The 144,179-nt window shown below is 42.0% G+C and overlaps 1 long non-coding RNA gene across 2 annotated transcripts; it reads left to right on the forward strand.

The window, feature by feature from the left end:
- Positions 1-1,164: 1,164 nt before the first annotated feature.
- On the forward strand, positions 1,165-50,580 carry LOC122929634. Of its 2 annotated transcripts, XR_006387991.1 has the most exons (4): positions 1,165-1,231; positions 40,950-41,005; positions 44,363-44,419; positions 49,535-50,580. It is a non-coding gene; the product is annotated as an uncharacterized LOC122929634 (long non-coding RNA). The 2 variants fall into 2 exon arrangements; XR_006387990.1 differs by lacking the exon at positions 44,363-44,419 and having other exon boundaries at positions 1,168-1,231.
- The last annotated feature ends 93,599 nt before the right edge of the window (positions 50,581-144,179 follow it).

Raw genomic sequence — 144,179 nt, forward strand, 5'->3', positions numbered from 1 at the left:
ATTTCTGTTGAGACATTCAAATGGTAGAGTCCGAATTTGGCGTAAACAGAATGAGAACATGTCTCCATCTTGCCTTGTTACCACTGTGCAGGCTGGTGGTGGTGGTGTAATGGTGTGGGGGATGTTTTCTGGGCACACTTTAGGCCCCTTAGTGCCAATTGGCCATCGTTTAAATGCCACGGGCTACCTGAGCATTGTTTCTGATCATGTCCATCCCTTCATGACCACCATGTACCCATCCTCTGATGGCTACTTCCAGCAGGATAATGCACCATGTCACAAAGCTCGAATCATTTCAAATTGGTTTCTTGAACATGACAATGAGTTTACTGTACTAAAATGGCCCCCACAGTCACCAGATCTCAACCCAATAGAGCATCTTTGGGATGTGGTGGAACGGGAGCTTCGTGCCCTAGATGTGCATCCCTCAAATCTCCATCAACTGCAAGATGCTATCCTATCAATATGGGCCAACATTTCTAAAGAATGCTATCAGCACCTTGTTGAATCAATGCCACGTAGAATTAAGGCAGTTCTGAAGGCAAAAGGGGGTCCAACACCGCATTAGTATGGTGTTCCTAATAATTATTTAGGTGAGTGTATAATACTGTTGCTTGAGTTGTATCTTTGCTAGAAAAAGGCTCAAGTTTAGAGCCGAAACGTTGCACCACCTGGGTGAATAAAAGGTTCACTTACCTTTATCCATTGGAGTGCCGCTCGTTTTTCTGGATATAGATATATATATACATATATATATATATATATATATATATATATAGAAGAATCCAAGGCAGCACACAAATAACGATGAAAAAATAGGGTGTTTATTCCCCCATGTGTAGACATGTGATTTGTGTGCTGCTCATCTTTTTTCTTTTATATATATATATATATATATATATATATATATATGAATAGTAACTACTAGTGCCCCTTTTATTTTCTAGGCATTTATGGGTAGGAGGTTTGGATGATACTAGGCTATCTTGATGTGTAGCGCCTTGAGCACCATCCGGAATGACATAACAAGGCCGTACATGAGTTGCGGCCTGTGGAACGCATTAGCGTTCCACCGTAGATATGACGTAACCCTGAACTTCCAGTTTGCTGGTGGAATGCATAGTGTTCCACCGGTGACTTATCATCCGCCTTTTTATTTCCGGTTTGCCCGAACGCATATGCGTTCCATATCGGCGTCTTTGGATGTGTGTGTGTACTAATAATGAGCCAGGTAAGCCTTGGCAATAAGTACCAGCTTGCCCTAACACGCAAGATAGTTCTGGGGGGGGGGGTTACCTATAGGGAAAATATACTTTATAGATAGATTTTTCCCCTAATCATTAGACACACTAAAAAGGAAGTGAGGGGGTGTGGTTTGGGAACATTGACCTATTTAAAGGCGCCAGATATGAATGGTTTACTGAGACGCCTGCTATAAATGTTCCCACATCTGAGCCCAGGTCTCCTGGAGGGCCCCTATCTGAGGGCTTGAGTCTGTTTAGATTATCTGTAACAGTGTTATCTTTATGTAAAGCATCTAGAAGATCTCTACTACAATAGTATTGGATATACTTACCTTTGGTCCCCTGAGGAACCAGTATTTTGCTGGGGAAACGCTGCGTCAGGACGCATTTACAGAGGGACGTTTTGAATGCCTACAAGTGACTATTTACCCTACTCCTCGATTGTCACTGTATAATCTGGAAAAAAGACATCTGTCCATCCAGTTCAGCCTGTTATCTGGCAAGTTGATCCAGAGGAAGATAAAAAAAAAAAGTGTAAGGCCTCTTTCACACTTGCGTTGTCCAGATCCGGCGTGTACTCCACTTGCCGGAATTACACGCCGGATCCGGAAAAACGCAAGTGTACTGAAAGCATTTGAAGACGGATCCGTCTTCAAAATGCTTTCAGTGTTACTATGGCACCCAGGACGCTATTAAAGTCCTGGTTGCCATAGTAGTAGTGGGGAGCGGGGGAGCGGCATACTTACAGTCCGCGCGGCTCCCGGGGCGCTCCAGAGTGACGTCAGAGCGCCCCATGCGCATGGATCATGTGATCCATGCGATCACGTCATCCATGCGCCTGGGGCGCTCTGACGTCACTCTGGAGCGCCCCGGGAGCCGCACGGATGGTAAGTATGCTGCTCCCCGCTCCCCACTACACTTTATCATGGCTGCCAGGACTTTAGCGTCCCGGCAGCCATGGTAACCATTGAGAAAAAGCTAAACGTCGCATCCGGCAATGCGCCGAAACGACGTTTAGCTTAAGGCCAGATCCGGATCAATGCCTTTCAATGGGCATTCATTCCGGATCCGGCCTTGCGGCAAGTGTTCCGGATTTTTGGCCGGAGCAAAAAGCGCAGCATGCTGCGCTATTTGCTGCGGCCAAAAAACGTTCCGTTCTGGAACGGAAGACATCCTGATGCATCCTGAAGGACGGACTGTCCATTCAGAATGCATTAGGATAATCCTGATCAGTATTCTTCCGGCATAGAGCCCCGACGACGGAACTCTATGCCGGAAGACAATAACGCAGATGTGAAAGAGCCCTAAGATAGAAGCAAATTTTCCTCATTTTAGTCAGAACACTTCCTGGATTAACGACCCTTCTGGAGAAATCAGAGGATGTCGCCTCATCACAGTCACAGTCCTGGGGATAAATAGATGATGGAAGAGATCTCTCTACTGACCCCTGATATATTTATACATAGTTATTAGATTTCCTCTTAGGCTAATTTCACATTCGCGGTAGCCTTCTCCGGCAGGCTGTTCCGGCGGGTGAGCAGCCTGCCGGATCCGTGCTGCTGTTAGTGCAAGCGTGCCGCCAGAAGTTCACTCCTGCCCCATTCACTATAATGGCGGCGGGCCCGCCGAAACAGCCTGCCGACAAGGCTGCTGCTAATGTGAAAGTAGCCTTAGTCATCTTTTTTCTAAACTGAATAGCACTAATTTTTATAAGCTTTCTGGGTACCCTTTCCAGTTATTACTTTAGTTACCCTCCTCTGAACCCTCTCCAGCTCTGCTATGTCTGTCTTGGTCACATAAGCTAAGAACTGTACACAGTACTCCATGTGTGGTCTGACTAGCAATTTGTGAGGTGTCAGGACTATGTTGTCGTCATGGGTATCTATGCCCCTTTTGATGCAACCCATTATCTTATTAGCCTTGGCAGCAGCTGCCTGACACTGGTTTCTACAGTAATCCCTTTCACTACCAGCGGCGTACATGTACGGCGCTGGAGCGATGTGCGAACATGGCACCCACTCGCACGTGCAGCGGGCGTCATGGCCGGCAGATCTCTGCTGTTTCATACAACAGAGACCTGTTGCTAATTACCGTGACCAGCAATAATGCCAATCACGGTAATTAAATGCTTTAGATGCCGTGACCAAATGAGGTCACGGCATCTAAATGCCCAAAAACCTGGAAGCTCAAGCTACCGGGCTTCCTACCAATGCTCCGTGTGGCCAAATGGGGCATTGGTAATTGCGCTGAACACCTTCAGCCTCGCTGATGAGACTGAAAGTGTACCGGTTGCAATTCTGATTTTGGCCACCAGATGGCAGGCTAGGATAATAAATGAGCAAAATTTACTTCAATGGCAAATATAAAATCCCTGAAAGAACAAAAAAAATTAATAAATAATAAGCTCATATATAGTCAGGTCCATAAATATTGGGACAGACACAATTCTAACATTTTTGGCTCTATATGTAAGCTGTGTACCGGGGTGGGATCCCCAGGATACAGTGAAGTCACAGACAAGGAAAGCAACAATGATGCGTAGAAAACATGCATAGAGAACTCTATATCCCAGACCCACAGTCACTGTCCCTGCCCACTGAACAGGCCGAAGGCAGACACAGCAGAGCCTGCAAAGTCAATACTGCTCCGCAGAATGGTCCTGAACAACCTGGCAATACCCAACCCTAACTAGCTATCTAGTTTCAGGCCTAGGCTTAGTCTCTGTTTTTCAGGCGCCACTAGTATAAAGAATGGGAGTAAACGGGTGTACTGACCTGCGTCCATTCTGGGCCCTAGGATGCCGCTTACCCGGGATGGCCACCAAGCTCTCAGCAACCTTGCGGTCTTGCTTGATGATGAGGCTTTCTGTCCACACACTGGAACTGGTCTTCCTGGGACAACCTCTCTTTCAAAGAGCTTCAGTAAGGAGACGACAGCTACTCTCCTTCCTTTGAGTGTCCATTCACTGCCAGACATCTGCAAGCCAGGATGGAATCGGATTTAGTCCCTCACAGCACAATCCTTCCACCATGTCAGATCAACACTTCCTGGTTCACTCACAAGCAGCAGCATGAGCCCTCACCTACTTTACATATGCAAATCCCAGAGTGTGCTGGTTGTAGCTGCAAAACAGTGGCCTCTAGTGCCCGGAATGCCAAATGACAGTTTAATTACACTTTAAACATAAACCTTATACAGGCAGAGCTTATCCACAATCTCACATATACACCACCACAATGGATTTGAAATGAAACAAACAAGATGTGCTTTAACCCCTTAAGGACTCATCTCTATTTCACCTTAAGGACTTGGCCATTTTTTGCAAATCTGACCAGTGTCACTTTAAGTGCTGATAACTTTAAAACGCTTTGACTTACCGAGGCCGTTCTTAAATCGTTTTTTCGTCACATATTGTACTTCATGACACTGCTAAAATTGCATCAAAAAGTTAATTTCTTTGCATGAAAAATACCAAATTTACCCAAAATTTGGAAAAATTTTCAAATTTTAAAAGTTTCACTTTCTCTACTTCTGTAATACATAGTAATACCCCCAAAAATTGTGATGACTTTACATTACCCATATGTCTACTTCATGTTTGTATCATTTTGGGAATGCCATTTTATTTTTTGGGGATGTTACATAGCTTAGGAAGCAAATTTTAAATTTTCCAAATCCCACTTTTTATGGACCAGTCCAGGTCTGAAGTCACTTTGTGAGGCTTATGTAATAGAAACCACCCATTTCTATTGACCCCATTTTATAAACCACACCCCTCAAGGTATTCAAAACGGATTTTACCAACTTTGTTAACCCTTTAGGTCTTCCACAAGACTTCGAGGCAAATGGACATAACATTTAAGAATTTCGATTTTTTTGGAAAATTTTCCAATATAATCAATTCTTTCCAATAATAAAGTAAGGGTTGACTGCAATACAAAACTCAATATGGGTTGCCCTGATTCTTCAGTTTGCAAAACCACACCATATGTGGTCCTAAACTACTGTTTGGCCAAAAGGGAGGAAATATGGGTTTTGGAAGGCAGATTTTGCAGGACTGGTTTTGTTTATACCATGTCCCATTTCAAGCCTCCGTTGCACCTCTAGAATAGAAATTCCCAAAAAGTGACTCCATCTAAGAAAGTACACCCCTCAAGGTATTCAAAACTGGGTTTACAAACTTTGTTAACCCTTTAGGTGTTCCACAAGAGTTAATGGCAGATGGAGAAACAATTTTTGAATTTCTATTTTTTGGAAAATTCACCATTTTAACCCTTACTTTATTACTGGAAAAAATGGGTTAACAGCCAAACAAAACTCAATATGGGTTGCCCTGATTCTGTAGTTTGCAGAAACACCCCATATGTGGTTGTAAACTACTATTTGGCTAAACGGCCGGACATAGAACGGGAACGCCATATGGTTTTTGGAAGGCAGATTTTGCTGGACTGGTTTATTTACACCATGTACCCTTTCAAGCCCCCTGATGCACCCCTAGAGTAGAAACTCTATAAAAGTGACCCCGTCTAGGAAACTACTGGATAAGGTGGTTGTTTTGGGACTATTTTAGGGTAAATATTATTTGGTTGCTCTATGTTACACTTTTTTGATGCAAGGTAACAAAAAATGTAAATTCTTAAGTTGTTTCTACATTCGCTATATAGTTTTGTGGAACACCTAAAGGGTTAACAAAGTTTGTAAAGTAACTTTTGAATACCTTGAGGTGTGTAGTTTCTTAGATGGGGTCACTTTTTTTGAGTTTCTAGTGTAGGCTACATCAGGGAGGCTTCTAATGGGACATGGTGTAAATAAACCAGTCCATCAAAATCTGCCTTCCAGAAACCTTATGGCGTTCCCTTCGTTCTATGCCCTGCCAGTGTGGCTATATAGCCATTTGCGACCACATATGGGGTGTTTCTGCAAACTACAGAATCAGGGCAATAAATATTTAGTTTTGTTTGGCTGTTAACCCTTGCTTTATTACTGGAGAAAAAGGATTCAAATGGAAATTTTGCCCAAAAATTGGTGTTTTGGCACCGTTTTTTTATTTTATATTTTTAACGCTCTTCATCCGAGGGGATTGGTCAAATAATATTTTTATAGGGCAGATTCTTACGGACGCGGCAATATCCAATATGTTTACATTTTAAAATGTATTTTGATTTTACATTATATTACAAACCGGATTCCAAAAAAGTTGGGACACTAAACAAATTGTGAATAAAAACTGAATGCAATGATGTGGAAATGGCAAATGTCAATATTTTATTTGTAATAGAACATAGATGACAGATCAAACGTTTAATCCAAGTAAATGTATCATTTCAAAAGGAAAAATACGTTGATTCAAATTTTCATGGTATCAACAAATCCCAAAAAAGTTGGGACAAGTAGCAATAAGAGGCTGTAAAAAGTAAATTTGAGCATAACGAAGAGCTGGAAGACCAATTAACACTAATTAGGTCAATTGGCAACATGATTGGGTATAAAAAGAGCTTCTCAGAGTGACAGTGTCTCTCAGAAGCCAAGATGGGTAGAGGAACACCAATTCCCACAATGTTGCGCAGAAAGACTGTGGAGCAATATCATAAAGGTGTTACCCAGCGAAAAATTGCAAAGACTTTGCATCTATCATCATCAACTGTGCATAACATCATCCGAAGATTCAGAGAATCTGGAACAATGTCTGTGCGTAAGGGTCAAGGCCGTAAAACCATACTGGATGCCCGTGATCTCCGGGCCCTTTAACGACACTGCACACAAACAGGAATGCTACTGTAAAGGAAATCACAGAATGGGCTCAGGAATACTTCCAGAAACTATTGTCAGTGAACACAATCCACCGTGCCATCCGCCATTGCCAGCTGAAACTCTACAGTGCAAAGAAGAAGCCATTTCTAAGCAAGATCCACAAGCTCAGGCGTTTTCACTGGGCCAGGGATCATTTAAAATGGAGTGTGGCAAAATGGAAGACTGTTCTGTGGTCAGACGAGTCACGATTCGAAGTTCTTTTTGGAAATCTGGGACGCCATGTCATCCGGACCAAAGAGGACAAGGACAACCCAAGTTGTTATCAACGCTCAGTTCAGAAGCCTGCATCTCTGATGGTATGGGGTTGCATGAGTGCGTGTGGCATGTACAGCTTGCATGTCTGGAAAGGCACCATCAATGCAGAAAAATATATTCAGGTTCTAGAACAACATATGCTCCCATCCAGATGTCATCTCTTTCAGGGAAGACCCTGCATTTTTCAACAAGATAATGCCAGACCACATTCCGCATCAATCACAACATCATGGCTGCGTAGGAGAAGGATCCGGGTACTGAAATGCAGTCCAGATCTTTCACCTATAGAGAACATTTGGCGCATCATAAAGAGGAAGGTACAACAAAGAAGGCCCAAGACGATTGAATATTTAGAGACCTGTATTAGACAAGAATGGGAGAGCATTCCTATTTCTAAACTTGAGAAACTGGTCTCCTCGGTCCCCAGACGTCTGTTGAGTGTTGTAAGAAGAAGGGGAGATGCCACACAGTGGTGAAAATGGCCTTGTCCCAACTTTTTGGGATTTGTTGACACCATGAAATTCTGATTCAACATATTTTTCCCTTAAAATGGTACATTTTCTCAGTTTAAACTTTTGTTCCGTGATTTATGTTCTATTCTGAATAAAATATTAGAAGTTGGCACCTCCACATCATTGCATTCAGTTTTTATTCACGATTTGTATAGTGTCCCAACTTTTTTGGAATCCGGTTTGTATCATTTTAGGGAAAAAAAAAAATTCTGTATCTCCATAGCCTGGGAGCTGGCGGGATGAGATGGCTGTTTTATTGGCACTAATTTGGGGTGCACATGACATTTTGATCGCTCGCTATTACACTTTTTGTGATGTTAGTTGTTTTTTTTTTTTTTAACGCTGTTCATCTGGGGGGGGGGGGGGTTAAATGTTATTTTTATAGAGAAGATTTTCACGGACGCGTCGATGCCCAATATGTATGGCTCTCAGACTGGAGACACTAAGCAGGCATTCTCAAACTGCGGCCCTCAGATGTAAAACTACAATTCCCACCATGCCCTGCTGATAGCTGTAGGTTGTCTGGGTATGCTGGGAGTTCTAGTTTTACAACATCTGGAGGGCTGCAGTTTGAGGATGCCTGCACTAAAACTAATATTTTTTGGGGAAAAAATTGTTTCCGTGTCTCCAAAGTCTGAGAGCCATAGTTTTTTTTTATGTTCTCTAGGGGACTGTTGGGGATTTTAAAAATGTAGTACTCCATGGAAGTGTGATACTCCCTGAAGCAATCGATAACGCAGAGGCCCGGATGATCGTGGGGCAAGTGTCACACTGAGTGGTGGTGCCCTTCCGTATCCCCCTCCTGTGACACACTCTGCACTTTTTTTGGGTTCGTCCCTTCTTTCCAGTATCGGAGACCACACCTGGAAAATGTTGGCCAGGGACAATCCTGGCGCCTCCAATTCCCGAGGTACTCTGGCCTGCTCTTTCCCGGTCTGAAAAAAAATCTGGTCCTTGAGGACTGCCTCATAGAATTGGAGGAATGTCCCTGTACTGCCAGCGCTTCTGGATAGTACAAAAGCGTTGTACAAGGCAACCTGTACCAAGTAGACCACAACTTTTTTGTACCATGCCCGGGTTTTGCGCATTGCATTATATGGCTTGAGGACGTAATAAGAGAGATCAACTCTTCCCATATACCGATTGTAGTCGACGATACAATCGGGCTTAAGGACCGTTGCCGCAGTACCTCACACAGGGACAGGGATGATGCTGTTACTGTGGATTGTGGACAGTATAAGGACATCCCTCTAGTCCTTATACCTGACCAGCAACAGGTTTCCACTGGTAAGGGCACGGGTCTCACCCCTGGGGATAGGTACCTGGAGGGGGTGGGTAGGGAGGCTGCGTTGATTTTTCCGCACGGTCCCACAAGCGGACGTAGATCTGGCGGCAAGGGACCTGAACAAGGGAATGCTGGTATAAAAGTTATCCACGTACAAGTGGTAACCCTTATCTAGCAGTGGGTGCATAAGGTCCCACACGAGTTTCCCGCTAACACCCAGAGTGGGAGGACATTCTGGGGGTTGAATATGGGAATCTCACCCCTCATACACACGAAATTTGTAAGTGTACCCTGAGGTACTCTCACAAATTTTGTACATTTTCACGTTATACCTCGCCCGCTTAGTGTCATTCAGCAGCAGGTGGGCAGGGGAGTGGCTATAGCTCTGAATTAAATATACGCTGGACTTAATGACATCACGCCGGACTTGAATCAGCTCATTAGCATGCGGCATCTTTGTGTGTATATTATGAGGTAACCATCTGTCACACTAGTAAGTGAATACATCTAAGGTACTTTTTAGTAGTTAATGATTGTATATAATTAGATTATAATCAAATATCCACATGACAGGTTCCCTTTAAGGACTCGGCAAACATGGCGTACCGGTACGTCCTAGGTCCTTAAGGGGTTAACTGCAGACTGTCAGCTTTAATTTGAGGGTATTTACATACAAATTAGGTGAACGGTGTAGGAATTACAACAGTTTGCATATGTGCCTCCCACTTGTTAAGGGACCAAAAGTAATGGGACATAATCATAAATCAAACTTTTACTTTTTAATACTTGGTTGCAAATCCTTTGCAGTCAATTACATCCTGAAGTTTGGAATGCATAGACATCACCAGCTGCTGGGTTTCATCCCTGGTGATGCTCTGCCAGGCCTCTACTGCAACCGTCTTCAGTTTCTGCTTGTTCTTGGGGCATTTTTCCTTCAGTTTTGTCTTCAGCCAGTGAAATGCATGCTCAATTGGATTCAGGCCAGGTGATTGTCTTGGCCATTGCATAACATTCCACTTCTTTCCCTTAAAAAACTCTTTGGTTGCTTTTGCAGTATGCTTTAAGTCATTGTCCATCTGCAATGTGAAGTGCCGTCCAATGAGTTCTGAAGCATTTGGCTGAATATGAGCAGATAATATTGCCCAAAACACTTCAGAATTCATCCTGCTGCTTTTGTCAGCAGTCACATCATCAATAAATACAAGAGAACCAGTTCCATTGGCAGCCATACATGCCCACGTCATGACACTACCACCACCATGCTTCATTGATGAGGTGGTATGCTTAGGATCATGAGCAGTTCTTTTCCTTCTCCATACTCTTCTCATCACTCTGGTACAAGTTGATCTTGGTCTCATCTGTCCATAGGATGTTCCAGAACTGTGAAGGCTTTTTTAGATGTCGTTTGGCAAACTGTAATCTGGCCTTCCTGTTTTTGAGGCTCTCTAATGGTTTACATCTTTTGTTGAACCCTCTGTATTCACTCTGGTGAAGTCTTCTCTTGATTGTTGACTTTGACACACATACACCTACCTCCTGGAGAGTGTTCTTGATCTGGCCAACTGTTGTGAAGGATGTTTTCTTCACCAGGGAAAGAATTCTTCAGTCATCCACCACAGTTGTTTTCCGTGGTCTTCCGGGTCTTGTGGTGTTGTTGAGCTCACTGGTGCGTTCCTTCTTTTTAAGGATGTTCCAGTTGTTTTGGCCACGCCTAATGTTTTTGCTATCTCTCTGATGGATTTTTTATTTTATTTTCAGCCTAATAATGGCTTGCTTCACTGATAAGTGACAGCTCTTTGGATCTCATCTTGAGAGTTGACAACAACAGATTCTGAATGAAAATAGCACACTTGAAATGAACTCTGGACCTTTTATCTGCTCATTGTAATTGGGATAATGAGGGAATAACACACACCTGGCTATGGAACAGCTGAGAAGCCAATTGTCCCATTACTTTTGGTCCCTTAATAAGTGGGAGGCACATATGCAAACTAATTCCTACACCGTTTCACCTGATTTGGATGTAAATACCCTCAAATTAAAGCTGAAAGTCTGCAGTTAAAGCACATCGTTAGTTTTATTTAAAATCCATTGTGGTGGTGTGTAGAGCAAAAAAATTAGAATTGTGTTGATGTCCCAATATTTATGGACCTGACTGTATGAGCCACATAATGATAAAAAAAAATAATAATGAAATATAAAAGTTTAAATCACCCCCTTTCCATATAATTAAATTATTTACATATGTAATAAAAATAAATACCTAAATAACAATAAATATAAACATCATGGGTATCAACGCGACCAAAAACGCCCATATTATTAAAATAGAAAATAAAAAATCCAATACGGCGAATGGCATAATGGAAAAAAGGGTTAAAATCGTTTTCATTGCTACTCTTACCCAAAAAATGTTTATAAAGTGTGATCAAAAAGTTATGTACACTGCAAAATGGTATCAATAAAAAGTAAAGATTGTTCCACCAAAAATTTGCCCCTAAACAGCTCAGTAGACATAATTATAAAAAAGTTATGGGGGTCAGAATATGGTGACGTAAAAAAGAAAAAAACGTATACATATGGGGTATCCTTGTAATTGTACTGACCCAGAGAATGAAGGGCATTGGTCAGTTTTGCCGTAAACAAAACGTCGTGGGAGCAAAACCCATAAAACGGTGGGGGATTGCATTTTTTTTTAATTCCCACTACATTTTATGGTAGTATTAGAAAGTACAACTTATCCTGCAAAAAAAAAAAAAAACTCATACAGCTATGTGACTGGAAATATAAAAAAAAGTTATCGCTCACAGAAAATAGGGAAGAAAAATGAAAACGCAAAAGCGAAAAAACCTTCCTAAGGCCTTTTCCATGTCAGTGTTACCCAGTGTTTTACCATTTAGTATGTACTGGTGACTTGCATTATTCCTTCCCATGTGCATAACTTTACATTTGTTAGTGTTAAACCTAATCTGTCACTTTTCTGCTCAAGCCTCCAATCTATCCAGATCCATCAGTGGCAGTGGAAATGGCTGATGTCACCCTTCCAAGACTGATGGGCGCAACTATTGCTTATCTAAAATTATTGCTGATGTCTTTCTTCCTTTGCATTGTGTTAATGCACACCTGAATGCTTCAGACCAGCAATCTACCAAAACTTCTGCTTTAAGGCCAGACACACAAGCAAGTTCAGTGCGTGAAACTCGCTGCTTGTGGCAGTGAGAGTTTCTGTTCTGACCTCCGAATCTCCGATAGGATCCCACAGCATTCTAATAACTTATAATGCTATGTATATCTGTGAGACATGCAATCTATTGAATTACATGGACATAATGCTGTCAGTGTAATTCAGCAGATTTAGATAAATCATTATAATGCTGTGTGATCGTTTCAAAGGGGAAGAGTTCAGAACGGGAACTCTCAATGACACACACAGTGAATTTCTCGCTCTGAACTCGCTCGCTGCCCTTATAGAGATGGTCACACTTGCTGATGATCAATTAAGTAAGTACATTTGATTATCAGCACCTGACTGCTACATACCATCATAATTCCTATGGAAGCAGTACAGTAAGAGTGTACTTAATATTTCACACATTTGCACATCTGCATTTTGGCCTATTTTTGATAAATATATAATGACACTGTAATCTGTCATGTGTAAGAATAAGCGGACCAGTGGATGTTCAGGTTTGACAGGTTCGGCCAAACTTAAGTTCAAAGTTCGGTTTGGGTACCCCAACTTGACCCCGAACCCCATAGAAGTCAATAGGGACCGGAACTTCGCTGCTGTAGAATGTCTGTAAAACAGTCGTAGTAAGGGCTAGAAGGCTGCAAAAGGAAGCACAATGGGGGTAAAAGCAGCATAATTGCCCTGCAAACAAATGTAGATAGGGAAAGGACTTAGAATAATTTTTTTTTTATTTTTTAAATAATCTTGAACCAGGAGGTGGAGGTTCAAGTGGAGTACGTGGTTGAGGAGGTGGGGGATGTGGCAGTGTAGGTGGAAGAGGCGGAGGAGGAGGTAGCCAACACTGTTTTTGTGTTTTTTGTTCTTAATTTTTTTTGGGGGGGGGGCCAAAACATTGGGAAATGGCAAATAGAATGAACAAACTGCGCTGCAGTGTAACAATGACTGGATGCAGCCAGTATACTTCTCCACTCTGCCAATATAACACATAATAATCTTGAACCAGGAGGTGAAGGTCCGAGTGGAGGAGGACATGATCATGTAGGTGGAAGAGGCGGAGTAGTTAGCCAACACAGTTTTTTATGTTTTTTTTCTTCCTTTGGGGAGACCCCAAAACATTGGGAAATGGCAAACAGAACGAACAAACTGCGCTGGAGTATAACAATGGCTGGGTGGAGCCAGTATACTAGTCTACTCAGCCAAAAGGTACGGACAAGTCCTGTAGGATCCATGCCTGGTTCATTTTAATGAACGTGAGCTTGTCCACGTTGGCTGTAGACAGGCAGATACATCTATCCGTGATCACACCCCCTGCTGTGCTTCGCACACGTTCAGACAATGCACTTGCAGCAGTGCAGGCCTGCACCTCCAAGGCGTAAAGGGCAAGCTCAGGCCATGTGTCAAATTTGGAGATCCAGAAATTAAATGGGGCACACCCATCAGTCAGTAAGTGCAGACATGTGGACACGTACTCTATCACGGTGTTGCTGAAACGCTGCCTCCTGCTAATGCGGTCCGTTTCAGATGGTGGTGCTTAAAGTTGTAGGTAGTGTGCCGACGAAGGTTTTCCACATTTTGGCCATGCTAACCCTCCCTTCTGGTGTGGTGCCCCAGCTGCTTTGGCGAGTTCCTCCTCCTCCGCCTCGTGCTATCACCGAGCCCCCACTGTCAGGTGGGAATGCTGTCAGTAGTGCGTCCACCAGCGTGCACTTGTATTCACGCATTTTCCAATCACTCTCCAGTGACGGAAGTAAGGATGGCACATTGTCCTTGTAGTAGGGATCCAGCAGGAACCTACCCTCCGAGCCTTGTGTGAATGACTGGCCTGATAACCATGAATGATCCCTGTTCCTCCTCTTCCTCCTGTGCCACCACCTCATCCATTATCGCCTGAAGTGTTTTTTTAAGGAGGCATAGAACTGGGAAAGTAACGCTGATGACAGTGTCATCAGCTCTGGCCATGTTGGTGGAGTACTCAAAACAGTGCAACATGGAGGCCCACTTGTTGGTACTGTTCCACAGAGCAGCTTATCAGTGCGTTCTGCAGCTAAAACTCCACTATCGCTTGCTGCTGATTGCACAGTCTCTCCAGCAGTTGTATTTCTGTGTCACGGGTGCAAATGAGTTGTATCTCACCTAAAAAAAGGGTTTATGTCACACAGAATTAACAGAGAGATGAACTATTGTATTTGTGTCACGGACTCATGGATACAAAGAAAATGTATTTCACCCCAAAAAATGGCTATCGGTCACCTACAGAATTAACAGACAGATCATCTATTGTATTTCCGTGTCACGGATGCAAAGGAGGTGTACGTCACCCCAAAAAAAACGGTTTATATCACCTACAGAATTAGTAGACAGATTAACTATTGTATTTCTATGTCACAGATGCAAATGAGGTGCATCTCACACCAAAAAATGGGTTTATGTTACCCCCAGAATTAACAGACAGACTAACTATTGTATTTCTGTGTCACGGATGCAAAGAAGGTCTATCTCACCCAAAAAATGGCTATAGGTCCGACACAGAATTATAGCCAGATGAACAATAGTATTTCTGTGTCAAAGCCTTATTTTAGACTGCACCCAGAGCCTTATTGCAGACTGTCCCTGCAAAAAATTGTACAGACTGCCCCTACACAACAGTTTATGTAGACTGCACCCAGAGCCTTATCGCCTAACACTGTCCCTCACTTGAGCTGCGTCCTGTCCCTACACTAGTTAAAGCAGAATGGCGGCTCCACACATGATCCGACATTCATATGTGCTGCGCCGGCCAATCACAGCCATGCCAATACTGGGCATGACTGTGAAGGCTTTGAAGTTACACAGCTAAAAAGCTTTTTGATTGGCTGCACTGCAGCCTTTTAATAAACATTATTCAGCATCCGAACACGGACTTCTGTGATAAAGTCTGTGTTCTGGTTCGAGTGCCTGAACCTTGGATGTTCTGTACGGCCCCGAACTTTTCACTTCAGGTTCGCTCAACCCTAGTCATGTGTTGTTCTCATGTGTTGTTGTTCAAAGAGGATGTACTTAGTTTTTCTCATGACTGTGTAGATGTGCAGCACTCCAATATATGGTGAAAAGGGTGTTGGACCAGATTTATTCCTCAAGCAATGTTTCAGCCCAGCAAAATGAGGCCTTTGTCAAGCAATTAAGTGATGCCATGTGAGGATATATGTACACAAATGACAAATGTGCATTCAATTACATAATTAGATCAAAATATAAACAGAAATTGTTTAATATTAACATCCAGTGAGTGGTCGTGAGTAAATGAACCAGGTTTGGTCAAAAATCACTGCTGAAGTTATTCTTAATTTATAATGTGTAGATCGTGACAAAATAAAAGGTAACTCTAATCATTAAAAAAACAAAACAAATGCAGAAACAGCTGCATCCCAATCAGAGACATGTGTAACATGCTTAATAAGTAAATAGCCTCATTTTTTTTGACTGTTGAAAATTTAAAAAAGACCAATTGAGAAAGTAATTTTTAGGATAAGTAAAATGCAATGATAAACAGAAATTTGCCACAGAAGGTGTTCATAGCCTTTAAAGTTTCCAAATAAATGTGCATTAAAAACTACATACAGTACTGGTAAACTCTGTTCACAAGTACTTCCCTCCTGTACGTTGTTAATTGTCTAGCAACATAGAATTGTCATGATGACATTTATATCTATATACAGTGAGTATAAAAAGTCTACACACCCCTGTTAAAATGTCAGGTTTCTGTGCTGTAAAATAATAATAATAATAATAATAATAATGTGGTTGCATAAGTGTGCACACCCTCTTAAAACTGGGGATGTAGCTGTGTTCAGAATTAAGCAATCACATTCAAAATCATGTTAAATAGAAGTCAGCATACACCTGCCATCATTTAAAGTGCCTCTGATTAACCCCAAATAAAGTTCAGCTGCTCTAGTTGGTCTTTCCTGAAATTTTCGTAGTCGCATCCCACAGTAAAAGCCATAGTCCACAGAGAGCTTCCAAAGCATCAGAGGGATCTCATTGTTGAAAGGTATCAGTCAGGAGAAGGGTACAAAAGAATTTCCAAGGCATTAGATATACCATGGAACACAGTGATGACAGTCATCATCAAGTGAAGAAAATATGGCACAATAGTGACATTACCAAGAACTGGACGTCCCTCCAAAATTGATGAAAAGATGAGAAGAAAACTGGTCTGGGAGGCTACCAAGAGGCCTACAGCAACATTAAAGGAGCTGCAGGAATATCTGGCAAGTACTGGCTGTGTGGTATATGTGACAATAATCTCCCGTATTCTTCATAAGTCTGGGCTATGGGGTAGAGTGGCAAGACGAAAGCCTTTTCTAACGAAGAAAAACATCCATGCCAGGCTACATTTTGCAAAAACACATCTGAAGTCTCCCAAAAGCATGTGGGAAAAGGTGTTATGGTCTGATGAAACCAAGATTGAACTTTTTGGCCATAATTCCAAAAGATATTTTTGGTGCAAAAACACTGCACATCACCAAACTAACACCATACCCACAGTCAAGCATGGTGATGGCAGCATCATGCTTTGGGGCTGTTTTCCCTCAGCTGGAACTGGGGCCTTAGTTAAGCTAGAGGGAATTATAAACAGTTCCAAATACCCGTCAATATTGGCACAAAACCTTCAGGCTTCTGCTAGAAAGCTGAAGATGAAGAGGAACTTCATCTTTCAGCATGAAAATGACCCAAAGCATACATCCAAATCAACAAAGGAATGGCTTCACCAGAAGAAGATTAAAGTTTTGGAATGGCCCAGCCAGAGCCCAGACCTGAATCCGATTGAAAATATGCAGAGTGATCTGAAGAGGGCTGTGCACAGGAGATGCCCTCGCAATCTGACAGATTTGGAGGGTTTTTGCAAAGAAAAATGTGCCATGCTGAGTCATACCCAAAAAGACTGAGTGCTGTAATAAAATCAAAATGTGCTTCAACAAAGTATTAGTTTATGCAACCATATTATTTTATTTTTAGATTTTTTTCTTCCCTCTACCTAATAGATTTCAGTTTGTTTTTCTATTGAGTTGTATAGTTTATAGGTCACATTAAAGGTGGAAAAAGTACTGAAATTATTTATCTTTGTCTAATTTTTTTTACATCACAGAAACCTGCCTTTTTTATCCATTGTAGATGCATTTTTAGCCCCATTTAGGATATATTTGTGGTCGGATCAGCTATCAGAAAGGTGAACCTAACCTATCTAACACTATCTACAACAAGCAGTGGAGTTGTGCCATAACTGCCGTGGTAGGGCAGCCTAAAGGGGGCCACCCTAATGTGAAGTGACTGTAAGATGGTGTGGGTGGGTGGGTGAAATCAGCTGAATCAGCGTCAGCCTGGGCCCACAGGTGCCTTTAAATAGCCTAGTAATCAGCCAGCCTGGGCCCACAGGTGCGTATAATTAGCCTCCCCTCCCACAAATGCAGCAATATATTTGCTTAATACTTGTGGTCGGATCAGCTATCAGAAAGGAGAACCTAACCTATCTAACACCATCTACAACAAGCAGTGGAGTTATGCCATAACTGCCGTGGTAGGGCAGCCTAAAGGGGCCAAAAAGAGCAGACCTTAGTTTAGAGTAAATATATACATACCGTTACGACACCAGATTTTGAACGGAAAAGACCTTTCACGATGAAGGTGCGGAATATACCGTATATATCAGTGACTTCCATCTACCTTACCTCTTTGTCATGTGCACCGCCACATCGTTCTTGGAGATGGTTAAAGCTGATGCGATTGAAAGAGTGGCTGGTAACCAGGAACGATTTACTCCTATGTTTACTAACATATGACCATATTACGAGAAGGTCTGAATCCTGAGAGCTGCAGACTGAAACAAACAATGGTGAATCTGTTGGAAGGGCCTAGATGAACTCCAACCATCCGCCAAGGGCCCTGATCGGGCAACGACTGTTACTGGTGGCAAATACTTCACCTCTACTTATTCCCCCAGGTCACACTTTCTATTAAGGGCCAAAAAGTCAGATTAACAAGCTAATGTTGCCTGTAATAAGGACAGAACGTACACATGATACCTGCAGTTGTGACAGAAAATAAGCTTAAGGTTGTGAAAAACCATGTAGTCGTGATAGGACTTGTCGTGTCTGAAGACATGACGGACTTCGTAAACTTATTACTGTACCTCCTACTGGAAGACAGACCGATACCCAGGCCTGCAGGACACCAACACCCTCGGCCCAAGTTTGTAGATGAAGTAAGCATGCCTGGGAGAAGATTATGTCCGCAAAGGCAGGCTTGGGGTGACTGATTATGAAGACCCAACAACCTAGAAAATAAAAGTCAGGGAAAATAATAACGTGAGTGAGACACTAATGGCGCAAGCCACCACAAGAAAATTGTATTGCGAGCCACAGATGACTGAGCCATGGGAGCGGGTCTGAAGGCAGAAAAAGACATGGAACCTACTTGTTGTGGGACCACGCTGCCGGCCTCGAATGGCGGAGTTGTGTGTGTAAAATTTAAACGGCAAAGCCATGCGAGAGAGACTCTAATGGCAAAGCCATATGTGTAACACTAAACCAGAGAAGCCATGCGTGAGAGACTCTAATGGTGGATTTATTTATTTAAACCACTTATGCAGCACCAGTATGACTTGGGGACTCGCATAACCATGACTCTCTCCGACAATAAACCTTAGGACGCTAACCAGCCTACAACCATATTGTACCCCTAACGAACAACATGAAGAACGGTCATCGGGCCCCCAAAGCCATGAGGCCCCCCGAAGTCAAGAGACTGACCTGGATGACCTTACAGTGACGTGACCCAGAACTAATGGAAAATGCATAGACATTAGTGATCCGAACCACGTGCATAAACGAAACATTAAACCAACCGTGAAATTGAAACAGATGGGAGAAAAACCAAGAGCCAGAGGAATTGCAGTTCGCTAAGAAAAGACCCTTGTCATGACAAACTAATGAACAACTGTGAAAACATAGTAGGAACTTACTCCTATTGGCCCACTGACCTCTAGGGAGCTATTTGGTTAACTGGGGCGGGAGATCAATCTGAGTGAATGCGAACCAGAAGTAAAGGAGACCAGTCTGAGTGAATGCAAACCAGGACTAAAGAACACCATTCCCCCCCCCCCTTCGTCTCCCCCCCCCCCTCCAAGTGAACAGAAAAAGGTAGGCCTAAGGAATGTAACAAACCACCGAGGAAAGTAAGCCTGAAAAATAAAGCTGCTATGTTTATCGGAAGAGCAGTATCAGAGCGGTGTGCTGATAGCCCTAGTAAGAATACTGAGTAACCATTATGTAGAAATGAAAAGAAATGCAGCTTTAAGTGGAAGCAGAGTATAACACATGATGTAAGAACAAGTGGATGAATGCAGCTCTGGATGTGAGTGGTGCCTAAAAACATGGTATGGGCACAGCTCTATGAGAAGCATGGTATAAAGCAGCCGTATGAATGCAATCTTAAAGTGAGCAAAGTATAAATGTAATGCAACTGCATGAACGCAGCTCTAGTAGTGAATGGCGTATAGGACAAAATGTAAATGCAGACACGCTGATGTAGCTTTGAAGGTAACAATCCTAACCATAATCATTTGACCATTAGCGCCCAACCCCCTTCGCCCCAGAGCGCTACAAGTCACGGACCGTGTAACCAAGTCCGATCCTACCGTGAATGCCAGCACTCGCCTGGCACATTCTGCCATTGCCCAGGCGCAAACGAACCTCCACATGATGCTGCAGGAGTTTTTTTTTATTTTTGACCATTGATCCACATTTACCATCACTTAAACCCAGCATGCGTAGCTTGAGCCAACTGCAGACACGCGCCCCGCATGTAAACCAGGTATCAGAAAACATACAACCATGCCCACTCTAAGCACATGCTACCCAAATAACTGTATGCAATAGCCCCACCAGGCCTCTGAATAGCCAGACAAACAATACAAACAACCATGGTTCGATCATTAGCACCCCAACTCTGCTTCATCTCAGAGCGCTACATGTTGCGGACCACAGCGTGGGTCCCGTCCAAACAACTCCAATCCTACCATGAATACCAGCGCCCTCCTGAGACATTCTGTCGTCGCCCAGCCGTAAGGAGCCTCCACACCATGCTGCTGTATCCTAGAGCTGACTCAGAGGTAGTGAAATCCGCTGAATCAGCGTCAGCCTGGGCCCACAGGTGCCTTTAAATAGCCTAGTAATCAGCCAGCCTGGGCCCACAGGTGCGTATAATTAGCCTTGTAATTAGCCTCCCCTCCCACAAATGCAGCAAAATATTTTCTTAATACATATTTGCATGTGAGATTTCTACAACTGTTTCATTTATCTGATTGGCACTTGCAGAAATGCAAACCATTCATATGAATGTTTGTGATTTTCAGTCACAGAAATTTTTGCAACGGATCTTATCTATCTGGCTAAGGCCTCATGCACACATACGCATTTTGTTTCAGTGTCCGTTCCGGTTCTTTTTTGCAGATAGAATGTGGACCCATTCATTTCATTGGGTCTGCAAAAACTGTCCACATCAGTATGTCCATTCCGTAGCCCCGCAAAAAAAATAGAACACGTCCTATTCGTTTTGCGGACAAGAATAGGCATTGTTGCAATGTATCTGCAAAAAAAAAAGATGACATACGGACGTCATCTGTTTATTTTGCGGATCCGCAAATCTGCGGACCGCAAAATACATGCGATCATGTGCATGTAGCCTAAGGCTACATGCATTTCACAGTGAAAAATGGACGTGTGACTAATGTTTTGCAACGACCATGACACATCTGTTTTAGGAATAATGGTAGTCTATGGGGTTATTCACATGGCCTTTTTTTTTTTTTTACAACCAATTTAACGGACGTAAAATATGCAAAACATTTTATTGGATTTTTTGAGTTTTTACAACATAGAAACATGACACAAATAAAAATAAAGTCATTACAATGTGATCATAAAACATACAACATATATGTGAAGGTATTCTTTCAAGGAAGGAAGGGATGCAAATGAGCTCTTAACAAGCTCTGCCTCTAATGCCACCAGATGTAAGGCAGCTATCCTCTAAGTCAGGCATGCTCAACCTGCGGCCCTCCAGCTGTTGCAAAACTACAACTTCCAGCATGCCCGAACAGCCTACAGCTATCAGCCTACAGCAGGGCATTGTGGGAGTTGTAGTTTTACAACAGCTGGAGGGCCGCAGGTTGAGCATGCCTGCTCTAAGTCAATGTTCAGCTCTTAACATAAGCCTTGAGACATGACTTGGATATTAAATAAGCCAGCACCTCATCTGCAGACAGCTGTTTTGGGGTGATTGCCCCTCATCAGTGCAGAGCAGAGAGTACTGGCTTAACTGGGTGAGAGGCCTGTGTCAGGGGGGACCTAGTATTCTTTCAAGGCATGTAGGGAAATACAATTCCTTCCAAGTACCTGCAACACTAGTAAGGTAGGAAAAATAATCCTAGAACCTCCTAGCTACTTGGAATGATCCCATCAATAACAGTATTACTTAAATTAAAGAGTAACTAAACTTTTACACTAACTTTCAATATGTTGCCCCTAACTCTCTAAAAACTTTTTCTAATATGCTTTATTTCTTAATTTTCTAATTTTACCATACTTTTTCATCCCTAAAGTACACCATTCACTGGTGTATGGAGTACTCATTTTATGAATGGGGCCTTAGCAGCGCAGGGAGTACGGGCAGGAGCGCTCATTGCTGCTCCTGCACATGCTCCCTGGACTATTACTAACTGCTGGCATAGCACATGGGTACCCACGACCCATCTACTATATCAGGATTAGCTGAGCGGGCTCCTGCTTCTGCCTGCTCCACTCAGCTAGGAGAGTTGACACTACAGTTCTCTTGAGTGGAGCTGAGTGGAGCAGGCAGGAGCCCCCTTCACTCAGCTAATCCTGGCATAGTAGATAGGTACAGGGTAACCATGTGCTATGCCAGCAGTTAGTAATAGTCCAGGGAGTACCGGCAGGAGCAGCAATGGTCCTGCCTGTACTCCCTGCGCTGCTGCGACCCCATTCATAAAAGGAGTACTCCGTACACCGCTGACAGCTCAGCAGTGTAGGGAGAACTGAGTTTTAGCGCACCAGTGAATGGTGCGCTTTAGGGATAAAAAAGTATGGTAAAGATAGAAAATTAATAAAGTATATTAGAAAAAGATTTTTTAGGGGGTTAGGTTCAACATATTAACCCCTTAGTGACCACTTCATCCCAAGTTAGCGCTTAAATCATGTGCTGGAGCTCCGTGCCCACAGCTACCATAGGTACATAGCTGAGGGCTCGGGACAGTGATCAGAGACCATGACAAGCTGTCTCTGATCACGTGATCACCGAAAATGTAAGTGAGGAGGGAGAAAGTCTCCAGTGCATGGATCGGGTCACCCAGCAGGGAAAGCTGGGTCCCGATCCTCACCCACCCCTGCCCTCAAGAAAGGCGGCCCAGCGCATGCGCACACTATAAGCCGGCTGCCACGCCCCTGCAGTATGTCTCTCTTCTCAGAGGCGGAGAGATAATAAGTAATTATGCCCCGATCTGGTCCCGCAGCACCCCGATTGGGGTAATATGGCCCCCCAATGTATTTAACCCCCCCCCTGTAGGCTCCAGCGCTCATTGTGCCCCCCTAATTTCAGGATAGCCGGCGGCAGCACTGCTGATCCCCCTTCCGCCGCCCCCCGCCCCGATCTGTTTCAGGATGGCCGAGTAGCTAGCAGAGTGTCAGCATACAGCTTACACTATGCTTGAAATGGCCGACCACTGTATGGAAAGGGTTAACAGGAAGGGATCTCCCTATCTCTCCCATCGGGCTGCTGTGGCAGTGTCCCGATGGTTACCATGGTAACCGGACGCCTTCACAGGCTTCCGGCTTGCCATGGTGTAGCTAAGCCTGATCAGGCTAAGTGTAAAGTCACAATACAATGCAGTACACAGTATAGTGTACTGAAGTGTATTATAGAGGCATCATACCCACTGGATCTTCAATAACCAAGTGGGTCTGGGTAAAAAAAAAAAAAAAGGTAAAAAAAGGTAAAATAAAACAAAATTTAAATAATCTAATTTCTTCTTATAGCCGCACATTTATAATTGAATAAAATATAGTACACATGGTTGATATCACTGCGTATGTAATGACCTGATCTATGAAAGGGTTATGTTACTTTCCCCAGTACAGTGAACGCCATAAAAAAATAAAAATAAAATGATGGAATAGAAATTTTGTCCACCTCACTTCCCAAAAAAAGGTATTAAAAGTTATCAAAAAAGTCGTCAGTACCCCAAAATGGTACCAATCAAACCGTCACCTCATCCAGCACAAAATGAGCCCCTACATGAGACAATCGCCCAAAAAATTAAAAAAATATGGCTTTCAGAAAATGGACTCAAAACATGTTATTTTTTTTCTAAAATGCTTTTATTGTGTTAAAGTGAAATAAATAAAAAAAGTATACATATTAGGTATTGCTGCATCCCTAACAAACAGCTCTATAAAAATATCACATCACCTAACCCCTCAGGTGAACAGCATAAAAAAATAACTGTGCAAAAAAAAAGCAATTTTTGTCACATTACATCACAAAAAGTGTAATACCAAGCGGTCAAAAAGTCGTATGTACCCCAAAACTGTACCAATCAAACCGTCACCTTATCCCGCAAAAAATGAACCCCTACATAACCCCTACATGAGACAATCTCCCAAAAAATGAAAAAAATATGGCTTTCAGAAAATGGAGACACTAAAACATGTTTTTTTTCCTAAAATTCTTTTATTGTGTTAAAGTAAAATAAATAAAAATTATACATCACCTAACCCCTCAGATGAACACCATAAAAAATTGCCAAAATTTTTTTTGTCACCTTACATCAAAAAAAGGGGACATTTTGTTAACGTATGTCCTTATCTTCAGCGTCACGGTGAAAAAGAAAAAAAAATGTTTAATCCTCATCTCACTCACCTCTTGGTGGTATGGGTGGGGAATCTGAGAATTTACTTTTGTCATTTGCCGGTAGTACTCGATTTCTCCTGTCTGCCGAGGTGGCGCTAGATTCCAAAACTGTGGGAATTGAAGTGTTTATTGACAGTGGGCAGGGTTAACCTAGTTGATGGTCAGTTGGTCCATATGCATGGGTTGACTACAAGTGCATTAGACAAAAATATTTCTGTATATGCAATTAATTCCGCTCCATTCACACAGAAGTGTTTGTCAAAAATGGTGTAGGTCAACCGTTTAAAAGTGGGTGATTTTCATCAAGAATCCATTTTGTGTTTTGTGCTGGAGGGTCTGCCTGCTCCCTTGGTGCTAGGTTTACCATGGTTAGGCAAATATAATCCTACCATTGATTGGCAAGCGAGACAGATTCTTGATTGAAGTGATTATTGCATAGACAACCGTCTTAGCACATCGCTTTCTGTTGTAACCACTAAAGTTAAACCTTCTTTTATTTCAGTTTTTTCTGATGTATTCTCTGAAAGTGGAGACCAGGAGTTACCTCCACATCGGGAGTATGATTGCCCCATCAACCTTGTTCCCGAAGCTAGGTTGCCCAAATCTCGGTTGTATAATCTTTCTGAACCCGAAAGAGCAGCCATGCGAGAATATATCACTGAGAGTTTGGTCATATTAGACCATCCAAATCCCCAGTGGCTGCAGGGTTCTTCTTTGTTAAGAAAAAGGATGGAACTCTTAGGCCATGTTTGGACTTCCGTGAGCTTAATCGCATTACTGTCCATGATCCTTTTCCCCTTCCGTTGATCCCGGATTTGTTCAATCAGATTGTCTGTGCCAAGGTGTTCTCTAAGTTGGATTTAGGGGGGCATATAATCTGGTAAGGATCAAGGAGGGGGACGAATGGAAGACGTTCTTTAATACCCCTGAAGGTCATTTTGAGAATATGGTCATGCCTTTTGGGTTAACCAATGCTCCTGCGGTTTTTCAACATTTTATCAATTACATCTTTCTTTATCTGATGGGTAGGTTTGTTCTGGTGTATCTGCATGATATTCTAATTTATTCTCCTGACATAGAGACTCATCAGGATCACGTGAGACAATTGTTACAGATCCTAAGAGAGAATAAACGGTATGCTAAGATGGAGAAGTATGTATTTGCAGTTCCAGAAGTGCAATTTCTGGGTTACCTACTCTCATCTTCAGGTTTTCATATGGATCCTGAAAAGGTCTGTGCTGTGTTGGACTGGGATCGACCCGAAAATCTGAAAGCGCTTATGCGATTTTTGGGGTTCACCAACTACTACCGTAAATTTATTTTGAACTACTTAACTGTTGTTAAACCTTTAACGGACATGACTGAAAGGTTCGGATATCTCAGTCTGGTCTGATGTGGCATTACAAGCCTTTTCAGCTGTGAAGGATACTGGTGCAACCTGATGCGTCACAGCTATATATTGTGAAAGTTGATGCATCCGAGGTAGGGGTAGGAGCAGTCTTGTAGCAGGGTCCTTCACCTAGTAAATGGCGCCTATGTGCTTTCTTCTCTAAGAAGCTCTCAACTGCTGAAAAAAAATTATGACGTAGGTAATAGAGAGTTGCTGGCCATTAAGTTGGCTTTTGAGGAATAGCATCATTGGTTAGAAGGAGCGATTCATCCTATTACAGTAATTACCGATCACAAAAATCTGGCATACCTGGAGTCGGCTAAGCATCTGAAACCAAGGCAGGCCAGATGGTCGTTGTTTTATACCAGATTTAATTTCGTTGTCACCTATTGTTTTGGGGTTAAGAACGTCAAGGCGGATGCTTTGTCGCGTATATTTCCTCGGGGGGGGGGGGGGGGGGGTGATTTGGAAGATCCTGGTCCTATATTGGCCGAAGGGGTGGTAATATCCGCCCTTTATCCCAGCCTTGAGGCAGAGGTGTTGGAGGCCCATGGAGATGCAACTGATTCCTGTCCTCCGGGGAAGTTGTTTGTTCCCTCTGAATTATGGCACAAGGTGTTCGAGGAATATCACTGTACAGTTCTTACAGAGCCCCCTGGGAGCAGATCGACTGTTGATCTCATTTTGTAAATGTGTTGAGAGCTACGTGTCTTACTAACGTGACACATACTTCAGGATCTCTACTTCCGTTGTCCATCCCGTCCCAACCTTGGACTCATTTATCCATGGACAGATTTGCCGAATTCATCAGGAAATACTGCGATTCTGGTGGTTGTTGATTGCTTCAGCAAGCTGTCACACTTTATAGCATTATCAGGTCTACCTAATGCTAAAACTCTGGCACAAGTGTTTGTTGATAACATCATAAAGCTACATGGTATTCCCTCTGATGTGGTGTCTGATAGGGGGACTCAGTTTGTTTTCAGATTCTGGAAGGCGTTCTGTACTCGCCTGGGGGTACAATTATCCTTCTCTTAGGCCTTTCATCCTCAGTCGAACGGACAGACTGAACTCTCTAACCAGAATTTGGAGACTTATTTAAGATGTTTTCTCTCAGAGAATCAGGAGGAGTGGTCTTTATTTTTGTCTTTGGCCGAGTTTGCCATAAATAACCGTAGGCAGGAGTCTACTGATAAGTCACAGTTTTGGGGGCATATGGGTTCCATCCGCAGTTTGGCACATTTTCTGGTGCTGAGACTTCTGGTATACCTGAAGAGGAAAGATTGTCCTCTTCTTTGTCATCCATTTGGCGGAAAATTCAAAATAATAAAAAAAAATGGTTGAAAAGTATAAACGTATGGCTGACAAGCGACGTATGAGTGGTCCAGACGTGAGAGTGGGTGATCCTGTGTGGCTGTCCACAAGAAACATTAAGTTGAAGGTACCTTCTTGGAAGTTGGGTCCAAGGTTTATTGGTCCATATAAGATCTCTGCCATTATTAACCTGGTAGCCTTTTGTCCTGAACTTCTGAAGGCTTTTAAAATTCCTAGTGTTTTCCACAAATCATTGCTCAAGAGATATGTCGAACCTGCTGAACCGTCCTCCTTGCCTCCCGCTCCTGTCATGGTGGACGGTAATCTTGAATTTCAGATTGCCGGGATAGTGAACTCACAAATTCTCCGTAGATCCCTTCAGTATCTCGTTCACTGGAATGTCTGATAGTAGAATTCTTTTGGGAGACTGTAGCATTTGTATATGAGAAGAAGGTTGTTTCCTTTGACTAATCTTACCAAGGGTTTCCTTGATTTGTTGCCAAATTGAAGGAGTTTCTCCACCATAGATGTCCTATAAAAATGCCTACTCTGTTGTAGCCTGTTTGGCTGCCACCAATCTATCCTTATTATCAGGGGTAGGATCCTGAACAAAATGTGTGTATGTCTGTTGAAGGGCAGTACTAGCAGAAGTGTATTTTAAGTGCGTTGTGCGTTTTATGGAGGTACCATTGGAGATCAATCTCCCTCCAGGTGCCACTTTAGCAGCTACCCAAAAAAAGGGAAGAGTTTTCTCGATGAGCAGCATTATCTCCCGCATATTTAAGCCACCATCCCTTAAGCAAGTCTTTAAAGGCATCATCCTCTGCAAGATAGGCTGGAAAACATCATAATATGTCAGACCCTTTTGGAATATTATCATATATGGTGAGTGAGATTGGAGTGTGGTCCAAAATGACCATATCATGAATAGAGCCATCTAGGACTCGACTGGTTACAGAATTATGTAACCAGTCGAGTCCTAGATGGTTACAGAATTAGGTAGTCAATATGGGACCAACTGGAATGAACATGGGAAAAATGCATTCTCATTAGGATGGGAGGTCTTCCATGCGTCCTGTAAGTGGACATTAGCAAGTAAAGGTGCTAAGTGGTTGCCTCTAGACCTAGTAGGTAAGTAACTGTTTGAGGGGTTTTTCCAGTCTTCTACTGGAAATCTCCACCTGCTATCTTATTAGGGACCTCGTCTGTTAGGAGGCTGCATTATCTCTGTTACGACCATAGAGATTGCATACACTCCATTTTCCACCTTTAGGTTGAAATCTGATATGTGCCCATCTATCCTCCCGGGCATCAGAGCAGACATCAATGAGGAAAAAATAAAAGTTTTTATGTGTTAGTATAATTACCTCTCCCCTTATTATTCTCTGAGAATGCTCCATAGACATGTCATACCCAGTTTTGCCCAAGAGGTGAAAGTCAGCAGAAGGTAAATGAGTCTCCTGGAGCAGCACTATGTCTACGGGTGAAGTCTTTTAACATGCCTGAATCATGGACCTCTTGACAGTTGATCAGAGTCCTATTTTTATGTTTGATTTATGAGCTGCAGTGCCCTCAGTATATTTTATGCCCCCACCAACAGTGCCCCCTGGACATCAAATGGCTCCCGTAGTGTGCCCAGCATACAAAGTATACATAATGTCCCCTTATTGCCCCTCGTTATATATATTTGTGCCCCATTGTGTTCCCCCAGTAAATATTATGCCTCCACCAGCCCTGGTTTGCCTGAGGCTGATTGGGGCTGGGGGTCTCATCTGAGTCTGATGGGGGTCTCATCTGAGGATAATAGAGCCTGGGGGGGCTGATCTGAGGCTGATAGAGGCTGGGGGGGGTCACATGGGAGGCTGATTTGAGACTAATGGAGGCTGGAGGGTCTGATGGGAGGCGGATGGAGGCTGGGGGGCATTTGATTTGAGGCTGATGAAGGTTGTGGGTTTTGACTGAGGGTGATGGAGCTTGGAGGTCTAATGAAGAATTGGGGTGATGTGGGGGTCTGATCTGAGGTCTGATGGAAGATATTATTTTTTTCTTATTTTCCTCCTCCAAATCCTAAGTGAGTCTTACAGTCTGGTGCTTCTTACAGAATGAAAAATATGGTAACTACTGTGTAGGGTGCTAAGGGGACATAACTACTTTGTGGTGACACTAAGTGGACATAACTACTGTGTGGGGGCACTAAGGGGACATAGCTTCTGTGTGGGGCACTAAGGGGACATAACTACTGTGTGGTGACACAAAGGGAACTGGGGTGGATTGGGCATGTATAGATAGGCATTGGGCTGAGTTAGAGGCATGGCTTAGTGCCAAATAAATTTGCCACGGTGCACTACGAGAAGTGCCAGTAATTATGCACAAAATGCCTTTGCTGACATCAGTAGTTCCACACAGCCAATAAGTAATGGTGCTCAGTGTCATCAGTGATTGAATTTTCCATCATTCAGTGCAAAGTAAATCCATGGCGGAACACTTTATTTTTAGTGTACCATTACAGGTAAGGCTACTTTCACACTCGCGTTTTGGCTTTCCGTTTGTGAGATCCATTCAGGGCTCTCACAAGTGGTCCAAAACGGATCAGTTTTGCCCTAATGCATTCTGAATAGAAAAGGATCTGCTCAAAATGCATCAGTTTGCTTCCATTCAGTCACCATTCCGCTCTGGAGGTGGACACCAAAACGTTGCGTGCAGCAAACGAAGCGGAACCAAACGGATCCGTCCTGGCACACAGTGTAAGTCAATGGGGACGCATCAGTTTTCTCTGACAATAGAAAACTGATCAGACCCCATTGACTTTCAATGGTGTTCATGACGGATCCGTTATGGCTATGGAAGACATAATACAACTGGATCCGTTCATGATGGATGCATGCGGTTGTATTATTGTAACGGAATAGTTTTTGAAGATCCACAACGGGTCCGCAAAAAAACGCTAGTTTGAAAGTAGCCTAATACACGGGAGGCAAACACAAAAGCCAGTGACTATTTGGTATCCTTTGACGTTTTCTGCAGACCAACCCCCCTGTGTTTGTCTCCCTTGTATTACCTGAATGAACTATAAATAAGAATTTATATTGTTTATGGTGAGTGCCGAGGACTTCTCTTACTTTTAATGGCTATGTATGGGTGTATAGCATATTTATGATTAAAGTGTATTTATGGGTGGTGTAAACATGTGTCACGACCCTGCACGTCTTCTGTTCCCCGTTGAGTAGGTAACCTATTCTTAAACATTTGAATCCCTCCCCTGTATACAGTATATACTGTCCCTTGCTTCATGTTCCGTCTATGGAGGAAAGGTAATCTTTAAAGGGATTCTGTCACCTCCCCTAAGGCAAAAAACGATTTAAAACCAGCCATGCAGCACAGCTTACCTGGATTAGGCTGTGCTGTTCAATCTTGAAATCCGTCCAGCAGTTAGTTCAAAAAACGAGTTTGATCAATGAGGAAATGCGTCCTGAAGGTGCCCAGAGGGGCGTTTTTTTCTTCTGAGAGAGCCCAGTCCCGCCCCTTTTTCAGTGCCCAGCCCGCCTTCCTTGTATTTTCTAACTGCCGCCCCCAGCCTGCCACAGCCTCTCCTGCCTCTCCTCCCCCTCCCTCACGCCGAACGAAGTCTCGCACAGGCGCAGTACCCACTGAGGGCTGCGCCTGTGCGATCATCAGGAGACTGAGGGCGGCAGCTTCATCTTCGTCACTGGGCATGCGCCGAGCCCAGTGACGTCCGATGCTCGCTCTTCCCTGCTGACTGAGGGAAGAGCGAGCATCGGACGTCACTGGGCTCGGCGCATGCCCAGTGACGAAGATGAAGCTGCCGCCCTCAGTCTCCTGATGATCGCACAGGCGCAGCCCTCAGTGGGTACTGCGCCTGTGCGAGACTTCGTTCGGCAAGAGGGAGGGGGAGGAGAGGAAGGGGAGGCTGTGGCAGGCTGGGGGCGGCGGTTAGGAAGTAAAAGGAAGGCGGGCTGGGCACTGAAAAAGGGGCGGGACTGGGCTCTCTCAGAAGAAAAAAACGCCCCTCTGGGCACCTTCAGGACGCATTTCCTCATTGATCAAACTCGTTTTTTGAACTAACTGCTGGACGGATTTCAAGATTGAACAGCACAGCCTAATCCAGGTAAGCTGTGCTGCATGGCTGGTTTTAAATCGTTTTTTGCCTTAGGGGAGGTGACAGAATCCCTTTAAGTTTTATAACCTTCAGGAAACACATCTGGATACTGTATTTTTGTGAACATTAACTGTGGGACAGCAATGACTTTTAAGACTTCATCAGACATTTCCCATTTCCCTAACAGAATTATCATTGCAAAGAAATCTTTATAGTAAATTGTTTCTCGTTTGCTCTTTCTATAATGTGATCAGAGCTTCAGGCCAAAAACTGTTGGCTACATGAATCTTGACTTGGCTGCCGTGAGACCCAGATGGCTAATTAAGGATTGCATGATTAGAAACTGCTTTTCTGACATGCAATACTGGAAGCTAGAGCTCTACCACCAACTTGTATCCACCAAAAGCGAACTTATCTGATGTTTTGTCTGCAATGTTGCCATGGTCGTCAAATAAATGATCGTATCAATGTATGTTTTGCCATTGAATATGAAGTTGTACATGTTGGCTGTCAAGAACACTGCAAGCTACTAACAGCACTTTAACTTCCAGTTAACCTATCCAGGGGTTTCACATTGCTGGTTGCAGTGATATTTGGACTGGAGTGCTTGAAGTGGCCCCAAAGCTCCTCTGCTGCAAGGGGCTGGAATACACATAAACTCAGCAAGATGGACCCTCAATCAGTGTTCCCTCTAAGCTGCGGGGATGTGCGGCCACGCAGCAATTATAGTGCTCTCTCTCACAAGTTTTTAAAGTCCGCTCAGCACTCACCCTGCTGGCAAAATGCCCACATTTATTCCTCCTACTCTTACAGGATGTTCTGTGTGCGGCTCAGGGGGGGCACCGCCTACCCCATATTGCCACACTACTGATGCCTCCTCCTTGTTATTCCGACCGCAAGAGGAGGACTGAGCACACAACATCAGGGTGAGGTAACATGAAGGCGGCACCATCTTAGAGGCTAGAGTGAGTCTCTAATGAGTGTGGTGCTTTTCTTCTCCCTTCAGCTCAGGTAAATGTATGAGGAGAGGAAGTGTCAGGCTGTCAGCTTAGCATCAGCAATAAGAGTTAGAATGCACTCAGCAGCACTACACCGGCCGCATTGTTTCTCCCTGCTACCACTAGAATGATGGTCCCCTCATTGTATATAGTGATATGGACTGTAATGGTATAACCTGGGCATCTCATCTCCTGTAAAAAATGATATATGTATAGCTGTTATAAGTTATACATCTTGTAGTTACATGAACCATGATGCTGGTATAACCTAGGTATTCGCTTGTATTATACAGGAGACGCCCACTTGCCCAGGTTATTCCAGCATGGTTCATATCACTATATACAAGAAGATGCATAACTTATACCAACTGTACATATATTTCAGGTTACCAAGATACCGAGGTTATACCAGCATGGTCCATATCGTTGTATACAAGAAGATGTACTGTATAACTTATACCTGCTGTACATATATACATTTATACATGAGATACCCAGGTTATACCAGCATGGTCCATATCATTGTATACAAGAAAATGTATAATTATACCTGCTGTACATATATAATTATATACAGGAGATACCCAGGTTATACCAGCATGGTCCATATCATTGTATACAAGAAGATGTATAATTATTCAATACACCAGTCCTGCAGGGTGAGCGAACGTGGGGTCACAGGGTACAGTTAACAGACCGAGGGTTGCTATTGGTACTCACAGTTTTTAATATACCCTGGGCAGGCGTACAGCAGTGATGAAGAGGCTGGCACATAGATCCTCTGGGGCACTCTCTGGGTATAGGGACCAGGCCTGGTGGTAGGTGATGTGCCCTGGATGGTGTAGGTTTTGTGTGCCGGTGGCAAGATCCCTTATAGTTCGTGACGCCGGTGCCGGTAACGGTGGCACACCGATTTATTGTAGGAATAATTGAGGTACACACAGTTGTAGTGAACCAGAACTTCTTTTTACTGAACAGTTCAACTATATACAGGCTTCAGTTAGTTCCATATGCAGGGTCTTGGTAACAGGCAGGCTTCACATAAATGGCAGGCAAAGTCCTTGCAAGATACTCAGAGGGAATAACACTCACAGATCAGGCTGTACTTTCTTCAGATCCTGTCTGGCTTTCTCCAAGGCCCTTATGCCCTATAGCTGGCTTTATCCTTGGGTAGGGAAACCTTCCTCTGGTATAAATCCTCTTGCTGTAAATATCCTTCTGCCCTTCAGCTTTCTACTTGGCTGGATAAAACTTGGCTCTGCTCTGTACTTTACAAGACGCTAGATATCTTCAGGAGGCAACTTCTTCTCCTGGGTGCAAGCTAGGAACCTGGGCTATCTAGCTGCATGTTAGAAGCTGATCTTCAGCTGAACTCTAGCTAAAGTGTACACTGGCTTCTAACTACACACTCTACTCACTAACTCTCCCTGAACTGGACCTGACTATATATACTAGGGGGTTCCCTAGCTCCCTCTACTGCCTAGGAGAAGGAACTACACCCCTAACAGGCCTGGTACACAGGAGATGATATAACATACATTAAAATGCAATACAAAATATCATGACCATGTTCCACAAAAGGTGGGGAACAACGTGGTCCAATTGACCCTTGAGTAGTGCCCACATTTACGTAGTGGGACACTACAATTATACCTGCTGTACATACGTAATTATATACATGAGATACCCATATTATACCAGCATGGTCCATATCACTATATCAAAGAAGATGTTGAACTGATACCAGCTGTACATATATAATTATATACAGGAGATGTCCATGTTATACCAGCATGGTCCATATAATTATATATAAGATGTTTAGCTTATACCAGCTGTACATATAGAATTATATACAGGTGATACCCAAGTTATACCAGCATGGTCCATATCACTATATACAAGAAGATGTACAGTATAACATATACCAGCTGTACATATATAATTATATACAGGGGATACCCAGGTTATACCAGCATGGTCCAAATCACTATATAAAAGATGATGTCTTAATGATACCAGCTGTACATATATTATTATATATATTATATACTGGAGATACCCAGGTTATGCCCTCATGGTCCATATCCAGGGCCATCTTTAATATTGATTGGACCCTGGGCAAGAATTTACTTGGGCCCCCTGGATCTCGCCTTCCCACACCCTAGCATGCAATCATGCTTTCCACCACAACACAGACAAAAAATAATAATCCACACAGCTCGTAGAGTAGTAAACTTTAATAATAATGAGTGGCCACTAGAGGGGTTCCTTGGCAGTAATGTAAATACTGCCTTTTTTTGTCTGTTTGCAGAGACATACTATAGCCCCCAGAACTACTACGTTTACCTGTTGTGGTTCCGATAAAATGGCTGTTTCATTATTCTAAAAATTAAAAAAGCACAACTTCTGACACAAATATATAGTACTGTGCTGATTACTTTTTTTTTTTTTTTTTTTTTTTTTTTACAATGTGCAGATAGTACTGTACTACTAAGTCCTCCCTCCACCCCTACATACAGGGTAATACAGCACACATACCTCTTACATTCAGTGACGTCTCTTTGATGTAGATGTTCTCTTTCCTCATCTTCTCCTTTCAGACCTTCAGATCAGACCACCATTTTTCATTTCTGCAGTTTGACAAACAAAATCTTAGTTTTACCCTAAGTTCACACCTGAGCGTTTTACAGCGCGTTCAAACGCGCTGTAAAACGCTCAACACATGAAAACCAATGCTTCCCTATGGGAATGGTTCTCACCTGGGCGTTTTACAGCGCGTACGATCGCGCTGTAAAACGCCCGACGCATAATCAAGTACTTGAGCTTCTTTGGGGCGTTTTGACGCGCGTTTGTGGCCATAGGACACTGCAGTCAATCACACAAACGCGCGTCAAACGCGCGTTTACTATTACAACCATAAAACGCGCGACAAAAACGCGCGTTTTACGCGCGTTTGAGAAACGCTCAGGTGTGAAAGCAGGGTAATACTTTTACATCGTCCTCCCATCTTCTGGACAAATCATTCTACCACCCCCACTACTGTGCCGCTGTGCTCTCCAATACTATACTGCAGAAACAGATAAACTCCCTGATAATAGTAGTACCATGAAGATAGTGCTCTTCAATAATTATTGGCACACAATGCCCTAAAATAACTGCGCCCAGCAAATAGTACCCCTGACACTACAGGGAGTGCAAAATTATTAGGCAAGTTGTATTTTTGAGGATCAATTTTATTATTGAACAACAACCATGTTCTCAATGAACCCAAAAAACTCATTAATATCAAAGCTGAATATTTTTGGAAGTAGTTTTTAGTTTGTTTTTAGTTTTAGCTATTTTAGGGGGATATCTGTGTGTGCAGGTGACTATTACTGTGCATAATTATTAGGCAACTTAACAAAAAACAAATATATACCCATTTCAATTATTTATTTTTACCAGTGAAACCAATATAACATCTCAACATTCACAAATATACATTTCTGACATTCAAAAACAAAACAAAAACAAATCAGTGACCAATATAGCCACCTTTCTTTGCAAGGACACTCAAAAGCCTGCCATCCATGGATTCTGTCAGTGTTTTGATCTGTTCACCATCAACATTGCGTGCAGCAGCAACCACAGCCTCCCAGACACTGTTCAGAGAGGTGTACTGTTTTCCCTCCTTGTAAATCTCACATTTGATGATGGACCACAGGTTCTCAATGGGGTTCAGATCAGGTGAACAAGGAGGCCATGTCATTAGATTTTCTTCTTTTATACCCTTTCTTGCCAGCCACGCTGTGGAGTACTTGGACGCAGTGTGATGGAGCATTGTCCTGCATGAAAATCATGTTTTTCTTGAAGGATGCAGACTTCTTCCTGTACCACTGCTTGAAGAAGGTGTCTTCCAGAAACTGGCAGTAGGACTGGGAGTTGAGCTTGACTCCATCCTCAACCCGAAAAGGCCCCACAAGCTCATCTTTGATGATACCAGCCCAAACCAGTACTCCACCTCCATCTTGCTGGCGTCTGAGTCGGACTGGAGCTCTCTGCCCTTTACCAATCCAGCCACGGGCCCATCCATCTGGCCCATCAAGACTCACTCTCATTTCATCAGTCCATAAAACCTTAGAAAAATCAGTCTTGAGATATTTCTTGGCCCAGTCTTGACGTTTCAGCTTGTGTGTCTTGTTCAGTGGTGGTTGTCTTTCAGCCTTTCTTACCTTGGCCATGTCTCTGAGTATTGCACACATTGTGCTTTTGGGCACTCCAGTGATGTTGCAGCTCTGAAATATGGCCAAACTGGTGGCAAGTGGCATCTTGGCAGCTGCACGCTTGACTTTTCTCATTTCATGGGCAGTTATTTTGCGCCTTGGTTTTTCCACACGCTTCTTGCGACCCTGTTGACTATTTTGAATGAAACGCTTGATTGTTCGATGATCACGCTTCAGAAGCTTTGCAATTTTAAGAGTGCTGCATCCCTCTGCAAGATATCTCACTATTTTTGACTTTTCTGAGCCTGTCAAGTCCTTCTTTTGACCCATTTTGCCAAAGGAAAGGAAGTTGCCTAATAATTATGCACACCTGATATAGGGTGTTGATGTCATTAGACCACACCCCTTCTCATTACAGAGATGCACATCACCTAATATGCTTAATTGGTAGTATGCTTTCGAGCCTATACAGCTTGGAGTAAGACAACATGCATAAAGAGGATGATGTGGTCAAAATACTAATTTGCCTAATAATTCTGCACTCCCTGTAATAGTGTAAACATACCGTCCCCCAAAAATAATTGTGGTAAACTGTGCCAAGGTGCCCCCACAGTAATAGTGCTCCCAAAAGTCCCACCAATAGGAATAATTCTCTGCTAGAGCACACATGGTAGTAATAGTGCTCCTACAGTGCCCCCTACATGTCCCCACTGTGCCCCATAAGTAATAATGCTCCCATAGTGCCCATACTAGTAATCATGTTCCCCATAGACACCCAGTAGTAATAAAGCCCATCATAATGTCCCACAGTAGTAATAATTCTCCTTATAATGTGCCAGTGCAAGAAATACACAATTTGAATGCCTCCAATTGAGTTAATGTCCCCATAGTGCCCCCATAATGTGCCAGTATAAAATACCACTATATAGTGCCCCCAGTAAATGCGCCCATAGTGCTCCTCTCCTCCTTCTTCCTAGTGCCCCTCATAATGTACCAGTATAAAATGCCCCATATATAGTGCCCCAGTAGATGCCCTCAGTGTACCCCATCATTTGCAAGTATAAAATACCCCTTCTTAGTGCCCCCATAGATGAGCCCATAGTACTCCTCTCTCCCGTTCGCCATAGTACCCACCATAATGTGCCCCAGGATAAAATGCCCTCATACAGAGCCCCCCATATAAAATACCCCTTCTTTGTGGCCTCAGTAGATGCCCCCATAGTGCCCCCAATAATGTTCCAGTAAGAAGTGCCCCCATAGATGCCCCATAGTGCCACCCAATAATGTGCCAGTAAGATGTGCCCTTATAGATGCCCACCAATAATTTGCCAGTAACAAGTGCCCCTATAGATGCCCCAAATTATGTACCAGTAACAAGTGCCCCCATAGATGATCCCCAATCATGTGCCAGTACGTGCCCCCATAGATGCCCCCCAATCATGTGCCAGTAGCAAGTACCCTCATAGATGCCCCCCAATCATGTGCCAGTAACAGGCGCCCCCATAGATTACCCCCAATCATGTGCCAGTAGTAGTACCATATAAAAAAATTAAACACTTATGCTTACCTCCATCAGGCTGGCAGCGATGCAATGCAAGCCTCTTCCGGCCGGTGTTGCGCGCTGTACGGCTAAGGCGGCGCAATGACGTCATAGCCTATCAGAGGAATGGGAATGGGAGACACCTCTCCCTCCCCTGCTCCGCCGCAGCACTTCCATCTGTATCGCTGTCCTGAGGATGGCGATACAGATGACTATGGAGATGAGCGCTTCCACATCTCACCAGTGGCCAGCAGGGCTCAAGAGACAGCTACCTTGGACCCCCCAGGAGCAACTGAGCCCGGGGCAGCTGCCCCGCGTTAAAGACGGCCCTGTCCGTATCACTATATACAAGAAGATGTATAACTTATACCAGCTGTACATACAGTATATAATTATATACAACAATTATCTCTTGTTTGATTGTCCTATCGCCCACTTTTGACTGAGCATTGCCCATCTCTAAGCTGACCCCGCTCAGCAGATGCCAAGGCTTAAAGGGAACACTGCCCTCAATCATTTGTTTATTGGGTCTTCCTGAGTATCTCCAGATGGCAGATGGTGAGAAGGATATTGGGCATGTTGGATTTTTGGTAGCATCAGAAGATAGTACACTGCTAGAGGGGTTTGGCATTGCCATATTCTCTCCCCCTCTCCCCCCACTGAAACGAACATTCATATTTATGGTACAGTTGGGAGACATCGCTGCAGTCAAATGTTCCCCAGACAATTATTTAATTTGTATGGCCAGCATTAGAGAACATCAATATCCAACAAACCATGTGTTGTGTAGTGATGAGCAGCAGGGGTTATATTTGAATTCGCAATATTTTGCTAATATTTTGTAGAATATTCAGCGAATATTCGCAAATTAAAATATTCGTTATATTCAACAAGTTAATGATCACGTAATGTGCACATTTTTGCAATGCAAATTTTTATTGCAAATTTTTCAATTGCTCAGCAGAAACATGATTCCTCCCTGCTTCTTGCTTGTGGGCCAATGAGTCATAGCACTATATTGACTATATTCGTTTTTTTGAATATTTGTAATATTCTAAAACAAGAATATATAGCAATACAGCGAATGTAGAGCAATTTAGCTAATATAGTGCTATAATCTTTTTTTTTATAGTTGTAATTTATTTCCAAAAATTACAACTATTAGACAAAGAAGATTATAGACTATATTAGCTAAATTGCTCTATATTCTTTTTTTTTTTATATATTCGCTATATTGCTACATATTCTTGTTTTAGAATATTACGAATATTCGAAAAAACTAATATATTCGATATAGTGCTATATATTAGAATATTCATCATTTTCCCCATTTAAAGTCATGATTCCTCCCTGCTTCTTGCTTGTGGGCCAATGAGTCATTGGCCCACAAGCAAGAAGCAGGGAGGAATCATGTTTTTACTCAGCAATTGATAAAATTTGTGATGAAAATTTGCATTCCGAAAATTTGCATTACAAAAATTTGCAATAAAAAAATCACGAATATTCGAAATTACGAATATATATCACTATATTCTAAATATTCGGGAATTTTTGAAGTACCTATATTCGCAATAAAAATTAGCAATTTGAATATTCGTGATCAACACTAGTGTTGTGTTCTGTTACTGATTTTTAACCACTTGCCGACAGCCCATTGACGATATATGTCTGATTGGCCGGCACATACAGTACAGACCAAAAGTTTGGACACACCTTCTCATTCAAAGAGTTTTCTTTATTTACTTAGCTGCTTTTTTCTTGCCATAATACAAATTCTAACAGTCTATTCAGTAGGACTATCAGCTGTGTATCCACCTGACTTCTCCACAACTGATGGTCCCAACCCCATTTATAAGGCAAGAAATCCCACTTATTAAACCTGACAGCGCACACCTATGAAGTGAAAACTATTTCAGGTGACTACCTCTTGAAGCTCATCAAGAGAATGCCAAGAGTGTGCAAAGCAGTAATCAAAGCAAAAGGTGGCAACTTTGAAGAACCTAGAATATGACATATTTTCAGTTGTTTCACACTTTTTTGTTATGTATATAATTCCACATGTGTTAATTCATAGTTTTGATACCTTCAGTGTGAATCTACAATTTTCATAGTCATGAAAATAAAGAAAACTCTTTGAATGAGAAGGTGTGTCCATACTTTTGGTCTGTACTGTATATCTGCAGAAACGTTTCTAAACATCATTGCAAAAATCGGGAGCAGGGAGCCAACTGTCAGTGATATCAGGGCTCCCCATAGAGAAGGCAGAGATGTTTTTTTCCGTCCTCACCTTCCCCATTGCTTTATACACAACGCTCCACAAGCACTTTCGATGGCAATCAGGAGGCAGCAATGCAGCTTCCTACTTTGGTGCCAGCAGTCATGTGATTGCTGGGGGCCAGGTGACTGCACAAGCTGCATGGTCCAAACCAGATCAGCTGTGCAGTGAAGTTATACAACCTCTCTGGGGGCTGTATTCCCTCTGTAACTGGGTATAATATGTCATCCTCAGTTACAGGAGAAATCAGCAAAAGAAAAAAAATGATGTAATGTTAAATGATCCCCAAAGGCCTTGTATGACCTTATGAGGGGGACAAAGTGTAAAATAACGAAAAATAAAGACAAAATAAAAAATAAAAACCACTGCACTACAGCTTTTAGCACTGCCCCAGTGACCATAGTGCATACATCCCATATATCAAAATTACTATTACAGAAAGGGAAACTTCAATAATCCGGAGCAGGAGTCGGGACCCCCAGCCAGGATCCCTATCTGCGTGCACCATCCAGCTTGAAGCCTGTGTACTGGTCCGTACCCAAGTATGTGGGATGAGTAGTGCTGTATATCTCTGAGTTTTTCTATTACAGAAAGGGGACATCAATTAAAAAGAAAATATTTTAGTTGCACATTGTGCTATTAACAGAATAAAATAAACTTCAATGTTTTTACACTTTTCCTGGTTATAGAAAATAAACACAAAAAGTGCTAAAATACAAATTGAGATAGAAATTACTGCAAGGCTTGAATAAACCTTTTAGGAGTCTAAACATTACATGGCTTGGCGAATACATTTGGATAATCATTGAAGATGTCATCATGAAGTCATTTCTATTTCATTATCTACAGGGCCTGCAAGCGGGAGCCTAACACCGCCTACACCACCACTAAATGGAACCGCTGAGGTAATCTAACCGGAAGTGCTGCTTTTGTTTCTTGGACTAAAATAAAAATGAAATAAAAATAAATCCCCATATATCTTCGAAAAAAAGGAGTAAACATAATAACATAACCGAATGGGTAAAAGGTTAAGGCTTTCAAGAGTACATGTACAAAAAAATTGGAAAATGCACTTGGTCAGGAAGGGTGTGGCATTAAACTGGTTAATTATAGCCTAGGAACAGGGGCGGACTAAGAATTTTAAGTGGTCCTGGAAAAAATACTGTGGCCCCATTTTGTAGTCGGGTGCAAATTGATGGAAGGCAGAGCCAGCAATACCATATTGTGGCACATTATACCACCCCAACAGAGCCAAATACCACAGTCCATCATAAAATACTGCCGCCAGCAGAAACAAAATACAGCCCCAAAAACCTCCACTGCCCCCTGGGCACTGGCCCACCAGGAAATTTCCCTATAAGCGTTATGGCCAATCCACCCCTGCCTAGGAACCTTGCTACACCTTGGAACCTATCAGTATGTTTTTTTGGATTATAAGAGGAAAATTATGACACTTATAAATAAAATATTATTTTTCTTCTTAACGATTTGTCAGAACTTTTGAATATAAAAGAAATCATCGTATATATATAGACTTTGATATCCTGATATCTGTGCTGAATGTCAGCCATCTTTCCTTGTCTTATTTGAAAGGGCAAGGGGAGTTCAGTATCCTTTGGACTTAGAATCCCTAACTTCAGATTAACGATCTGTACAGAAGTGTTTACACAGTCTGATCTTGTAAGAAAATTTAGACAGATTCAATAAAAGGCAATATACTCAGATAAGGGAATATGCTGAGTTTTGATTTATTCCCAGTGAGTAAAAAGAATATAATTTTACCACATATTGTAAGGTTTATTTGAATAATCACGTAAAGGGATTATTGGTTTTTATATCATTGGTTTAAAGGGCTTCTGTCACCCCACTAAACCGTTTTTTTTTTTGTTTACTAATAATCCCTATACTGCGAGCTCCCTATACATAAGTTAAATAATCATTTTGGTTCAGTAGAATTTGATAAAAAGCTATTTTTAAAATATGTAAATTACCTTGCTACCAGCAAGTAGGGCGGCTACTTGCTGGTAGCAGCCGCATCCTCCGATCCTAATGACGCCCCCTCCGCATTGTGATTGACAGGGCCAGGGAACGGAATCGTTCTCTGCTGGCCCTGCCTGTTTTCAATCAAAATCCGGCGCCTGCGCCGCGGCCGTACCTATTTTCAATGTGCGCAGGCGCACTGAGAGGCGGCCGCTCGCTCGGCCGCCCCATCCTCAATGCGCCTGCGCCGGGTGTAGATGTGACGTCATCGGCGCAGGCGCATTAAGGATGGAGCGGCCGAGCGAGCGGCCGCCTCTCAGTGCGCCTGCGCACATTGAAGATAGGTACGGCCGCGGCGCAGGCGCCGGATTTTGAATGCAAACAGGCAGGGCCAGCAGAGAACGATTCCGTTCCCTGGCCCTGTCAATCACAATGCGGAGGGGGCGTCATTAGGATCGGAGGATGCGGCTGCTACCAGCAAGTAGCCGCCCTACTTGCTGGTAGCAAGGTAATTTACATATTTTAAAAATAGCTTTTTATCAAATTCTACTGAACCAAAATGATTATTTAACTTATGTATAGGGAGCTCGCAGTATAGGGATTATTAGTAAACAAAAAAAAAAACGGTTTAGTGGGCTGACAGAAGCCCTTTAAAAATGTGCTTTAAATAACTAAGAGTATGGTAATTACAGATATATTCATTTATTGTTAGAATTGAGGTGGAAATTCCTAGGTAGTTTAAGAGTACTATGTCAGAGAATGGTGTAAGTTAATGATCTCTTTCTTAGAAGATTTCTTGAAGGAGAATTGTGGAATTGTGGATACAGGTGATCTTAAACAAATTTTGTACCTTTACCAAACAATGACCAAGAGTGTCGTAGTATGTGTATGGAATTAATTAGGTTTAGTCAGAGATTTAGAAAGAGACTAGATGTTTGACAAAAGATAAACTTCATTGTCTCTTCATTGTCTCTTTCAGATCTCTTCAAGGTTCTGTCTGGAATCTTAGTTAAAGTTTATCCCTTCTTCAAATTAATAGGGAAATATATAGAAAATGGCTATAATTGCCAAGACTTTTTACATGGAGCCTTAGTGCCATCTAGTGTTAGAGTAAAATTAAGAACTAGATTGCAAAATCACTGGGAGAGGTCCTTTTAATGATAAGTCGTTATCACTAGTTAATGATAAAACTAGACCAATCCCATTTTTGAATGAGCTAAAAGGGAGGCATCAGCTCTTTGAGGGGAGGTTCTCTGAGAATAATCTTCCTGATCTGCATCTGCTCCACCTACCTGAGGGAATCATCCATCCAGCCATCCATCGGATTGACTACCTATCCAGCTATTGGCGGCAGCCATCTTGAAACCACACCGTGATAGAAAATAGGACTTATGGAATTTTAGTCCTGAACCCTAAAACTGATTTCTACTAGCCGATACACTGGTATAGTATTATTTGCCTATAGTTCGTAGGAGATTTAATATAATATATATCTATATATACGTATTCAATTAACCATACTTTGTGTATAGTATCTGTTTTGGAATAAGGCTGGGGTGTAACTGCAGTATCATTCTAAACCTTGCTCCAATCCAGTGAGATTGTAAATATACTAGTGAGAACACTGTATCATCTCCAAGGAACTGCGTTCAGTTCTAGGCCGGTATGGTTGATTATGTATATATACACTCACCTAAAGAATTATTAGGAACACCAAACTAATACGGTGTTGGACCCCCTTTTGCCTTCAGAACTGCCTTAATTCTACGTGGCATTGATTCAACAAGGTGCTGATAGCATTCTTTAGAAATGTTGGCCCATATTGATAGGATAGCATCTTGCAGTTGATGGAGATTTGAGGGATGCACATCCAGGGCACGAAGCTCCCGTTCCACCACATCCCAAAGATGCTCTATTGGGTTGAGATCTGGTGACTGTGGGGGCCATTTTAGTACAGTGAATTCATTGTCATGTTCAAGAAACCAATTTGAAATGATTCAAGCTTTGTGACATGGTGCATTATCCTGCTGGAAGTAGCCATCAGAGGATGGGTACATGGTGGTCATGAAGGGATGGACATGGTCAGAAACAATGCTCAGGTAGCCCGTAGCATTTAAACAATGGCCAATTGGCACTAAGGGGCCTAAAGTGTGCCCAGAAAACATCCCCCACACCATTACACCACTACCAGCAGCCTGCACAGTGGTAACAAGGCATGATGGATACATGTTCTCATTCTGTTTACGCCAAATTCACACTCTACCATTTGAATGTCTCAACAGAAATCGAGACTCATCAGACCAGGCAACATTTTTCCAGTCTTCAACAGTCCAATTTTGGTGAGCTCGTGCAAATTGTAGCCTCTTTTTCCTATTGGTAGTGGAGATGAGTGGTACCCGGTGGGGTCTTCTGCTGTTGTAGCCCACCTTTCTTTCCCATTCTGACATTCAGTTTGGAGTTGTCTTGACCAGGACCACAACCCTACATGCATTGAAGCAACTGCCATGTGATTGGTTGACTAGATAATCGTATTAATGAGAAATAGAACAGGTGTTCCTAATAATTCTTTAGGTGAGTGTATATCTGTATAGATAAAAGATGAAATATGGTATAAACCAGATTTGGGTTTAGTCTGATATCTGTCGGCTGAGAGAAATCAGGTATCAAATTGCTTTAAATATAATTGTCATAATAAGGCATTGTAGTGGATATACAGTCAGGTCCATAAATATTGGGACATCAACGCAAGTCTAACATTTTTGGCTCTATACATATACACCACCACAATGGAATTGAAATGAAACAAACAAGATGTGCTTTAACTGCAGACTGTCAGCTTTAATTTGAGGGTATTTACATCCAAATCAGGTGAACAGTGTAGGAATTACAACAGTTTTCATATGTGCCTCCCACTTGTTAAGGGAGCAAAAGTAATGGGACAGTTGGCTTCTTAGCTGTTCTATGGCCAGGCGTGTGTTTTTCCCTCATTATCCCAATAACAATGAGAAGATAAAGGGTCCAGAGTTCATTTCAAGTGTGCTATTTGCATTTGGAATCTGTTGCTGTCAACTCTCAAGATGAGATCCAAAATGTTGTCACTATCAGTGAAGCAAGCCTGACAGTTGTGGCAAGAGTGTGGCTTTGTATTACAAGCTGTCCTCCCGCTCGTGATCACACTACCACTAGTAGTACAACAAGGTACCCCAACTATCTGGGGCCCTTGATGTACTTTCACATCACGATGTGGGAAAATGGGGTTACTAAAGCTCAGTATGCAGAGGAATTCTATACAAGCCTGATAGTAGCATGCCTATACATAACACTATAGAATTGTAGCCCTGATTCAGTTAGACATCAGGCCCCCAGACTGCAAGTCAACATTGCTAACTACTGAGCTAAATTGCTCTGACTGCTAGAAATTCTACTACAGTGCCAGTAAATTCTACTACAGTTGATTCTAGTTTAGGGTCAATATTAGACATTAGAAAGCCTTTCGCTGTCTGGGTGTTGCCACTCCATTAGGATACTGCCACACTACGTATTTGTCTTGGCTTTTTTTTTTTTTGCTTGTAAAAAATGCCATTAAAGTAATTTTTTTTTTACATGCTTTTTGTGTGCTGTGTTTTAGTCACACAAAAGTTTTTTCTTCAGACCTTTTGTTCCTATAAAGAAGGGAAAACATCTGAAAAGAAAAAAAAAAACAGCAAACCCAGAGCATGCTGCTATTTAAAAAAAAAATCCAGGAAATAGCAGCACAAAAAAAAATAAAGAAACGTGTTTGTAGGCGTTTTATGATTTCCTATTGGCCAACATGTAACATCTGGTTGAGATGTTTTGCTCTTATTTACCTATATTATCAGAATTGCTATATGCAGAAGTGATTCTGACAATAAGATTATGGGGCTGTGGAGAAAATAAGCTCTACACGCTTATCCTACACGCTCTTACCCAAAGCTCCACTTACTTATGTACCCAGCCCCTTTCTCACTGCTTTGCCACTGCCTGGCCATGTTAATCTCAATCAAAGCAGCAAGGGGGGCGGGTTCTGGCCACAGAAAGTAGTGGAGCTTGGGTGCAACCCTCAATGCACCAAATGCCTTATTTGCATATTAAGAAAAAGTATCATAACTAGGGAATGGAGACTCTGATCAAACAAAGAAAAACAGTGTTTAAATCAGGTGAACTACAGTCTATGCTAATAGTTTGATAGAGAGGTCACTGGAGATGAATTCCCTTTAATATTTAACTAGAAAATCCAGAACTAGAAAAGGGACTCATGAAATATCATAACTGTAATATTAAAAAGGAATACAACATGAGCATTTGTAACCTAATATATGTTATTTGTGTATCAGAATGTATTAAGCTGCATTATGCTTGGCCTTTGATATATGTGTAGGAGTATTACGCAGCTTACTAGAATGTTAGTGAATATACAACACAAGTCTAAAATATACTGGGGTCAAGAATGAGGTATTGAGCAGAGGAGCTTTATATTATATCAGATCATTAACCCTAGCGTGCAAAATATCTTTTGACAATCCCCACTTTAGTTGAATGAAGACCCCACTGTTTACATCCTTCTGGGCAGATAGAAGACATGGCATAATATCAAGACAATCCTTACAAAACCAGATGCATTTGTTTATCATGCTTTAATGGCTTTTATATTATAAGCATTTATAGCTACTAAGGTTTTTAGCGAATGTATCAGATTTACAGAGATGGCAATACCATATGTGCAGCTGGACAGGTGATCTGTACACAAAGTGGTCTGATGTCATCTCAAAAAGCTCTAAAATGTACTTTTATTTACTAGACTGTGTAGCTGATTTCTATAGGTCACATTTACAGTTACAATCCACCACATAAATTGGTACACCAATGAAGATTAAATACAGGTCAGACAATAGGGGCTGCCATTTATACTCTTCTTGCAGAGGAGAAATTATCCAGAGGTGTAATGCAAACCTTCTGGGTAATATAGGTTAAAAAGAAAAAGATTACTACATTGGGCTACAGTGAGTTTCAGATTTTCGATTGGGTTCAGGTCTGGAGACTGGCTAGGCCACAGCCGGACCTTGAAATGCTTCTTATGGAGCCACTCCTTAGTTGCCCTAGATGTGTGTTTCGGGTCATTGTCATGCTAGAGATTTAGCCACAACCCATCTTCAATGCTCTAACTGAGAAGATTGTTGGCCAAAATCTCACGCTACATGGCCCCATCCATCCTCCCTTCAATACCGCGCAGTCGTCCTGTCACCTTTGCTGAAAATTACCCCCAAAGTATGATGTTTCCACCCCCATGCTTCACGGTTTGGATGGGGTTGTACTCATTCTTCTCCTTCCTCCAAACATGACGAGTGTAGTTGATACCAAAAAATTCCAATTTGTGTCATCTGACCACATGACCTTCTCCCATGCCTCCTCTGGATCATCCAGATGGTCATTGGCAAACTTTAAACAGGCCTGGACATGTGCTGGTGTGAACAGGGGGATTTTGCATGCCCTGCAGGATTTTAATCCATGACGGCGTAGTGTTAGTAACAGTAATCTTTGAGACTGTGGTCCCAGCTCTCTTCAGGTAATTGACGAGGTCCGCCAGTGTAGTTCTGGGCTGACTTCAATGAATTACTACTGTATTCATATCTGCGTATTTAAAAACAATTTAAAATAGCAATCAGAAGGCTTTGGTACTGGCTGATACCTCGTTACCAAAGCCCAGCTCAGATTGCTATTTTAAAATGCTTTTAAATACACAGATATGAATATAGTAGTAATTCACCAAACTCTCAAGCGACTTTGGGTGAGGCGAACTTTGGCTCCATGGAGCCAATACATTTTAATGCTGTACTGCAACAGCATTAAAATCCAATCAGTTGAACAAATCAACTGTGGATCTATGATCTCCCAGTAGTGCATTGTAGACAGCTCTTTCTAACTCTGCCCTCCAGTTCTGTTCTTCTCTCCTCCTCCACTGGATATATAATAGTCCATCACACATATGCCCACACTATTAAAATATAACAATATTAAAGGCTTACAGCAAATAGCGCAACGGGGAAAAAAAATAAAAACAGCCAATTTGCCATTTTTTGTCACTTCAACTACCCAATAATTTTGTTTTCAGTATTAAAACGCAAGAAAAGTTATACGTATACCACATATTATTGGTATCGTTGGAACCGTACTGACCTGGAGAATGAAGATAACAGGTAAATTTTACCACATAGTGTACAGTGTAATAAAAAAACTTTATCAGAATTGTGTTTTTTCATAATTCTACGGTCACCTGACCAAAAACTCCTTTTAGGGGTCCTATCTATATGTTAAAACTTTAACCTTTATTATTTGCTTTTAAAATGAAAATACTCAGAGAAACCGATACTACAAGGTAATTAAAAGTATCAGATTGCAGTTACGGGCTAAGTCAGTCTTGATTGGGCCGCTGTCGCTCGCTCTTCATTCTATTTATGAGGTGGTTTTCCTCATGGGTACTGTGTGGCCATGTATCCCCACAGGTTAGCAGGTGTGTTTTCAATGGTGAATTGTTTGGTGTCCCTATAGGTCCTAGATATAGGAGTTTCTATTGTAAATAGATGAGATGTATTCCTATATGCCTATGCGACAGACATCCATCATTCATTCACACATCTCACACACTGGGAAATCAGACAGTTTGCCTCCGAACATTTGCACAATATGTATTGAGCTGGACAATGATTGCTACCCTGCTGGTTGTTTATCTTGCCCTATACTAAGTATACCAGTTTCTGGTGCCAGTTATAGTAAATCCGGTGAGCTGTGTTAAGCCCCACCCCTCTCGATAAGCCCCATCCCCTTTCTAAAGTGCAGAGAACCTTTGCCCCATCCCCTTTCTAAAGTGCAGAGAACCTTTGCAGAGAAAATGTGCAAATTATGGCACAGATGTGGTGTGCTAAATCCCCTCCAATGTGTTACCGAGATAGGACCCATAAAGGCGTATAGACAGAATAAAAGAACATCAAACCAGTGGAAAACAACAGATTGTAATGTATATAAAAGCTTATCAAGCCGTTATATAACATGTCAGTATGAAAGAATCCATGGCAGTAAATACAATTCTTCAATGGTCTTGGGGTTTTTATGTCCTGACTCTCCAAGGTATATGTGGTTATGCAGCGATGAGATCCCTATTTATAACCCATTTGGTAATGGAGGATGTCAATAGCTCATCCCTTAAAATATATCATAATCTAGACAAGTGTTCCTGCAGAATTGTATCCGGAATATAGTCTAGTCTTGTGTCACAGGTTTCTATGTCTGAAATAATACATTTGACTCAACTGAACTGGGGAAACAGGGAGAGATTTTATTAGTTTGGAAGGACGACAACTCTCGTATCCGAGTAAGCTGTTTCTGTCTGTTGGTTTTGTGTATATGTCAAAGTGTAATTTACTATCATTTACCTTCAGGAGAATCTACAAATAAAATCTGTTTATGGCTGAAGTCCAAGGAGAGAGAGATGGAAGCGACACTTTCGTTATGCTGAATCCTGCCAAATACAAAAAACAATGTTGTCAATAAAATGGACCTTTTTACGTACATGACATTTAAATGACATTTAAATTAGCTGTTTGTGTAGACATATTTCTCCTCAAACCCATTCATGTACATCACTGCAAAGGTTAGCGCTATGTTACAGCCCATAGCTGTTCCAGTTCTCTGTAAGTAAAACCTGTTTTTAAATACAAAATAATTGTTCTTCAGCAAAGAGTAATTGTAAAATTAAATTATCTTCCTGGGGGAAAAGTCTTTGTGTGTTTCCATCCCCTCTTTTACAGAAAACATGACTTCTTATGTGGGAATATTCATAGAGGCTTGATAAGTCCATAGTCATTAAGACACTCTTCCCAATTCAGGACCAGATTTATAATTTTATCGTGGAAGTCCTTAATATCGCTTAAAAAATACTTCTCCATTGGGTATATGGATGTCAACAGCAATCCAACATCTTGGATGTGGGTTGGAAAAGAGAATTACATCCAAACAGTATATGCCTTCCTGGAGGATGTCCAAGTCCTTGTGAATCTTAAAGAGAACCCGTCACATTGGACATGTTGTCGGATTTGAAGGCAGCATATTATAGAGCAGGAGAGGCTGAGCAGATTAATCCATAGTTTTTGGGAGAAGATTCAGTTAAATTTGCAATTTAGACATTTAAATTTCTGCTTATTCTGAGTTTTAAAGTCAAGTCGGCGCTCCTATCAGTTATTGACAGCTCTTTCTGTATACACAGTAATAAAGGGTAGGCTGTCAATCACTGATAGGATCGGCTCCTTGACTTCAGAGCCCAGAATAAACAGAAATTTTAATGAATGAAACACAAGTTATAAAAACAATTTATCAAATTACTCAACTCCTTCTGCTCTACGCCATGCTACCTGCAGAATAATTTGCATTTTCAAGATGACAGATTATCTTTACGAAAAGTATGCTGTATATCCCCAGCATTATTGGATAGCTAGGGTTTAGGTATTCACCAAGTTTGTTATGTATCACTCCCTCCTCCTTGGCCCTAGTTATAACAGAGGAAATCTCTTGGGTGGGATCACAGTTAATTTTGGTTTATCCCTAGTATTACATAATTGCTGGATTAAATCTTTTCATAGTCTGTTTTCTTCATTACAACGATCCCTGACCCCTTGTGGATTTTATTACTATCCTATTATTGTTCCTCAGGGTACGGAGTGTATGGTATTCTGATCTATTTACATTTTTCCTAAAGCACTCTAAAGGTAGCCACACATATTAGTCTGAAGTTGATCAAAACAGACAATTTCAACCAAAATGAATGTTTGTTGGGGAAATTTAACAACAAAGAATTGTTTTAGCCGACCAATGACAGGCCATTATCGTCTGAAAACAAGTCGGCCATGTTTAAAGAGGACCTTTCACTAGTATACAAACTAAAAACTAACGCTATCTGTGGGCAGAGTGGCGCCCAGGGGTCCCCCTGCACTTACTAGTATGCCTAGGCGCCGCTCCGTTCGCCCGGTATAGGCTCCGGTGTCTCAGCTCCGTCTGTTGTACTGAACAGATTTTTTGTAGGAGGCGTGTCCCTTGCTGCAGCACTGGCCAATCGCAGCGCACAGCTCATAGCCTTTTTGGAAATCTGGGACGCCATGTCATCCGGACCAAAGAGGACAAGGACAACCCAACTTGTTATCAACGCTCAGTTCAGAAGCCTGCATCTCTGATGGTATGGGGTTGCATGAGTGCGTGTGGCATGGGCAGCTTGAATGTCTGGAAAGGCACCATCAATGCAGAAAAATATATTCAGGTTCTAGAACAACATATGCTCCCATCCAGACGTCATCTCTTTCAGGGAAGACCCTGCATTTTTCAACAAGATAATGCCAGACCACATTCTGCATCAATCACAACATCATGGCTGCGTAGGAGAAGGATCCGGGTACTGAAATGGCCAGTCTGCAGTCCAGATCTTTCACCTATAGAGAACATTTGGCGCATCATAAAGAGGAAGGTGCAACAAAGAAGGCCCAAGACGATTGAACAGTTAGAGGCCTGTATTAGACAAGAATGGGAGAGCATTCCTATTTCTAAACTTGAAAAACTGGTCTCCTCGGTCCCCAGACGTCTGTTGAGTGTTGTAAGAAGAAGGGGAGATGCCACACAGTGGTGAAAATGGCCTTGTCCCAACTTTTTGGGGATTTGTTGACACCATGAAATTCTGATTCAACATATTTTTCCCTCAAAATGGTACATTTTCTCAGTTTAAACTTTTGTTCCGTGATTTATGTTCTATTCTGAATAAAATATTAGAAGTTGGCACCTCCACATCATTGCATTCAGTTTTTATTCACGATTTGTATAGTGTCCCAACTTTTTTGGAATCTGGTTTGTACGTCTATCTGTCATAATTTCAACCACACCTTTGTTAGCTTTATCTGTACTTTAAAACTTAAAAAATGTACTTTATTTAGTATGCAAATAAGGTCCAAAGTGACCAGCGGGGTGTCACTAATGGTTTCAAGAGCCCAGGACTGCCGCTATCCCTGACAGATTAACTTGAAGTAAATACATTTCTGCTACATTGAAATGTGTATCTGAAAGGTTCACCAACAGTCCTTGGTTGTTTGGATTAGACAATGGTGGAGTCCTGAAGGTGGATTCGGTCAGACTTGCTATCTGGTCTGGATTGGGTCCCTGAGTTGTGGCGTATAGTTTATGTTGCAGCCTCTTATGTTTCCTCCCCACCCTCCTTGGCGACCCTCTTCTTTGTAATCTCAAATAATTTCATCCTAAAATAAAAATCTGTCACTAACTGAGCCTGATGATCCTGGAACTCCTGAGAATGGTTGATGAGTGTCAAGAGTTCCAGAGGGCACCCTCCAACATACCTGACATGTTTCATAATCCCCCAGATGTCTCTCAAAAACTTGAAAAGTCATTCTTTCAAAATAGTCATTTTTTGTGTTAGGTTGTTTGTTTATGATGGAGTTGCCCTCTTCTAATGAAAGATTTGTGCATAGATTCTGTACCAATTACACATTCTGTTACTTTCTTGTTCTTAGTACCAACTTGTTCTAGTATTAGAAGAATAATATATATTTTTTTAAAATTGTAAACTATGTTGCAGATCATCTGAAAATAGAGTAGGGACAAATTACATGCGAGTCCTCTTGCAGGGTGGTCATAAGCCCTGAAAATGAGCAGTGTATAATGCAATTGAAAAATTAATCAAGCCAGTAAAGGAGGCAATATGAACAAGCATTTTACATTAGATAGTACCTTGTATCGACTTTGTCTACATGATAAATGTCATTTGCTGAAGTGAGATGATCCATTTAAGTATTCAATCTCAGGTTGTGAGACATTAGTTTGTTCATTTTGTGTTTGACGTTATATGTCTAGTATCCTCTTCTGAGAAGGACCAGGCATTTATCTGGTAAAGCATCGGAACTGAGAAATTATTGAAGAGAAGAGCAAATATTCATCAACAACCAAACATCCAGGAATCCAGCAATGTGAATGTTCAAAACTCTAAAGTGCTGCAATGACAGTTTAACTGGTTAATGAAATAAAATATATGTTCATGTGTATATACAGTGGCTTGCAAAAGTATTCAACCCCCTTGACTTTTTCGTATTTTGGTGCCTCACAACCTAGAATTAACATAGATTGTTTGAGGATATGCATTATTTAATTTACTGAACATGCACACAACAAAGATTTTTTTTTTATTGCGAAGCAAACAACAAGTAGGACAAACTAACAGAAAAAGTCAATGTGCATAACTATTCGCCCCCCTAAAGTCAATACTTTGTAGAGCCACCTTTTGCGGCAATCACAACTCCAAGTCGCTTTGGATAAGTCTCTATGACAGGGGTGTCCAAACTTTTTTCGAGGAGGGCCAGATTTGATAAAGTGAACATGTGCGAGGGCCGACCATTTTGCCCAACATTCTTTGAACCATTAAAATTATATGCAAATTAACTATTTTATGCAAATTTTATTGCAAACGGCATACCTTTCATTTTGTGACTTGGATGACAAATCTAAACAGGTGTTAAATCACTCTGCCTTCAATATAAAAAACAGGAGGCAGAAATATGTCGGAAACAATACATTACAAGGTTGTCTGTTAACTTTTAAATTCCAAAAATGTGAACTGGAACATAACAGTTCAAATATATTTATAACTGATTGACCAACTGACATTGAAGGGAACCTGTTATCAACTTTATTCCGCCCATACTATACTAAAGGCAGAATAAAGTAGAGACAGGTGAGTAGATTTCAGCGGTCTGTCATTTATAAGTTAAAAGTAAGTGGTTGCCGAGAACCAACATCACAATCATTGCAGACTGGGCCTGGAAAAAAGTCCTGGCCTCCTGAGAAGAGTCCTGGTTAGTCATAGATTCCTGCTCTCCTGCCCGCCTGCTGATGACTGACAGGCTTCTACCTAGTTCCCTTTCTCTCTAGGAGAGAACTGCCAATCATCAGCAGATGGGTGAAAGAGCAGGAGATTAGGAATAACCAGGACTCTTCTCAGGTGGCCGTGACTCTTTTCAAGGCCTGAGCTGCAATGATTATGATGCTGGTTCTCAGCAACCACTTACTTTTCGCTCATGAGTGACACACCGCTGACATCAGCATTTCTGTCACCTAATTTATGCTGCCCTCAGTGAGATTAGCATAAAGTTGATGACAGGTTCCCTTTAACTGAGATTTTACAATGTATTCATTTCAACTGAAAAAAATCTTGCTGCACTAATGTGAAGGGTGAAACTGAGATCTGGACTGCAGCAGATAGGCTAGATCTGGTTCAAAGGCTGTGGTTTTGATGCGCAAAATATCACGCAAGTGAGAGTCACTTAGTCTTGTCCGCATGCGATTCTTGTTAAGGTTCATAACAGAGAATGTCTTCTCACACAAATATGTTGAGCCAAACAAGCTCAGCATTTTCTTTGCCAATGTTCGAATCTCTTTAAAACGGCTCTTATCCAGTTGGCTGTAAAATTTCACAAGAGAGAGCTGTTGGTGCCGACTGCGTAACTCACTGTCACAATGCAGGTCAATGAGCTCGAGCTGCAGCTGATCTGGAGCATTGTCGGGGTCAACAGAGAATGGAGAGGAGAAAAGGGTGATCTCCTTTTCAATAGCTGCAAAATCTTTAAAGCGCCGTCTAAACTCCCCAGCAAGAGATACGATGTCTGCTGCATACCTGCTAGTTTGTACACTGATATCATCCTGTGGAAAACTGTTCATTATTTCCTGCAACGCTGAAAAATGAATGGTATTGGGCGGTGTTTGTGACAGATGCCTTTGGAAAAGTTGCAGCTTTGTTCCAAAGGCTTTGAGGTGTGAATAAAGCTGGTTCACCGCTGCATCTTTGCCCTGAAGACTCGTGTTCAGTACATTCAGATGCTTTGTTATGTCGACTAGAAACCCTAAATCAGCCAGCCAAATAGGATCAGATAGTTCTCGCATCGGTTGTCCCTTTGTTTCCAAGAATTCTCCAATTTCTTTTCTGAGAGAGTAGAAACGCTGCAGTGCAGACCCTCGACTGAGCCATCTTACATCATTATGATATAAAACATCTTCGTATTCAGCCTGGATATCCAGTAGAAACTGTTTAAACTGGCGGTGGCACAGGGCTCTAGAGCGAATAAAATTAATGCTCTTTAGCACCGGTTTCATAACATGGTCATATTTGAGATGTTTAGCACAGAGAACTTGTTGATGAATAATACAATGCAGTTTAATAGCTTTGCCTCCTTCTTCGATCACCTTGTTACAGATTAGGGTTGATAATCCACTCCGTTCACCAGCCATGGCAGGTGCCCCATCAGTAATTATCCCAGTAACTTTGTTCCAAGGCAGTTTCATGTCATCTATGGCAGAACTAACAGAAACAAATAAATCTGTTCCTCTTGTTTGGTCCTTAAGGCTCTGGAGGTCAAGTAGCTCTTCAGTCACATTCATTTCATCGTCCACCCCTCTCAGAAAAATCAGCAACTGAGCTGTGTCGGAGAGGTCCGTGCTTTCATCACAGGCTATTGAAAAGAAGTCAAAATCAACTCCTTTTGACTTTAACTGTCTCTTAATATCTGATGAAATTTCTTCTACTCTCCGTGCTACAGTGTTACGAGCCAGGCAAATATTGGAAAACTCTGACTTCTTCTCGGGACAGATATTCTGCACCATTTTCATAATGCATTCTTTAATAAAGTCACCCTCAGCAAAAGATTTGCAATTTTTAGCAATTAACGTTGCTACCTCATAGCTAGCCCTTGTGGCATTTTCATTTGACTCACGGGCTCTTGTAAAAAATCGCTGTTGTGACATTAAAACAGCTTCAAGTTGCTTCACCTTGTCACTGCGGTCGCGCCCTGTTAGCTTGTCGTATGTGCTGTGTCTCGACTGGTAGTGTCTCTTGACATTAAATTCCTTATTAACAGCCACAGTCTCTTGGCATATTAGACAAACACAGTGATTCCGTATTTCAGTGAAAAAATATTCCACTTTCCACCTGTCCTGGAAGCAGCGTCCCTCACTGTCAACTTTTCGTTTCTTATTTGTAGTTGCCATTATAAAAATTGGCCAGATAAGGAGAAGTTATTTGTAGAGAGTACTAGGAGCACAATCAGATTCTAGCCCAGTGACGTACAGTGAGGGGTTAATGAAGGGTATGACAGCTTGCTACCACTGATTCGGATTATGCCCCCTTTTCTGCTTTAGTTCACAGCCCAGCCTGCAAGTCGCTGGGACATATAAAAATATTTTAAAAAATCCAGCAACACTTTAAAAGGGTTTTCCAGTACTTTTTATAGCTGCAGATGGTACTGGAAATTCAGAGCTCTTTCTCCTGTGTAGTGGTTGGAACTAGTAAAGTTGCTGTAGCACTGCTGCCATTTGCTTCCAACATTGGAGGTACAAGGATAGGCCACCAATATAAAAGTACAGGAAAACTGCTATAAACAAAGAGAAGGACACCTGATGTATGAAAAGTGTGACTAAAACGGTGGGTAAATGAATCAGCCACCAACAAATCTGTGACCCTGGCTTCACAAAAAAATCAGAGCTGAGATACAGGGGATGAACTTAAAGACCGATATTCTGGCCTTACTACAGAGAAGAAAAGCTGAGATCTCGTGACGTCAGAGATTTGGGCTTTCCTTCTCCCTGAGCCCAAATCACACGAGATCTCGGACGTTGTGAGATCTCGGCTTTCCTTCTCTGTGAAGGCAAAGACCAAATCTTGCGTGATCTCAGACGTCGCCGCGAGATTTGGCCTTTGCTGATGCAGCCTCTTCCTGTAAGCTGTGGTGTCTTGTAGTGTCCCACTAGGATACTTCTAGAGAACAAAGAGTTTAAAATGTGTGATGTTAAACAAATCTTAAAAGGGGTTGTCCAGGCAGTATATATTGATGACCTATTGTCGGGATAGGTCATCAATATCTGATCAGTGGGATTCCAAGGAGTCAGCCCCTTCATTACACTGCCCACCGTCTTGAAAGTTTTGGAGGCCCAGTGTAATTACAAGTACTCTTTCCTTCACCGCTGCAATGGAGACAACATGCAGTATAATGAAGAGGAAGCAGAGCTGGCATGGAGCGTTGCCTCCTCTTCAAACTGCTGAACAGCGGGGTTCCAGGTGTGGGACCCCACCAATCAGATATTAATAACCTATCCTGAGGATAAGTCATCAATATACCATATACTGCCTGCACAACCTGCTTAATATATTCTGTTTTTATACAGTTTTTTGTACCGTTTGCATGTACTTGCAGAGAAAAGCTGCAATGTAACATACATGTCTTGTGCTGTGTGTGCTGCTAGAGATAAGGCCTCTTTCACACTTGCGTTGTCCGGATCCGGCGTGTACTCCAGTGAACTGAAAGCATTTGAAGACGGATCCGTCTTCAAAATGCTTTCAGTGTTACTATGGCACCCAGGACGCTATTAAAGTCCTGGTTGCCATAGTAGGAGCGGGGAGCGGTATACTTACAGTCCGTGCGGCTCCCGGGGCGCTCCAGAATGACGTCAGAGCGCCCCATGCGCATGGATGACGTGCCATGCGATCACGTCATCCATGAGCGTGGGGCGCCCTGACGTCACTCTGAAGCGCCCCGGGAGCCGCACGGATGGTAAGTATACTGCTCCCCCGCTCCCCACTACACTTTACCATGGCTGCCAGGACTTTAGCGTCCCGGCAGCCATGGTAACCATTCAGAAAAAGCCAAACGTCAGATCCGGCAATGCGCCGAAACGACGTTTAGCTTAAGGCCGGATCCGGATCAATGCCTTTCAATGGGCATTAATTCCGGATCCGGCCTTGCGGCAAGTGTTCAGGATTTTTGTCCGGAGCAAAAAGCGCAGCATGCTGCGGTATTTTCTCCAGCCAAAAAACGTTCCGGTCCGGAACTGAAGACATCCTGATGCATCCTGAACGGATTTCACTCCATTCAGAATGCATTAGGATAAAACTGATCAGGATTCTTCCGGCATAGAGCCCCGACGACAGAACTCTATGCCGGAAGAAAAGAACAACGCAGGTGTGAAAGGGCCCTTAGACATGTTTCCTTTTCTCTCTTATAGGTTTTGTGTAGAAAACTATGCAACAAGGTTGAGGTTGAACTGTATTGGGGATTTGCTGCCATCCTCCTGGCCATTCAGTCAGAGTGAGATAGTGTATGTGCAGTTAGGAAAATTAATCTGTAAGAAGACAGAGGAATTAGGTTTCTGGCCTGGCCTAGCCATTTATGTAACTGACCTAATCAGAGAGGCCAACCTGAGAAGGGTGCAATCTATAGACTGTGAGGAGAACTCTTTGGATATGGGCCTCATAGTGTGTACACATTTATAAGATTGTTCCCATAATTTACAAAGTAAAACAAAGATAATCCTACCTATTCTGTAAGAATATATATTCTGGCCTTACTACACTACAGAGAACAAAAGCCGAGATCTCGCGATGTCTGAGATCTCGTGACATCTGAGATTTGGGCTTTCCTTCTCCCTGAGCCCAAATCCCGCGAGATCTCGGACGTTGTGAGATCTCGGCTTTCCTTCTCTGTGAAGGCAAAGACCAAATCTCGCGTGATCTCGGACGTCGCCGCGAGATTTGGACTTTGCTGATGCAGCCTCCTCCTGTAAGCTGTGGGCTCCCGGTGAGCTGGCGGTGACTGGCGAGAGGGGCCGGGGGCCGGAATACCAACGATTCACATCAAACCTCTGGGGGGCCGTTTTACTCCTGGCCGCGGGCCGCAATTGGCCCGCGGGCCGGACTTTGGACATGCCTGCTCTATGAGCTTGCCACATCTTACCACTGGGATTTTTGCCCATTCCTCCTTGCAAAACTGCTCCAGCATCTTCAAGTTGGATGATTTGCGCTTGTGAACAGCAATCTTTAAGTCTGAACACAGATTTTCTATTGGATTGAGATCTGGGCATTGACTAGGCCATTCCAACACATTTACATGTTTCCCTTTTAACCACTCAAGTGTTGCTTTAACAGTGTGTTTGGGGTCATTGTCCTGCTAGTAGGCGAACCTCCGTCCTAGCCTCAAATCACATACAGAGTGGTACATTTTTTGCTCAAGAATATCCCTGTATTTAGCACCATACATTTTTGCCTCAATTGTGACCAGTTTCCCAGTCCCGGCTGCTGAAAAACATCCCCACAGCATGATGCTGCCACGACCATGTTTCACTGTGGGGATGTTTTTTTTTTGGTGATGTGATGTCTTGGGTTTGCGCCAGACATAGCGTTTTCTTTGATGGCTAAAAAGTAACATTTTAGTCTCATCAGACCAGAGCACCTTCCTCCATACATTTTGGGAGTCTCCCACATGCCTCTTCGCAAACTCACAACGTGCCTTTTTGTTTTTAGCTGAAAGTAATGGCTTTCTTCTGGCCACTCTGCCATAAAACCCAACTCTATGGAGCGTACGGCCTATTGTCGTCCTATGTACAGATACTCCAGTCTCTCCTGTGGAACTCTGCAGCTCCTCCAGGGTTACCGTAGAGCTCTATGCTGTCTCTCTGATTAATGCCCTCCTTGCCCGGTCCATGAGTTTTCGTGGGTGGCCGTCTCTTGGCAGGTTTGCTGTTATGCCATGTTCTTTGCATTTGGTTATGATAGATTTGATGGTGCTCCTGGGGATCATCAAACATTTGGATATTTTTTTATAACCTAACCCTGACTTATACTTCTCACCAACATTGTCCCTTACTTGATTGGAGAGTTCCTTGGTCTTCATGGCAGTGTTTAGTTAGTGATGCCTCTTGCTTAGGTGTTGCAGCCATTTGGGCCTTTCAAAAAAGGTGTGTATATGTAATGACAGATCATGTGACACTTAGATTGCACACAGGTGGACATCATTTCTTAAATGATGTGACTTCTGAAGGTAATTGGTTGAACCAGAGCTTTTTATGGGCTTCCTAACAAAGGGGGTGAATACATACACACATGCCAATTTTTTGTTTTCTATTTCTAAACAATAGTTTTATTTATATATTTTTCTCATTTCACTTCACCAACTTAGACTATTGTGTTCTGATCCATCACATAAAATTCAGATTAACAAAACATTGAATTTAAGGCTGCAATGCAACAAAATAAAAGTCAAGGGGGGTGAATACTTTTGCAAGGCACTATATACAGTATATATATATATATATATATATATATATATATATATATATATATATATGTATATATATTGAAAGTTAAATAATATCTTGAAGTTTGTTTTGGGTAGATTCAGACAAATTGGTCAAAAATTTTGAATCAGGTCAGAATCGATTTTACCTGAATCAAAAGTGCTCCAATTGGCCTGAGACTCTGAGGTCTCCTATGACTCATTTTTTTCTCTCGTCTTTTTATTTTAATTTTTCTACCTCTCCTTTCCCCTTCTCTTTAAGCTCTTTAATGCAGTGACCACAATAGTAAATAATGTCAGAGTGACACTGACATAGATCGCTATGGTAAAAAACTGTTTAAATAAATAGCCTGTTTATAAACACATTTGTTATGCTTTTTTAAAATGAAAAATATTCCATAAATTGGGGGCAGATGCTTGCCGATGTTATACACAAAGTAGTATTGGAAAAAGTAGTGGCTTGTTCTAAGCAAGCGCCAAAAAATTCATATTTTGGTGAGGAGCAGCAGTAGCAGTGCTGTAATAATGGAAAGGCAAGGGACGTGCAGTCCTTTAGGGGTAGCAGTAGTAGTGGCACCAGGAGAAGTGGCAACTGTGGCAGCATTACCTTCAATACAGTATGGAACACCATGAACAGGCAGTCAACTGCAGTTGCATCATTGGGCCTGTGATAAATAGCCACTGTGAGCAATGGCAGATCTATTCATTGTCAGCTGGTGACGTGTGGAAATCTTCACAGATCCATGGACCTGATTCATTTTGACAAAGGTAATGTTTTGGACACTTGAACAAATTTGCCCGCTTGGGTGTGAAGAAACCACTTACCACTCTGAAAACCCATTCTGAGATGACACTGGAGGATGGAAAAGACAATAAAGTGATAGCAAACTGGACCAGTTCCATCCTGTTTTAATCTGACTGCCTAGAAGTCCATGGGGTCAGGGAACATGTGCCGAACAAATGGAACAGTCCAGGTACGACTCAACCTAATTGTTGAGCAAGTGCATGTCCGTTTGATGATGAGCATAAAGTTGGCATAGCAGTGAAAAGGTTTTTACATCATGTACTAAACTGGCTACTGTGGCTTTTGCTACTTGTAGGAGAGACTGTGGAAGAGTTGTCGCTTAAACTTTAGTGGAGGCACGGAACTGAGACACATTTGAAGTACATTGAGAAACGTTTTATGGACAGTAAAAAATACTGGTACAGTAAAAAATAAAATTGGGTTAAGGTGTGGAACTGTTCTACATTTGAAGTATGATGAGACAGTACAGATGGGCCAATGTACAAATGCCATAGAAGAATAACATTTTTAAGAAGGGGTGTAACTTCATTACAGCAAAACAGGTTTCTATCCTTAGTATCTTCCATAGTAAATAGGGTTTTCTTGCCTCTTCTTAGGAAAGAAGAAGGCACTCCACTAGGAGTGGCAGTGAAGAAAGGCTTGATGCAAGTGAAAGATTTCTCTGAGGGCACAAGGAGGAGGAGCAGGATGAATGTTCTGAGACCTGGCTCAAATACACGGTGTCAGATTCAGATGTGACATTGACATCATCCTGCTGTGACTGAAAGACAATGTCACCCACTTTGTTCTCAATAATAATTTGGCGCCTACCAGAAGCACAGAGAATTGAGGCATGCTGCTTCTATTACTAGCCAGACAGCTGGAACTGCTACTGCTGTTTGTACTACTAGAGCCATCACATTCTCACTCACGGATGATGAGGCACAGTCTTTAGTTTTTCACTTATTATGAGCCCTATTTAAACAATGACAAGTCATAGGTTTGGTATATTGGTTATTAAACAGTAGAAAAATTGCAGCTGCTTTTTAGTAATGAAGAGGGCTGCAATTAAATATCCCCTTCTACAAGCACGCTGATATTGACATGCTGAAATACACTGAACTGTGCTGAACTGCATAATTATAAATGGTAGCAAAATTGAAAAGTTTTTGTTAAAGAAAACGCCAAATTGCACAGCATTTCCAGCTAAATGTGTGCTACTGGAGGTGCTGGGAATAAGCCTATGAAACATTTATGAACTGTAGACTTGAGGTCTTGAATAAAAAAAAAGGCTGGCAGCTGATGCACAGGAAAATAATGATACTTGTCCAGGCAATGCAGGATTTTTGTGATTGCAGACTTGCGGTGCATTACATGCCAGCAGCTTCCCTTCTCTCACTATAAAAAAAAACTATACACTGACCATATGCTTTCACTCTCTGGTAAAACCCTAACTCTTCTACCTATTAATTTAATCTACTTAACTACATATATCCCCTAAACTATCCCTTAAACACCCTACTATGCCTGGTTTGTGTTTGTAATTAGTGTCTGCCAGGACACATGGCGCACACATGCATGAAGAACCTGCTAATATCCTGCCCCTTGATTGGCTTACAGGCTGTCCTCCAGCCAATCAGGGTGGCTCTGGGCAAGCTACCTCCCTCCCAGAGTTATGTGATCCTCCATCTTCAGACTGCCTGTCCCGGTTCTCTCGCATTTTCACAGTAAAATGGCGGGCACCATTTTGCAAGATTCATCCAAAGCACATCATGAAAACTTCAGATTTGTTTGAATTTTGATGAAGTTTGTAACAAATCTAATTAATTTAGAGTTGATACATCGTGTGTGTGTGTATATATACACTGCCTGTCCCAAAAAAAGGTCGCCACCAAAAAGAAAAGGTCACACACTCTAATATTTAGTTGGACCGCCTTTAGCTTTGATTACGGCACACATTGGCTGTGGCATTGTTTCGATTAGCTTCTGCAATGTCACAAGACTTATTTCCATCCAGTGTTGCATTAATTTTTCACCAAGATTTTGCATTGAGGATGGTAGAGTCTGACTGCTGCGCAAAGCCTTCTCCAGCACATCCCAAAGATTCTCCATGGGGTTAAGGTCTGGACTTTGTGGTGGTCAATCCATGTGTGAAAATGTGTGAAAATGATGTCTCATGCTCCCTGAACCACTATTTCACAATTTGAGCCCGATGAATCCTGGCATTGTCATCTTGGAATATGCCCGTGCCATCAGGGAAGAAAAAATCCATTGATGAAATAACCTGGTCATTCAGTATGTTCAGGTAGTCAGCTGACCTCATTCTTGGAGCACATACTCTTGCTAAACCTAGACGTGACCAACTGCAGCAACCCCAGATCATAGCACTGCCCCCACAGGCTTGTACAGTAGGCACTAGGCATGATGGGTGCATCATTTCATCTGCCTCTCTTCTTACCCTGATGCGCTCATCACTCTGGAACAGGGGAAAACTGGACTCATCAGACCACATGACCTTCTTCCATTGCTCCAGAGTCCAATCTTTATGCTGCCTCACTGATTAGTTGTTTTCTTACGGCTACACAGCTGTTCAGTCCCAATCCCTTGAGTTCCCTTTGCATTGTGCATGTGGAAATCCTCTTACTTTCACTATTAAACATAGCCCTGAATTCTACTGTTGTTTTTCTTCAATTTGATTTCAGCAAACATTTAAGTGATTGCCTGATCACGATCATTCAGGATTTTTTTCCCGTCACATTTCTTCCTCGAATACGATGGGTCCCCACTATCCTTCCAGTTTTTAAAAATGCGTTGGACAGTTCTTAACCCAATTTTTGTAGTTTCTGAATCTCCTTAGATGTTTTCTCTGCTTGATGCATGCCAATGATTTGACCATTCTCAAACAGACTAACATCTTTTCCATGACCATGAGATGTGACTTTCGACATGTTTGTTTAAGAAATAAGAAGCAACTCATTGCACCAGTTGGGGTTAAATAACTTGTTGCCAGTTGAAAGATAATCGCCCATGCAGTAATTATCCAATAGGAGGCTCATAACTATTTGCTTAGTTAAATCCAGGTGGCGACTTTTGTTTTGGACAGGCAGTGTAAATATATATATATATATATATATATATATATATATATTTTCTACATTGTAGAAGACATGAAAATGATGAACGGACACATCAGGAATTAAGCAGTAAACAAAAACTGTTAAACAAACCAGAATATGTTTTACATTTTAGAATCTTCAAACTAGCCCCAGCTTTTCACCCTGGCATTCTATCAGCTTCATTACGTACACCTATCACTGATGTTTATTACTTTAGAGGATTATAACAAAATCACTGACTGAAAAATTACCAGGTCAGCTGTCCCTGATTTTTCCCTTGCACTACCCCTGCCTACAAGCAGAGCACCCTTATCGACAGGGGCAATCCCACTTCTCGGTGGCTAAACCCTCAAAAACCCTAAAGTTTACCCTAAAATTGTGCCAGGCTTTCAATTTTTCAGATCCCAGATCGCGTCCCAACGCATTTCTCCAATGCCTATGATATATTGGTTCATCAGGGGACCTTTGATTAAATAGGCTAAGGCGGATAATACTGCAATGTCAAGTAGTATTGATGCCTGATATATGCTTAACATTTATCTGAATATATAGTTATGTTTATGTGGGTTTTTAATGATATTATTATAGGCTATTTTAAAATAGGGGTAATTTTTCATTTAGTGTTTCAGCTTCATTAGGTAGCAGCCAGGAATGTTTTTCAAACAGGCTTTTAGGAATTCCCAGGTTCTGACCACTTGTTTCCTTCACTTTGCAGTCCAACTTATCCCAAACCACCTCAATTGGGTTAAGATGATGGGATGGCATGCCACTGCAGAATGCTGTGGTAACCATGCTGGTTCGGTGTGCCATGAATTTTGAATAAATCACCAACACTATCACCTGCAAAGCACCGTAATACTCCTTGATGATCCATGGTGGGAACCACATATATAGAAACAATCTGCTAATTTTTTCTGCATCTCACAAAAATAAATGGTGTAACAGCATACAAGGGAATGCTCCAAACTCCGAACGGAACCTCACGAATAGCTGCTAGCAGACGAATAGGAAACGCACCTAAGCGGCTTAACACTCCTAGCAATCAGTCTCTAACAGCATACAGTGAATCCCTCCAAGAACGAGACCAAGCTCTGTGTTGAAGGTAAAGCAGTGGACAGCCAGAGCAGTGTGTTTATTGTTCTTATATAACATTGTTACACATTAGTACCACCCACAGGGTTTTGTAAAAACAACCAATAAACACGCACAATACAGTAAAACAAAATCCTCCCCTTTGCCTGTGATACAATTACCTTACACAATGGGTTGATGTAATTATCACAGGCAGGAGAATACATAGTTTTTAAACAATGTCTTCTGTCCTGGAGACAACTTAGGAGTAATTCAATTATCTCTCAGGACAAAGGGAAATCACCAATACACACGTGGGGACAATAGGACAGACATCACTATTGAAATATACAATGGCACAACCATTATAGTAAACACAGACATTTAACATATCCCAAAATGGCACGAATTAGACCAGGGGTTCAAAAGTTAGTAAAAGTCCTTTGTGAACAAAGGAAGCATGGCTTTTCTGCCCCAAACCAGTTTTTGCAGAGTTAGGCTGTGTGAGATAATTGGCTTAACTGGGTGTGACAAAATAATAGCAAAGACAGGTGCACTCTGCGGTCTTACTAAACCCTCAAACTGATCTTAAAATTGAGAGATTAGCCAACATGTCCTACGGTGTAGGACATGTCTGAGCCTGAGTACTGCGCCAAGGTTTCTCAAGTAGCTCGGGACCTAACACTCACCTACCTGTGCCATGTGGACAATACCAGGAGCCAGTGGGCAAATTACAGGAGCATGAGTCCGACTCACAAACAACTCACCAGTTACCTCCAGCATGTAACCATGCTAGCAATGGGAGGAGGGAGGAGTCTGCGAGTCCCACTTATAACTGGCTGGTATGGCCCAGGCCTCACAGGTGCACCTAAATGTAGACTGTGGATGGAAAACAGGCACATTTTAATTGGAGTTTATATACCCCCAGGCATCTCTATATATACAAACTGAAAAGAATGGCGTGGTATTAAACAAGCAGGAAGCGCTCAAACCCACATGCAGTTGTTCCTATATATAGGGGAGCAAATCCTGCACTTGTGGCCCGTTGCTAATGACGATCCCCAGCAAAAATGCATACAGTGGAGGATGCCCGCAGCGAACCACAAGTACCACAATAGACATCCTACACAAGATAGCAATTATGTGGATGTGATAATCAATTTAACAAAATAATAGCAAAGACAGGTGCACTCTGCGGTCTTACTAAACCCTCAAACTGATCTTAAAATTGAGAGATTAGCCAACATGTCCTACGGTGTAGGACATGTCTGAGCCTGAGTACTGCGCCAAGGTTTCTCAAGTAGCTCGGGACCTAACACTCACCTACCTGTGCCATGTGGACAATACCAGGAGCCAGTGGGCAAATTACAGGAGCATGAGTCCGACTCACAAACAACTCACCAGTTACCTCCAGCATGTAACCATGCTAGCAATGGGAGGAGGGAGGAGTCTGCGAGTCCCACTTATAACTGGCTGGTATGGCCCAGGCCTCACAGGTGCACCTAAATGTAGACTGTGGATGGAAAACAGGCACATTTTAATTGGAGTTTATATACCCCCAGGCATCTCTATATATACAAACTGAAAAGAATGGCGTGGTATTAAACAAGCAGGAAGCGCTCAAACCCACATGCAGTTGTTCCTATATATAGGGGAGCAAATCCTGCACTTGTGGCCCGTTGCTAATGACGATCCCCAGCAAAAATGCATACAGTGGAGGATGCCCGCAGCGAACCACAAGTACCACAATAGACATCCTACACAAGATAGCAATTATGTGGATGTGATAATCAATTTAACAAAATAATAGCAAAGACAGGTGCACTCTGCGGTCTTACTAAACCCTCAAACTGATTTTAAAATTGAGAGATGAGCCAACATGTCCTACGGTATAGGACATGTCTGAGCCCTAGCACTGCGCCAAGGTTTTTCAAGTAGCTCGGGACCTAACACTCACCTACCTGGGCCATGTGGGCAATACCAGGAGCCAGTAGGCAAATTACAGGAGTATGAAGCTGACTCACAAACAACTCACCAGTTACCTCCAGCATGTAACCATGCTAGCAATGGGAGGAGGGAGGAGGCTGTGAGTGCCATTTAAAACTGGCTGGTATGGCCCAGGCCTCACAGGTGCACCTAAATGTAGCCTGTGTATGGAAAACAGGCACATTTAGATTGGAGTTTATACACCTCCAGGCATCTCTATATATACAAACTGAAAAGAATGGCGTGGTATTAAACAAGCATGAAGTGCTCAAACCCACATGCAGTTGTGCATATATATATAGGGGAGCAAATCCTGCACTTGTGGCCCGTTGCTAATGACGATCAGACTGGGTGTGGTAAGCCAACTAGGTACAGAAAATACCTCTATTCACAACAGCAAAACTACACAACAATACATAACTCCTATCAAACTAAACAGAACCCCCACATTCAACTTATCCCCAGGTGGCTTGGATCTGAGCACTCAATATATCTGAACAGCGCTCAGATGCCACAAACACAGTCAAATTACCATGGGGTTTAAGTTTAGCATGGGCTGATGAGAGGGCCCATAATCCTGGGGCAAGAGGCTGGCAACCAGGCTTCTCCTGCACCCAGTGGCAAGGTTGGTTTTCGCAACATTTCTCCCCTTTTCCAAACAGACTAACAGGGTATCTGACCTTCTGCCGGTCAGTGCCCTTGTTAGTCCAGCAGCCCACCCACAAAACAGAAACAGCAGTACAGACCACCCACAATAAATGGTTACTACACCTGAGCAAGGGATAAACTTGTCCATGTCCATGTGCCTCACTACGGCTGTGTGGGGGACTGGTAGACTGCCTTGGTGGGTTTCTGAGTAGGCAGAGACCAGCGGTACTTTGTCCTGGTGCCAGAGCTACCACGGAAGAAGCCTGGTTGTAGCCTGGTTGTTGGAGGGGGAGACCGACTGTCTCGCCTTTAGATAAACCACCATGCTGCTGTGGGGGGAGACCGACTGTCTCTCCTTTGGCTAAACAGCCCTGTTGCTGGGGGACAAGACTGACTGTCCCTACCCCCTGTGCTGTGAGTGCAGAGACCACGGTCCCATCTGCACGGTTGTGGGGCTTACTGTCTCCCCCTGGTACGTTAAGCTGCCACTGGGGAATGGAGACTGGGCTCCCAATTCCCAACAAATCCTTCTGTTGCTCTGGGATGAAGCCTGGGCTCCCAATTCCCAACAACTCAATCTGCTGCTGGGGGACAGGATCGACTGTCTCTGCCCCCTGTAACTCAGCCTGCCACTGGGGAATGGAGACTGGGCTCCCAATTCCCAATAAATCCCATTGCCGCTGGGGGACAGGACCGACTGTCTCTGCCCCCTGTAACTCAGCCTGCCGCTGGGGAATGGAGACTGGGCTCCCAATTCCCAATAAATCACATTGCCACTGGGTAGAGGGGGTAGCAAGCTCCTCTCCCATACATACTTCCAGCCTCTGGGGAGGGAGACTGACTGTCTCTGCTCCCAATACAGTGTCCTGTTGCTGGGGAAAGGAGACTGGGCTCTCTATTCCCTGTAGGACACTCTGCCGCTGGGGACAGGACCGACTGTCTCTGCCCCCTATAACTCAGCCTGCCGCTAGGGAATGGAGACTGGGCTCCCAATTCCCTGCAGGACTGGTGGAGAGACCTCGGTCCCACTTCCACCGGCCACCTGGGGTTCTTCCCAGTAAATCTCCACAATATCTGCCCAGCTGAATGGGTCTGGATCCGGGTCTGTCATCTGGCTGTCCTGCTGAGCCTTCCTAATGGAGTAGATAATGGCCAATGGGATAGAGAAGGCGCTCATAGGGTAAGTAAATTCAACAAAACGAATTTCTAATAAAAGAAATGGTTTGCTCACCTATTGCGGGTGCATCAATTGGATGCAACTGCAATGGAGATCGAGTGTAGATAAGTGACGGTTGGTGCAGCCTAGATTCGTCCGAACGCCTTGGGCAGGAGCCACCCTGCCACTAGGGTAATGGTAATGAAGAGAAGTACGCTAAACCTTAAGTGGAGCGTGTGTACTGCTGGGGGCGCACGAAACAACCGATCGAAGACAATGTTTTGGTTTCAGCAATGTTCCATTTATTCGTAAGACAACACGTTTCGGGGTGCTAAAGTCCCCTTTATCAAGTCTAAAAGAAAGGTTATGTAAGAAAGGAGAAACATATGTTGGGAAACACAAATTTTGTGCTTCCCTATAGTGATTCTGTATAACAAACGGAATATATAAATAAATAAATAGGTATAGATAAATATAGCTGTAAATATAGGTACCAAAGTATATACTGATAAAATGGTAAGTCTCACAAAAGTACACATAGGGAGAGGATAAAAAGTATATATAGAAATAAGTTAGTAATAATAATCGTAAACGATGAGATAAATACGGAATTAAAACAATGTTGTATCTATGCTGCTGTATTATAATAAAATCTCTGTTGTGAGAATAGACTGTAAGTTATATTAGCAACAATGCTGCAGGATAATAGTATATAAAACCAAATCCGGGACCAGACTTTTTAATATACAGTACAGACCAAAAGTTTGGACACACCTTCTCATTCAAAGAGTTTTCTTTATTTTCATGACTATGAAAATTGTAGATTCCCACAGAAGGCATCAAAACTATGAATTAACACATGTGGAATTATATACATAACCAAAAAGTGTGAAACAACTGAAAATATGCCATATTCTAGGTTCTTCAAAGTAGCCACCTTTTGCTTTGATTACTGCTTTGCACACTCTTGGCATTCTCTTGATGAGCTTCAAGAGGTAGTCACCTGAAATGGTCTTCCAACAGTCTTGAAGGAGTTCCCAGAGAAGCTTAGCACTTGTTGGCCCTTTTGCCTTAACTCTGCGGTCCAGCTCACCCCAAACCATCTTGATTGGGTTCAGGTCCGGTGACTGTGGAGGCCAGGTCATCTGGTGCAGCACCCCATCACTCTCCTTAATGGTCAAATAGCCCTTACACAGCCTGGAGGTGTGTTTGGGGTCATTGTCCTGTTGAAAAATAAATGATGGTCCAACTAAACGCAAACCGGATGGAATAGCATGCCGCTGCAAGATGCTGTGGTAGCCATGCTGGTTCAGTATGCCTTCAATTTTGAATAAATCCCCAACAGTGTCACAAGCAAAGCACCCCCACACCATCACACCTCCTCCTCCATGCTTCACGGTGGGAACCAGGCATGTAGACTCCATCCGTTCACCTTTTCTGCGTCGCACAAAGACACTGTGGTTGGAACCAAAGATCTCAAATTTGGACTCATCAGACCAAAGCACAGATTTCCACTGGTCTAATGTCCATTCCTTGTGTTCTTTAGCCCAAACAAGTCTCTTCTGCTTGTTGCCTGTCCTTAGCAGTGGTTTCCTAGCAGATATTTTACCATGAAGGCCTGATTCACACAGTCACCTCTTAACAGTTGTTCTAGAGATGTGTCTGCTGCTAGAACTCTGTGTGGCATTGACCTGGTCTCTAATCTGAGCTGCTGTTAACCTGCGATTTCTGAGTGAACTATCCTCCGCAGCAGAGGTGACTCTTGGTCTTCCTTTCCTGGGGCGGTCCGCATGTGAGCCAGTTTCTTTGTGGCGCTTGATGGTTTTTGTGACTGCACTTGGGGACACTTTCAAAGTTCTCCCAATTTTTCGGACTGACTTACCTTCATTTCTTAAAGTAATGATGGCCACTTGTTTTTCTTTACTTAGCTGCTTTTTTCTTGCCATAATACAAATTCTAACAGTCTATTCAGTAGGACTATCAGCTGTGTATCCACCTGACTTCTCCACAACGCAACTGATGGTCTCAATCCCATTTATAAGGCAAGAAATCCCACTTATTAAACCTGACAGGGCACACCTGTGAAGTGAAAACCATTTCAGATGACTACCTCTTGAAGCTCATCAAGAGAATGTCAAGAGTGTGCAAAGCAGTAATCAAAGCAAAAGGTGGCTACTTTGAAGAACCTAGAATATGACATATTTTCACTTGTTTCATACTGTTTTGATAAGTATATAATTCCACATGTGTTAATTCATAGTTTCGATGCCTTCAGTGTGAATCTACAATTTTCATAGTCATGAAAATAAAGAAAACTCTTTGAATGAGAAGGTGTGTCCAAACTTTTGGTCTGTACTGTATATATATATGAATGTATATGATCCATGGGAATGATGTTTAGATGGGTGTAAACGGTGATTAGGTATTATTAACCTAAATTGATTGCGCAAGGAAAATGAATTGCCTTTGGGGGTATAGGGGACATCACTATTGTGTATAAGGATATTGATGTTGGGGGGGAGGGGGACAGAAAATACCGATAATGAGACCGGAGCGTAGCTGTCTTTTAAATGAAGATGCAGAATAAGTGACAATTGGATATAAAGAGTGTACAGGTGGGTGGGAGCTGGGAGATTGTTTGTAGTGTGAAGGAAGGGGGATCAATGCGATGGAGAACCATGAAAGAAGAAAGAGAGGGGTCTCACAGGTGGAGACGAGTGTCCTGACTATACTTACAGGCCATAGCTCGAGAATGTGCGATTGAAAAACTTTATTTATTTTCTTTTTTGGGTGCTTGGCAGAGAACTGATCAGAAACATTTGCTCTCTAAGGACTCATTGAGTCCATGGGGTTTGAGGGTTTGTAATTTAAAAATCCAAAACATCTCTCTCTTCTGTAGAGTCCTAAATCTATCCGACGTTGTTTCTGCAATGGTTTTGATAGGTGTAATTGTCAATCCAGATGGGTCTTTATTATGAGAGGTGAGGAAATGACGGGACACACTGTGTTTAAGGTAGCCCCGTGAGATGTTCCAGCGGTGTTTATTTAGTCTTTCTCTAAGTGAATGGTTGGTGCGGCCTACATATTGTAAACCACACTCGCACTCCATCACATAGATAACATAGGAAGATGAGCAATTCAGAAGGCTTTTAATTGGGTATTCCTCCCCCGTCACATTGCTCTTAAATGATTGTCTCCGATTTGAGATATTATTACAGCATTTGCATAGTTTATGATTACATTTGTAGGTATGGTGTCTTTAAGATATGGATTACATTTGAGTATGTGCCAATGCTTTGATAAAATCGTTCTTAGGATTTCATGGTTAGGGTTAAAAGTTGTAATGAAAGAGGTCTTATAGTCCATGCTTTTTGGTGTTTCGGCTGGTTCATTCTTCTCTGATTTGGTTTTTATATACTATTATCCTGCAGCATTGTTGCTAATATAACTTACAGTCTATTCTCACAACAGAGATGTTATCATAATACAGCAGCATAGATACAACATTGTTTTAATTCAGTATTTATCTCATCGTTCACGATTATTATTACTAACTTATTTCTATATATACTTTTTATCCTCTCCCTATGTGTACTTTTGTGAGACTTACCATTTTATCAGTATATACTTTGGTACCTATATTTACAGCTATATTTATCTATACCTATTTATTTATTTATATATTCCGTTTGTTATACAGAATCACTATAGGGAAGCACAAAATTTGTGTTTCCCAACATATGTTTCTCCTTTCTTACCTAACCTTTCTTTTAGACTTGATAAAGGGGACTTTAGCACCCCGAAACGTGTTGTCTTACGAATAAATGGAACATTGCTGAAACCAAAACATTGTCTTCGATCGGTTGTTTCCCTCAAATTGTAATTCCAGGGAATGATGTTACTTTGTAGCTATCCTTCTGGGCTGTGAGAACGATTCCACTGCTTGCCACCAATTGTAACGGCATACAAGGGAATGCTCCAAACTCCGAACGGAACCTCACAAATAGCTGCTAGCAGACGAATAGGAAACGCACCCAAACGGCTTACACTCCTAGCAATCAGTCTCTAACAGCATACAGTGAATCCCCCCAAGAACGAGACCAAGCTCTGTGTTGAGGGTAAAGCAGTGGACAGCCAGAGCTGTGTGTTTATTGTTCTTATATAACATTGTTACACATTAGTACCACCCACAGGGTTTTGTAAAAACAACCAATAAATACGCACAATACAGTAAAACAAAATCCTCCCCTCTGCCTGTGATACAAATACCTTACACAATGGGTTGATGTAACTATCACAGGCAGGAAAATACATTGTTTTTAAATAATGTCTTCTGTCCTGGAGACAACCAAGGAGTCATTCAATTATCTCTCAGGACAAAGGGAAATCGCCAATACACGACAATAGGACAGACATCTCTACTTAAATATACAATGTCACAACCATTACAGTAAACACAGACATTTAACATATCCCAAAATGGCACGAATTAGCCCAGGGGTTCAAAAGTTAGTAAAAGTCCTTTGTGAACAAAGGAAGCATGGATTTTCTGCCCAAAACCTGTTTTTGCAGAGTTAGGCTGTGTGAGATAATTGGCTTAACTGGGTGTGGTAAGCCAACTAGGTACAGAAAATACCGCTATTCACAACAGTAAAACTACACAAAAATACATAACTCCTATCAAACTGAACAGGACCCCCACGTATCCCCAGATGGCTTGGATCTGAGCGCTCAATATATCCGAACAGCACTCAGATGCCACAAACACAGTCAAATCACCATGGGGTTTAAGTTTAGCATGGGTTGATGAGGGGGCCCATAATCCTGGGCCAAGAGGCTGGCAACCAGGCTTCTCCAGCACCCAGTGGCGAGGTTGGTTGCGCCACACATGGTACTGTCACGGTAAGTGGGGAAAGGAAGACAACCAAATAAACAAACTACAACAGTAACACAAACTAGGCCCCAAAGCTTGTGAGGAGGGGGATGGTAACCTCCTAGTTATCCCTGAGCCTCTCCCTGACTGCTGACCTAAGACCTGCTGAAACTGTCACAAACCCTAAATTAGGGAGCGGGGATGAGATGCCGGGACCTTGCACCGTGAAGGGACCAGCAGTCTCCCTGAGACCTAGACACAACACACACACAAAGTAGAAACAGGAGGACTTAGCTTGAGATGAGTAAGAAGCAGGAGAACCTCTAACAACCAGCTTAGAACTCCAGAAGGAAATAACAAGCGCAAGGTATGCAATGAGAGGCGGGCTTAACCCCTTAAGGACTCAGCCCTATTTCACCTTTTTGCAAATCTGACCAGTGTCCCTTTAAGTGCTCATAACTTTAAAACGCTTTGACTTACCCAGGCCGTTCTGAGATTGTTTTATCGTCACATATTGTACTTCATGACACTGCTAAAATTGGGTCCAAAAAGTTAATTTTTTTTGCGCAAAAAAATACAATTTTTACCCAAAATTTTGAAAAATTAGCAAATTTCAAAGTTTCAGTTTCTCTACTTCTGTAATACATAGTAATACCCCCAAAATTTTTGATGACTTTACATTCCCCATATGTCTACTTCATGTTTGTAGCATTTTGGGAATGATATTTTATTTTTTGGGGATGTTACAAGGCTTATAAGTGTAGAAGCAAATTTTGAAATTTTTCAGAAATCTTCAAAATCCCACTTTTTATGGACCAGTTCAGGTTTGAAGTCATATTGTGAGGCTTAGATAATAGAAACCTCCCAAAAATGACCCCATTCTAGAAACTACACCCCTCAAGGTATTCAAAACGTTTTTTTCAAACTTTATTAACCCTTTAGGTCTTCCACAAGAGTTAATGGCAGATGGAGAAATAATTTAGAAATTTCTATTTTTTGGAAAATTTTCCAATATAATCTATTTTTTCCAGGAGTAAAACAAGGGTTAACTGCCAAACAAAACTCAAAATGGGTTGCCCTGATTCTGTAGTTTGCATAAACACCCCATATGTGGTCGTAAACTACTGTTTGGCCGAACGGGAGCACATAGAAGGAGGGGAACACCATATGGGTTTTGGAAGGCAGATTTTGCAGGACTGGTTTTGTTTATACCATGTCCCATTTGAAGCCCCCTATTGCACCCCTATAATAGAAATTTAAAAAAAGTGACTCCATCTAAGAAAGTACACCCCTCAAGGTATTCAAAACTGGGTTTACAAACTTTGTTAACCCTTTAGGTGTTCCACAAGAGTTAATGGCAGATGGAGAAACAATTTAGAAATTTCTATTTTTTGGAAAATTTTCCAATATAATCAATTTTTTCCAGGAGTAAAACAAGGGTTAACTGCCAAACAAAACTCAAAATGGGTTGCCCTGATTCTGCAGTTTGCAGAAACACCCCATATGTGGTCGTAAACTACTGTTTGGCCGAACGGGAGCACATAGAAGGAGGGGAACACCATATGGTTTTTGGAAGGCAGATTTTGCAGGACTGGTTTTGTTTATACCATGTCCCATTTGAAGCCCCCTGTTGCACCCCTAGAATAGAAATTAAAAAAAAGTGACTCCATCTAAGAAAGTACACCCCTCAAGGTATTCAAAACTGGGTTTACAAACTTTGTTAACCCTTTAGGTGTTCCACAAGAGTTAATGGCAGATGGAGAAACAATTTGGAAATTTCTATGTTTTGGAAAATTTTCCAATATAATCAATTTTTTCCAGGAGTAAAACAAGGGTTAACTGCCAAACAAAACTCAAAATGGGTTGCCCTGATTCTGTAGTTTGCAGAAACACCCCATATGTGGTCGTAAACTACTGTTTGGCCGAACGGGAGCACATAGAAGGAGGGGAACACCATATGGGTTTTGGAAGGCAGATTTTGCAGGACTGGTTTTGTTTATACCATGTCCCATTTGAAGCCCCCTGTTGCACCCCTAGAATAGAAATAAAAAAAAGTGACTCCATCTAAGAAAGTACACCCCTCAAGGTATTTAAAACTGGGTTTACAAACTTTGTTAACCCTTTAGGTGTTCCACAAGAGTTAATGGCAGATGGAGAAACAATTTTGAAATTTCTATGTTTTGGAAAATTTTCCAATATAATCAATTTTTTCCAGGAGTAAAACAAGGGTTAACTGCCAAACAAAACTCAAAATGGGTTTCCCTGATTCTGTAGTTTGCAGAAACACCCCATATGTGGTCGTAAACTACTGTTTGGCCGAATGGGAGGACATAGAAGGAGGGGAACACCATATGGGTTTTGGAAGGCAGATTTTGCAGGACTGGTTTTGTTTATACCATGTCCCATTTGAAGCCCCCTGTTGCACCCCTAGAATAGAATTTTCAAAAAAGTGACTCCATCTAAGAAAGTACACCCCTCAAGGTATTCAAAACTGGGTTTAAAAACGTTGTTAACCCTTTAGGTGTTCCACAAGAGTTAATGGCAGATGAAGAAACAATTTAGAAATTTCTATTTTCGGGAAAATTTTCAATTTTAACCCTTCCTTTATTACTGGAAAAAATGGGTTAACAGCCAAACAAAACTCAAAATGGGTTGCCCTGATTCTGTAGTTTGCAGAAACACCCCATATGTGGTCGTAAACTACTATTTGGTTAAACGGCAGGACATAGAAGGAGGGGAACGTCATATGGTTTTTGGAAGGCAGAATTTGCTGGACTGGTTTATTTACACCATGTACCCTTTCAAGCCCCCTGATGCACCTCTAGAATAGAAACTCCATAAAAGTGACCCCATCTAGGAAACTACGGGATAAGGTGGTTGTTGTTTTGGGACTATTTTAGGGGTAAATATAATTTTTGGTTGCTCTATATTACTCTTTTTTGAGGCAATGTAACAAAAAAATTAAATTCTAAAATTGTTTCTACATTCGCTATTTAGTTTTGTGGAACACCTAAACGGTTAACATAATTTGTAACATAATACCTTGAGGGGTGTAGTTTCTTAGATGGGGTCACTTTTTTTTGGAGTTTCTAGTCTAGGCTACATATCAGGGGGGGCTTCTAATGGGACATGGTGTAAAAAAAAAACCTGTCCATCAAAATCTGCCTTCCAGAAACCGTATGGAGTTCCCTTCGTTCTATGCCCTGCCGTGCGGCTATATAGCCATTTACGACCACATATGGGGTGTTTCTGCAAACTACAGAATCAGGGCCATAAATATTGAGTTTTGTTTGGCTGTTAACCCTTGCTTTATTACCGGCAAAAAGGATTCAAATTGAAATTTTGCCCAAAAATTGGTGTTTTGGCACCGTTTTTATTTTATATTTTTAACACCGTTCATCCGAGGCGTTTGGTCAAAAGTTATTTTTATAGCGACGACTTTTACGCACGCGACGATGCCCAACATGTATGGCTCTCAGACTTTGGAGACACTAAGCAGGCATCCTAAAAACTGCGGCCCTCCAGATGTTGTAAAACTACAATTCCCACCATGCCCTGCTGATGGCTGTAGGCTGTCTGGGCATGCTGGGAGTTATAGTTTTACAACATCTGGAGGGCCGCAGTTTGAGGATGCCTGCTCTAAAACTAATATTTTTTTGGGGGAAAAAAATTGTTTCTGTGTCTCCAAAGTCTGAGAGCCATAGTGTATTATGTTCTCTAGTGGACTGTTGGGGATTATAAAAATTTTGTACTCCATGGAAGTGTAATACTCCCTGAAGCAATCGATAACGCAGAGGCCCGGATGATCGGGGCACGTGTCACATTGAGTAGTGGTGTCCTTCCGTATCCCCCTCTTGTGACACACTCTGCATCTTTTTTGGGGGGGGCTGGTGGTGGTGGGGGGGCTGGTAGGGGGGGCAAGTGGCAGGGGGGGGGTCTGGGGTCTGCTAGATGGATCAAAGAAAGTTTTGTGTAAAAGTTCTTTTTTTTTTCCTAACTAACTTTTCCCTTCTTTCCCTTCCTTCCCTTCCTAATGGTGCCTCTCCCTCACTGACCCAAACCTACCTGGGTGGCGATGGGTTCAGGAGGGTGATGGATTACGATTAGGGGGACTCAGGAGCTGGTGCTGGACGGTGCTGCACGGTCAGGGTGCTGGACAGGAAGAGGAGGGGAGAGAGGAGCGCAGGAAGTTTGAATCTCGCGCCTCTCTCCCCTGCACCAATCAGCACCCTGGACAGCAGTGTTCAGAACCAGGGCCAGCACCGCCTCTGCAAATCTTCGCACTGCGATTGGTGGTGTGTAATCACGCCACTGATCGAAGTCTTTTTCCGGTTCATTGGGTCACAGGACACCCGAATGGACCGGAAACGCAGAAAACCGCAGGTCTGAATTGACCTGCGGTTTTCTGCGATCGTCGATATGGGGGGGTCAAATGACCCCTCCCTGCGTTGTTACCTGATGCTGGCTGAATGATTTCAGCCGGCATCCAGTTCCGATTAACCCCCGCAGTGCCGGAATCGCGAATTAAAGCCATGACGTACCGGTACGTCATGGGTCCTTAAGGATTCGGGATCCATGCCGTACCGGTACGCCATGGGTCCCTAAGGGGTTAAATAGAGCCACTAAACAGCAACTGAGCAGAACCTGTGGAGAGATGAGATCCTGCCCACAACAACAGACAGCAAGGAAAAACAAAAAGACCTGTCAGATAGACTCACATGCTGCAAGTCTATCTGATCTTCTCAAACCTCTCACAGGGCAGGCAGTGACAGTACCCCCCTTCTATGGGTGACCCAGGACTGACCTTATCCAGGTGTGCCCTGTAAAAGGCCTTCAGAAGGCGACTAGCAGTGACATCAGTCGCCGGAACCCACATTCTTTCTTCTGGACCGTAACCCTTCCAATGTACAAGGTACTGAAGGGAACTACGAAGAATACGTGACTTAATTATTCTGGAGATCTGAAACTCCAGATTACCATCTATCATGACAGGAGGAGGTGGCAAGGGAAATGGTTCAGCAGCTTCTTTTTCAACAAAGATTTGTGAAACACCTTATGGATCTTCCAAGCCTGCGGAAGTTCAAGACGAAACGCAACTGGATTAATAATGGCAGAGATCTTGTAAGGACCAATAAATCTTGGGCCAAAATTCCAAGAGGGTACCTTCAACTTAATGTTCTTAGTGGACAACCACACCAAATCACCCACACATAGGTCCGGACCAGTTATACATCTCTTGTCAGCCATACGTTTATATCTTTCTCCCATTTTTTTTCAAATTGATTTGTATCTTCCGCCAGATAGATGGGTATACCAGAGGACTCAGTCCCAGAAAAAGTACCAAACTGAGGGTGAAACCCATATGCACCAAAAAATTGTGACTTATCAGTGGACTTCTGTCTACGGTTATTCAAGGCAAACTTAGCCAAAGACAAAAATTAAGATCACTCATCCTGATTATCGAAGACAAACCACCTCAAATAAGTCTCCAGATTCTGGTTAGTGCGCTCAGTTTGTCCATTCGACTGAGGGTGAAAAGCTGAAGAGAAAGACAACTGAACTCCCAGACGAGTGCAGAACGCCCTCCAGAACCTGGAAACAAATTTCATCCCACTATCAGACACCACATCAGAGGGAATGCCGTGTAATTTCACAATGTTATCAATAAACACTTGAGCAAGAGTTTTGGCATTGGGCAAACCTGATAATGGTATAAAGTGCACCATCTTGCTGAAGCGGTTTACCACCACCAAAATCACAGTCTTCCCAGAAGAGAGAGGGGTAAATCAGTGAGTAAGTCCATGGACAAATGCGTCCAAGGACAGGATGGGATGGACAAAAGAAGGAGAGATCCCAAAGGCCGAGTATGAGTCATCGTGGCACGTGTACAGGTCTCACAAGCTTCCAAATAGCCCTCCACACTTTTATGTAAACCTGGCCACTAGAATCCCAGAGAAATAAGATCTACAGTGAATCTGCTTGCAGGGTGTCCTGCAAGCACAGTATCATGATGCTCCTTGGACACCTTGTGTCGAAGCACAGAAGGAATAAACAACCTCCCTAGAGGACAGAAATCAGGTGCCTTATCTTGACCTCCCAACACCTCCGCCTCAAGTTCAGGATAAAGGGCTGATACCACCACCCCATCAGCCAAAATTGGAGCAGGATCCTCTGAATCCCCCCCCCCCCCAGGAAAGCTATGCAACAAAGCAGCCGCTTTGGTGTTTTTGGCCCCAGGGTGATAAGTGACCACAAAATTAAATCTGCTAATAAACAATGACCATCTGGCCTGCCTTGGGTTCAGATGCTTTGCTGATTGCAGGTAAGCCAGATTCTTATGGTCAGTAATTACTGTAATGGGATGAATCACTCCTTCTAACCAATGGCACCATTCTTCAAAGGCCAATTTAATGGCCAGCAACTCTCTATTACCAACATCATAATTTATTTCAGCATAAGAGAGTTTTTTAGAAAAAATAAAAAGCACAAGGGCGCCATTTGCCAGGAGAGGGACCCTGTGACAACACTGCTCTGACTCCCACTTCTGATGCATCAACCTCCACAATGAAAGGTTGAGACACATCAGGTTGAACCATAATGGGAGCAGAAGCGAAACATTCCTTTATAGCAGAAAAAGCATGTAATGCCTATTCAGACCAGACTGAGAAGTCCACACCTTTCTTGGTCATATCAGTCAAAGGCTTGACAATAGTGGAATAATTCAGGATACATTTTCTGTGGTAATTAGTAAATCCCCAAAACCGCATCTGCGCTTTCTGATTCTCATGTCGATCCCAGTCTAATACCGGAGGGTGGTGGTAACCTCCTAGTTATCCCTGAGCCTCTCCCTGACTGCTGACAGTATGAGCAAATCCTAAAGGTGGAAGAACCGGAACCTAAGACCTGCTGAAACTGTCACAAACCCTAAATTAGGGAGCAGGGATCAGACTGCTGAGACCTTCCACCGTGAAGGGACCAACGTCTCCCTGACACAACACACACACAAAGTAGAAACAGGAGGACTTAGCTTTAGATGACTAAGAAGCAGGAGAACCTCTAACAACCAGCTTAGAAGTCCAGAAGGAAATAACAAGCGCAAGGTCTGCAGTGAGAGGCGGGCTTAAATAGAGCCACTAAACAGCAACTGAGCAGAACCTGTGGAGAGGTGAGATCCTGCCCACAACAACAGACAGCAAGCAAGGAAAAACAGAATGACCTGTCAGAAAGACTCACGTGCTGCAAGTCTATCTGATCTTCTCAGACCTCTCACAGGGCAGGCAGTGACAGGTATGTTGACCCAAAAATCTAAAATTTTGGCTCATTAGACCAAAGTACAGAATTCCACTGGTCTAATATCAATTCCTTGTTTTTCTTGGCCCAATTATCTTTTTGTTTTTGTTTCTTAGTGGTGGCTTCCTTGCAACAATTTAATCATAAAGGCTTGATTCTAACAGTCTACTCTGAACAGCTGATGTTCAGGTATGTCTGGAAAAGCATTTATGTAGGTTCTAACTTGAGGTCCTGTTTATTGTTTCTGACGCTGGTAACTATAATAAACTTGCCTTCTGCTGCAGAGGCCTTTCCTGTGGTGGTCTTCATGAGAGACAGTTTTATCATGGTGCTTGATAGTTTTCATAACTGCACTTGATACCTTCAAAGTTCTGGCAAATTTTTCTGGATTGATTGACTTCCATGTCTTAAGGTAATGAAGGGCGGTCATTTCTCTAGTTCCTGCCATAATGTGTATTAGAACAGTAATAGAATAGGGCTTAACACAGTGTGGAACTATGTACCAACCCGCCTCTGCACAACTGATGGTCTCAAACACATTATGAAGGCAAGAAATTCCACAAAGTAACTTTGACAAGGCATACCTGTTAGTTGAAAACCATTACAGGTGACTGCATCATGACGCAAATGAGAATACCAAGAGTGTGCAAAGCTGTCATCTATGTAAAAGGGGGCTACTTGGAAGAATATAAAGACTAAAACACATTCTGGTTTAATTTATTTTTACTACCTAATGCCATATGTGTCCAGTACCATTGTAACATAGTTTGTAAGGCTGAAAAAATACATATGTCCATCCATTTCAGCCTGTTATCCTGCAAGTTGATTCAGAGAAAGGCAAACAAAAACCATGTGAGGTAGAATCAAATTTTCCTCATTTTAGGGGCGAAAAATTCCTTTCCTACTCCAATCAAGCAGTCAGAATAACTCCCTGGATAAATGACCCTTTCCCAAAAATCTAATCACTATAACCTATAATATTATTACACTACAGAAATACATTCAGGCCCCTCTTATACTCTTTTAGTGAACTCACCATAAATAGTGTTGAGCGAGCATGCTCAGCCGAACAGCAGTTCGGCTCAAGCATCGCTATGCTCGGCACATCACAGTGTTCGGCCATAAACTGTGTATGCTCGAACACAAAGAAAATCAATGGGAGACCCGAGCATTAAACCAGGCATCCCCTGCTCTGAAGAAGAGAGGGTGTCTGGTTCACAGAAAAAGGTTAGAAATTGATTGAAACACCATCGAAATAGTTTGAAAACAGCATGGGAAGGATGTCTGGATGCATCTTGGACTCCCATTATCTATGACATACAATAGACAGCCACACAAAGGCTATATGCCAAAAGCTGGATATGTGCAAGCCAACAATCTATCCATGAAACAGATATAGTCAGCATACCTTACAATGGCAGCCTTGTGCACTATGAGACATTCAAAACCAGCTCTCATCTGACTGAGAGCCAGTAAGCCTGAAAGTTGCTTCATAACTGTTGGATGGCTTGAGTGGACCTGCGCACCTAAATCATTATGATTAGGGTGACAAAAAGTTTTCTGATTGTCCTAACATAATGTTCAATAACCTTTCTATACAGATTTGTCATGTAAACTCATTTGTATAATCGTGGGCATATGCAAATTAACTGAATCTGCATGTTTTTTTAGCTGAAACACAATTTGCATCAAAAATTTGCGATAAAAATTAGCAATTAGAATATTTGCGATAAACACTACTCATGAACAGCGCCATGTATTGGTTTTATAGTCTTTTTTTTATACATTTTATTAGGTTTTGATATTATTTGCACATTTACATTCAAAGGTACATATTGGATAAAATTACAGGTCATATTCCTTTTTTACAGATATGTGCAGTGAAAACAAAGATAAAACCCATATAAACAGTGCAATAATCCTTTCCCTAAACATTTCCCTCCCCCTTCTATACAGGTGATGTTGTTTAAAGTTTTCATTTTATAGGCATTCCGGGAGGTGTACAGTGTCTCATTTCGGAATTCATGTGGATTTATTGTCATGTAGTCTCATGGTAGTGCGTCATTATGTAAGGATTGATGGTGCTTTATATGTTATTGGTTTCATAGTCTTATGACAAGACTATGAATCTAATAGCTGGCGCTGTTCATGACTCATGAACAGCGCCATCTATTGGTTTCATAGTCTTTTGACAAGACTATGAATCCAGTAGATGGCGCTGTTCACGAGTAGCGTAGATTGTAGCGAATATTGTAATTTTTCCATGCAAATGGTTTTTCCGCTGAAAAACAAGGCAGATTCTGTTCATTTGCATGTCTTTCCCATATGTCCATGTTTATGCAAATTAGTTTACATGACCAAACTGTATAGAAAAGTTATTGAATATTATGCTAGGACAATCAGAAAACTGTTTTTCACCCTAATCATAATGATCTAGGAGCGCAGGTCCACCCAAGCCATCCAACAGATATGAAGTAACTTTGAGGCTTACTGGCTCTCAGTCAGATGATAGCTGGTTTTGAATGTCTCATAGGGCACAAGGCTGCCATTGTAATGTGTGCTGACTGTATCTGTCTCATGGATAGATTGTTGGCTTGCACATACCCGGCTTTTGGCATATAGCCTTTGTGTGGTTGTCTATTGTATGTCATAGGTAATAGGAGTCCTCCCCATGCTGTTTCCAAACCATTTTGGTGGTGTTTCCATCAATTACTAACCTTTTTCTGTACACCAGACACCTTCTCCTCTTCAGAGCAGGAGGTGCCTGGTTTAATGCTTGAGTACTTCCATTGTGCTTGAATGCTTGGTAGAACCTCCGGGCATCCCTATGTGTTCGACCCGAGCACTTTGGTGCTTGATCAACAGTAACCATAACCCCTTCCTCAGGCAGAGAGTTCCATAGTCCCACTGCTTTTGCATTAAATAATCCTCTTCTATGTTTGTGTAGAAACCTTCTTTCCTCTATACACAAATTATGCCCCCCCTCACAGTCACAGTCTGATGATGGGAGAGATCTCTGTACTGACCCCTGATATAGTTATACATGGTTATTAGATCTCCCCTCAGTTGCCTTTTTGCAAAACTGAATAAACCCTAATTTTAAGAATCTTTCTGGTTACTGTAGTCCACTTATTCCAGTTATTACTTTAGTTGCCCTCCTCTGAACACTCTCCAGCTCTGCTATGTCTGTCTTGTTCACAAGAGCCCAGAACTGTACACAATACTCCATGTGTGGTCTGACTAGTGATTTGTAAAGTTGCAGGACTATTTTCTCATCATTTGTATCTATTCCCCTTTTGATACAACCCATTATCTTATTGGCTTTGGCAGAAGCTGCCTGAAACTGGTTTCTACAGTTTAGTTTGCTGTCCACTAAAATTCCTTTTAGTCTTTTTCCATGTCAGCATTAAGCCTCATTCACAGATCAGCTTTTTAGTCAGTGATTTCCATCAGTGATAGTGGCCCAAAGCCAGGATTGGAAGCCTCCACAAAAATAAGGTATAAGGGAAAGATCTGTACCTGTTCTGTGTTTAGAGCCACAGCTAGTTTTGGCTCACAATCACTGAAAGAAATCACTGACCAAAACACTGACGTTTGAATGGGGCATTACCGAGTGTTTTACGATTTTGTATGTATGAGTAACTTGCATTATTCCTTCCCATGTACATAACCTTAAATGTGTCATTGTTAAACCTCATTTGCCTTTTATCTGCCCAAGCATTCAATCTATCCAGATCTATTTGGAGCTGTTAGGCCTGGGCCTTCTGCCATACCTCCCACTGTCTCAAATGTGATATCCTTAGTATCTCCTGCCTCTCTGCCCACTTCTGTCTCTGCCAGATGTGGCAGGCACGTGCCACTCTGCCTCCTTGCTCCATCCCATGCTGGAATCCTATAGTGGCACCCGCCCGCTGCTTCCTGACATTTTGGCTTCCAGGGGCACATGCTTCCTACCTCCCAGCATGGCCCTGGTTGGGTTAAAAGATTAAATAGTAGCTTCCTCTTACAGGAAGTCGCCTGAGCATTGAGTTACTATCTGTAATAGCAAAGGTGTTCTGTTCTGATCTTCTGTGTTTGACCCAGCCTTTTTGACCATTCTGTTTGCTACCGCCTCCATCGACGACTGGACCTGTCTGACCCTGAACCTGTCTGATCTTCTGTACCACACTACAATCTGATACCGGCTTCTGACCTATAGCTTGTCTCTGACTATGCTTCAGCTTTTGCCTTGGACAATCATCATCATCAGCTGCTGCCTTTACTCCAGTCTTTTCTGCAATACCACTTCTCACCACCGTGTCTGGTATTGTACTAATTTCACACTAACTGCAGTTCTTACTACAACTTACTACAGCTATTGGAGCGATACCTGTTGTCTGACTCCTGTATGGTAGTGGTTCAGTTTCTCTGTCACCGCCAGTTCTGTGAGAAGGTCTGGCAGACGTTCTTCTCTTCCTCTTGTATGACGTTCTTTGTTTTGGTTTCACTTTGTCATCTCCTTTCCTTCTGCCAGTTGTCACTTATTTAGACTAATCGTTTTCCTTTACATTCCCTCCCATACTGTCATGCCCTGCTCGGGCTACGTGCGGAGGTCTGCCAGATTAGCAGCACGTGTCTAGTCTTTTGTTTTGGAGTCGAGCTAGATCCGCCTCCCTTCAGGTGCACTGGGTGGGGTTGTTGGTTTAAATTACACCCACTCCCAGTGTTCCGTGCAGGTTATAGCTTCTGTCTGGCTCTGTGGAAGTAAGGAAGGAAGGAAGGATTGGCTTTTCCTGCTCAGAAAAGATAAGTTGGTTATTGTTTTCTTGTTGTTTGCTGTCTAGGCTGTTAGAGAGATGCCTGTCCCCTCCAGGTTCTGAGGGAGCAGGTTGGCTCTATTCCCCTTCACCATCTTAGGGATTTTAGGGTATTTGCAGCCCAGGCACGAGGACACATTATTCCCACCTTAAGGGTCTGAATGTGGGCATAGCAGTATAGGGAGAGCTGGTAGGGAAGTGTCAGGAGGTGACCCTGATTTCCAGCTTCTTGCCTAGATACTTGTTTGTTTATTTTTCTGTGTATCTGATGTCCTGTCCGCCGTGACACATACTGCCTCACTTTGCGGTTTATACTACTTCCTGGTTGAAGTGTTCACTGCTGGAGGCATGCTGCTGCTGTTTGCTCAGATAAGTCTTTTTCTTTATTGTGTTTCCTTGCTGGCTTGCTTCTAGGTGACCCTGACTCCATCCGTATTAATTGCAGGGAGCCAGTGGTCGTGTCCCCTCACTAGTATAGGGTTTTCAGGTGTCACACAGTCTTAGGTACGTGGACATGCAATCGTCTACCATTGAGACCCTTGCATGTGCATAGCAGTCAGGGACAGCTCTTAGGGTTTTAAAAAGCTCGCCTATATGCTCCTTAGTTTGGGATCAAGCCAGTCGGTCGTTTATTTATACGTTCCAGCTATCTGCAACTTCATCCGTGACATTCTCTCTTGATGCGTTCTGTCCTGTCTCCTATGAGAGTGTTAAATAACACCCTAAGGGTTAGTGGCTGCCATCCCTTGGTTGACACAGAGAATCCACACTCTCTGGTTTGGCCAGTGGGTCCCATCCACTGGTCATAACTGTAGCAGTATACTGTCCTCTTCCGTGTTAATTACTTTATACAGTTTAGTGTCATCTGCAAAAATTTATATTTTACTGTGCAAGCTCTCTACAAGATCATTAATAAAAATATTGAAGAGAATAGGGCCCAATACTGACTCATGTGGTACTCCATTAGTGATGGTGAACCAATCTGAGTGTGTACCATTAATAATCACCCTCTGTTTTCTATCACTCAGCCAGTTACTTACCCACATACACACATTTTCTCCCAGTCCAAGCATTCTCATGTTATATATTAACCTATTATGTGGCACTGTATAAAATACTTTGGAGAAGTCAAGATATATGACATCCATTGACTGGCCGCGGTTAAGTCTAGAACTTAGCCCCTTATAGAAACTGATTAAATCAGTTTGACATGAAAAATCCCTCATCAAGCCATGCCAATACAGCGTTATTAGCTTAATTGAAGTACTCCAAAATATCATCTCTTAGAAAATCTTCAAACAGTTTACCCACAACAGATGTTAAACTTAGCGGCTCATAGTTTACGGGCTCTGTTTTTGACCCTTTTTTGAAAATTAGCATCACATTTGCTAAATGCCAATCCTGTGGAACACTCCATGTCAATACAGAGTCCTTAAAGGGAACCTGTCACCAGTTTTATGGTGTCCTAACTAAGGGCAACATAAATAAGTGACTGACTATTTTAGCAAAATGCTGGGTCACTTTCTTTAATTGACCCAGTCAATCTGCCAACATCTTGTATTGCAAAGCTCCAGCTGATAATGATAAGTCATGAATATTCATGAGCTTCTGACTCTCCCCGCCCACCTGCTGCTGAATGACAGTTTTTTTTCCATATGAATCAGCAGCAGGTGGGCAGGGGAGTGGCTATAGCTCTGAATTAAATATACGCTGGACTCAATGACATCACGCTGGACTCAAATCAGCTCATTAGCATGCAGCATCTTTGTGTGTATATTATGAGGTAACCATCTGTCACACCAGTAAGTGAATACATCTAAGGTACTTTTTAGTAGTTAATGATTGTATATAATTAGTTAGATTATAATCAAATATCCACATGACAGGTTCCCTTTAAATATAAGGATACGGGGATGAACTGTATGCCATTTGGTCCTGGCTATTTTAAGCTTTTTAAGACACTGTTGCACTTCTGCCTTTTACATTCCGCATTTCCTCAATGAATACAGTGTAGAAAAAATATTGAATAGCTTTGTTTTTTCCTCATTGTCTTTTACATATTCAGTTTTTTTTCTTATTGTTTTTCAAGGCTTCCTTGCTACCCTCCTGATTTAGTGATTTAAATGCTTTCCTTTTGTCTTTTATTGCTTTACATTTCTGTTTATCCAGATAGTTTTTTTTCTTGTTCCTCGCCCTTTTATTCCCATAAGGTATGCACCTCTCACAATAAGAGTTTAGGATATCCCATTTTGTGTGTAGGGAAAAGTGGCTACACCTGCTAGGAAAACAATGGTGTGGCGCTCACTCCTTGCGACTCACCCCGATGTTGCAGAATATAATTGGTATGGTACAGCTAAAAAAAGATGGAGGGCACTAAATTACCTGGGATGCTCGTAGTGTACACAATAAGGTGGATCAGTGCAGATATAAATGAATGAAATAATAAAAATGAATAGTTATAACAGTATATTTAAAAAAGGAAATTTATTAATATAAAAAATCGATAAAAGGATGAATGGATGATACCAGAGGATGTATATAAAAAAAAGTATAGTGTATATCAAAATATAGTGTATATCAAAATAAAATCAAAGATAGAAAACAAAAATCAAAAAAGGATATAAAAAATATAAAAAATGAAAAGTAAAAAATGGAAAAATTGACTTCAATGTCCGGGGTAGGATCCGGTCGTGGCTTGAGAGGAAATCGTTCCAAACGTCTATGCAAGATCCGATATAGGATTGAAAAGAATAGTTCTTATGGTTGCTGGTACTTGTGGTGTTGCCTGTGATGGTGTTTTCACCAAGGGATCCTCCTGCTTGTAGATAGATGTTGCAACAGGCTATGTGCTGCCTCTATTCCAATGTATCTGCAGGGGCCTTGATTATTGTGCAACCTCGCTGTTAAACCATGTGAGTCCTCCTTCTTTTATGGATTTTCACAGATATGAGTGTGACCATATGTATGAAGCAGGGGCGGATGTTGCCTCACTGTCCCAGCCGGCCAGGCCGGAATGATCTGTGACTGTCACTAAGGGCACTGCGGACTGCAGAGGGAGATGGGGAGGCGTGCTGCCGGCAGCCTATCAGAGAGGCCGCCGGACCGGCGCAGGCACCGCAATGACGTCATCGTGCCGCCTGACTGAGCCGCTGCGCTGCCATAAAGTAAAGACATCAGAAGCGCTGGAGGCAGGACGGCAGTGTTTCAGTGAAGGTGCTCGAGGTCGGAGGTAAGTATAAGTCTGACTGACTCTATTTTTATTTTATTTTATTTTTTGTCATTTCTGTCACTGATAAGGGGCCCTATCTGGCTACTGGCACATTATAGGGGGGGGGGGGGCTATCTGGCTACTGCCACATTATAGGGGGGCCCTATCTGGCTACTGGCACATTATAGGGGGGCCCTATCTGGCTACTGCCACATTATAGGGGGGCCCTCTCTGGCTACTGCCACATTATAGTGGGGGGCCTATGGCTACAGGCACATTATAGGGGGGCCTTATCTGGCTACTGGCACATTATAGGGGGGGCCCTATCTGGCTACTGGCTCATTATAGGGGGCCCTATCTGGCTACTGGCACATTATAGGGCGGCCCTCTCTGGCTACTGCCACATTATAGTGGGGGGCCTATGGCTACAGGCACATTATATGTGTGTGTGGGGGGGGGGGGCTATGTCTACTGGCACATTATAGGGGGCCCTATCTGGCTACTGGAACATTATAGGGGGGCCCTATCTGGCTACTGGCACATTATAGGGGGTCCTATCTGGCTAATGGCACATTATAGGGGGTCCCTATCTGGCTACTGGCACATTATAGGGGGGTCCTATCTGGCTACTGGCACATTATAGAGGGGGGCCCTATCTGGCTACTGGCACATTATATGGGGGCCCTCTCTGGCTACTGGCACATTATAGTGGGGGGCCTATGGCTACTGGCACATTATAGGGGGCCCTATCTGGCTACTGGCACATTATAGGGGGGCCCTCTCTGGCTACTGGCACATTATAGTGGGTGGCCTATGGCTACTGGCACATTATAGGGGGGCCCTATCTGGCTACTGGCACATTATAGGGGGGCCTATCTGGCTACTGGAACATTATAGTGGGGGTCCTATGGCTACTGGCATATTATAGGAGGGCCCTATCTGGCTACTGGCACATTATAGTGGGGGGCCTATGGCTACTGGCACATTATAGGGGGCCTATGACTACTGGCAGATTAAAGGGGGGCTTATAGCTACTGGCACATTATAGGGGGCCTATTGGCTAATGGCACATTATATGGGCGGCTATGGCTACTGGCACATTATAGGGGGGCCTATGGCTGCTGGCACATTATAGGAGGCCTATGGCTGCTGGCACATTATAGGGGGCCTATGGCTACTGGCAGATTATAGGGGGCCTATAGCTACTGGCACATTATAGGGGGCCTATTGGCTAATGGCACATTATGGGGGGGTATGACTACTGGCACATTATAGGGGGGCCTATGGCTACTGGCACATTATAGGGGGCATATTGGCTACTGGCACATTATAGGGGGCCTATGCCTACTGACACATTATAGGGGGGCTATGGCTACTGGCACATTATAGGGGGGGCTATGGCTACTGGCACATTATAGGGGGCCTATGGCTACTGGCAGATTATAGGGGGCCTATAGCTACTGGCACATTATAGAGGGGCCTATTGGCTACTGGCACATTATGGGGGGCCTGTGGCTACTGGAAGATTATAGGGGGCCTATATCTACTGGCACATTATAGGGGGGCCTATTGGCTACTGGCACATTATAGGGTGGCACTATGGGGACATTAGCTCAACTGGGGACATTACAAGGGTGTATTTTTTGCACTGTCTATTATAAGGAGAATTATTACTACTGGGGAGGGGGCATTATGGTGGGCTTTATTACTCACCAATGGTCTGAGCCCCCTTGTAGCAGCACCAGCCTCTCCCTGCTCTGCTATCCCTCTGCCTCTTCTCCAAATCCTTATTATGAAATTTTTCTCATTAGGATAAAACACATCAGCTCCGCCGAGCCCCGGCCAAAGTGTGGAGGTGTCCGAGATCTCCAAGGGTCAAGTCAAGTAATTGTAAGTTTTCATATGAAATATGTTTATGCTATACACATATAGCATATACCAAGCCCCACAATATACAGTTTCTTCTGCAAAAGTAATCAAGTGTCATGGGGGGGGGCCCCCTTATTGTTTTTCACCCCAGGGCCCCATTTCACCTAGAACCGGCCCTGGTGACAGTCACTTCTTTATACTATCCGATCTCCGAATCAGATCAGCATCGCATAGTACTGTCCTGTGTGTGTGTGGCTCCTCCCCTGCCTTGCTGCGCGGCCAAGTAGCGTGACCGTGCACTTGTGAAAGTAAGTGTCCCTGAGTGGTAGTTAGGAAATGTGGTCAGCCTACTGTTGCCTCTATAAATGGCCCCCGTCGGCGCAAACACTAGTGTCACCCAGCTCCTCTCGGCCACTCTGCTACTTCAGCGGCCGACGAGAACATGCTGCCTTCCCAAATGCCCGTGTCACTGATCGGGCTCCTCTGTGGCCATGGCAGCTCTCTCCGCCCACTTCTGCTACTATTGGCTGGGAGGGAGACTGCCCACCTACCATTGGCAGGCTGTGAAGTGATGCGGGGACCTAAAGGGAGGAGACAGTGACACCACAGGAAGCTGCAGGAGCATTTATCTTGGCTGCTAGAGGCTGCTGAAGCATTCATCTGACCCCCAGGCCCCAACTACCAGGAGAGAAAGACAAGAGGGAACAACACCTGAATGAAGAAAGAAAAGGAGTAACAGTAACTCCATGTTCTTTTTGTATGACCTTTGCACTTCCTTACTGGCCTCTACGTCACACCTCTGTTCGGTTTTAAAATTTTTATTTTGGTGCACCTGTAGTTAAAACTCTTTGACATGCCATTACCCCTTCTTCCGGTCAACACTGACAGAGAGGTATGTTAAAATGTAGAAAAACAAAATCAAATAAAGAAGATTACTATAAAAATTAACCCATGGTGATTATCTGCAACTGAGCTGCAGATTTGTTTTGCACCCTAATGAGTTAATTTTTTTGTTTTACCCCCACATGACTTACATCATACTCCTTTATCACTGAGGGTGTTATTTACTAAGCTGCCAAATAAATACCTGTCCCGAAATGAAGAAAGCTGAAGCTTCTGCGACTATTCACTTCAGTCCTGTATGGCTAATTTTAGCCATACATCGGCTCGCTTCGTCTCCCTTCACTTCCCCTTCAGTTAAGCTGAACAGCCTCAGGACTTTTGGCTGAACCAAAGGGAGGATTCTGGTTAGCTTAGCCGATCCAACATCTGAGTCTGCTGAGGCAAACATTCGTCAGTTTATTCACTTTTGTACGGGCTATTCTCTCAGGGGCCAAACAGCAGAAAATGAACAGCCGAATGTTCAGCTTAATCCTTTGGCTCCTTAGTGAACCCCTACGCTTATCAGTGACACCGCACATTGTATGCCACATTAGTTTGCAAACTTTGTTGTTAGTAGTGATGAGCGGCAGGGGTCATATTTGAATTCGTGATATTTCGCAAATATTTTGTAGAATATTCATCGAATATTCGAAAATTTGCAATTTTTTTAACTCGAAAAATCGGCAAGGTAATGATTGTGTAATATGATAATTTTCGTAATTCGAATTTTTTATTGCTAATTTTTCAACTTACAACTATTAGACAAAGAAGATTATAGCACTATATTGCTCTATATTCGATTTTTTATTTAGTTTTTTCATAATATTCGTAATATTCTAAAACAAGAATATATAGCAATATAGTGAATATTAAAAAAAACACGAATATAGAGCAATTTAGCTAATATAGTGCTATAATCTTTTTTTTTATAGTTGTCATTTTTTTTCCAATCTGAACTTCAGATGAGAAAAAAATTACAACTATTAGACAAAGAAGATTATAGCACTATATTAGCTAAATTGATCTATATTCGTTTTTTTTTCGAATATTCGCTATATTGCTATAACATTTTTTTGAATATATTCGTAATATTCTAAAATAAGAATATATAGCAATATAGCGTAAAATTCGCAAACACTACTACTCCTAAAGTCAAGTATATTGCAGCCTTATTATTGGCCCACAAGCTAGAAGCAGGGAGGGATCATGTGTACTGATAAAAAAAAAAATCGAATTAAAAAAAAAGGATTTTTTTCCCCGAATATTCGAAATTACGAATATATATAACTATATTCGAAATATTCACGAATTTTCGGAGTGCCTATATTCGCGATAAGAATTCGAAATTCGAATATTCGAGATCAACACTAGTTGTTAGTAGATCTAAAGGAGATTTTACTATCAGATTGTAAGGTGTGTGTTGAGCTTTAGGGTTCCATTGCAAAGGCCTGCTCTGGACGCCCAATGCTCCAGTAAGTAATGCTTGTGCGGTGGTGCCCTTACACCTGTGGGAGCACGACATAGCAGGAAAGGATTCTAAGAAAATGAAATTATCATTAGCAGTGGGGAGTTGAAAGTTTAGAAGTTGTAAAGCAGGGGTAGGCAGCCTTCTGCACTGCTCATAATGCTCATAATTTTGATATGACTTTTTGTAGGGTCATGGTGCAACAGTACCCAAAGAAAGGCCAACAGAGGTTTGCACAGACCAAGATAGGCTTCCAGTGAGGCAAGATGTGCTAGTTCAAGAGGAGTTGAGAACACAAAGTCCAAGTAGCTTAATAGAGAAGGAGTTGGACTTTGAAAGCAGTTCTGAAATGACTATTATAGAACAATCACCCATTCCTTGCTCTGAAGCTACAAGCTTTCATGATTTAGAAAGCGGTAGAACAGAAGAAGAGACTGCATCTTCTGATGTTTAGTTTGACACCACCAAAACTCTCTTTAGTCTTCCTTCTACATGTTCCATTGCAGAAAAAATTGCATTTGTGCAAATGCATCCAGTGCAACCAAGCACTACCGATTGTGAAGGCCTTCCCTTTAAAGAAATCATTTTTTATTTCCGTAGAAATCAATAAGGAGATCTTATTAGGCGTTCATGGCTTACTTCCAGAGTAAACAATAGGAAGCTTGAAGCTTTTTTTTGCAATATCTGCATAGCATTTTCAAATTCCACTTCATTGTTCACTAGTGGGTGTACAAATTTTAGGCATTGTTATCAGGTTGCTAACAAACATGAGACATCAAAAACTCACCGTGAAGCTGTGAACACATGTTTTACTATAACAAAGAGCAGAGCTATTGATACATTGATAAACCAGGCACATGCTTCAAAAAGAAAGGAGATACTTCAAAACATAGAAGTAATGAAACGAATCTTTGATATTGTTAAACTGCTAGCAAAATAAGGATTACCTTTTTCGGTGCCCATGGAACTAATGAATCATTATATAATTTGAACAATGCTGAAATTAACCATGGAAACTTTCTAGAAATGGTTTTATGTCTCTCGAATTATGACGTTCCGCTTAAAAATCACATTCGGAAATGCATTTCTGAAAGTGAAAAGAGTAAAAAAACATAGAACACTCCTGGGAAAACAGACAGCTGGCCGTAGATCACTTGTGACATTTTTGTCATATAACACAGTAAAAAAAAGTTATTATGGGAATCGTTCAGACCATGAAGTCATCAATAGTGTCTGAAATTGGTGAAAAGAGATTTAGCATCCAAGTAGATTCTACACAAGATGTTGGAGTAGTTGACCAAGCTACTGTGGTTGTTAGATATGTAAAAGAGGAATCTGGAACATCTCATCTCTGTTTTACCGGTAAAAGATACATCTGGAAGAGGACTCAATGAACTTTTAATGTTAAGTTTTCAAATTCTTGGACTGGATTAAAAAAAAATAGCAGGAGAGTCTTTTGATGGAGCAGCAAACATGAAAAGTGCTTATGTGGGGTTGCGTGCTCAGATTGCAAAGGAAATGCCTAATGCTGTCTACATTTGGTGCTATAGTCACATTTTAAACCTGTGCATATCTGATTGCTGTGATGTTTTAGAGGCAAAAACTTTTTGGGGTCTCCTACATGGCCTAGCAACATTTATTGGGGACTCTCACAAGAGAATGAATGTCTGGAGGGATCAGCTTGATAAGAGATGTGGGCATGAGAAACTGCTCAGGTTGCAAAAAATTGGAGAGACAAGATGGTGGGCCAAAGATAAAGCCCTCCACTGGCTATTTGGAGAAAAACACTCACTATTTTTGGACACTTTAGAAGTTTTATTGTTGATTTCACAGTTGATTCAAAGACTACTTCAGAGGCTTCTTCTCTGTCAGAAAATCTATGTTTGTTTAAGACCATTTTAACTGCACATCTATTTTTGATGTTATTGGCCCTGTTTCAAGATATCTTCAAACAAGTGGTCTTGACTATATGGTTGCATGGCGAATGGTGCAAAGTACATCTGACCAACTAAAAAAAATTTAGTTTTCTTATATAAAAGAGAAAGCAAAGCAGTTTGCAAAAAAAAATAAATGATCTAATCATAGAAAGAGAGGGCCTTGATTCCCTGGAAGTTGAGTCAGAGCTACAAGAGAGAAGAATTGGGCGAAAAAAGCGTATGCCTGGCGAATCCTCAATTGATGAACGTCCTATTAGTGAAACCCAACGTTTTTCGAGTTGAAGTTTTTAGACCAATTCTGGATCAGATCATTGGAAGCCAGGATGAGCGATTTTCTGAAAACAAACAATTAGTTCAGGACTCCCAACACTTGGATCCTTGTTTCTTTGACAAAATCAGAAAAGATCAAAATGTATTAGAGGCAGGAGCACTACAAAGAATTTCTTAATTGGCAAACGTGGATGAATCAGGTCTGAAAACTGAGCTACAGAGTTTTGCCAACTTGTTCCCACATCTTAGAGAACATGAGAGCGGGAAGGTAGACATAGTTCCTATTAGCTGTCAGCAAGAAGAAAGTGATGATAATTATCTGGATAATAATCCTGTTAATACTGATGCTGATGATGATGACTGGGGCTCCTGTAAAAATGATACCATGGAACAAGAAACAAAATGCAAGTCCTGTAACAAATGTTTTCTTTGCTGTCACCGATTTCTTGTAAAATATAATCTTTTTTCATCTGCTTATGAAAATCTCTCTGTTTATGAATACCTGCTAACACTATCATATACTCAAGTGGCATGTGAAAGAGCATTTAGTAAGATAAAACTTATAAAGACTCGCCTAAGAGACACCATGGGGCAAGAACTTCTTGATGCACTTATGATAATGTCAGTTGAAAGAGATCTTTTGGAACTTGTTCAATTTCCAGATGTTCTTGAAAAAATTCGGAAGACCTCTCCTTTGATGAGGTCTTTTCTAACGGTTTGAAATTTTAGAGAAAAACATACCTCTCCAAATGTTAGTATGGTGTATGCAATACATCATAATATGTTCTGCACTAAGCAGTTGTAATATGCACTTAACTATTTGAAAAAAACTGTGTTCTCATGTTTGTTTGATAGTGTGAAAAAAACAATTCAAGAAATGCATGTCCTTTTAATTTATGTTTGCTTCTGTATATCGGATTAAAGTTCTCTATTTATTTAAAAAAAAGTCTTACAGTGTGACTTGTTTTAGAAGTGAACCAAAATGCAAATTTAAAAACGAAACAATTTTTTTTCTAACTTTTAATTTCCTTATTCATTTTGTATTAAATAATTTGATTTTTTACTTTACTTTTAGGGGCTTCGGGGAAATATTAGACCCCTGATATTTCCCTTTTAAAATAGAAAAAGCAATTGAGGACACAAAGCCCTCAATTTCTGTATCCCCTGTTACAAATGAACAGAAATCCTCTATACTGAGAGTTTCTGTTCATTCATAACATGAGGACAGAGTGTGTTTACTATAATTACAACTATGAATGAACACACCTGTAGATCACTTTCTTTTTATTCATAATTGGGGACACAGTAAACATGCTAGGTCCTCAATTATTTACAAACACTCAGTGATCACTGATCACTGCGTGTTTGTGCCTCACTCTGCTCCCTGACACGCTGTCACAGGAGGCTGAGCAGGCGGCGCGGAGAGGAGAGCTCAACCTCCTGGGACAGCACTGCAAGCTGACTCTGCCCACACACCGCTCTGCCAATCTGTGACAGGAGGCTGAGCATTGTGGAGAGGAGAGACGTCGGCCACTCACTGCGCTCTCCTCCCACAATGCTCGGCCGGCTGACACAGTTTCTCTCCTCCCTGCTGGGACACAGAGCAGCGCCCAGCGGGGAGGAGAGAATACATGGATGCAACACTGTATCAGCCAGAAAATGACACTTTCGGCATTATACCAAAAATGCCATTTTCGGCTGATATGTTTCGGCGGCTGATATATCGGAGCATCCCTAGTTTATTTTGTTTTCCTGTGTTGTAATTTACATGGCTGATGAAAGTGGCAAGAGGGAGTCAGGAGGAGGCAGGGGAAATGGGAAAGCAGGAGGGGGGCTCAGTGGGCCTCTGGGTGTTACTTGCCCCCTGGGCCAAAAGTTGCCAGTCAGCCCCTGGTATGAGGTTTTGGCCTTACCCGTATTGTTGTAATGTTGCCGAGGTCGCGGTGCTCCGTAGTACAGGTAAATGGGGGCGTCCTTTATACTCACCAGGTCCACTTGTGGCGTCCCACGAGGGCGGGAGATGGGCTTGCTGAGAAGCGCGGGCGGAAGTAGCGCTGTTCTGGCCCGTGTAGATCTTTGGACAGGTGTCCAGTTTTTGTTCATAGGGCAATAATACTTGCGCTGCTGCAGGGGAACCAGACGTGTTTCGAAACAGGATGTTTCTTCTTCAGTGGCCGGCAGCATAATGAATCTCCTTGGCTTATAAGGAGAAAATGGGTGCGTTCCCGATAGCGGAAAAAAGGGGGGCGTGGTTGTAATATCCCAGATGTTGCATTAGTTGATGTTTTAGTAATATTCAATAATGGTGTTGGTTATCCCATTTTGTGGCTGCATTTTTATTTTTGAAGACATTGTCCCAGTTAGTGAGGCTAATAGCCTCTAATACCTGGTAAATTTAGCTTTTTTGAGGTTTGGTATTTTTGTGCCTACCTGAAGAAACACTCTTTTGAATGACAATTGTTTGAAGGTTATTATTTTATGGTCACTGTTTCCCAGCTGTCCTCCAACCTCTGTCAGGTCTATTGGGTAGTACTAAGTCCAATATGACCATCCCTATAATCTGGTCCTGAATCAGTTGGAAAGGTAGTTGTCTTTGGTTCATGCTGAGAACCTGTTTCCTTTATGAGAGCTACAGCTTTCACTTTCCCAGTCTATATCTGGGTAGTTAAAGTCCTCCAAAATAACGACTTCATTATGATTTGCCGCCACAGCTATCTCCTTTAGTAGTATTATAACTCCTATCAGTATTTTATTATTGTTTTTTGCCTCCATGTATTTCTACCCACAGTGACTCCACATGTTATTTTCCCTCTCTTATATGTTCCCAGTGTGTGGGCTTTAGACAGAAGTTTACATAAAACTAAACCCCTCACCCTCTCTGGTTCCCTCATCATTTTCATGTCAGCTTGATTCTAAGGCTACTTTCACACTGACGTTTCAGGGTCCGTCTGTGAGATCCGTTTCAAGGCTCTCACAAGTGGCCCCAAATGGATCAGTTTAGCCCCAATGCATTCTGAATGGATGCGGATCCATTCAGAATGCATCAGTTTGGCTCCGTTCCGCCTCCATTCCGCTCTGGAGACGGACACCAAAACGCTGCTTGCAGCGTTTTGGTGTCCGCCTGTTGGTGCGGAGCCGAACGGATCCGTCCTGACTTACAATGTAAGTCAATGGGGACGGATCCGTTTACATTGACACAATATTGGTGCAATTGTAAACAGATCCGTCCCCCATTGACTTTCAATGTAAAGTCAGGAGTCCCTATTAATATACCATCAGATCGGAGTTTTCTCCAATCCGATGGTATATTTTAACTTGAAGCGTCCCCATCACCATGGGAACGCCTCTATGTTAGAATATACCATCAGATTTGAGTTAGATCGTGAAAACTCAGAACCGACAGTATATTCTAACACAGAGGCGTTCCCATAGTGAATATACTAAGAACTGTGTACATAACTGCCCCCTGCTGCCTGGCACCACCCGATCTCTTACAGGGGGCTGTGATCCGCACAATTAACCCCTCAGGTGCCGCACATGAGGAGTTAATTGTGCAGATCTCAGCCCCCTGATCGGGTGCTGCCAGGCAGCAGGGGCCAGACCCCCCTCCCTCCCCAGTATTAAAAGCATTGGTGGCCAGTGCGGCCCCCCCTCCCTCCCTCCCCAGTATTAAAAGCATTGGTGGCAGTGGCCACAGGCTAACAACCCCCCTCCCCCCCATCATTGGTGGCATCGGAGCGGCATTTCCAATCGGAGTCCCGGTTTAATCGCTGGGGCTCCGATCAGTTACCTATGGCAGCCAGGACGCTACTGTAGTCCTGGCTGCCATGGTTACTTAGCTTATACTTACCTGCGCTGTCTGTGGCCGGCCAGCGCTCCTCCTACTGGTAAGTGACAGGTCTGTGTGGTGCATCGCATGCTTTTAATACTGGGGAGGGAGGGGGGGCCGCACTGGCCACCAATGCTTTTAATACTGGGGAGGGAGGGAGGGAGGGAGGGGGGGAGGAGCCGCACTGGCGACCAATTCATTTAATACTGGGGAGGGAGGGAGGGGGGGCTGCACTGGCCACCAATGCTTTTAATACTGGGGAGGGAGGGGGGGCCGCACTAGCCACCAATGCTTTCAATACTGGGGAAGGAAGGGGGTCTGGCCCCTGCTGCCTGGCAGCACCCGATAACGGGGCTGAGATCCACACAATTAACCCCTCAGGTGTGTGTAGATATATATACTGCATTTTTTGCTTTATAAGATGCACTTTTTGTCCCCCAACAGAGGGGAAAAATGGCAGTGCATCTTATAAAGCAAATACTAATGTGTGCTTCCATTATGGATGTTCTCATTAGTATATAGGAGGTGCAGGGAGCGGTGACTGTAGTGCTGTACTCCCCATTCCTTGGTGTTCCCCCAGGGCCACGCTGCATTGTCCTAACTGCGTACAGCGTTAGAAAGTAAAGCGTTCACTATGACCTGACGCTGTACACAGTCAGTTCACAGTGTAGCGCGGGCATGAAGAAGACCGGGGAGCAATGAGTGCTGGAGTGACCACCGGATCTGCAGAGTGGCGGTGGAGCAGGAGAAGTAAGTTAATTTATTTTAGCTCTAATGGGGGTCTGACATGGAGGTCTGATGGGGATCTAATATGAAGTCTGATAAGGGGGATCTGATCTGATATGGGGGTCTGATCTGAGGATCTGAAATGGGTATCTGATTTAAAGTCTGATATGGGGAAGATCTGAGGTTTGATATGGGGATGCGATCTGAGCGTCTGATATGGGGTTCTGATCCAAGGATCTGATATGGGGGGTCTGATCTCAGGCATCTGGTATAGGGTTCTGATCTGAAGATGTGATATTGGGGTCTGATCTGAAGTGTGCTATGGGGGTCTGAGGTCTGCTATAGAGGTCTGATATGGGGAAAAAATGTCTTATTTTCCTCCTCTAAAACCTAAAAATGTGTGTCTTATAAAGGGAAAAATATTGTATTTCTCTTGCAAAAGATTCTAGAAAAATCAGGAGGTGAGAAAAATAAAACACAATGTATGTTTTATTACACATATGTTTATGGCTGCTTTAATGTTTCTTGGATCACAAGACAAGTCAATAGTTGACCTGGCTCTAAAAATTTATTTTGGAAGTATTTGCTTTGAAAGGCTTTTTTATCCAGACATTTTATTCAAAATATACAGGAATAAACTAACTCCAAGATGCTGTCGTAGACAAATCATGCTAGTTATATCGATTTTATAAGGATTAAACATGCAAGAGGCCTGGGAAATACAGCACACTAAACTGTAAATGATACTTTAACTAATTTGCAATTATGATTAATGATGAGACATGCAGGATCCCCATGATAGCAAGAATTTCCCCAAATCACTACTTCATTGTGTTTTCAATTCTCTAGTTACAATTTCAAGCCAAACTTTGAAGACAGTTATACTCCCATAAGTTGGAACTGACACGGAAAACAGTTAAAAAGATTGACCTCAACATCTTATTTTTACATTTTTATATTCACCAATAACAAAAACTTGTGGATAGATTGCATTAAATATGACCCTTACTGAATACCATATTTTCCTAACATGCCATAAGATTTATGGTATTTAATACAGACCTGTAAGGAGAGCTTATACAGTACTAATCTACATGATTATACATATTTATTTCTTTATCAGAAATACAAAATGCTGTTTCCATTTTCCAAAGGTCCTAAAAACTATGAGCTGAAATCTGATTGGTTGCAATAGCTAAATGTTCCAATTTTCCCTTGCACTAGTTTTGATTAAAAAAATGTATATAGATTCATCGGTCTATCACTATTTCAGATTGTACCTTAGATTCTATGATCATCTAAGTTAGATTTATTAGAACTTTAGGGAGTTAGGGACTTGCAGCCATAAAATGGATATCAACATGCCCCAACAGTGAATCTATTCTTATGGTGTATTCACAAATTGAACAGCTTATGTAAGAAACTTCTTTCAATACCACATGTAAAAAATAAAATTGCAGTAGTGATGTGACTGTGACAAAAACACAATCTGTAGGGTCTGGATTAGTTTATAAAAGTTGCTACTGCTGCATGCTTCAATTAATTATTACAGAATACAAATCAATATAATGAGAGGTTTTTCAGACTTAAAAAATAAAAATAAATCGAATGAAAAAACATGGCCCTGCAGGGGCGGACTGGGAACTTAACCCTTTCATGACCAAGGGTCATTGATGCCCTAGTGTCCAGGTCAAAATTTACAAATCTGACATGCGTCACTTTATGTGGAAATAGCTTTGGAACACTTTTACTTATCCAAGCCATTCTGAGATTGTTTTCTCGTGGCACATTGTACTTCATGATAGTCATATATTTGAGTCAATATATTTCACCTTTATTTATGAAAAAAATCGAAAATGTACCCAAATTTCAATTTCTCTGCTTCTAAAACAGAAAGTGATACCTAATAAAATATTTATTACTTAACATTCCCCATATGTCTACTTTATGTTGGCATAATTTTGGAAGTGTCCTTATATTTTTTTAGGACGTTAGATGGCTTAAAAGTTTAGAAGCAATTCTTAAAATTTTTAAGAACATTTCCAAAACCCACTTTTTAAGGACCAGTTCAGGTCTGAAGTCACTTTGAGGCGCCTACATAGGGATACCCCCATAAATGACCCCATTGTAGAAACTACACCCCTCAAGTTACTCAAAACTGATTTTACAAACTTTGTTAACTCATTAGGTGTTCCACAAGAATTAAAGGAAAATGGAGATGAAATTTTAGAAATTTCACTTTTTTGGCAGATTTTATTTTATTACATTTTTTTCTTTAACACATTGAGGGTTAACAGCCAAACAAAACTCAATATTTATTACCCTGATTCCGCAGTTTACAGAAATACCCCACATGTGGTCGTAAACTGCTGTACGGGCACACGGCAGGGCGCAGAAGGAAAGGAATGCCATACGGTTTTTGGAAGGCAGATTTTGCTGGATTGGTTTTCTGAACGCCATATGTTTTTTATTTTTCTGCCGATCGTCTTGTGCAGGGGCTCGTTTTTTGCAGAAAGTGTTGAGGTTTTTATTGGTACCATTTTGGGTACATAGGATTTTTTGATCATTCATTATTACACTTTATGGGGCAAGGTGACCCAAAAATTGAATGTGCATGGTACAGGAGACTAGTGCTTGTGCAGTTCTGTCCACAGTGGGACTGGGGCACAGTGCAGACAGGGGAGCAGACTGAAATAAAGACACAGCACTGCTCAATGGGGGACAATGGGGCTGATTAAACAGCAGGCACATTATATATCAGTAAGTGACTTACAGTGTTGTTTACAGTCTATGTGAAAGTTACTGGCCAACCTCTTAAAGGGGTTGTCCAAATTATTTTTTTGTTCTTTGTATGTTTCTAACTAAGCAAATGTAAGGGGTTTTAAATTCACCTACTTCATCTACATCGGCGCTGTTCTCTTAGTTAGCTAAGCACCACATGACCTGTGATGTCAGCTTCTTTCCCTGCTCTGATGACGTTCCGTACACAAGCCAGGTCTGTGTCTATGTACCGAACGTCGTTGTGAAGGCTGTCCTGATTGGAGTAATACACCACACCCCCTGTACTCCCAGATCTCAATGAGCAATCTGCCCTGTGTCTCCCTCCCACTTGATCCTTCAGAAAGTTTTAACCCCTCTACCATAAGCAGCACAGACTCAGGGTTGGAGGCTCAGCCTCAGGTACTGAGGGGCGGTCACTGTAAAAGTCACTGTTAAAGGGACGGCCACTGTGAAAGTCACTGTTGAAGGGGCGGTAACTGTTAAAGGGGCGGCCACTGTGAAAGTCACTGTTAAAGGGGAAGTCACTGTGAAAGTCACTGTTAAAGGGGCGGTCAGTGTGAAAGTCACTGTTAAAGGGATGGTCACTGTGAAAGTCACTGTCACTTTGTAGAGCGAGGGAAGGGGAAAGGCAGTCATTGTTGTCACCCACAAATATTCATGAGGAAAGCCTCATAGTTGTTACACAGCCCCCACAGCTTTGCAAATGCAAGTAAATAAAAGGGACCAGAACAGAGCTAAGGAAATGAGGAAAGATCAATTTGATTAGCTTATGTATATATTTCTGACCATCAGATTTACAGTTAACAATGATGGTCACTGTTAAAGGGACGGCCAATGTGAAAGTCACTGTTAAAGGGGCGGTCACTGTGAAAGTCACTGTTAAAGGGGCGGTCACTGTGAAAGACACTGTTAAATGGGAAGTCACTGTGAAAGTCACTGTTAAAGGGATGGTCACTGTGAAAGTCACTGTTAAAGGGGCGGTCACTGTGAAAGTCACTTTTAAAGGGGAGGGCACTGTGGAGGTCTCTGTTAAAGGGGCGGGCACTGTTATGGGGGAAACATGGGGTCTTTTTACGACACACGGAAACATAAAATGAAATAGATGAAATATACCCATGCGAAGCCAGGTCCTTCTGCTTATATATATATATAAAGGAGTTGTTCAAGATATATATATATATATATATAACTTGAACAACTCCTTTAAAGGGAAAAAAACAGTTCCTAGTGAATGGTACAGTCTTGATTAAATGTCTAGCACCATCTCTTGTCCTTGTAGCGGTCATATACCAGAAATGTAATAGTATCCTTTTGTAGGAAGTATGCATTATTCAAATGATCTCATTCCTTAAAACATAGAATTTATTAGAAAAGCATAGCAAACATGATCTGTCTCTTTATAATAACTATGACATCAGCTGGAGTTTGAACAGCTGGAATGAAAGATATAAAATCACTCTTAAAAGGAGTCTGTCAGCAGTTTTAACCCAGCAAAGCTGCTGACAGCAATACGTAGGAGTATCAGAATTACTTTGAAATAGATGCTTTAATCTGGCGTTAGCTGCTCATGCATGTGCCCCGAAGGCAGACCACAATGCTAAAGTTCTCTCAACTCTCTGTAGTGAGATGCTCCACAACCTCTCCCCTCCCACTGGATGCTACACTTGTAGGGAGGTTTTAGCATTGATGCCAGCAGAATTATGAATGTAGCTCTGGAGTATAATACACATTAGATTATTGCTGGATGCTGCCAAAATTGTCAGATTTGCTTGACATTCATATAATTTGTTTGGCAAGCATAAAGAACATCTGTCACCTTTTTGTTAGTTATAACCAATGGTAATCTTATCAGAGAGTTAATGAAATGACATATGCTTTTTTTGTTCCCTTGAGTCATTTTACATGACATTATTCAAGAACAGTAAATAAGATTAAGGCCTCCTTTACACTGTGGTATTCTGGTCAATATTTGAAAGCCAAAACTACGTGTGGAAGCCTGCAGACAAAAACTACATTAACCCTTTCATGACCAAGGTTTATCGATGCCCTCGTGTCCAGGACACAATTTATAGTTCTGCTATACACTGTTTTAAACTGCTTTGACTTTATTTTTTCCAAGAGACATAGGGTTTTTTATTTTCTTGGGCGAATCCAAAGTTTTTTTTTAATTATAAGCAGACAAATAGCCAAAAGGTAGCTTTTTCATGTTATTTTGTTAATTTGGCCACTATACTCCCTTTACCAAAATATATTACCTTACTCAGGCTTGGACTGGCCCACAGAAGTATAAGAAAATCCCCCGGTGGGCCCCTGTGCAAGGTAAGCCCCTAGTCTCCCACCGCCTGCACAAGTGGCACATAACACAGTAGACTTACTACACTAAATACAGACATATGAAAAGTTTTTTGATTGGCGGGGACCCAAGCGCTGCAACTCCAGCTGAAAGCTAAAAGAAGTAGAAGGAGTTAAGCTCCCTCTCTCCTCACTGATGAAGACAGAACTAAGGATGGCCTCATAGTCTTTTTACTAACATTTTGGAGCATTTCTGATAAGCTATTTTGCCATAAATAGATGAATCTAGGATGATTACACCATTATGTAAAGCAACTCTCACATAGATCAGACTATATTTATATCAGTGTAATGTGATTTGTGTGAAAACATTTTGGTGACAGATACTGTTTAATCCCCCACTAATCAGGCTGAGCTGTCTTCAGCCTTGGACTGGCCCACCAGAGTACCAGAGGATCCTCTGGTGGGCCCAGGCTCTAATACTATGGTGGACCCCAAAGGTCCAGGAGAAAAATCCCATTTCGAGCTGCCTTTGGAAATAACCACTTGCCAATAGGGTCTATTTCTTTGATTCAAAACCTATTAGACTTTATTGATGATATAAAGGTTGGGTCTCAACAATAGATTCCTCTGGTGGGCTCTATTGAGGGCCGGATGATCTGTTTCACAAAATGCGGAACGCACAAAGCCGGCATCCGTGTTTTGCAGACGTGGTTGTGTGCATGAGGCCTAACAAACAGAAAAACTCCCTGTATGGAAATGCAGATTTTCACTATACATATCGTAGCAGTAGTCCCATCTACAGCGGCAGAGATGCCAAAATTTCAGAGATCAACCTCTGACCATATTTTTGGTACAAGTCCGATCTGATTTATTTTGTGGATTCCACAAAGACCAATTCATTTCTATGAGACGGCAAAAAATGCACCCAGCACACGGATGTCATCCGTGTGCTGTTCAACTTCTGTGTAGCTGTTCTGCATATTATAGAACATATTCTGTTCTTCTCCGTTTTGCATATAAAAATAGCCATTTCTATAATGGGAACAGAGGAGGCACACAGTCGGTATCCGTATTTTGTGGATCGCGGTTTGAGGACTGCAAAATACATACAAATGTGTGCATGTAGCCTTATGACTAATGACATCTTTCTTTTTTGCTACCTTTAAGAAATGGTTAATCAATCAACAGATTTTTCCTTGATCAATTCCATGTGTTTTAATGAGCTAGCAAATAACTGAAGCCAGTAAAAGAATAAGGCTTGAAAAGAAAGGGTGCTGGCACACAGTGCAGTTCTGACATGCATTCAGGATTCAGTTTTCAATTTAGCCAGTTTAGCAGCCTCATTAAACCCTGGTGTTCTCCATAGTGGAAATTACTTAATTAATTTCAGCTAGCTGCAATAAAAAACTACATCCTGAATGCATGTCAGAACTGCACTGTGTGCCAGCACCCTGAGGTTCTTTCTCTCATTTCTACCTTACATTTAGATACTTTTCCGGGGGGGGGGGGGGGGCGTGCCCGGGAGCTGAGGCGAGCAGTCGGCTCTTGGTGCGGCTCTGACAAGATTAATACAATCTACCGCCATCTACCACCTCTTCTTGGCCGAAACAGTCCGAAATAGCCTCAGATTGACTAAGGAAGACTGCGACAGCTACGGGAATGAAACTCCGGGAGGCTACATGGCTGTGGACCCGCAGATATTACTTGGGCCTACGCCAGGCCTAAGGCCGCGGTCTAAAGTTGCGGAAGCTCGCGACTGCTGGTGCCGACTCATCCGGAACGCCTTGCTTCACCCTGCAAGTATACACAGCCGCTGTCAAGGTACCCGGTCTATCTGCTCCCCCACATCACACCACAACGTGTTAAGAGGGAGTCTACCACTAACAACAAGCCCCGCAGGTACAGATTGGGTGGATTGCCCCAGCCCACGCGTCAGACCGCTTCTGATCAGAAGAGACTCTTGTTGGAGGACCTGCCAGGGAGTTCGTGCGAGAGAGGGAGACTTACCTAGGCTAACAGTAGGTGCTCCTGGTCGTGCCCTGCTCTTCTGACCAACTCTCCCTGAGCCTACAGGAGCCATTCAGTTTTTTCCGGGTGGTGTCGACCAAGTCCCCCTGCTGTCCTCTAGGCCACGGCAGGGCCTAGCTTTGAATCTTCCTCCCCATAGACCGCGCGTAAATTTCTACAGACCTCCCCTCCATCCGCATCTGCACCTGCAGTAAAAGACCATAAGGTGATCGCACTCACCCCTTTTTTCCAACAGGGTGATTACCTCTGTAACCTTATATCCGGTCCCCCATTCTAGTAAAGAGGAGCATCCCAAGCTGTAACTTTTTTCTGTCTGCCCATCCCAGCAGTTGGCATGGAGTAGATCATACTCTCTATCTCGAGTTCTGTGAACTGTTCCCACTTTCAACACTAAGAGTCTAATGTAGGGGACTATGTTATAGCTCCAGACTACGTAAGGGGCATTTAGAAGCTGAAATAAGGAGCTCTTATTCAAGCACATATGGTGAAAATACAAGGGTCACACACAGAATTCCCAGAAGCCCTATAAAAACCCAACTTTAGCGCAATCAGATCTGAACAAATACGTCATGAAAAAATCACAACCACAGCTGCTAAGGCAGTCCGACTCCTCAGAAGGTGCCTTATCCTGCTCCGAGCAGGATCAATATGGAAACGACAGCGAAGGAGAAGACCAGAGAGATACCAGAACAGACCTCCCCATCTCCAGGTCATTTATTTCTCAAGCGCTGTCAAAAGCCCTTAACCCAGTCCTGGAAGAACTCTCTGAAATTAAAAACAGGCTAGGTCAAATAGACCACAGAGTGGAAGTACTGAAAGCCTCACAGTCTGCTATATCAAACTACACCATACAAAACTCTGAGGCGCTAGAGGTCTGCAGACAACATATAAATTACCTCTACGGTTATATCAAAGACCAAGATAACAGAGGTAGGCGGAATAATATCCGTTTCAGAGGTATTCTGGAATAGGCTGTGTCTGAGATTTGCCAATCCCTGCTGGGTGAAAACTACACAGACTCAATAATCATAGAATGGGCACACAGCCTAAAATCAATGAACCACCAAGAGACGTCATATGCAAACTCCTTAACTTTACTCAAAAAGAATAAGTAATGAGAAAATCCAGAGAAGCGCACCAGTTGTATATGAAGGATCCTCTATCCTATTATTCGAAGATCTGGCTCCAGCTACCTTGAACAAAAGGCGGGCCCTAAAACCTCTGACAGACCATTTGAGACATAAGCGCATCCCCTTTGGACTGTTGATTTCCTGGGGTAATAAAAAATTCATTATTAGAACACGGAATGACCTGCCTGATGTACTCTCTGCTATGGGAATTACTTATGTGGATATTTCGGACTGGTCTAACACCAACGATGTTAGCATACCTGTGGAGATCTCTCCACCTGCCTCGTGGGAGACAGTCACATTGAGCACGTCTCAAAGGAGTAAATAGAAGCAAGGGAAAATGACCCCGCGCTGCACCAACATGGAAAGGGGACTTAACTGCTTGCTGATTGGGACTTTGTACAGTCTCATACTAACCGACACTCAAACGAGTGGGTCTGGACTTTCCAAGCCCTAGTTGACCGGTGTGTCCCCCTGTTTCCCCAGGCACATTTTGCCCTTCTGTCTTTGGACAGTCAAACCTTACTATCTATTGGGGCTGGGGAACGTGCCAGGTCCAAAGTTAGTTCTTAACTGTACCATATTTCAATTAGTACATATAGCTATCGACTGTTCTTAGCTTAATCTTGTTAATGTAAAATATTCGATGCTCCTTTACAGTTCTATATTGTATGCAGCACCTAGTATTTATAACTTGCTGCTCTATTCTGATAAATTTCAGATGGTTACACAAACCATGGTCCACGTTAGAACAACATACACCTCCTATAGTTTTTAGGTTAAGGAGGTTTAGATATTATAATGTGTTCATTTGTTTTAATCGTGTACTTTGTGTTCCAGCCCTTCCCTCCCCTCTCCTCCCTTCCCGTCTCCAAAGAACTTCCAGTTCCTCCTGCTCCAATCAACCTGAGAGGCGACTAGACACTTCCTATTTGCAAACGGGTATATACGCAACACACCTTCTTCTCATTACACCCATAGATGGCTGAGACATGGATAGCCTCATATATTGTGAAAGGTTTCAAAACCCTTGCCAAACGATGTCAAATCTTAAAACAATTGCACAGGGAGAATGTGAATGTCATATTTATCCAAGAAACACACTACAAACATGACAAGATCCCCAACTTATCCCGCTCCTTCTACAACTATGGTTTCATAGCTCTTCCTCACATTCTAACATATTGGGGGTCAGTGTAGGATTCCACAAGCCCACTGACTTTGATTTAGTAGACTCAAAATCGGATATGGACGGCAGGTACATCCTTGTGAAGGGGAGAATTAATAGACACCTATATACCTTTGCGAATGTATATGCCCCGAACTCAGCACAAAAACATTGGTTTATCATATTTTGGGAGCATCTAGAAGAATTCAGGGAAGGCACACTTAACCTAGCTGGCGACTTCAACATTTCCCTCAACCCCAAACTTGACACATACTCAGGCTGATCAAATGTGCCAAAATAAACTCTGGTTAGCATTAAAAAGTTATTACACAAAAGCGCACTCATCGATGTTTGGCGTTCCCTAAACCCCACGTCTGCGGATTTCACACACTTCTCCCCACCCCACAATTCATACCATAGAATTGACTACATCTTTATATCATCAGATCAGGTGCACCTCTGCACTGAGGCCCAAATAGGAACTATAATCCACTCAGATCATGCCCCAATTTTTGTCCTGCAAACAACCCAACTCCACCCCCAGGACCTTTTCTTGGAGATTAAACGAGACACTAAAGGAAAAGATCAAAAGCAAACTAGAGGAATTTTTCTCCATAAATGCATCCGATGACATCTCCCCTCACACAAGCTGGGAAGCCCATAAATCAGTAATAAGAGGAGAGTTTATCTCATTAGCTACTCATCTAAATAAGGAGAGAAGGAAGACAATTGCACTCCTATATGATAAGATCGCAAAATTAAAAAGGGCACACAAAAGATCTTTAAATAGTAAAAAAACTGGAAGAACTCCTGACAGCTAGAAATGATCTCCAGAATATTCTAAACGCCCAATCAGCTAAACTTTATCTATCTCTAAGGCAAAAATTCTTTGCACATGGGAACAAACCCACAAAATTCATGCTGGCCACTCTACATCACCGTAAACACAAACAAAGGATTTTAGCCATTAACCTACCCGGACCCACCTTAGTTAAAAATTACAAAAGTATTGCAGAGGCATTCAGGAATTTTTACTCCGACCTCTATAATATTAATGCTTCAGACCCAGAAAGCGTCACAGCCAAAAAATTAGCAAGGATGCTAGAATTCTTACAGGAGGTTAATCTTCCTACTTTAACCAATGAACAAGCTCTTAAGCTCACCCAGCCTATCACCATGGCATAAATTTCCTCTACCCTGCCACAAATAGCCAAAGAAAAGTCCCCAGGTCCAGACGGCCTTCCAGTCCTGTATTACACCATCTTCAAAGACACTCTATCACCCGCCATGCTCAAAATCTTTAATGCGGCTTTGTCTGAAGTCCCTTTCTCACACCAAACTCTAAACGCTCATATTACCCTTATCCACAAATCTCAGAAAGACCCAACGTTATGCTCAAGTTACAGACCTATCTCCCTGCTCAATATAGACTTTAAAATATATGCCCGTATCATTTCAGCAAGAATAAAACCACTACTTAAAGATCTTATACACCCAGATCAGGCTGGATTCGTACCAGGTAGGGAGGGCAAAGATAACACTTATAAGATATTAAATTCCATTGCTCTGGTGAAGAGAACAAACAGCTCTATGGTCTTGTTAGGCACAGATGCCGAAAAGGCCTTTGATAGAGTGGCCTGGCCGTTCATCAAATGCACTCGTTTGGGTTTTCCTACCCCTTTCATAAGAGCAATCTTCACGATGTACGAGAATCCGAGCGCATACATGAAAATGAATGACACCCTTTCACCAGCAACAATATTAATAATGGAACCAGACGGGGATGTCCTTTATCCCCAATCCTCTTTATTCTAACAGTAGAACCCCTCTGACAATTTATAAGGCATTCTGATGTGATTAGAGGTTTAAAATGCAATGATATGGAATTTAAACAAGCTGCATATGCAGATGATCTACTCCTGATGATAACAAATCCCACACAAGCTTTCCCAGCTGTCTTCGACTTATTTCGAGATTTTGGTTATGTCTCCAACTTTAAAATTAACATTTCAAAATCCCATGCACTAGGTATTAACTTGCCACCCAAAGTAATACAGACCCTTTGAGATGGCTCCCCCTTTGAATGGACCTCTACCTCGCCGAAATTCTTAGGGATTAACATCCCCTCCGATTATTGCAAGTTATATGAAATGAACTATATCCCTCTGCTAAAAACTATACCGGAGACACTAAACTCTTGGGTACCCACCTTTTTATCATGGCTGGGTCGGAGGAATATATTTAATTCTTTAATAGTGCCTAAAATAACCTACCTGCTTCAAGTGCTCCCGATTAAACTCCCTTGTATTTTTTTTTTACCTCCTTCCGCAAAATCTGTGACTCCTATGTTTGGGGCTCCGACAAAACCTAGACTCTCACTAAAAATCCTTTCACTCCGTGCACACAAATGCGGTATCGGGCTCCCATCACCAGAACGATATTACAAAGCTGTTCATCTCAGTCGGATAGTAGACTGGGTTAGGAAACCTGCACATAAACACTGGATTGTCTTAGAAGAAAGCCTAGCAGAACACCCCTCAAGGAAGCTAGTCTTCGCTGACCGTTCTAGTTCTATTCAACCCCCTAGAGACAATACTCTTCTTTTAGCCACTTAATCTGGAAACTCCCAGAAATAAGAGACTCGTGCTCCAAATACCCATCACCTCTACTAACTATTGGAGACTGCCTTGTTGCAGTCGAGGCTGGTTTTCTCTCCTTACCACCCCAGCTTCGTAACTCACAGGCCCCCCATCAGAGTTATTGGACTCGGATGGAGCGATATTAAACACCTCGGCAATTAGAGATAAGTTCCAACTAGCAATGCTAAATGACCTCCAATATACATATATTCGCTCCTCACTGAGATCTATCCTCAATTACGATAGGGGGCCCAAACAACTCATGTGGTTTGACAACCTTTCATCACAATCCAATAAACCTATCAAATTAATGTCTACTATAAGCAAGAATTTTGCCACGCTGGTTGCCCCTACCTCGCTGTACTTTTTGAGAGAATGAGAAAGAGATCTTGAGATCAAATTTTCCGCAGCAGACATGGACGCTATTCTACCCTCACCAAAACTAACTTCCAAGTGTGTAACCATACAGGGGAACACTTACAAAGTAATATCTATATGGTACCTGACTGCAGCCAGGTTAAACAAAATGTATGGTTCCGCATCGGATCTCTGTTGGAGATGCCAAAGAGACAAAGGTATCGTCTTACATATTTGGTGGTCTTGTCCTAAAATCATAGGCTTCTGGAAACAACTATTTGTGCTTATTAACACTATTCTTAAAAATCAAGTCTCCCAATATAACTCGGTGCCCCAAAATAGCCCTATTGAACCTATTACCAAAAATATTAATATAAAACCTGTGGCAAGCACACGTTATGGCATAAACTATGTGAGATGTATGACAGGTGATGAAGTCCTTGACTTTGTGTGTAATGATGATAGTATAACCCCCCCCCCCCTCCCCCAAGATAGTATTTTTCTTTGCGGATTTTGGGGACAGAAGGAACACGTGCCGCATTTGTAATTTCCCTGTGTTTTTTTATTTTGTAACCAATTGGTTTGTTTGGGCTGTCTAAGCACACTGTGGACTAATCTATCTTTCAGAGTGTGGCATTTTTTAAAAGCAACAAGAGGAATTTTTGAGATGAAAGCCCTCAATTTGGATTCGCCCCTCAGAAGGTCCCAATTATTTAACACGGTCTGTCTCCCTATGTCTGCTGCTGGACTAAATTTGAAGACAAATGCGAATCTGTCCTGGTCATTATCCTGGATCTTATCCCTAAGGAGATGTGAGCGTGAATGACAACTGGCACGATGCAAAGCATCAATAACGTCTCTCCTGGGGTAACCCCTCTCCAAGAGCCTATCCTTTAGCTGGTGGGCTTGCCTGAAATAGCCCACATCCGTACTATTTATTCTACGTAGGCGGATGAATTGTCCAAAGGGGACAGCATCCTTAACCACGGGAGGGTGAAAGCTGGTCTGGTGGAGCAGCGAATTAGTCGCGGTGGTCTTACAGAAGCCTGTGGTATGGAGCATACCATTATCAATGGTGACTCTTACGTCCAAAAAAATCCAGCGAATCGCCGCCAAAGTTGAAGGTAAACCTCATATTCATATGATTGGTATCATTTAAATGTTGCACGAACTGATTGCACAACTCTTCGCTGCCCGACCAGACCAGGAATACATCGTCCACATAACGCAGGTAAAGGCGAACGTATTTCAGGAAGGGGATCTCCAGTGAGAAGACGTAAGTCTCTTCAAATACCGCCAGATACAGGTTCGCGAAGGTGCAAGACACGGGTGTACCCATCGCTGTACCTAGTATCTGGCGGTACCACTGCCGGTCAAATTAGAACACGTTGTTCATGAGTACTAAATCTAAGGATTCTTGTATAAACCTCGAGAAGATGGGACTTTTATCGGAGCGGCTCAAAACCATAGCAATGGCTTTCAAACCCAGGTCATGGGGGATTCTCGTATAAAGGCTCTCCACATCTAAGGACACAAGGCGGAATTCCTCCCGCCACTCGAAGTTATCGAGGGCGCGGAGGAACTCCCCAGTGTCCCTAAGATATGCAGGAGTGCCCCTGAGCAAGGGCCGCAACAACCAATCGATGTACCTGGAGATAGGTTCGGTCGCTTTGGAAATTCATCCGCCTAGGTAGAAAAAATAGTACGGATGTGGGCTATTTCAGGCAAGCCCACCAGCTAAAGGATAAGCTTTTGGAGAGGGGTTACCCCAGGAGAGACGTTATTAATGCTTTGCATCGTGCCAGTCGTCATTCACACTCACATCTCCTTAGGGATAAGATCGAGGATAACGACCAGGACAGATTGCCGCAGGTTTTATATTGGCAAAACCATAAGACCCTTATTCGAAAGAGTAAGGGAGCACATGAGTTCCATTAGGACAGGACGGGGTTCTCCTTGTTTGATTGAACATGTCCGTGTGGTCCACCATGGTGATCCATCGAGCCTCTCTTTTGCTGGCATTGAGGCCGTGGGACCCATCCCCAGGGGTGGTGACAGTCACCGCCTCTTGCTGCAGTGGGAGACTCGATGGATCATCAGGGCTAATGCCATGGCTCCACACGGGTTAAATGATAATACATGGCTGTATTTCTGTAAAGCGATTATGTTTCTATTCGCGACAGTTCAATAATGGCTCATATCCTACTTATCACAATCAACTACCTTATGTGTCACCCCCAATTCCTCATAGATTGTAAGCTCTTGCAAGCAGGGCCCTGACTCCTAGTCTTTCAGTTGCATACTATCCAGTTATTTTTGTTTTTGTTTTGTATATGAACCCTATGAACTTGTAAACCTGCTGAGGAATATTGTGGCGCTATATAAATACATTTTATTATTATTATTATTATTATTATGAGTGGAGACCGACATGTGCTAATATTTGCACGTAGTATCATTATGCATTTTGGGTATGGCATAATGGCTTTGGAATAATTTTCTGAGTGGTAGTTACTATATATTTTCACGGATAATCGTCTTATGGATTATTTATCTTTTTTTTTTTTTGCATAGACTTTATTCTTTTCTTTCTTACAACATATAATCTTTCATCATATCAATAACATAATATAGCATATTCAATATTACTACTATAACAAATATTATTAGTTATCACCCGGGAACCCACCCACCACCCCTGGGGGAAGAGGGGGAGAGAGAGGAACGAAAAAAATAAAATAAAAATTCAAAACTCAACCTAATATGGCCATTTATTCCAAATCTCGTCAACTCCTGCTGGATTTTTAGTATCGCACTCAGAAACCCGTTGAGTTTTAATAAGATTAACTACTGCTTCACGCCACTGTCCCACTGTGGGCGGTTCTTCCTTTATCCATTTCCTGAGTATAAGGAGTCTAGCTTGAAATAATATTTTACCCAAAACCAATCGTGCTTCCTTCTTTAATTTCAGATGCTCAGTTGCTCCCAATATACAAACTACTGGATCTTCTATCACCTGAACATCCAAAAATACAGATACACTCTCTGCTATCTCTTTCCAATATCGGAAAAGTCTGGGACATCTCCAAAAACAATGAATTAAATCTGCATCCCTTTCCCTACATTTTGGGCAATTATCCGACGTTCTTACACCCATTTTCTTTAACATCTTAGAAGATCTATGTAATCTATGTACTATAAAAAAAACTGTGATATTTTATGTGAACCCCTATCCGACACCGTTGGATAGCTTCTAAGGGCATCTTTCCATTTCTCATCAGAAAGGAGAGGCTGAAGTTCTTTTTCCCATTTCTTTCTTTTCTTCCATCAATATCCCGTATCTTTTTTTGTAGTACCTCTTTTTTCTCCTCCGTCAGTGAATTTGTATATTCGATCTGATTGTTCCTTTCTATATTTATCTAATTTTAGCCCTGTCCTCAAAGCGTTTCTGAACTGAAAATATTTGTATATATCCTTTTGGGGGATCCCAAACACCCTCACAAGTGTATTAAAATCCTTCAATTTATCTTTTTCAAATACTTGAGCTAAATATTTTATCCCCTTTTTTTCCCAGTCAATATAACTCCTGATCGTTTGGAGTTCCTTCAAATTCAAATTTTTCCAAATAGGTGTATATTGAAGAAACCCTTTTATCCCAAGTAATTTTTTAATGTGCCCCCATGTGTGATCCATTGCATTCATAATTCTATTTCCTGCTATATTTTTATTAAGTGTACCCGATTCCATTATCTCTAAGTGATTGAGTTTCCCTCTCCAACCCATTTTATCTAACTCCTGTCTTCCCACTAAACTATTCAAGCTATCTCTTATCTGACTATATTGTGTTATCAAATAATACATAAACCAGTTAGGAACCGCCAAACCACCCTCTCTCACTGGGAGCTGAAGCACTTCTTTTTTTATCCTAGGTATAGAGCCTTTCCATATGAATTCCCCCATTAGGCGATCAAGTAATCTAAATATCTTCTGCGGGAGTCTTATTGGGGCATTTTGTAACACGTAAAGTACCTTTGGTAGAAAAATCATTTTTATTAGATTTACCCGACCTTGAATAGAGAGTGGTAATCTTTTCCAAATATGTATTTTGGTTCTAAGTTCTTTTATTACAGGGAGTAGATTACATTTTTCATAGTCTTCTATATTGCCGGAGATTTGTATGCCTAAATATTTAAAACTCTCGTGTTTCTCAAGTACTTGAACCCTTAAATCCCTCCCTAACCCAATACCATCATATGGGATTTCACCCAATTAATATTTAGTCCAGAAAAAGCACCAAACTTATCTATTTTATCTAATACCCTGGTAAACTGATCCCCTGTGTTATGCATAAATATCAAAATATCATCGACATACATTAATAATTTTTCATCTCCTTCCGCATATTGAAAACCTTTTATCTCCCTATCGTTTCTTATTATACTTGCGAGGGGCTCAATTGCTATAGCGAATAATAGTGGGGAGAGAGGGCATCCCTGTCTGGTGCCCCGGGAAAGGGCAAGAGGCAGGGATAATATCCCGTCCACCATCACTCTAGCCCTTGGGTTGGAATATATAAGCTGAATCCATTTTATAAACCCTTCGCCTATACCAACCCTTTCCAAGACTACCCATAGATACTCCCATTCAATACAATCGAATGCCTTCTGAGCGTCCAATGAAAGTATTGCTTTGTCACCTGGTTCTGTTCTGTTAGCCTCAATATTAAGGTACAACGTTCTTATATTTGAATATATTGTTCTACCAGGTATAAAACCAGTCTGATCTTCATGGATTATACCTTTAATCACTCTGGAGAGCCTCCCTGCCAGAACCTTTGCCAAGATTTTAACATCCGTATTCAACAAAGATATTGGTCTATAGGATCCGGGGTCCAATTGATCTTTGCCCTTTTTTGGGATCAATGTAATAATTGCCTCTTTCATAGAGTCTGGTAAATCCCCTATCCTCTGTCCCTCCTTCAATGTTGTTATTAGTTCCGGTATTAAAACCCGGGCAAAGACCTTATATATATTTTAAAGGGAAGGCCGTCGCACCCTGGTGTTTTTGCGGATTTTACTTTACCCAAAACTTCATTAATTTCAGCGATTGATATTTCTCTATCCAAATATTCTTTTTGGGCCTGGGATATCTTTATCCAAACAACCTGATCTAAATATGAGTCCAACTCTAGTCTTGACTATCGTACCCTAGTTTCATAGAGTTCCTGGAAGTACTCCCTAAAAACCTTTTTGACTCCTTCCGGTGTGGTAATTATTTTATCCTTATTATCTCTAATTACCCCCAGCCAAGATTTACTTCTTTGATTTTTTACAATACCTGCCAAAAATTTTCCCACTTTTTCTCCCTCTGAAGCCAGTCGGAACCCTTGGAAGAACAGTTCTTTCCTACTTTTCTCAAGCTGATGTATTTTTAGTTTTTCCTGTTGTTCCTCCCATTCCTTCCTATGTTGTTCAGTAGGGTTAATTATACATGCCCTACTTACTTCTTGTATTTTCTTTTCTAGTAGATTGGCACTTTCCTTCTTACATTTTTTCCAGTAGTTTACCTTTTTAAACAGAAGTCCTCTCAGGACTGCCTTGGCTGTGTCCCAGACTATCAGTCTATTGGCAGAATTGTTAATCTCCTGGAAAAAAAAAGTTATTTCCTCGATTATACTCTCTGTATCTGAAATAAATGACAACCAGTGGGCGTTAAACTTAAACAATGAAAAATTATTCTTTATACTCAAATCTAGTTCCATTACCACTGCACTATGATCTGATAGGACCATAGGTGCATACTTTATCTTGATCCTATTTTGAAGCATTAGATTTTTATTCCCCAACACCATATCTATTCTTGACCAGGTTTGATGGGTTTTAGAATAGCAGGAATACATAGTTTCCTCCGGGTTCTGATAGCGCCACACATCTATCCAGTTAAATTCCGAGGCCAATTTGAACAAATCCACATTTTGTGTTCTTCCCCCTCTGCTAGAGAGCCTATCCCTGAGTGGGTCCATTACAGCGTTATAATCTCCTATCGCTACCATTATACATTCTTGTCTGTTTACCATAAATCTATGTAGTTCATACAAAACATCTGGCTTATATGGTGGTGGAACATATATATATTTGCAATTACTGTTTTAATCCCTTCTATATTACACTGCAAAAAGAGGTACCTACCACAGTCGTCTGCCTCATATGCGGCACACTCGAACCTAATCCCGCGATGTACCAAAATTGAGACCCCTCTAGAATAAGTGGTATGTACCGAATGGTACCCTGCCACTATCCATCTCTTCTCTAACCACCTTAAGGATTCTTTATCCAGGTGTGTTTCTTGGAGGCATTTTTTTATGGGAACCCGATGTGCTCTCTCAATAGCGAAGAAGGGGGAAAGGGTTCCCTCCCTACAATTGTCTTTTATCCATCTCTCCATAAATTCGGTACAGTTGTCCCCTTCTGCCTGTTCTGGGATCCCGACACATCTTATATTCATTCTCCTTGCTCTATCTTCTTGATTTATAAGTTTTAAAGATATGACCTGCTTTTCTAACTCCTGAACCGAAAGCTCCAGGGATCTTTTTTTCCATCTCATGCAACCTCTGCCTTATTTTCTCCATCTCATCCCTTATTACACTGACATCAGTTTGCACTGCCCCAATCTGTATTGCCATATTCCCCAATTAATTTTTCCATCCTCGTGACAGTGCAAAATATGTCCTTCATCATTTGGATATCTATATCTGTGGTTACTACAAAGGATCCCTGATCGCTTACCGCACCCGGAGATCCCTTTTCTTGTGTCAAAACTTGAGACTCAAGCCCTATGTTTTTTTGCTTCTGTAGGGGGCTAGAACCTGGGAAACTTGGGGCTAGAAATTTACCTAATCCCTGTTGTTTCGGCCCAATCTCCAGTCCTGTCCCTGACCTCCTACTAGTAGCACCTGTAGGGGCGCGTTGTTCCTCCTTTTTCTTTGGGGACATCTTTCCTCTCCTCCTTTCCTTCCCTTATTACTATTATTCCCCTCCTTCCAACTCCGAACCTCACCTTCCACTACCCCTTCCCCCCTTCCCCCACCCCCCCACTCAGTCCCCCCACCCCTATCAATATCAAATCACTACACCTTCCAGCCGTTTGCTCATAAGTACAAATATGGGGTAAAATCCTCACACAAAATCACCCAATATAAGTATCCGGCAAATTCAACAACCCCGTATATCCTTGCCAACAGGTGTAAACCCTTCAGGGGAGGGAACGTCGGTACCAAGAGGGCAGAATAAGGGGGAAAGGGGGGGAAAAGGGGGGAAAGAGGGGGGAAAGAGGGGGGAAAGAGGGGGGGAAGAGGGAGAAAAAGAAACAAAGAATTTCCAGCTAACAAATTGTAACAGTTATTAACAGTTATTGTAACAGTTATTATTATTAATAGTCCACCTATTTTTAGACATTAAATCCTGTGCAGCAGTGTCCTAAGGTCCAAATTAAGATTAACATTAATCCTGGTTAATCAGGGAGAGTTCAAAAAATGTCATGTAAGGTTAGTCTTGTTAGTGTCCATATGGAAAGTGCAAGATGTTTCCCTTTTTTTTTTTTTTTTAGGGTAAATTCAGAGGACCGGGTCGAAATTACAGCGGGGATGTGCAGGTGGATATTACAGTCGCTATACTCCGTAGTCCGCGACCATATATTATTTTTTCTCTCACCCCGCTTCTTTCCCCTTTCTTTTTTTTTTCCCCCCTCTTTCCTCTCCTTGTTACCCTCTATTAATGTGGTATCTTCTTCCTCTCTCCAGAGAGACTAAGCTGTAGCAGACAGTTCCAGCCTGCACGCAGTTTATTAGATTAGGTTCAACTTTCCACAGTATTACTTCTTTTGACCTGCTGTAATTTTTGTCCTCCCCTTATCCCCCCACCACCCTGCACCCCCCCTCCTCACAATTCCTCCACTACCTCTCTGTCTTTTGCTGTCTATAAGTTTGTTATACAAAAGATGGGGGCATCTCCATGAGGAGAGAGTCAGAGATCTTTACAAAAAAAAAAAGGGGGGGGGGTAGACAAGGGGCAACCAACAGTCTCCTCTGTTCCACGGAACAGACGACTCACCACCCCTGACACGACAGTCCAGAAGTTGAACCGGTCCTCAACGGGCCAAAGAGTCCTTCCAATGTGGAGACGCCGGTGAGTGCAGGCGGTAGTGGCGTCTAATCCATCAATCCATCTCATGGAGCGCAGGACGCAGCACATTGGCAGCCAAAACAGGACGCAATACATCGCCAGCCAAAACAGGACACTGCGGGAAACAACCAGCCAGCAAGGACCGCAGACACACTGTCCGTTCGGGCCCCCACACCGTCAGCACGAGCCCCTCGATCTTCATCTACACCCCCCGGCGGGCATCTCGCACAGGAGCGGGCAGGCGGGCATGGCGTCCGAGAGCCAGGTAGCGGGGGGGGCGGAGCCTAGCGTCTTTCGTCAGACGCTCCTATGCTCCTCTGCTCGGGATTATTTATCTTTATTAATGCTTCTCTAACTTGCAGGAATTATCTTGCAGGAATTATTTATCTATGCAGGTTCGGTTTTACTGCTATGTGGGTTCTTCTATATATGTTCTTATCTTTGTGCGTATTCCGTATGTCTGTACCACTATAGTTTAGAGATTGGTGACATCACCAATGTGGTGTCCGTTCTTTTTGCATATTTAATGTCATAACACTTTGACTACATGTGAGTTTGTGACGTTATATAACATGCCTTAAACCCTTTCAGATTTAAAGAGGACCTTTCATTGTTCCAAACATTGTGAACTAAGTATCATGATCTGTACAGCGGCACCCAGGGATTTCACTGCACTTACTATTATCCCTGGGCGCCGCTTCGTTCTCCTGATATGCCCTCCGGTATGTTCGATCACTTGGTTATAGTAGGAGGAGACTGCCCTTGTTCTCCTGGGCGTCTCCTCCTCCCAGGCTGTAGCACTGACCAATCGCAGTGCAGAGCTCACAGCCTGGGAGAAAAAAAACCTCCCAGGCTGTGAGCTCTGTGTTGCGATTGGCCAGCGCTACAGCCTGGGAGAAGGAGACACCCAGGAGAACAAGGGCAGTTGCCAGATAGAAGCCTCTCCTCAGTAAAAGACACATGCAGTTAAAATTAAAAAAAAACAAAAAAAAAACATGTAAAGGACTCAAGACAGCGAGAAACAAGATTATCTGGTCTAATGAAACCAGGATTTAACTTTTTGGCCTCAATTCTAAGTGCCATGTTTGGAGGAATCCAGGTACTGCAAATACCATCCATACAGTCAAGCATGTAGGTGAACAGATTATGTTGCGGAGGTGTTTTTCAGCAGTCGGGACAGGGCGCCTGGTCAGAGTTGTGGGAAAGGAAAGTACAGAGATATTCTTAATCAAAACCTGATCCAGGGTGCTCTGGACCTCAGACACAGCCAAGACAACCCAGGAGTAGCTTAGGGACAACTCTGTTATTGCCTTTAAGTTGCCCAGCCATAGCCCTGACTTGAAATGAAATGGAATGTCTCTGAAAATGGTCCCTATGGATGGTACCCATCCATCCTGATGGAACTTGAGAGGATCTACAGAGAAGAATGGCAAAAATTCCCCAAATTCAGATGTGCAAACCATGTGGCATCATACCCAAGAAGACTGGAGGCTGTAATTGCTGCCAAAGGTGCTTCAACTAAGTACTGAGTGAAGGGTCTGAATACTTATGTCAAAGAAAGATTTTTTTTATTTTTTTTTATACATTAGCAAAGATTTCTAACATTTTGTTTTCACTTTGTTATTATTGGGTACTGAGTGCAGAATCATGGGGGAAAATGTGAACTGTTTATTTTAGCACAGAGCTGCAACATAACAACATTTTTAAAATAAGTGAAAGTATGTTAAGACTTTCCAAATGCATGGTATATAAAAGAATTACACATTCGGTTCTGTGAAAAAGTATTTGCCTCTTACAGATTTCTTTTGTTTTTGCAGATTTGTCACACTTACATTTTTCAGATTATCAACTAAATTTGAATATCAGACAAATAGAACATGAACAAATAAAAAGTAGTTTTTTAATAATTATTTCATTTATCAAGAGAAAAAAAGCTGTCCCAAACAACCTTTGCCCCCATGAATTAACTTAACCACAGTTTTAGGAAAGACTAGTTAAATTTCACTAGCCACAGGCCTGAATGTGGCCAGACCCGTAGAAATCACTTAAATAGAACCTGTGACAAAATTAAGTAGGCTAAAAGATCTAAAAAAGCAATACATCATGCCCCGATCTGAAGAATTTCAGACTGGAAAAGATTACAAAGCCATTTTTGAGGCTTTAGGATTCTAGCAAACCAAAATTAAACTAAGAGCATTGCAAAGACTCATCCACGAGGTCACAAAAGAACCCAGAACAACATCTAAAGCACTGCAGGCATCACTTGCCTCAGTTAAGGTCAGTGTTAATGATTCAACAATAAGAAAGAGTCTGGGCAAAAATGGGATCCATGGTAGAGTTCCAAGGCAAAAACCACTGCTGACAAAAAAGAACCCATCTCACATTAGCCAAAAAACATTGTGGTAATCCTCAAGCCTTTTGGGAAAATATTCTGTGGACTGATGAGACAAAAGTAGTACTTTTTGAAGGTGTGCGTCACGTTACATCTGGCAGAAAACTAATACAGCATTTCAGAAAAAGAACATCATGCCAACAATCAAATATGGTGGTGATAGTGTGATGTTCTGGGGTTGCTTTGCTGTTTCAGGACCTGGATGACTTGCTGTAATTGATGGAACCATGAATTCTGCTCTCTACCAGAAAATCCAGAAGGAGAATGGCCAGCCATCAGTTCATGACCTTAAAGGGGTTGTGTGAGGAATGTGGAATTATGATCTAATGCCAGCCATGATTTAACTCCAACAATTTGTTGTGAGATAGCAGAGGGAGTGAACTCCACATGGGGTCCTGGCTTGAAGCAGGCCACGTGCGTACATTTCACACCTCACTCAGCCAGCATGGAGGCCAACTTATCCTACAGTAAAAAAAAAAAACTGTAGGGGGTCTCGGCTATTACCCAGATCACTGAAATCCATCAGACATCATGGAACTATGGAATTATGAATTTCCCGTTCATCACAGGCATAAACCAGTTATATATCTGCGACCCTGGGACCAAGACTGACATGCCCCTGGTCGTAGTTTGGGGTCGGGTGCCGGGAAGGAGAGATACAGAGATCTCCCAGCAGGAACCTAATAACAGCGCCATGTTTGGTCTCCACCTGAAGCCGTAATCCAGGCAGACCCGTTGGTCCCAGACCCATCCCCCTGTGACCTTCCGGACTGGAGCTATTGGCTATAATGGATGTTGTGGGTCTTTGGCTACCAAGACAAGAAAGGGAGGGTGGACTCCTCCCAAAGGGAGGGAGGGGCATGACCAACTACAGGTGAAAAGGCCAATGCAGACCAGAGGCCAGGGTCTTTTCTCTGAAGGGGGTCACATCGAGTAATGTGTTTGGAGGGACCGTGGACAAACTGCTGACATCATTGCCCCCATGCGACTACAGCCAAGCATTACAGCAACCCAGATCTCATTATAACCCAAAGGACGACTCATCCATCTGGTAACTGACCCTTACTCTGTCTAATTCTGTTGCATCATACCACCTGTATTTGCATATCCGACCACTGTATATATTCTCTGTGTGTATCATGTATTGTCTAGTGTGCCCTTAAGGTAATTAAATATATAATTTAATTTTGTGCTGTTCTTGTATCTCAGTCCACGAATTCCCACATCCGTGTTTCGGCATAGTTATACGCTACTACAGGTTGGTTTCTCACCCTATATAATCCCGTTAGCAGACTGGGCTTATATCAAACGAGGAACTGGGGGCAGTCTACCAGGCTAAAAAAGCTCTGTTTCACTGGGGCAGTGAAAAGGCTCTCTCAGCTTGTCAGGGTTGTGAGCGAGTGTGGAGTTATGCCGAAGGCCGCGTGGACAACCATCTCTCACCCCCCTGCCTCTCTGTGCCTGCGTGGACAGGAGGTGTCTGTGTAAACTGTATCAAGCTGACCTTACGTACTCCCAGGAAGGGTGTAACGTCACGTCTTGGAAACCAGTGACTAAACCGTATCTCGTGAGGTCGACGTAGTTGATGTCAGGCGGGGCCGCGGTGCGATATTTGTCACAGGTTGTCTCACTTCATTAAGTGGAATTTATGATGTAGACAAAGTTAATACAAGGGATTTACTAATGTATTGTGATTGTCCATATTGCTTTCTTTGCTGTCTGGATTAATTTTTTCCATCACATTATACACTGCTCGTTTCTATGGTTACGACCATCCTGTAATCCAGCAGCGGTGGTCGTGCTTGCACAATATAGGAAAAAGCACTAGCCTATGTGTGCTCCCATGGTCCCGGCCATAAGAGAGGCTGACGCTTTTTTCTATATTGTGCAAGCACGACCACCACTGATGGTTTGCAGGGTGGTCGTAACCATGGATATCAGCAGTGTATAATGTGATGGAAAAATGAATCCAGCCAGCAAAGTAAGCAATTTGGATGATACGAGTACATTAGGAAGTGCCTTGTATTAACTTTCTCTCCATAATAAATGCCACTTACTGAAGTGAGACAACACCTTTAAGTTCAAGCTTACTTGTCATAATTAAAAAAATAAAATCATTTTTGTATTTACTCAGGTTATCTTTGTCTGATATAAAAAAAAAATTGATAATCTGAAACATTTAACAGCAAAATATGTGCAAAAACAAAAGATCTGTAAGAGGGAAAATATTTTTTTCACAGCACTGTAGATATAAAATTTATATACAGGAGTTACACATACAGTACATATATAATAAATACAGCCATTACACACACACATAGACAGTATGTATTAAGGCGTTGGATATATATTTTACAGGCATTACATAGATATTACATATACAGGCTGTCACATATACATTGGTATTACATATACATACATTATACACACATACATGTTATATGTACAGGCCTTACACGCACTCACCTTTTGTACAGGTTACATGAGCAAGGCAGATAGAGAGGCTAAGTACAGGGCAGTGTAAAGATATAGGCTCATATAGGCCGATTTCTTTTTTAAACACTGATGTGAAGCTTATTTCATCTATTATACACCCTGTCCAAAATGGGTCCTAACAAGGGTACTCATAATTTACACGGCCTTTTTACCAATGTTCAGTCCTCTGGGGGTTTCTGTCTTTGGATGCTTCTAAGGCCTTTGACAGGGTGGAGTGGAGATGCCTCTGGAAGGTCTTGGAGAAGATGGGATTTGGAAGTAAGTTTATAAATATGGTCAAGCTTCTGTATAAATCCTCTAGGGCGAGGCTGAGTATTAATAAGATGCTTACCAGGTTTATTTCTTTGGGGAGGGGTACTCGTCAAGGATGTCCACTATCCCCATTACTATTTGATATTTATATCGAACCCCTTGCTGCTAGAGTTAGGCAAGACCCTATGATTGAAGATTTTGGGACATTGGGCATAGAAGATTGTATTTTCCTATATGCTTATTTTATATGCAACATACTAATTCCACATTTCTGAGGGTTTTTAGAGTTGTTATTTCCTTCGGTGAGGTCTCGGGTTTTTATATCAATTGGTCTAAAACTATTCTTACGCCCCTGGATAGATTACAACGCTTTACTGAGGAGTTGTTTAGTAATTTGCAGATCTTTGATTCATTTGAATATCTGTGTATCACAATCTGTGTATCACAATCTAGAGCTGTTAGAATATCTTTGGTGAAGATGGTGATTTTGCCCAAATTATTGTATATCCTCAGGAACTCCCCAGTATGGATTGAAGATAAGTTTTTTAAACTGATTGAGAGACTCATGAATGATTTTCCCTGGGAGAGAAAGCGAGTAAGGCTTAAATTAGAGCATTTTTACAAGCCGATGGAACAGGGAGGACTAAACCTTTCCTATTTTAAAGGCTACTTTATGGCATTTGGAAAGGGTAAACAGATGGCTCACTGTGAGTGATCACGCTAGGTGCTCTGGGCGAAAAGAGACACCCCTTGCTCTGGTTGGGTAAATTTGAAAAGTGATTTGGACCGGCACTCAAAACACCCAGAGGAATGTGGATCCAAACTAGTTTATTCAGATACAATCAAATAAAATAAATCGAAATGCAATATTATCGATGGATATCGATTATAAAAAATCGACTACAATGGATTGATCTAATAAAATCGAGAAGGTAAACTGAGGAAGAGATAAGCTCGAAACGCGTCTGGGCAGAGTACCTGTGTGTAAACTCGACTGCTATTTTACATGGCCATGTATTGAAATCAACCACGTAAGGAAAATCTTCTATCTGACTCACGAAAACCTACAGACGGAGCAAGTCCTGTGATATCCTAGGACGAAATCCTGAGAATTGCTGCAGAGGGAAACCCGTACTACTGGACTTGGATGTGAATGGTGGGACGCCACCTGAAACAATACCCATACAAAGAACCTCTTGATCAGCACCGAAGGTTGTGAGTAACAAAAATTCTATACGTTGAACTGTGAAAGCTGGTTGCATTTATCATCTATGCTAGCCTGAATAGGCAAAACCCTGTTCTCTATATAGAGCTTTGAGGATACAATTCTGATTACTCCTACTGGGACACAGCTTTTACCATCTCCACTGGGACAAACCCATATGATATGGGCTTGTTACACTGGGACTTTAATTGTGAGAAACATCTAGGTCTCCAGAAAAATCAAGCAATTATCGATTAAGGATATTGTTTTTTAGTTGCTTTTTAATTTTATGCATGTATTTTACCTTCTCGATTTTATTAGATCGATCCATTGTAGTCGATTTTTTATAATCGATATCCATCGATAATATTGCATTTCGATTTATTTGATTTGATTGTATCTGAATAAACTAGTTTGGATCCACATTCCTCTGGGTGTTTTGAGTGCCGGTCCAAATCACTTATTACTTTATGGCATCACAGTTAACGTTGTACCATGAATGGGAGAAAAGTCCACTTTGTAGAACTTTGGTGAAGAGGTTGCCATATGACAATATTTTTCCTTTATTAGAATCTGGTCACCTAATCAATCCACAACAGGATTACAAAGTCGCTGTGAAGCTACTTGTTAGGTCATGGAGTACTATCAGAGATTGGCTCGAGATAAAAGGATCTCTTTGCTGTACGCCCCATAGCATAATTATCATTTACAGGCCCTAGATGAACTCGCTGGAGATTAGTATTGGCAAAAGAATAATATTTTCTATCTTGCACAGGTGGTCGGAAATGGTTATATTTTTTTCCTTTTTGGAGTTAGCACACAGAGAAAATATTTCTAACTTATCTTTGTTTCGTTATTTTCTGTTACGTTCGGCACTTTCTAGTATAAAAGAAAAATAGCTTTTTGATATTGACACTTCCACATTTTTGCATGATTTTAGGGCTGTTTCACACGAGCGGATGCCGTGCGTGACATCCGCTCCATGAAAAAGTGCCAAGACCCGATGCGAACTGCAGAAGCACGGAGCATTAACATGACTGATAATGCTCCGTGCCTCTCTGTGACCTCTTTACTACGAAATCACAGTGACAACTTTATCTTCACTGTGATTTCGTAGTAAAGAGATCACAGAGAGGCATGGAGCATTATGAGTCATGTTAATGCTCTGTGCCTTTGCAGTCCACATCGGGTCTTGGCTGTCATTCACGGAGCAGATGTCACGCACAGCATCCACTCGTGTGAAACAGCCCTTATAGTAAAGCCGACCCAGAGGGTTAACATTTCTCAATGTTATAAAGGTTTACTTAAGGCACAATTTATTAAATTACACTCCCCTAGGCAAAAAGCTTAGAGAAGGGATTCCCCAACGATTCAACTGGATGATTGGGTGTCACGGTCCCTCCAGTGAGAGAGGTTAGAAGATCTGAGAGACTGGCTGCACGTTAGGTTATCTGACGGCCTATCTGTTTTCACATGTTGCAGTGTTGTTGTTGGTAATGACCACACCTCTTGTCTCAGGTGTAGCTTGTGGTCATTACTGCTCCTCTATTTAGTCTGGACTCATACTTCATACCATGTGGTTGATATTATCTGCCTGGAGTTGGAAGAGCTAGTGTGTAGTCCACATCTGAGTTCCTGCTCACCCATTTTCTATTGAAGATAAGTGTACTTCTCTTGGTATTTTGTTGCTCCCATTTGTTTGTTGTTTACTAGGCTTCAGGGAGACGCTAATTCATTTATCTACGAAGGATCAGTAGTCTCAGACCCTGTCACTAATTCCAGGGCTTTTCAGGGTTACTAGGGCCTAGGTTTACGGTGTATGAATATTCATACTCACAGGAGTCAGGGCTAGCGAAGCTGTGTCATGCGGCCCCCGCAGTGACAGGAGGCCTTAGACTTTTCCCTGCTTTTTATCAGTGCAGCGTGCGCTGTAAACAGCACAGGCAGTGCAGCGATGCTGCCTGTGCCTGCAATAACCAACAGCAAAGCCCTAGACAGCAAGGAGTTTGCTATTGGTTAGATTGGGTGGGCTACGGAGTGATAAAGCGCCCCCTGCAGTAAGGGAAGCCGGCGGGAGCTGGAAGGAGGAGGGGCCGGCTCCCGGGGGTGGCTAAGGCAAAGAGTGTTGGGCGTGCTGCGCAAGGACCCCGAGAAGCATGGCAGCTGAGGAGCTGAAGCCTACAGCCCAGACATCAAGATGGACCTGCAAAAGAAGGTGACAGCGCAGAGTGTAATGTATCGATGTGTGTAATGTACGGTATGTAGAGCAGGGTGTGATCATCACATACTGCACTACATACATCATACACATATATACATCACATGCCCCCTCACAGTAATAATGGCCAGATATGTGCCCTCTACACAGCAATAATGCTCACACGTGCCCCCTCACAGTAATAATGGCCAGATATGTGCCCTCTTCACAGCAGTAATGCTTACATGTGCCCCCTCACAGTAATAATGGCCAGATATATGCCCTCTTAAGAGCAGTAATGCTCACACATGCCCCCTCACAGTAATAATGGCCAGATATGTGCCCTTTTCACAGTAGTAATGCTCATACGTGCCCCTCACAGTGTTTGCATTTCTTTCTGGCAAAGCTACCTGGTTCTGGCCCTCAAAATTTATACCAAGTCTAGTGCGTCCCTCAGACGACAAATGGTTGGGCACCACTGCCCTAAGATATAGACCCAATCCTGAGGTGCTAGAGCCAGAAGTGTAGCAGACATCAGGTTGAGGGAAGTCATGTGAAGTCCATTATGTGCTATACTTCTTCCCAAAACCTGCACTCCACATAACTCCAGCGCGACCAACACAATTTTGCCAGCACATGACTACAGAGCCAGCCTAGTTCCTCTGTAGCTGTGTATAGCATCCTGGGCTGGTTCTTCACATCAGCGAACAGTCTAAGTTCCTGCAAACTCCATAACTCCGATGGTGCCCCCCCACCTTACTAGTAGGTGGCTCCACCTGAGACAAGAAGCTGAACTTGCTTCATGGATGGTGTGCCCCTGCAAGCAGCCAATGAACAGAAGTGCATCTGTTTCTGGAAGATTTAACACCATATAGACTCTTTAAAGGGTTATTCTGTGAGTAGAATATTGATGACTTATCCTTAGGATAGGTATCAATATCTGATTGATGGGGGTCTGACTCCTGGCACTGGTAAGTCCTGCACCCACTTTCTAAGCCTATAATTTCCCATTCATTGTTCACATGGCCTATTTGCAGCTAAGCTCCATTCAAGTGATTGGGCCTGGTCTGCAATACCAAGTGTAGTTGCCATTGAGTGTAAGGCACTGTGCCTGGTATGCTCTGAGGAAGCTGAAACACTCAGTGGAGCACCATAGCCTCTTCAAACCACCACCAATCTGATATTGATGACCTATCCTGAGGATAGGTCATAAATATTGTACTCTCGGAAAACCACTTTAATATATACTCGCTAAAACATTAAAACTGCACAAATAGCTTTTACATGCATTTGCATTTTTGTTGCCTGAAGGATACAGCATTAAGCAAATTTTAAAATAAAAAGGCCCTCAAAAATCACAGTTTGCACTACTGCTGAGAATGATTGGATATGGTAAATGAGGCAGTTTTATATTACACATGGCTTTAAAAGGATATTTGATTTCATATAGAAATGAATGTTATTCTAATTAACTTTCTTTACCATTTTGGCAAGAGGTTTGCTGCCTGGACACTTTAGGTTGGACATTTATTACAATAGTTGTATTTCTGTAAATAAAGAATAAGAACTGAATATATATAATTTTGCATGAGAATGTTGATAAGCCAAAAACTATCCAAAGCTAGAAGAGATAGCTCAACACATTCTGTAATAATTATTATACGCTAATGCTTTGACATTATCATTTCCAGGCACAGGTCAGAATTGCAAAACTTGGCTGCTTGACTTTCCAATGTCCTGACATGCAAGGAAAGTGTGGCGCATTACTTACTTATATCCATGTGGTTATTTGGCAAAGATCACTGGGAGTCTAAAGTGAAAATGCAAAGAGCAAATTGTAAAAGTTCCTTCATAAGCAGATAACTCTAGGATTTGCAATTGTTTAAGATATAGAGGAACAAGCTAATTGCTACCATACAGACTTTCCAGCTATGAAACAGTTCTCCATACATCTCTGTTCTACAGATCTTAAGACATCTATTATATATACGACCCCTTATTTAATGTTCTTTTGAACACATTTGAAATTAAGCTGTAGATTTTACAGTGCCAGCATAAACATATGAACTTCATATTGTACAGCAAAAATAAAATACAGATTTTCTAAGTATGTGAACACATTCTTCTCAAAACATCAAAATCAAGACCATTCAGAGAGCCTGAACAAGGATACAATTACATTCAGGGGAGGGCTGGCAGCCTTAGTCCTGGGGGACAAATCCAGTGAAGTGGCCCATTGCACCACCGAATCAGCTCACCATCCACGCCCACCTTCTCCTTGTTTTATAACGGATATTGATGTTATGAAGCAAGACAAATATACAATGTACTACTAACCCCTCCATCCACCCCTCCCTCTCCTTTCTCTGTCCCTCCCCTTCTCCAACCACCCAGCACCCTTACTCATATAAAACAAGTAATATATATAATATAGCTTACAGTGAATTACTGTAAATACTTACAGTTCTGAAAACTCCAACAGGCTCAGGATCAGTGCTCTGGGCAGCTGGGCTCAGGGCTGGAAGTGGGCACCACTCTACAGTTCAGGAAGGAGACCGGGGCTCACCCTAGCGGTGCAGTGCCTCCGTGTGACGTCACAGCATGCGGCCTACACAAAGGGGCATGGAAGATCGGGAGGAGGAGCAAGCAAGTACCATATTTTTCTCCCTATAAGACGCATCGGCACATAAGATGCACCTAGATTTTAGAGGGGGACAATAAGATTTTATTTATTTTTTTCATTATACCTCGGGTCAGACCACCAATCAGACCCCCAATGTTAATCAGACCTCAGCTAACAGCCCCAATAAGATCCCCAATGTTAATAAGACCTCAGATTAGACCCCCAATCAGACCTCTGCTCAGACCCAAATATGAATGACCCCCAATCAGACCTCAGATAAGAGCCCCATGCCTCATCATCTCCCAGCAGCCTCTCATCTGCCCCCAGTGTCTCTCATAAGCCCCCAGCAGCCCCTCCATCAGCCCCCAGTGCCTCTCATCAGCACCCAGCATCCCCTCCATCAGCCCCCAGAGCCTCTCATCTGCCCCCAGTGCCTCTCATCACTCTCCATCAGCCCCTCCATCAGCCCCCAGTGCCTCTCATCTTCCCCCAGTGCCTCTCATCTGTCCCCAGTGCCTCTCATCAGCCCCCAGCAGCCTCTCCATCAGCCCCCAGTGCCCTCACCCGCCCCCAGTGTCCATCAGCCTAAATATAAAATAAAATAAAACACTTCTCCTGGATGCTTCCGGCCTGCTGCTCCTCTCTTCCAAAGCGATCTGCATCTGCTGTCGGCTGTGCAAGGCTGCACACAGCGTGACGTCACAGAGCTCCTTACGCCTGTGCGCAGCCCTGCACAGCCGACAGCCGAGGACCAGGAAGCGGTAAGTACAAAACCTTCACTGCTTCCTGGTCCTCCGGTGCTCAGATTCAGACAGCGGCTGTTTTTACCATGCTTTAGAGCGGCCCCCCCGTCCCAGCCCGCCCCTGATTACATTACATTTGAAAGGGGGAAAAAATCTGATATGTGTAAAAGGCATACAAAATTATATTCCAACAATGCAAGAAATAAATAGTTTTTTAAATTTATCTATAAAAAATCAAATAGGTCATAGATACATATTTCTCAAGAACAAATACACCAGAAACGTCAACTACTTCTGCTTTCCGTTGGGTCTCACACTTTACTATTCTTGGTATATAGGTTTTTCAAAGTTTATTCTTATACTGCTGCAACAATTCTCCAAATATCATGGTACTACTGCCCCTTGAAGGGGTTTTCTCAGACAGATCGCTAGGATATGCCCCAATTGTCTGATAGGTGTGGGTCCCACCTCTGGGACTCACACCTACACTGAGAACGGGGCCTGCAAAGTTGTGGTGGAGGGTACACTGCACATGATCAGCCGCTCTCCATTCATTTCTATGGGGTCACCGAAAATAGCTGAGCGCTGGCTCATAGAAATGAATGGGAGTAATGGCCGCTGTGTGCTTCCATTCACTACTATGGGGAAAGCGCTTGGTGAAAGCCGGACCTGGGGAAACCCAGGGTCCTCGGTCCATCACCTTCCCCTCTCCGTACTTGGTATAGGTGCGAGTCCCAGAGGTGCGACCCGCACCTATAAGACAATGGGGGCATATGCCTCCATTGTCTCAGATGGGAATACCCCTTTAAGCACCGAGTGAATTTTTATTTTTTTGTATTCATTTTTTTCTCACGGCCTTTCCCTATTGCAGGACTATTTGCACTTTATAATGGCACCATCTAATATTTCATAAAATATAGTGGAAAGCTGGAATAAAATAAAAAAATAAAATCCAAATGAATTGGGAAAAAAAGCAATTCTGCCCAAGTTTTATGGGTTTCGCTTTTATGGCATTCTCTATGTGCGTCGTGGAGTTGAAGTTAGTTTTGGGTGGAGTTGGTAGAACTGCACCAAGTGTAGCTTAAAAATATCTATTATTAATATTGTGTAATTGATTTATTAACTTTCACATAAATTTAGATAAGTTTAGAAATGTTAATCATAAATACACATTTCTGTTCTATCAACCTAATGCCTTTTATTTATCAAAAACAGTGATAGGCAGGGTATTCTATTAGTGATAGAAAATCAGTTCTCACCTCTCCTGTGTTCTCTCCTGTCCTTTATATCATATATCAAGTATCTTTGCTCCAAGGTCCTTAGTTACAATGTCTGACACTGTGCTGCACATGCTCAGTAGTTAGATCCACCTCTAAAGACCAGAGGAGTAAGTTCACTACTGGGCATGCCTACAGTCATCTCAGAACTTCTACACAGAACAAGAAGACCGCATTAAAGATGTTGTCTGGGAATAAGTAACATTTCACAGCTGCCCGCTGCCTGTCTCCGCTATGTAAAGATTAATACTTACCTAGCCCCTCATGCTCTGGTCCTGCGTGCTGGCTCCTGTGTGTCCATCTTCCAGTCCGCAGCTTGTTCATCCCCGGCATGGGCATGATCACTGGCTTCGGCAGTGATGTGTTTCTTGTGGACATGTCACTGCTGATTCCAGTCATTGGCTACAGCAGAGCAGATGATCATGCCAATATCAGAGAGGAAGTAAACAAACTGCAGACCGGAAGATAGACACATGGAAGGCAGTGTGCTGGACCGAAGCTGTGGATAGAAGGCATGAATCTTTCCATAGCGGAGGCAGGCTGCGGGCACCTGTAAAAACATATTAATTCCAGACAACCCTTTTATAGCAAGCTCTGAATATAGCAGCTGCATATACTTTTTAAATGTGTCTTTTATTCCCATTTAAACATTTTTAGGACATAAAATATATAGCTGTTCTAACTTTTTCTAAAGTTTTACACCAGCGCCAGACATCTCCGGCAGGAAGCAGCCTGCCTGAGATGTCTGGATCTGGCATTGCCGGAAGCTACAGCGATGTCATCTGGCCCTCTTAACCTAAATGGGGACCGGCGGAGATCCACCCGAAGCCCGGCACTTAGCTCTTAGAAGCCGTTTCTTTCATTTTTTCAACTGGTCTTTATTAAAAATGTTCAGCTGTCTCCCGAAGAAAATTGTATTCCATTTTCTGTCGAACCATTCCCGCCTTAGAATGTCCCACGCCCTAATAACTCAATCTAACACAGCAGGAGGCTTGAGTTTCCCGGATCTGTACTCATACTATAGAGCAATACAAGGTCTGAGAGCATTGGAGTAGCTCCAAAATCCCCCGACATTTTCTATAAAATTTTCAAAACCGACTTTTTCAAGGATCAGATCAGTTCTGAAGTCACTTTGAGGTCCTTGCATAATAGAAACCACCTATCAATTACCCCATTTTAGAAACTATACCCCTCAAATTATTAAAAACTGGTTTTCCAATCTATGTTAACCCTTTAGGTGTTCCACAAGAATTAAAGGAAAATGGAAAATGTTCAGTTTTTTTGCAGATTTTTTATTTTAATCAAATTTTTCCTATAACACAGCAAGGGTTAACAGTAAAACAAAATGCAATTTTTATTAGCCTGATTCTTCAGTTTACAAAAACATCCCAGTTATGTCCGTAAACAGTTGTATAGGCACAAAGCAGGGTTCAGAAGGAAAGGAGCAACATATAGTTTTTGGAGAGCAGATTTTGCTGACATAGCTTCTGGGTGTCGTGTCATACTTGAAGGCACACTACAGTAGAAACCCCCAAAAAGTCCCATTTTGGAAACTACACCCCTCAAAGAATTTATTGAAGGGATTGCTGACCATTTTGACCTCACAGGTCTTTTTATAATATTTAGAAACTCTTGCCTTCACCCCATAATTTGTTACCCATTTTATCCTGAATATGGCAACACACCATATGTGGTTGTAAACTGCTGTATGAGCAGACAGCAGAATTCAAAGGAAAGGGGCGGCATCTGCATTTGGAATTTGCTGAAATAGATTTTAAGGGCCATAGCTTTTTTTTTAATTTTTTTATTGACTGAGCTATGTGGGGACTCATTTTTTCTGGGATGGCCAGTAGTTTTTAATGGTTCCATTTTTGGGTGTATTTGCCTTTTTTTATCATTTTTTATTTAAATTTTAATGAGGTGAAGTGGGCTATTATTGCAATTCTGCCAGTGTTTTTAAACTTTTATTTTATGGGATTCTCCATGTGGTATGTTTGATATGATAATTTTATTCTGTGGGTTAATACGGTTATGGCCATATGAAATTTGTATATATTTTTTTTTTCATGTTATACCACTTTTATATAATTAAATCACTGTTTATTAAACTTTTTTCTTTCATCACCAAAATCTAAAGACCAATTTGATCCGAATTTCAGGAAAAAATGGATTTGTCCCAAAGTAAAATTTTCTTTGCGCTTCGTGGTAATGAATAACATTTTTTCTAAAATTCTGCTGCACATGTTACAAAGTGAAAGTAAGAAGCCCGGGAATGAGGCAGCACCCACAATGCCATGCAGACAGCCAATCAGCAGAAAACAGCCCCTGTGATGTCACAGCTTTATAAAAAAGCCTCCTCCTGCCCTGTCTCTGCCATTTTTCAGTGAACTTAGTGCAGGGAGAGATGTTACAGGGACTAGAGACAGTGTTTAGAAAAGATTTCATTAAAAAACAAACAAACGATTGAGCAGTTCAGGGAAAGATTATTCATAGTGTAGGGAAAGGATAGGGAGGCATTATCTACACTGTAATAGAGATCAGGGACCAATAGGAGAGTGTAATACCTGGGTAATAGGAGCTATTCTATTACACCTTGCTGCGCTAATTGGGGTTACTAAAAGTGATCTGTTACTACAGATTTGGGGTAGTTTTAAACAGTAACTGCAGTAATCCTAGTATATGTTATTGAAAGTTGAAAGTGCTGTCTGATACAACCAGTTTTGGGGTGTATTTAGTTGATATCTAACTACTTGCATTCATCTTTGCTTCTGTACTGAAAGTGCGGTCTGATACAACCAGTTTTGGGATGTATTTATTTTAAATAGATAAAAGTACTGTACCTTAATTCATCCTTGCTTTTGGGGTGCATTTGAGGTCTTTTTTTTAGAAGCAAAGACCCATTTTTTGGCCCACAATATTTTTAAGCATTAATAAAGCAATAGCCTAAGGCTATATGGATTCTGTTTATGGCCTATTTTCATTCTAAATGTTTAGTTTTTTTAACAGGCCATTTTTTTGTGATAATAAAAGCATTCAAAGCACATCAGTGTAATTATTCTTTCTTTTACTGACTTTTAGAGGTACCAGTTTTTAGGATCAGTTCTGTGTCAAACAGACGCACTAGTGTGCTTATTTTAAAAGCAGAATCGAAGCTCCCCTGACATGTTTTGCCACATATGTGGTGTCTTCAGGGATTATGAGCATCTAACAGTGCTCTGTTTCTCGTGTCTTTACAGAGAAGGCAATCACTCATCCTTCTATCCTACCCATTAGGAGTGCTCCGTGTCTATATTGACAGCAGAAAAACACCTAACAGAGATACATTGATGTGTCTTTTAACCTATAAGAAGCGCTAGCATTTGTATTCTCAAGCCTATCAGATGTCGTACCTTGCACTTACATTAGAACTTAGAAGGAAAAAGTTACTCTTTTGTTTCACAGCGCATGTACCAGGTCTTTGTTAGCTTTTCTTATCTATTCAATACACGTCTTTATACTTAGTCCCGAAGTAGTTCTCCTGTCCTCTATGCTCATTCTTATATTTCAATGCGCATGTATTCGGACTTAGTCTATTTTCCTGCCCTATATTTACTTTATAATGGCACTTATGGCAGCAGTTTTTTTTATATTATTGAAAGATAGTATTTTCATTTTAAAGGGTAATTGGGACCCTAATATTTATTATTTACATGCTGTCCATGATTTTTAGATCCAAAGCAGCCTATTTTATTTCTATATATAATATAAAACCATTGTGTTATTTTACTATATGCTCTAATTAGAGATGTATTCTTCCAATCCTTTATCATAATGATCTTTTCATGACAATTTCCTTGCCCATAATATTTTCATTCATATGTACTCACTGGAATAAAAATAACCATGATTTTATTTTTATTTGAAAAATATCAGTCAGTTTTTAATATTGACCCTCGCTTTTTTGGATCCATTAGTTATGATTATAGTCCACAATCATGATTATCACTTTCAATTAGTACAAATTGTCACTATTTTATACCTTATATTAATTTTATTTCCGATTTTTGAATGATATTTATTTTATTATATTAGTCATGACTGTTGATCTTTAAATTAATTTTTTTATATTGATATTTATTAGTAGTTACATAACCCACTATTGTGCCATTTTTTTTATATTTTTATTGTTGTTATATATATATTTTTATAATATATATTTTAAAGGGTGTCCATCTCCTTCAGTTTTTATTTTTCTTAGATTTTTATATAGTTTTTTTTATAATTTTGATGATTTTTGCTGTATTTGGTTTTCATTATCATGTGTCAAATTGAGTCTAATTATATTTATTCATATCATTAACCCCTTCAGAACCCTGACATTTTTCACCTTAAGGACCAGGCCATTTTTTGCTAATCTGACGTGTCACTTTATGTGGTGATAACTTTAAAACGCTTTTACTTATCCAAGCCATTCTGAGATTGTTTTCTCATCACATATTGTACTTCATGACAGTGGTAAATTTGAGACAAAATATTTCATTCTTATTTATAAATACAAAATTTACCCCACATTTAGAAAAATTTGCAATTTTCTAAATTTCTATTTCTCTGCTTTTAAAACAGATAGTGATACCTCCTAAAATACCTATTACTTTACATTTCCCATTTGACATTTTCTTTTTTGGGATGTTAGAAGGCTTAGAAGTTTAGAAGCAAATCTTAAATTCTTTTCAAAAAGTTCCAAAACCCAATTTCTAAGCACCAGTTCAGGTCTAAAGTCACTTTGTGGGGCTAACATAATAGAAACCACCCATAAATGGCCCCATTTTAGAAACAACATCCCTCAAGGTATTCAAAACTGAGTTTTACAAACTTTCTTAAACCTTTAGGTGTTCAACAAGATTTAAAGGAAAATGTAGATGAAATTTCAGAATTTAACTTTTTTGGCAAATTTCCAATTTTAATCCATTTTTTCCAGTAACAAAGCTCAATATTTATTGTCCTGATTCTGCAGTTTACAGAAACACACCATATGTGGTTGTAAATTTCTGTATGGGCACACGGCAGGGCGTAGCATGAAAGGAACGCACGTGGTTTTTGGAAGGCAGATTTCACTGGGATAATTTTAAGTTGCTATGCCACATTTGAAGACCCCCTGATTCATCCCTAGAGTAGAAACTCCAAAAAAGTGACCCCATTATGGAAACTACGGGATGAGATGGCAGTTTTGTTGGTACTATTTTAGGGTACATATGATTTTTGGTTGCTCTATATTACAATTTGTGTGAGGCAAGTTGACAAAAAATAGTTGTTTTGGCCCTGTTTTTATTTTTTTGCAATGTTCATCTGACAGGTTAGATCATGTGCTATTTTTTATAGAGCAGGTAGTTACGGACGCGACAATACCAAATATGACTACTCTATTTGGTTGGTTGTTTCAGTTTTACATAACAAAGGATTTTTGAAAAAAAAAATTTTTTAGTGTCTCCATATTCTGAAAGCCATAGTTTATTTTTTATTTTTTTTAGGCAACTGCTTTAGGTAGGGTCTATTTTTTTATGGGATTAGATGATAGTTTAATTGGTACTATTTTGGGGTGTGTATGACTTTGTGATCGCTTGGTATCACACTTTTTGTGATGTAAGGTGATAAAAATTTCATTTTTTACACAGTTTCAAATATTATTTTATTTTACAGTGTTCACCTGAGGGGTTAGGTTATGGTGCACTACACTGGTAAATGCATTTGACAATATATGGCTAAACCCTCACACTGATATTAAAATGAGACTTTTGCCAATATAGTCTTATATCAAGAACATACCAGAGCCTGCGCACCCAGTCAAGGCATCTAAAAGTGGCACGGGACCTAACGCTAACCTACCTGTGCCGTATGGGCAATTACAGGGGCATAAGGTTCGACACACAGCAAACAACTCCCAGTTACCTCCGGTGCAAAATCACACATACAATGGGAGGAGGCTGTGGGTCCCACATATTACTGACTCATGTGACGCAGGCCACAGTGCACCTGAATGTTACCCATAGATCAAAATCAAGGCATATTCAAACCTGGAGTTGCCACCTCCAGGCATGCATGTACAGAATAACAGAATAAAGTGGTCTTAGAAGGCAGAAAATGCTCAAAATCCCATCTGCTGTTGCCAATTTCTAACTGGGGGAGCAAATCCTGCACATGTGGTCTGTTGCTAACAGCAATCCCCAGCAAAATTGCATACACAGGATAGCCAAATGTGTGGATGTGATTGGCTATATAAAACAGAAATTTACAAAACATGGTGCACTACACTGGTAAATGCAATTGACAATATATTGCAAAACCCTCACACTGATATTAAAATGAGACTTTCGCCAATATATTCTTATATCAAGAACATACCAGAGCCCGCACACCCCATTAAGGTATCTCAAAGTGGCACGGGACCTAACACTAACCTACCTGTGCCGTATGGGCAATTACAGGGGCTGTATGGGCAATTACAGGGGCATAAAGTCCTGACACAAAGCAAAAAACTCCCAATTACCTCCAGTGTGAAATCACACATACAATGAGAGGAGGATTTTGCAGGATTAGCTCCCCAAGTTAGAAATGCGCAACAGCATATAGGGTTTTGAGCATTTTAAGACCACTTTATTCTGTTATTCTGTTAGTACATGCACGCCTGGAGGTGTAGCAACTCCAGGTTTGAATGTGCCTTGATTTTGATATATGGGTAACTGTCACGAATACAGGGGAGGGAAGGGACACAGAACTAGGCCTCAAGGCTAAGGAGAGGGAAAAGGTGACCTCCTAGGAACCCCCTAAACATGGCCCTGACTCCTGTCAGTATGAAGGTGGGAAAATACATACGCCGGAACCTAGACCCTAGGACAGTGATGGTGAACCTTTTAGAGACCGAGTGCCCAAACTGTAATCAAAACCCACTTATTTATCACAAAGTGCCAACACAGCAATTTACCCTGAATACTACAGTCCAATATAGTATATCTCCTATGTACTTTATAATTTAGCTATAATAGCTTGCCTACATTCAATGCGCTGCCCGTGCCGTTCAAAGTGCGCCCTGCGCTGATGAATGGCAGGAAGAGTCTAACCATAGACTTTTTCCAGGGCATGGGTGCCCACAGAGAGGGCGCTGAGTGCCGCCTCTGGCACCCGTGCCATAGGTTCGCCATCACTGCCCTAGGAGCTCTGAAATGCCCTACGTAGTGGCAGGGAATGAGACTACTGGCTCCTTCCCAAGTGAGCGAACCAGCGTCTCCCTGAGGTCTAGTGACAACAAGCACAGGGGAACAACCAAATACAAAGAGCAGTACAAATTATCTTATAGAAAATGGATGAGCAGGAACACAGGTAAGATCCACACACCAACTCTTCCAAATCCAAGCAGAGAATATCAACCACATGGTATGAAACTACCAAACTAAGTAGGGAATGCAGTAATGACCACGGGCTGCACCTGACAAGATGTGTGGTCATTACCAAACCATAACACTGAGAATCAAGAGACTATCAGTTAACCTCAAGTGCAGTCAGTCTCTCTGATCTTCTAACCTCTGTCACAGAAGGTAACGTGATAGTAACATTCAGGTGCACCTGTGCGGCCTGCATCACATGAGTCGGGGATAGGTGGGGCTAACAGCCTCCTCCCATATGTATACTTTATATGTATACTTTTGTATATGTATACTTTTTTTATTTAAGTTTTACACAATAAATGCAATGAAATAAAATAAAAGTTATGTTTTAATGTCTCCATATTCTGAGAGCGGGATGAGATGATGGTTTAATGTGTACTATTTTGGGGTGCGTATGACTTTTTGATCGCTTAGTATTACACTTTTTGTGATGTAAGCTAACTAAAAATGGCTTTTTTTGACACCGCTTTTATTTTATTTTTTTATAGTGTTCATCTGAGGAGTTAGGTCATATGATATTCTAATAGACCTGGTTGTTATGGACACGGTGATAACTAATATGTATTTTAACACAATAAAAGAATTTTTGAAACAAAAAAATAATGTTTTAGTGTCTCCATATTCTGAAAGCCATATTTTTTTTTATAATTTTTGCCCGATTGTTTTATGTAGCGGCTCATAGAGAATCACTGCAGTATTCTGTCACGTTGTGGATCCCAATCAATTCAAAGAATGTCTTTATTTTATTAGTAACAAAATGGCTCAGGTCTTTTCCTTCAAAAACTACGTTTCATTTCCTTTTTCTTTGCAGGTTTGGTATTTAAATTTTTAGTCATATTTTCCTTAACAGCCCAAGTAATACATTTGTCCAAAAATGCCAATCCTACGTTTGTTTCTGACAGATACCAAAGGTGTCTCTTAGCAACTGTGAGATCACTTTTTTGAAGTCTGCATCTGGGTAAGTGCTCAGAAGCTGTAGCATATCCAAATCATTTTTTGGAACCAATCGACTTACAATTGCCTCGTGCCAAAAGCGAACATATATGAGGCTGACAAAATGTGTAACCTGTTTCATTCCTTTCAATTCTCGCTGAGGAATATTCAACTGTTAGTGAAAAGGACAATTTTAAGTGCATATAATGCCTTTGACATCCACCTTGCTTGATGCAGAGCCCCTGGGATCCTGAAACTGAAGTCGTTTTTAGACCAACCTCCTAGGTACAGGAGTGAGAGTTGTAATAACTCTTTGTAGTCTTCTCTTGGATGACTTCCGTCTTTTAGGACATTTTGGATGCAATTAACCATTTTCACTCGTTGTTCTAATTGAAAGCCTTGAACGGGACTTTCTTCATCCAGCATTGTCGTATATGACTTCTTATTAAGTGAAGCCCACAGACTTTTAAACTTCCGAAAAATATGGATGTCACTTGAAGGTATGCCGCAACACTCCTCAAACACTCCTTTCAATATTAGTTCATGGGTGTGATGACGGCAAGCCAACCACAACAATGTTCGTCCAAATTCCCTTTCAATTCTGGTACATGCTCCTTGGATCAGTCCTGTATTAGATGCTGTAGTATCAAAAGATATACCGATGATATTGTCACGTAGCCCAAATCAGTCCACTTCCCAAATAACTACTTCAGCAATCTGCTCACCAGTGCCTTTCAGGGCAACAGGTATGCCAAGCAAATGCTCAAAATCTTTGCCAGTCACTAGAACTGCAACTCTATCTTCCAAAGTTTTGACACTCCCATGGGCAACTGAGGGCAACAGTTTACTATTCCAATGCAAGACCAAATGAGTAGGATTTTCAAAGAGAGACTCTTCGATTTGCCATTTTACTTCTATGAATTGCTTGGTAAACGGTAGATAGAGATACGGAAATTTTTGAAACATCGTGGCCAAGGCTCTTTGCAGTTGCTATAAATGAAATACTTGCTTGTCAAATAGAGAGCTGTTCTCGATCCCAAGTAGACGTGAGTGTCTGATCAAGAGGTTTTAATGTAGGACTTGAACGTCATTTTTTCATTGCTGGAGGCGAAAACTCAGCCCCTTCGTTACTAGGTGCTGATGATGATGGAGATGAGTACTTCCAGTATAACTGTCTTATTGATTTCAGCGATAACTTTGTAATGTTTATTCTTATATGAATAATTTATTTCTTCTTTTGTACACTTAGTTCTTATTTCCACTCATTGACAAACTCATACGATCTTCTCTTTGTGAACTAAGAAATTCTTTATCTTCTTGTGATGCGCTAGTCATGTCCATCACATTTTGCCGGGAAATGTCAAATAACTCGACGAGATCACCTTTCCAAATCTGCCGTTTCACATTTGCTTTATCCGTGTTTCTCGATTTCTCTTTACACAGGTTTTGGTATTCTCCGTCTTAACAGGGATATTTGCTTTCCTCCACACTTCTTGTAGTTTAGTACTGGTAGATTTAGCAGCATTCAAAAGTGTTTCTTTCATCTCCTTGTGACGGTAAATAAAAACTAACAGTACTTGTTCCTTTAAAGGGAGCCGAGAGTACAAAGCACTTTAATATTAGAAATTTCTTTTTTAAAATCAGATTGTTTTTATTGAGATTTTCAAAACATTTTAAGAGACAAAACAGTCCCCCCCTCCCCTCCCCCTCCCCATTCCCAAGTGTCCTAGATCCAAGGAGAAGATCTCCAAAAGTCCCTTCAAATAGGAATCCGATCCTGAAAAGCAATAGTGACTCAAAACAGCTGGAAGTCCGGTACATAATTCCCAAGTGTGTAATACATATCGCAAATCCGTGCACATCAGTATATTACAAGACAACGTAATAGATCATATACACCACCTCTT

Source organism: Bufo gargarizans, chromosome 2 (genome assembly GCF_014858855.1).
Source record: "Bufo gargarizans isolate SCDJY-AF-19 chromosome 2, ASM1485885v1, whole genome shotgun sequence".
Classification (NCBI taxonomy): domain Eukaryota; kingdom Metazoa; phylum Chordata; class Amphibia; order Anura; family Bufonidae; genus Bufo; species Bufo gargarizans.